Source organism: Nomascus leucogenys, chromosome 17 (genome assembly GCF_006542625.1).
Source record: "Nomascus leucogenys isolate Asia chromosome 17, Asia_NLE_v1, whole genome shotgun sequence".
Lineage (NCBI taxonomy): Eukaryota > Metazoa > Chordata > Mammalia > Primates > Hylobatidae > Nomascus > Nomascus leucogenys.
Window position 1 is genome coordinate 55,224,581 of NC_044397.1, and position 144,179 is coordinate 55,368,759.

Here is a 144,179-nt window from a genome sequence, read left to right on the forward strand (position 1 = left end):
AATATACATCAACATATTTCTCATCCTCTTGTCCTACCCCCTACGCTTCTGAATTGCTTTTTCCTCTTAGTTTGAGTCCAGGTTATTTTTAACTAACTGTAGATGTTCTTTCTTTCTTTATTTTGTTTTTGCACCATGATCACTGGGAAATATGCAGGGTGTAGCTATAAAAATGACTGAACAAATTTGTAAACAGATGTATCATTATATGTATATGTACATATATACAACATGATTCTTCAATGAGTAACCTGAGGAGGCTGAAAAGTTCTTCTAAAGATGCTGCCTTGGCAAAGATATTTTAAAAAGCCCTTCTTGGGTAGTGGTGCCAGGCCCGGATGTGAAACCCAATACACTGTTTATTTCACTAGAGTTTCGTCTTGTTTGGATCTGATGTTATGCCACATTAAAGGTAGTCACCTCACTTGATTTGCTAGATCTGAACCCAAATGATGTCTGGCTAGTCATCCAAAAGGGACAAGGATTTTCACCACGGAGAGTCTGTAGTAGTACAATTCCATGGCAGAGCTCAGGCAAACCTCCCATCACTGGCCCGGTCCTGGCACAGTGTGTGGCTCTGCAAACTGCCTATGCTGAAGGTGTATTCACTGTGGTCACTGTCTTCTGTGCTCCCACCACCCTGGGCCCGGCCACTCACAGAATGACTGAAGCATGTTGCAGTGGAGAACCGGAAATGTATCTCTTGTTGCCCTTTATCTCCACCCACCCTCAAGACTGGGACTTAGAATTCCCACGTCCAGCACTGTTGTAGATGGGAGGTATGTTGCGCTGAGCTGCTGCGCTGGCCGCATTAAGATACCACATGTGTTCCCAAATGGTATTGCAGCTGTCCTGAGGCCCATCTCTTCTCCCTCTCATACTGGGATCTCACTGGGAGAAAGTCTAGGCAGATTCCTGCTCTGCTGGGCCTTCTCTTATGCCAGTGTGGACTTCACGGGATAGGGCAGACAGAGTATTCGTTGCATTTATTTGTTCTATCGCTACAGAAGAAGCATTTCAAAATGTGTACAAAAGGATACTCTATTCCTCCAGTGGTACATCCCTTGTTCACAGATAAACAGCAATAATTTAACATCATCAGAGAGGCAGACTGGAAATATGACTGCATTTCTCATTTACAATCCTGTGCATGTACTCGCCAGAAGGGCAGCTGAAGACCTAAAGCTGTACTGGATACAACAGATTCGACCTCAACAACCACCACACACAACATTATAAAAAACTGTATTAGAAAGTATTGGAAACAATATTGCATATTAATATGTGGTTACACATGTTCACAGTGAGTGCCATCGCACCAAAAGCATTATGTGCTTCTTCTTTCTGATGCCTGTACATCTTAAATAAGTCTAATAATTTTGGTTCATCTTAAAGTAAAAATACATGGAAATGAATGAGAGAGATCTAGATTTTAAAAGAGTTGACCATTCATTATTGCTGGAACTGAAGAAAGGAAGGATACACTGGCGTCATGATTTGTCTACGTAAGTCCAGTTCATCTCGCGTTTGTTTTGGCAAGAAGAGGACACTACAAAACTCACAGTGCAGTCAAAACAAAACAAAACAAAACAAGAAAAAAGCACAAAAATGGTGGGGGGGAACCATATAACAAACCTACATCTCAGGCAGCTCTTTTTCAAGGAAGATTCTGAGATTTTATTATGTGGCTAATTCTAAATTGGAAATGGAACATGCTGGTATGTGAAGCAATTGGTGCTGGGACTTTACCCTTTGCTGATATGCAGTGATAATGTGATGATTTCTAGTGACTCTTGAATTAGGATAATCACACTCTTTAGGTACAAATTACAGAAGGAATATGGGGCAAGGAGCTGAGATCCAGGCTTTCCACATCCTGGGAAGCTGGGGTGTCAGGGAGGGGGAGGAACAAGAAACAGCGATTACTAGCTGTAATCAACAGGCCAACCTGTTACGGGTTACCCTCCCGTCTCCAATATTTACTTCAAACACAACGAGAGTGCATGGAATCTAGGCACACAGTAGTACACAGCGGTACCCAAGACATACACTCACGCCATCATACAACGGAACAAACTACGCAACAAAAAGTGTGAAGTCATGCAAACTCCTACTTTACCAGCTAGAAGAGAAACTTCAGCAACTTTTGGTACATGATATGGCCACCTTTTAAACATAAGTTAATTACTTGCTGACATAATATGAAACCTTACTTTAAATACAATAGTTTCAAAGAAAAATGGTGTTACAATATAAAACCACAACAAAAGGTGAGCAAAGAGACATTTATATTGGCTATAAAACGCAGTGAGAGGAAAGGGCAAAGCAGTTTAGAAAAGAATTCCTGCAACCACTATTTACAGTTCTGGTTTGAGCTTTGTTTGAATTCCACTTGGAAAAATAACTCCCTTCAACCAACTGACTCAGGGGGATGGATAGAAAAGAACAGAGTAGGTGAAATTTGCAACAAACTGACGCTAAGAAGGCTCTCACCTTAGAGATATTAACTTAGATAAGGCGCATCTTTCTCTGTGATTGCATTGAAGGAGTGCTGTCTAAAGCCCTTGCTCCTCTCTCTCTTCCTTCACTCAGTGCATTGGTGCGGCAATTTTGTTCATTCCAGTTTCCAAATGCCACACCCTTCCGTAAACAGAGAAATCCATGACTCAAGAATGGTATCTTTGTAAACTCCATCCTTTCAACAAAACTCAAATGTTTATGAGGAAATAAATTTTTGAAGACCAAAGGGGAATAATTCACTTATAGAATTTATAATGACTCCACAGGAACACAAGTCAGCCTTGATACTGCTGACTGGGAATATTGGGAATATTCTTCAAGTGCTTTTCTATTTTTTTTCTTGGAGGGCTTCCCAGGCCTTTGATTGGTTTAGAATTCATTTGGGTCAGTGGTTCTCCACCAGGAGTGATTTCTCCTCACAGGGAACAGTTGGTGATGTCTGGAGAGTTTGGGTTGTCAATTTGGGGTGCTACTGGCGTCTGTTGGGTAGCGACCAGGGATGCTGCTAATTATCCTACAATGCACAGGAGAGCTCCCGCCTAACAAATAAGTATTCGGCCCAAAATGTCATAGTGCTGAGACTAAGAACCCCTGTTTGGATTAAATGCTGAGGTGCTTATGTACAATTTCCTCTCTGTTGCTTCATTTCATCTTGGGACAGTGTTGGTGAAGACAAGTACTGTAAATATTTGAAATGGTATATTCTTCATTGCCTAGGTGGTTGAGAGTAATGACCTTAATGATAGCATTAATCTTGAAGGAGACCCTTGCTGGTTGGGATTAGAATCTCCACACACCTTCCTCCGGCTTCAGTGCCTCCATGTCATAGCATGGATGGGCAGAGTTCTCACCTGCAGTGCTACCTGCCTCCTCTTTCCTGGGGAATCTGGTGGCATTACTCTCCGAAGGTCTGGCTCAGTCCTTCAATTGCCCTGTGCATTCCAATATCCTACAGGTGCAGAGCCAGCCATCCTATGTATGTGTGGACACACATGCTGGCTTGCCTTTACAGTAAAGAGCTTCAACATGTTTGAAAGCTTATTTTCAAACAGGTGAGTTCTGTGTGTTAGCAACAGAGATACTGGGCTTCACATATTTCATTGAGCTGAAAATTAATGACTGTTCTAAATCACTCCTTTGTGGGTTTTAAAATGAGAATAATATACAGTGAGGGTAGGTAAACAAACTTACCAACACTGAGAAATTCAGGCTTGTGGCTACAAACAGATGTACATAATTAAAACGAGGGCTAGGATTGGATTTCTTCAGGAAAAGAGGCTTCTGGTATTAGATGGAACCAGCCAGGGAAGGAGGAGATTTGAAATAAAGCTTTGGTTTCTGAGGAATGTTGCCGTTTGAGAGATTCAAAAAGAATTAAGATCCAAATTTCGGGACTGGTGTTTAAATTGTAGTGACAGACTTTGGGGGCCAGTAAAGGCATGGGAGTGAAAAAGGGGGGAACAGGGCTCCCCAGATATGCCCACGGGAAGACAGGCTCCTCCTACGGGGCAGCAAGCCTCGGGAGGCTCAGGCCATCTGAGCAGCCTCCGCAAAGCCAGCGAATCCAGGAGGATCCAAAAGGCTCTAGCCCGGCGTCTCCCTCCATCCAGGGCAGTCTGACAGATACGACTTTCCCCAAACAATTCATTTTCCTACGCAGAGGATGACTTAAAATAGTATTTTCTCTCAAAAGAGCAGCCTCTCCACCCTAGATGCATGTGGCCCGAAGCTGGCCTGGGCACAGGTTGTTGGCCCTCCCGTGTCTTGGCACTTGGGTGGTGGCACACCTGTCCTGTCTGCTCACCTGCAGAGCCACACAGCAGGAGCTGTGCTCTCTGCTTCTGGGGACTGGAAAAAGACACCTGGTGCGCGAACCCCGTGCTTAGCACAGGGTGGAGCACGCTCCTTCCCAGGCTGTGGCGTGTTTTATCTATTTCTCTCCGAAAATTTAGACTAATCGTTTGGAGAAGGGGATTCTAGGAAGCAACAGGTGAGGGAATCTCAGCCAGCAGTCTGGGGAAACATCTAGGAAGGTAGCAGTTCTGGATGCTCCCAATGCAGCCCTGCCTCTAAAAATAAAAATCTGTTCAAAAGCAAATCAAACCCCAATCAACCAATTCAAACAAAAAACAAAAAACAGTTACAAATCCAAACACAACATTATCTGGTCCAGTCCAGTCTATGCTGCTGGCGGGAGCGAGAAGGCGGCGGTCCTTGTGCTTTTCCTGGGGTGGCTCGGGGTCGGGGGGATGGGGCGCGGGAGGGCTTTAGCTCATGTGGAAGCGGTGCTCCCCTCGCGTTATGTGCGACGAGAACTCGTACCGGTCCTGGCTGTGGTAGCCGCACATGTTGCACTCAAAAGGATCACGGAAGCCGTGGCAGCCCATGTGGATGGTGTACATGACGTGATCCAGGAAGAGCACCCGGCAGTGTTCGCACTTGTACACCTTCATCTGCTCCCCGCTGGTGCTGACCACGCGGAGCGCGTCCTGCGAGTTCTCGGAGGCGGCGCGCAGCAGGTCGTAGGCGCGGTGCTCCTCCTTGAGCGACAGCCCGTTGCGAGCGTGCGGGGCGATGTGGTTGGTCAGGTAGATGAGGCCGCTGCGCTGCTCCTCGTTGTTGCTCTCGGTGTCCGTGGAGTCTTGGCAGCTGTTGCTCGGGGACGCCTCGCGCTCCGAGGGCACCAACTTGGCCTTGGAGAGCAGCAGCAGGTTCTCCACGGCGCTGTCCTGGGCCGAATGGTTGGAGCGCGGGGTGCCCTCCGCGAGCGGCTTGTGCAGCTGGTACATCGGGCTGATGACCGGGACCACTTCGGAGCCGCCCGGGGGCGTCTGCACCAGCGGGCGCAGGGACTCGGCCCCCAGGTAGTTGATGGCGTTGTTGATGGCTTGGTCCATCACGTGGGACTTCATCATTTCGTTCTCCTTCTCGTAGCTGGCGCTGCTGTCGTAGGGCGTGTCGGACAGGCCCTTGTCCCCTGCGGAAAGCAGGCGACAATGAGTGGGGCGCGGCCACCCCTGGAACCGGTCAGGTCAGGCAGCAACAGCTGAAATCTACACCCGGGGAGGGGAAGGGGAACACCGCCTGGGGGTCCAGCACGCCTGCGGACCCCACACCTGCACACATACACACACACCTGCGGACACATCACACCTGCACAGTACTGACCGGCTGGGGGAAGGCCCATGCATCTGTCTAGGGGACACCGAGCCAGGACCTACCCATTACAGGCACTTAAGGAGATTTTGTTGGATAAATGAATACATAAATAGGGGAACCAAAGATTAATTTAATTATGTTATTGTATTTCATTTAATATTTTAAATAGTGTATTTTAAATGATGCCTTTTCAGTAGTGTTCTCAGTAATTTACAACTGGCTAACTTATTATACATTTATTGAATTTAAATACACAATAATTATATTATTATTAATTATATACAATATATTTAAAATAATATGTGATATAATGCTAAATTAATAATTTTAATAATTGCATTTAATAATTTTAATAATCTACTGTAAAATTTAATCAAAATACACGATGATTGTATATTTTTTGTAATAAAATGACACATTTTTGACAAATAACCCAAAGGTAGATGAACTCTGTCTTGTGATGAGAGTAGAAAGGATACTCAAAAGTAATTCTCTGTAGTTGACAGGTCCAAAGCAGGGCTCCCCAGAAACACGTGGTGGAGGGTAGGAGGCATAGCAAGGTAGCTACAGGGAAAATAGTTGCTATTCATCTGTTATTTTTAAAAACTAATGAGAATTATTGATGTACAAGGAACTAACTACTGCTGACGCCTCAGCAGTGATTGGGCCCTGGCCTTGAGAAACTTCTGATCTAACATCATCAGTTCATAGGAGTCCATGAGCTCATTTCCCTGGCAATGGTGAAATCAGAGCCTAGATTTGGCTTCTTCAATTAGCTTTGGAGTAAATATCTTAATACAAAAAATAAATTTTCTTGAAGACACACCTTCTCAATATGTTGGTCATAAGTTCAGTATGAAATCATGGCTTAATTAGCAAATTCATTAATTACAATAACTGCACTCTTACTGGCAAGACTGCGGCTGTGTTCTGTTTTCAGTGGTGGTACATTAATGAGTCAAAGCACCTGAGCCCATCCTTGGAATGTCTGCACGGTTTGTATTTTACCACTACTCTGTATATTTCCACCCTTCAACACATCTGGACTGGGCAGAGGGACAGAATGATGAGCAAGTGAGAATGGTTCCCATCCTTAGCAGCAGACAGCTACTAGGGGAGGGTACGTAGAAGTTTACGCATGATTGCACAGATAATTCCTTCCCATCTGAGAAATCCATGAAGACAAGGGGAGCTTGCTATGAGAGCATTACACAGGTTTCTGATCTTGTAAGAGTCAGCCAGATAAGGAGGGTTTTGTGTCCCAGTGTTGGGGACAAGAAGAAGGAAACTTCTGAAGGGAGAAGGGGCCGGGAGGTGTGGCAGGACCGAGTGAAGGTTGGGGAACCAGAGCCCTAGGTGGGGGCAGTGCTGGAGAGGTAGGCAGGAGGGGCAGGCAGAGGCCAGCTAGGCAGAAACTTTGTCTAAAGGAAAATGGAAACCACTGAAAGGTTTGAAGGAAGAAGTGGCCTTCTCATTCACTGTGGAAAGAACAGCTTGAAGAGGGGCAAAAGTGAGGGATAATTCAAAACTTCCCCAATGTGCAGGTTATGGCTGATGATGGCTGGTGAGGGTGGTGGCAAGGGAAGGTCCCAACACCTCCCATGCTGCACCTGACACTGAGGTCATCAGCTGGTTCTTACTAACAGAAGGATAAATTACTCTGTAATTCATACATTTACTAATAGTCCTTTTATAAAATCTGTGACCATTAATAATTGTCCAGGAATATATGCCCCATTATACCACAGAGTACCTTTGAGTTTCATGTCTTATTCTGTAATGGATATGTATCATATCATAGCCTGGTTTCCGTTTGTTTTCATCTACTGTGGTCAGAAGTGGCACATACTCTGATTACAGAAAGAAAACTTGTGCATGGCCAGTTACACCCTCCCAGAAACAGAACAGGATGAAAACCCTATGAAGCTGATGGTAGGGACCAAGGAAGTGGTGTTTCTCTCCATTAAAGGTCAGAAAAAGTAATTGTATAGCACTACTGAAACCACACAATTTTTTTGTTTCTGTTTTTGTGTTGAGCAGCTAAATGTCTTGTTATACTAACTCCAGAGCAGAATGAATCCATTCTAGTTTGTATCCAAGTCTATCCCTCTACCGAATCAAGGCAAGAAAAGGAGGGGAATGGAATTTGTAACCAATTTTGCTAAATATAAAAGTCTTTACAGCCCCACCAAAAGGGTGCTTTCCCACCTAATCATCCTGTCACTCCCCAAGTCATGGTTCTGTGGTTTCCCAAGCAACCACTGAAATCTGTTGTTTTCAAACTTGGTATCACAACAAATGGGTGTAGGAAAAAAATCAACATATATGCCAGATTACTATGGCACATGAAAATTACCATAGAATTAATTTCTCTTCCTTAATACCTAACAAAACAAGAAAAATAAAAACCTATAAATTTCACCAACGGCAATCAGCTAAAGGAATATGTCATGTATAGTCATAGAATATTATATATACACATAATTATATATAATATGCATTTCATTATGGTGTGTGTGAGAACACACAAACACACACTCAAAGACTAGAAAGAAACAGAAAATTCTGACATGAGATGTAGGACAAAGCTTCGCTGCTAAACTCATTTCCAAATCTTTAGGTGTGAGTCAAGAATAACCTCAGAATTTTCCCTCATAGCCTCATATCTATAAAGACATGATTCAGATAGGTATCTTTTCCCTGTTCTGATCAGAAAAGCAGTTGAAACCTTGGCTGACAAGAATCAGATGACCATGGAGAAGTGAGCCCCTACGGGCTCCCCGGGACAGAAGCAAAGTCCTCTGTGGTCTACACTGAAGGGGAAGACGGCGCAAAGCCCCAGAGAATCTACTGTGGGGATGAAAGCATTCCCCAACTAGGTACAGTGTTGATGGCTTAGGGTATTTAACTAAATTTCAGATGAGGGAGAGAGAGCAAAGGAAAAGTATTTTAACAAAGGCTGCACTTTGCCTCACCAAACTCCTCCAACCCCAACTTTGGCTTTCTTTCAGGATTTAGAAAACTCAGCAGCTCTCACAGGAAAAAAAAATATAGTGGGAAGAAGGCCGAAATGTCAATCAAGCTATATCAGACCAACTAGAATCAAGCAAGATGAAAAGAAATGTCAGGGTTACTAGGAAAATATTTTCTAGAACTACAAGGGAAGAAAGGAAGTAAAACACAGACCATAGAGTCCCTCCTAGGGGAAAAAATCCTTAATTCCAAGAAGAGAGAAAATGCCTCATACTTGCTTCATAACATGGAATCAATTTTAAAAGTATTCAAAATAAAATGCAAAAGCAACAGAATAAGAGGAAAAAAGAGATTTCGGATCTCAGGAGACAAAATAAGGAGCAAAATAATATTATTATAGAATTAATGCATGGATTAAAAATAGCAAGTAATAGAACAGGAACTACTAAAAATTAAATTACTGACAGAGGAAAACCACAAGAGAACAGTGAGTAAATGTAAAAATAGACAAAGAAAAAAAAATAATAAACAAAAAACTTTAATAACTGTTAACAGATATGGAAGACAAATTATCTAACATATGGACAACTAGTATCCCTCAACAGAGATCACAACAGATGGAACAAAACATATTCATATAAAAGAGAATTTCCCAGAAATAAAGAGAAAAAAAAGGGACTCTCTAGATAAAATGGCAGGAATTTTTTATTCAGAATGAATAGACCAAGATACATCCTAATTAGGGTATTTAACTTCAAGGTTAAAGAAAGAACCCTCAGGCATTCAGGAATAAAATGCAAATCACCCTGAAGAAGAAACAGTTACACTAGACTTGATGTTTCCACAGCAACATTCAACAAGCAATGCCATCAGCAAAATCTAAAAAGTTCTCAAGGGAGAAAAAGAAAGAGTGGCCCAAGACCATAGACTGTCAAAATGCTCATCAAATACAAAGGCAACAGGCCAACGTCCTCAAACAGAATACAATGATAGAAATAGAACATCTGTAGAAACGTTTTTAAAAAAGTTGCTTGAATGTAAAGTCCAATCAATTAAGAGATTAATCAAAATAAAGAGAAATAAGAAGAAAAGGGCAGAGTCTGATCCTTGAATCTATTTAAATATAGTAATAAATAACTAAACTACTATGAATTATGATTACAGAATAGAATGTGAATATTACAAAGCTGGACAATGTAAAAATAATAAGATAATGTGAACACTGGAACACTGAATGTGAACTGGAATACTGTCCTTATTTTTCAAAGCAGTGAGCCAATAGATACTGCTTAAATTGAAACAACTGGATTAAAAAAATTAAAATTTCTTAATGTTTTTCATAATACATATTTTTAATCTTAGAGGATCCTTTAAATATAATATTCCTTTATGTCAGAGGACATTTCAGATAAGCCACTTCTTCAGTTTTGTTTGGGTCCTTTTTTACCTCTTGAATTTAAGGCATGTATGATATGTTGTAATCTTTATGAAAGTATTTATTTCATATTTACCTATCCATCAATCTACCTAATTCATCAGCCTATCCACTCACATACATATGCATCAGAAGATATTTAGAATGATACTTATCTACTTTTAATATTGGTAATTTCTGGATGTTGGTCTTTGTGGTGATTTGAAAACATTAATCTTCGCATTAAAATTCTTTATATTAACTTTGTGTTATTTTAACGATATAACAACAGGGTTTCTTTTTCTTACAAAAGAAGAAAATATACCTAGATAATTGTAATGGGTAGCAGGAATATTGGTAATTGTTGTTTTCCTCTTTGTGCTTTCCTCTATTTTAAAAATGTTCCCAAGTCGAGCACCAGACAGACTAAAAAACAACAATTATCATTGCTATTTAATAAAAGCCCTTTTCTAATTAGATTAATCGGTCCTGTTGACCTGTATTTGATGATCTCAGAGGAGGAGATCTTTAATGGCCCCTGTGGTGAGGAATGTTGCTGGCAAAACAAATACTTATTCACACTCACGTCAAAGTTTAAGATAAAAATTTTAATCATAGGTTATAGATCAATAAAGCGAAACTATATGCCACTCTGAGCAATAGTCATCATGAAAATCTTACATTCCTAAGATGCTTTCTAGTGTTGGCAGCACCATCACATCCATCACCCCTTTTGAGCCTCAGAATAGCTCTGGGAGGAGGCAGGGCAACAGACCCACACCCATTCCACAGATGGCAACACCAGGCCCAGCACCACGCTCAAGGCCACCAGTCACTCTTAGCTGGAGCTGACTCTGAAATATGGGGCTCTCTCAACTGAACCGCTATTGGGCCAGCTTGTGTGAGAACAGCTGTATTCCTACTCTCTTTCCACGTTCACATGAAGGCTAAACTCAGCATCTGAGAAGTGGAGAGGGGCCTAAGAGACTCACTCACCTTTTAATTTTAGGGCTGCAGAAGCCGTGACACATTGGGAGTGACTGATGGAAATCTCATCAAGTGGAAGCAGGGGTAAGGTAGGTATTTTAGGGCCGGAAGAGGCATCATTTTTACAAATGAACTGCCAATCACCAATAGAGATTATGCAGCTGCTTGTGAGTCTTTTGCTCCAAACTCCTCTTCTGCTACCCTCGTCCACTGTTCCTATTATGTCCCCTGGGAACTCCTTTTTCATCTTCGCTTTGCCTCATCAGAGCACTGTGTTGTTTATTTCTTCTACTAACACAGAAGCATCTCAAGCCAACGCCCACACTGTGGTCTCACAAGGGTGGGGGTTGGGGAGTGGCTCCAGTAGAGCTTCACAGATGAATTTCTCATTTGGCTTCAAGTCTCCAACAGCTAAAAGGGGCTGCAAATGTTCATTCACCAAAGCATTCTCCAGGCTCCTCACCTGACAGAGGACGCCATCCCTGCTTCTTAAGGTCAGTAACCCTTCACTCCCCTTGCACACACTTGCTGCCTTATCTCTGCCCATCTCCCAGTCACCAGTCACCACCCATCTCTCTGTCACTGTGTCCACCCCAGGCAGATGCTGGCTGCTCAGGAGGCAGCCTGTGGGCCCTGTGCCCAGTGCTGCTGGAATCCCACAGCTTATGCTCAGAACAAGACCTCACTCCTACTCCGTTCAGGAAAGCAAGGCCTCCCTCATTCTCATGGTCCAAAGGCTCAAGTGTATGTGGACAACTCCCCACTGGCTCAGCCAGTGGCTTTCATTCTTTCTGTACACTGAATCCTTCTCTCACTTGCTTCTCTCAACCCTCAACCTATGACAAACCTCTAATTAATCAAAAGGTCAAAATGGAGCCCTGTTTGAAGCTGCAAGAGGGAGGCTGGTGCCCAGGACTTGGCCTTGCCTCTTCCTTCCCCCTTCCTGTCATCCTGCAGGTCAACAGGTGCCCTCTGACACCCTTGGCCTCACCAGCCCCTGTTCTAGCCCCACCTTTCTCCCACCACAATTTCCCCATGTGTCACAGACACCAGAAGTCCTTGAAAATCAACACGTCAAAAACAGAACCCCGTCTTTTCCCAGAATCTGGTGTTATCCTTTTCATCAAGGGCACACTACTCTACTTGAGTCAGCGTGACTCATGGTTTCCCTCACTTAATCCCTGCCCTCAGCCCTATGTTCCTCTGACACCAACCCTTCCCCTTCACAAGCCCCTCTTTCCATGCCTGCTGCCACCGCCTCCACGCTCTCCCTTTTCCAGTCATTTTTTGGTACTTGCTGTCTTTACTATCCTAGCCGTTGCTCTCATCAAAAATATGCCAATGCTTCTTTCCTGCTGACTGAATGAAGGGTCCCTCTCTCATCTGGCATCTGAAACCATTCATCCTGTGGCAGAGCTGCCTAGGACACCTTTGCTTTTCCTGCTTCTCCATGGGTACCTGAGTTAAGCTGGGAACACGCCCTGCTCCTCCGTCATGTCCTTAGGCCCCCACTCCAGCCCTCCTGGTCAGCATTCTGATTTCTCATTGATTTTAAACATCTGCCTAGATTTCCCCATTCCTCCAACACCTAGAATGTGCTGAAACTCTATTCCTCTTCCGAGATGCATCTCAGGCTCATGAAACTTTTACTGGTCCTCTTTCCTGGACAGAGTTAACCTTCACACCGAAGGATTCTAAATGTTTTCTCAATCTCGGAGTCATGGGATGTTCACAATCACCCTGTGAGATACTAAAGCATGGAACCAAGGCTCTAGGGGCAGAGCCATTTTACTAAGGTGACAGAGTTGGCGAGTGGTAGTGGCTCTGTATTGACTCTGAGCTGGTTCCCAAGCCTAGCGCCTTTCCACTCGGACCCTGGCTCGCCGTCCCTGCAGCGTCTGGCTGGATGGTGGTGTTGGTGTGTCTATCACCTACTCTGGGCAATGCTCCTAGAGAGAAGGATGGTCTTGTTCTTCTTCTTTTTTTTAATCCCACAAAGCATTAGGCAAAACAGCAATCCTAGCTAAGCCCTGTCTTCACTGGACACTTCTCAGGGGTCAGTCACTGTATGATTCCTCCCATTAACCCTTCAGAGTCCCCCATAAGGGGAGCATTAAGAGCTTCATGTGAAAAATGAGGATTTGAAGCTCTGAGAGGCCGGCCAGGCCTGGAGTGTCCTGCAGTGTGGTGTCCCCCAGCCGAGCCAGGCCCAAACTCTCCACCCTGTGCACGCGGGTGCAGCCACCCCTAGGAGCGATGCCCACAGGCAGATCACAGTGCAGTCCCCAGATGCTGCAAAATCACATCTAGGAAAAACTGATGGGAGGTTTGTTATTTCTAAGACACTTATTAGAAAAAATTCTAAGATATTTAAGGAATGTTAAGCTTACCAATTTTTGCTTTTGAAAAAATAAGATTTTTTTCCCTTTCTTCTACCCTCAACTCATTTCTACTTGCATCTAAAACACCCACATAGTTTTTTTTTTTTTTTTTTAAGAGACAGCAAACATTTAACTCTTACCAAGAAATTTCTGAGGCATAGAGCTCTTACGTTTGGCGACGTTACTTGCTAGTCTGTCCAGCACGAGAGATCTCTCTGATCCTATCTTGCACAGGTCTTCTGCCATTTCACTGTGATTAGTTTCTTCTTTAATGACTAAAGTCAAAGACAGAGAGGCCAGTTTAGAAAGGCTTATGTTTAACGGGTTCAGTCGCGTCCAATGTTAAATCTGACATTTGTTAAGTGCCTACAAGAGCCAGGCCCTTCCTAGAGATTAATTCTAATCTTCCCAGCAACACTGCCAGACAGGCAGAGGCAGCCAGAGCAATGCCAATGACCAGCCACCTGCAAATGCTTCTTCCTCCAACAGCTGCTCACCACACATCATCCTCTTTAAGTCCAAATGCACAGGCACCACCACCATCGCCAGAGGCTGGACTGGGAATAAGTATTGATGTCCCTTTGACAAGTCCTTTTAACTTTTCATAATACTCCCAAATTCACTACCTCAGTCAGTCCCTAACAGCAGCCCTCTGAGATGCAAAGAACTGTGTGACCTAACATCTGACTTCATGAGCCAGTACAGTGAACTGAGATACAAAAATGTGACCCCCAAGAGCCTACAGCAGATCTGGGCAATGTGGAGAAAAACCCAGAGCCTCTTATCCCTGAGCATACAACAAACTTCTGAAAATCAAAGCACCCCTGACTATTGTAGAAAATTTAGAAATTATGGAGGTAAATGCTGATGTGTGGGCCATTTCTAGTCATTCTCGATTGTTCTATGTCATCTCTTTCCATAATTGAAGATACAATTTTGTGTCCTGCATAGCTGGATCTATATTTACATCAGTTATTGTGGTTGGAATTATAAAAATATAACTCTTTCATTTCCCGGCAATTTATCCTAGTGTATAAGGAGCTGATAATGTAAACTGATTATCTTGAATGCCTGATCAATTCTTCCAATACCGTTCCTGCCTTATGCTTCCTCCTGCCTCGGATATTTCATGCTGATTTATCATGGGGTCTTCGGTAGGTTATCCATCTCTATTATTGATTCGTCTGTCTATTCTTCAAAGAGTTCCATCCACTTCAGCTACATTTTCATACATCACTTGACATTATTGTTCTTTTAAAAAGTTGCCAATTATTTATGTATATATCCAGATACTTTATGATACATGGTTACCAGATTCCAGTAAAATTTACAAGCCAGTTTTATGTTGAAATGATACAGTAATTGGGGCAGAGGCACATGGATGGCATCCAGACCTCTCTACCTCTTCAATCTCCCATGTTTTCTTTCTTGCCTCAGTATGGTTCACTGGTTTTCTTCATTTCTAAGTATTTTATGTCTTCATTGCTATTATGAATGTTACTTTGAAAACATATTTCAAATTGGCTATTGTTGCTGGTATATTTTACACTTTAACATTCGGAATATGTGTTTTTTATTAAATGGGCAAACATATATAGCCCACACCCTGATTTATATGCAAGATAAAGATAAATCCATGAAACCCAATTCCACTGGTCACACACTTCATCTATTAAGCTAATATGCTTCCTGACATGTCCGTCCTTCTCTGCAAAGTTGCACCCACAGCCTGCCCAGGACTCCCAGAGGTCAGGGGTCTTCCTCTGCACCATGGCGCAGGGCCTCCCAAAAGCCTCCACCCCCAGAGTCAATCACAGCAAGGAACAAGTGAGCTTGATGCTCGTGAGTCATGGGCTGCTCTGTCATTAGATGCATGCACCTCCATGGGCTGGTGACTCTGTTTGTGCACCAAAGGCTCAAGATAAACTTATTTTTTCCATAAAGACATTAAGAAATTGTAAGAGGTGACCAAAAGCCTTTTACTAAAGAAAATTATATTCGGAAAAATTCATCTTTTCCTACGTCGCCTAACTGAGGCTTTGATTTTATTGAATCCACCCAATCTATGGGGGTTTTGGGGGTGGGAGAAGAGACTACTTGCTCATCCATCTGAGCACAGACAAGGGGTTCTTAGAGGGGAACAGAGGAGGAGAGATGCATCAGAAGGCACAGGTTCCACCCACCTGGGCACAGCACAGCTGAAATGACCAAGCCCCTGCCTGCCTTCCTGGCCCTAAGCGCAGTTCAGGAAGACTTCTGTCAAAGTCCTTTTATGGATCCCGTTAATACTCCAAGTTCCTTAAACCAGCAACACCTACAAGGGCTAGGTGGTGGCAAGGGCAAAAACCAAAGGTGACTGTCGAAAGTTATTTATGATCATTTTGCACCTTTTAAGGCCATACCAGACAGAAATAATTCAATGTAATTAAGTGCGAGCCTGGCTTTTTTTTTTTTTTTGAGACGGAGTCTCGCTCTGTCACCCAGGCTGGAGTGCAGTGGCGCGATCACGGCTCACTGCAAGCTCCGCCTCCCGGGTTCTCGCCATTCTCCTGCCTCAGCCTCTCCGAGTAGCTGGGACTACAGGCGCCCTCCACCACGCCCGGCTAATTTTTTAAATATTTTTAATAGAGACGGGGTTTCACCGTGGTCTCGATCTCCTGACCTCATGATCCCCCCGCCTTGGCATCCCAAAGTGCTGGGATTACAAGCGTGAGCCACCGCGCCCGGCCACGAGCCTGGCTTTGTCTGCTGCCACACTGAGACCAGACCACTGTTCCTTCCTAGAAACGCTTTCATACCTCCTGAGTGTGGGGACAAAGAGGCATCACTGTGGTAGTCCAAGTAACTTAACCACCAAAGGGAATAAATGAACATTTTAGGATGAAATTGATACTCACCACTGGGTAATATTTAATACACATTACTGGCATGTAGCCTTACTGACATAGAGACCAATAAAGAAGAATTAGCTTGATGGTGTCAGTATGTTAGTGACCTAAACATCCATGTTTAGGTAAGTACCTGACACATGTCTAGGCTCCTGCTTACACCTGGATCCACTCCCTTATGTTTCTCTCAGAGAGCTGCTATGAGGGTGGCCAGGCACGAATTATCACTCGCATTTAAGCGATGAGCTCTGGGTCACATTCAAAAACAGAGAACTCAAACCCAGGTCTCAGTGAAGTGAGTGCTGCTTCTCCTGCTCCCCTGGAAGCAGCTCTCAGCCGGCTGTGTACTGCAGCTTGTTTCTTTAGTAATGAAAACAGTGGAGGAAACAGAAATGATATACTGCCTGTTTCTTTTGTTCATTTTGTCTTTTCAATTCTATGTGTATATTAGATTACTGTATTCAATAGGGCTTGGTACTATTGATTATAAGTCCTCAGTAAATATTTGTTGAGTAAATAAAATGGTTTATTAAGCATTAATATGAAAACTACATCATTAGGAGCACTTCCTTCCAAGACCCATTCACTTATTTTTTACAGAAAAAAACAATATTTGAATGTTGACATTTTATTTCAAAGGAACATAATCATCCTCTCGTCCATTATTCTTCTGCCCTGGGGTCTGGCCATGTGAATTAATAACTGTTACATTATTATTATTTTAACATCCAGTTTCTTCTCTTCCACTCACCTTCAAGGCCTTTCCATTCTAGACCTGAGATTTTGAAAGAAGCCAAATGACAATTTAATGGTATCTTCCCATTTCACAGGTGAGAAGATTGAGGCCTAGAGGAATCGCCTGTAAGCCCCAGATCCCTGGCTGACTGGCAGAGGAGACAGCACTCTGGCTGCAGAGCTCTGGCCAGGTGAGATGTTGCCTTTCCATGCCAAGACTAATCAGAATCAATTTTTAGCCATTCTCAACATTCTTTTTTCTTGCTCTCATCTGCCATTAATAGTCTGAGGGTACTCTGGTGAATTTTCCATTTTGAACCATTTGTTAAAGTCCAAAAGGTGAATGAGGCATAATAAATTTTCCTCCATTTGTTAAATTTCGACCTCACAGTCTAGTGATGATTTTTCCAGGGGTAGTGCTAAATGAATACTGTTTTGAAAGAGATTAGTTTTATTTGATCTCTTTATAAATTGCTTATCTCTTAAAAAATTAGGGAAGAACCTTGTATAACACTGCCATTCTCCTAGGTAAATCCAGCCTTTCTCAATACTCTCTCCACATCATTTATTCTACAGGCTCTGGGGTCTGAATCAAGTGCTATCTCGTTATGCAACACAGTGGAGCATCACAGCTCCTAAGAAAGAAGCAACCTTTCCTCTCATCCTTCGACAACCTCAATACTATCAACTACCAGGGGCTTCCAACAAACTTCAACCTCACACTCCATGCGGGAGTGGATACCCTGCCCTCAGTCTGAACTGATGCTTAAAATCACAGCCTGAAAGTTCTTATTTGATCAACTTTATTAAAAACTTGTTTCAAAACAAGATTTTACATTTTATTTTGTTTACAAAGAAATATCACTACTTGAGGTGTTTTTTTTTTGTTGTTGTTGTTGTTTTAAAACCACCAACATCCAAAAAACAGCCCCAAAACTTTTAAGGTCACTGCTATCCTAGGAGTTTCTCCCGATTGGAAGCGGGAAGGGTTTTAAAATCAAGCTCTCTCTGGTCAGATGAGGACCTAGAAAGCTGGGAAGCACAACGTGCTTCTGGTGAAATTGTGATGTTATTGGCCAAAAACTTCCCACCCTCCTAGCCCCGGCAGGAAGCAGGCCCAAGGCTCTGCTCCTAAGGCTGCATGCAGAGCGCCCTCCTTCCCCACTGTGCTGGGGGGAAGAGCCCGCCAGGCTGGCCTCCGAGCAGCAGCGCTTACCTGGGTACAGTGTGCCCGGAAGGCCCATGCTTTCCAAGTAGTTGTGGCAGCGCTCTTTATGTTCCTCTAAAGAGCTTCGCTGTTTATAGCTTCGGCCACAATATCCACATTTGTGAGGTTTACCAACTGCAGAAAACACAATTGAGTTCAAGACCCCAATTAAATGCCAGCCTTCTGTGTAAGGGGAATGCATGCAATACAATTATTACCAAAAAAGTTAAAAAAAAAATTCTACCCTTGAGAGCTAAAAGTGTTACGGACTTGGTGAAAATTCCTGAATTTAAAAATGTTGGTGGCCAAGGGTTTCTTTCATTGTACCAAGGACTCATGCGACTCTTGTTTTGTCTTAGTTTGTCTACTTTACTGACTACCAAATTCTCTCCTGCTTCAATCACGGAAGCCTAGCCTTTAACTGGAGAAAACAAGCCACTGCCGTGTTATAACGTGGATGCCAGTGACTGGACAGAGATGTGAGGAAGGCCCGTGTGTTGGCCACACTGTTTGCAGATTTGCCTCCAGAGTAGGCCTCAGTCTATGCTGTGGGCTGGATCTGCCATGACGCTGGTGCTACATCTAACACAGCCAGAGTGAATTCAGTTCCAGTTGCTAAACTGGGTAACTTGAGGTCTCTAAGAAACCATGCTGGACAAATACGCTTGAATGAAATAAGCGTTTTATTTCACAAATGTATTTTCTTACATAATATAAACATATCTTACATTTGTATTATATAATACAAAATATTTTGTATTTTCCATGCATATGTATATGTAATACAAAATATTTTGTATTTTCTATGTATATGTATTTCTATTCTATGTATATGTATATTTATATGTATAGGTATTTTCAAATATTTCTATGTATATGTGTTCTCATATACACATACATAGAAAATACAAAATATATTGTTCATAAACAGAGCTTATGGAAAAGCTCTGCTTTCTTGCCAAAGAGCTTTAGGATGGTGTAGCTTCCAGATCAGCCTTGTCCAACAGAACTTCCTATGATGACAGAAATGCTATTGGTGCTGTCCAATATGGTAGCCACCAGCCACATGTAGCTGTTGGACATAAAAAGTGTGGCTAGTGCCAGTGAGGACTGAAGTTTTAATTTTGTTTAATTTTAACTTATTATAATTAAAAATACTGCATGTGGCTAGTGGCTGCTGTATTGGGCAGTGCAGTTCTATATAATGAGTTTTAATCCTTCCTGGATTTTATTGAGTGATAGTTTAGGAAAAAGAAAGACTAGCCAGGAATTAATATCATGCCTAAGTTTAAGGACTTCAGTAGATACCATTTTAAGGGATAAACTGAATAAAGTATCTTTAATCACTTATATAAGGAATATAAATTTCCAACCTAATAGCAGAATCTTCTACTTCTTTCTCATGTTGTTTTATTGAACACATTTCAAAGTATCGTATAAAAGTTAAGAGCATCCAAATAGAAATGTTTGGTACAATGGTTTAGCCAAAGCTTATGTTGGTTAAATCTCTTTCCTAGGTGAACAGAAGCTACAGTAAGAAGACCAACATGAAAGCCAAAATTTGACTTCTGGACCATTTAATACAGAATGAAAAGGATCTTTCTTTACCTCTCTAAAGTGATGTACCCCCAACATAAGGAAATAATGTTGAAACACAGAATATTGCCTAAAATTGCACATTTTATCAAGCATTGCTTTTAGAAATTAATAGGATATAGATAACCACTCGATACCCTTTCCTGAAAAAGCTATCACTTCAGTAAATTCTATGATCAAATTGCTTTCTGTATATATGACATGGTGTCTGAATATCTATTTTTCTGAAAATATGATTGATTTTAACTCTGGAACGTAAGAAGTATGTTCACTGTAAGCAAGTGAACTCAAGTGTCTCTTGAAGCATAGTCCAATGTTCTTTGGGAAAGAAATTCTAAGCTTGCAACTTCCAAAGGAAGCCATGAGGCAGGAAGGGAGATCACTTCTACACCCCTCCAGCTCCCCCAGCACCCTCTTGCTGTCAGCATCGGACAAATTCCCTAACTCTATCCCTGCTAACATGCTAGTTCATAAGACCTCAGGCCACCACCAGTTGCTAGAGAAAGCTGTGACGTTGATCCTGGTTTTTAATGAGACAGGGGAGTCACCATTCCACAATGGAGTAGAGTGTGGCCACATTTGAATTTGCCAGACAAAGCCCAAAGTCCTTATTTCACTTTAGTGAAATCATTTTGAAGAAATCATCACTGTTTTTTCCCCAAGAGCAGTGTGTGTCTCTACAGCATTTTTGGACAGACAGATCCCCAGCAGCCCTGCATCCATGATGGGTTTTCTCCACTTGCTCATCCGTGGATCCAGAATAGAAATACATGGTCCAAAGTCTACTACCATTCTATAACTACTCAATAATTAGTGGTACTTAGAGTAGGAAACCATCATGCCTCAAATGAGATACACAGGCCTGGAGCCAGAATAACATAAAATACTCCACTACATGTTCCTAACTCCACAACAAGAAAGGAAAGAGAGCAGCTCTGCTTTTAAGGACTGATGTGCATGAGAGACTCTATTGCAATCAGAGTAATCTAGGAGTGATGATGACCTACGGTTGGTGTCAACCTAAGAATGAGTGTTTGTGTTTTCCACTGACATGGGATGTGGTGCTTCCCACTAACCCAAGGCAATATTGCTGCCAACTGTGTCTATGTCTACATGGCTCCTTAGAAACAACAGATGTGAAGCTTCTTCCTAGACCACTGGTTAGCATGGCACACAGACTGCACAGTCCTCTTAGCCGAGGCCTCCATGGGCCTTGCTTATCAGGCCCAGGTACCACCTTTCTCTCCAGGTGGAACCACCATACATGCTCATCACCCATGTGAACATTTAAAGATGCTCACTGTCATGCTACTGTCTTCCTATCTCAGGGGAACCACCTGTTCTCCCAGTCCCTCTGTAGCAAGGCAAGTGTCCCACTCCATGGCCCCCCTGCTGACCCGCCCGCCCTCTGGGGCAAGCAACTCCTCAGCTTGGTATAGCTCCTTTCTTGGAAGTTTTTAGGAAGTCAAATCACCCAAATCATGACAATTTTCTGATGGAGAGCATGTGGGGATCCTTCTCCATGTGCACCGCCAGGAAGGAGGTCAGGATGGAGAGGAGGTGATGCACCAGCCCCTGTGACTCCTCTCCTTTTTGTCTGCAGCCAACTGGGTGAACTACTGCAGGGACCACCTGCCAGGAGAGAGACCGAGTTCTTGCCAACATGGGTGCCGCACCCCTCTCTGGGATTACTGCCGACTCACAGACTCGTTTAGAATGTCTCTAAAGCAAACCTCAGACACTCGCCTTCCAGCATGTACTTCAGAAGCCCCTCCATTCTATGGGAAGTCTCTCCTGACTTTCCACCCCAGGACCCACTGTCCCCTTCCTTATGCTCCCACTGTCCCCTCGGACGCTCTGTCATGCCTCCTGTAACACATTGGTGCTTTCCTTGTGTGCACCTAAGGTCTTCTGTGCAGAATGGGCACCCAGGGGTGCTCAGTAAATGTGTGATAAAGAGATGGACGCAATGAGCAGCCTCTAAAACCCTTAACCATCAAATACACGCATCGCATTTGGGAAGAGATGGCCTGGGCCACTGCAGACCTTTCACAAACAACACACGTCTGCCTCCCTGAGGGAGCCTCCTCCTTATCCTGCTACCCGGGGGGGGTGAGGAGCAGCTGGTCTGAGGCATTGCCATCCCCCAGGGCACCTGCTTAGAGAGGCTGCTGCTTGGAGAAAGGCCCTGGCTGGCGGCTGGCTGGGGCAGGAGGCTCCTTGAGGGGAAGGACAAAAGCCGTCAACCTTTAACCTCCGAAGCCTCATGCAGTATGCTACAGCAAATATCCCCAACTGGACGGTATGAAGGAGACCTGTGCCATGTCATGTTGTATAGACCACACCGTAGGCAAACATGATCCATGACAGGCCGGCCAAGAGCCCTCTCTTCCTCTGCCCTGTAGAATTATGGGACTGCTGGATAATGAAACACCCAGGACTATTTCTCAGGAGGCAGAGGATCTAACCAAACTTTAGTGGATTTGAACTTTGCAGGCTGGGAGTGTTTTGAGAATGATAGAGCATTTATGCCTATGATGATCTTGCCAAAACTCCAGATTATGTGGGTTGTACTTTATCTGTCTAATTCAAAGAGAAAGGCTGCTGTCTAAAATCTGGTAACAGCCCCAGACTGGCCTCTGCAACTGTGGCCTTGGCTGGTTTTTGGTGTGAGAGCCACACTGGGCTCAGTCTGGGTGGGTGTGCCCTAAATCACCCTTCTCTACCAGCTCTGCAAAAAAGCTATCCATTACACCTGTGTAAAACACTCCAAAGCTGGACTTAACAACATAAAGAATTGTACTTGAAAACGTTTTGGGTCTTAGCAGTACACTTGGTGAAAACATTTCCCGCAAAATCCTTTAGGGAAACCATACCAGCCTGCCAAACGGGATGAGGAGGCCTGTTCTGAAACAGTCTACCTAAGGTGAGACTTCTGTGTGTGTGTGTGTGTGTGTGTGTGTGTGTGTGCATGGGGGTCCTGCGCCCAATATCCCTGGTGCAGTGGGAAAAGTAGAATATGGGGAGGGGGATGGGGCAATGTCAAAGAAGCGACAGCTCACACCCGATGCAGGACTGCCAGCTGGGAGGGACTCAGGGTTAGCCAGCAAGGATACAATCCCGGACCCATGCGGGCAGAGTGGAGGAGTCCCGGGACACCCAGACAGCCCTGGACTGCGTCCAGGGGACCTACCGGAGTGCGTCCTCAGGTGGCCAGTGAGGGCGTCCCTCCGGCGGCAGGCATAGTTGCAGAGGTGGCATTTGAAGGGCTTCTCCCCGGAATGCAGCTTGATGTGCCGGAGCAGGTTGCCCTTCTGGGTGAAGGAGGCCCCGCACTGATTGCACTGGAAGGGCCGTTCTCCTGGGACGGAGAGAGGAGAGCTGGTGAGAACTAAACTCAGCGTGGGGACACGAGGATGATGCTATGAGAAAGTTGTTTCCCACGGGGGCTTGGTGACTTCCACCGGCTGCAGGTTTGATAGAACATGAGGCTTTCAGACTAAACCTGCCAGCTCCTTAACGCTTCACTGGCTGGGTCAATTTGATCTGAAAATCTAATTTTTTTTCCCTAAATCAGAATGGCACATCACAATGCAAATTCAAACTCATTTAAATAAAGTGACTGCAACATTTTGTGATGAAGAGCCACTCTTCCTGATCAGCAGTTTTGGAATAAACCAATATCCAATTTTGCGTGTTGTGGCATTTGGTGGGGTTTTTTAATGTGGCTTTTTTCAAAGGGTCTTTAAAATATGCCACTGAAGCAGCAAAATAAAAAGGAAACTCATTAAAAATGCATTTCAGGATCACAAGTTCATTTCAGCGTTACATTCTTATATTTAAATGAAAGGCACTTCATTATAACAGTTATAATAACTTCTTTTCATTTACATTTTCCCTGTATTTTCCCTTTCAATTTCTTCTCCATTACCTGTCTGTCCCTAAGCAGGCAAATCAGGAGAGAGACAGACAGAGAGCGTGAGGATGAGAGAAAGAGAGAGAGGGAGATGGAGAAAGATTGAATAAAATGAGAAGTTAAGAAACTGTGAAGGAAGCCCCCCATCTTACAAAGAAAAGTCCCAAACCTCCCTATGGCAGGACATACAAGTCAGAGTTGAACTGAGATTTCTAGCTTTTTCTTTCTTTACAAATCCTAAAACATTTAAGCTATTATTTGTCTATATCCATAGAAGACAAATTATATTTTAAGTACAGGTATTCTAAGAGGTGCAATTTAGTTGTTATGAAGGAATTCTTTCAGGGGTAAGACTGCTGCATTTGTGACTAAGAAAACACCTGACCCTCTGCTCTGTGTGGCAGCACCTGTGTCTCCATTCTGGAGCTGACAAAGGGATAAACAGGTATCTGAATAAAAGAAATATGCTATTGTCCTACTGAGTAGTCACAGGTCTTGGAATCTAAATCAGGGAACATTTCATTTAACTCTCACTTCGAAGAGTGATACATTTGTCATGTTTAAGTAAACATGAAACTCTTTTGTAAAACAAATGCTTTATTGAGAAGAAGAATGTTATGTGACCACAATTCCTGGTGTTAAGATATTGTAACAACATATTTCCTGGAGTCACCTTTTTTCTCAGGAAAAAACAATGTATTAAAATGTCTATTTAACCATTTCCCGATTGATTAATGTGATTATGGTAAAGAAGACAGCACTTCTCAAAAATGATTGCACAGAAGCATATCTGGCACTATTAACATCCACACCAGATTTAAAAGTCTATATTGACACTTGAATTTCATGATTATCATCACTTTTTTTTTAAGCTGGCAGGTTAGATGCATTACTATAAAAGCTGAAACTAATTTACAGTGATGTTCAATTATAGGCCAATGGAGAGGTCCTGATACTAACCAGGAGGTATCTGGTATTTCTCCAAATCCCTACAGAAATTTGTATTAGCTAAGCAGAGAGAAGGACTTTAAATGTAAGCAGGTTGGAAGGTGATGGTGAAACTAGCTAACTAACTATTCTGTCTGAGTTACAAACCGATGCATGTAAATCAATACTGGATGAAGAGGCTAAAACAGCTAGTAGCCAGGTAGCCCAGGAGAGTTTCCACTGGAGAGAGATCATTTAATTATCTATTAGGAACAGTTCTGGGCCTTCTGTGCACTTGTGCATAAATACGTGCATTTAATTCCAAGTGGATAAAAATGAAAAGTAGAGTGAGCTGGTGCAGGGAGACCCAGGCAGCGTGAGATGGACGTGCCTCCAACCACAGCTCTCATTTGGACATGGTGGCCTCTCAGGAGAAAGCTCATGTCACAAAAATGTTCACAATAAGGATGTGACGACATCCTGGTGACACAACAGTGTTTGTGGTATGACCCTAAATTAGTGAATCCAGCCCTACATTTACACCTGGGAAAGACCCCCTTCCATGCTGGGCAGGTGCTGGAGTCCCATGTCTCTCCCCAGGTCTGGAGGGCTACAGGGAAAACAGGAGGCAGAGCCAGGGTCTCTGTCCATCGCAGACAGAAAGGGCAGATTGCTACAGACACATGCCCTTCTGCAGAGCAGAGCAGGGCAGACAGGCAGGCAGGCAGGGGTTCGCTTGGATCCTGCAGTGCCTGGTGTCTTAATACCTGCCTGCAAACAAATTTCACTGGAAACCTTTTTTGCTTCTGAGTGCCTATGCTGGTATGAATACATAGCACAAGGCATGGGGGTGTTAAGAGAGCATTCCCAGGAGTGACAATACGGAGCACTCCACTCAAGCAGTTTCCTTTGGAGGGGTCCGCAGCTAAGGAGACACGTCCATGGAGCTGGGGCACAAGAATGCAGCCCACGCCATATGTGTTCTTGCGTGGCCGGGGTCCATCATTTGCCTTCTGCAGGTCAACAGCTATTGCAGCTGAGTAGGTCAAATTTCTCCAAGGTTGTATTTACTTTTATTTAACTGGGATGAGGACACTGATGTCATGAATTTGAAATTTAATTTTTAATCCCAATGACTCCACAGATCTCCCATTTTAGGAACCCTCTGTAAGAAGGTTTGAACCCCCTCTAATAACTTCATTGGGTAAAAAGGGAAGTCTTCATGGATGCCTATGTCATAGAATTTGAGGGCATTTCAGAAGAAAGTGAAAAAAATGTTTGAACTGCAAGAACTGATGTAGGTCTACTGCAATCATATCTGGGAGGAGCAGTGCCATTAGGGTGCTGTTTTTAGGAAGCTTGGGGACTGCACCTTTTTATCTTACAGATGGGAACTAGGTAGGCACAGACAATCTTCTTGGTCTTTGTTATTAAAAATCCCATCATTTAGAATAATAACGCGGTGTATTTGCACCCTGCATTTCCTGCTTCCTTCCTACCTCTCTGGTTCTCACACTAACCCTGAGACATTGGTGGGGAAGATGTTACTATTACACCCGAGTCAAAAATATAAAACTGAGCTGCACAACAGGGGAAGTGACGTGCTGGTGCCAATGAGCTGATTAGAAAATGGCACCAGTGGTACTTCACCAATATGGGGATATGGGCAGAGGCGAGACCGCCCCTGAATCCCCTCAGTGTATCCTGGAAGGGACTGGGAAGCTGACTCAGCCATGGGCAGGAGGAGGAACAATGGCCACAGTGCAAGTCCTAGCCTGTCCAGTGGGGATTCCCGTCGTACCTAAGCCCCAGGTGGAGAGCCCTCCGAATGGCCCTGTTCACTGTCACTGCTCAGCTGCACTGCCCTGCTGCCTGAGGCGGCTCTGTGCTCCACACGCTGGGAGCTTGTTAGGAATGCCTGCTCTCCTGCCTCCACCCAGGTCTGAGGCAGAGTTGTATGTTCAGGAGATCTCAGGTGATTTACATGCTCTTTCAAGTTTGAGAAGCACTGCTCTAGAAATGTTTTAAGCATAGAGAACTCAGAAAGCATGGCTTTTCTAACATATTCCACTCAGATCCCAGGAAAATGAAAACCTTTTCCAGTATGTCTAGTTATTCAAACCAAGTTTGGCCAAACCAGGTATTTCTGTATCTACCTGGGACCCTTTATATTGAGGCAAGTGGAAATGCATGATGAAAACAATTCATGAGTTCATTGCTTCAAGTGTGTGTGTTTTTTTAACAAAGGGCAAGGCAGAAACTATAAAATTGACTTCTGAAAGTTATTTGTTCCGTAAGTGAAAAACTCAGCTTATTGGTGTGCAGGTGGCACCTAGCTGCTATTTGTTGGGAGAAGTGAGCAGCAAACAGCAGGTGCCACTGGCATATCTGTACTTGGCAGGTTTATTCATTAAATGTAATTATTCTTTTTATCAAGGCAGGCAGTCATTATATTTTGGCAATTTAGTATGCCAGAATTTGATTCACTTATCAAATATTTATTTAAGAGAATTTTCACTGTACAGTCAGGCTTTAAATGAATTAACAGGCAAGTAGTTCATTTGTGAGGTCTATTCCTCATCAGGGATGTATTACCATGGGTCCCGGAGTATCCTGTTAAGTGTCTATCACAGGGTATCCCACTTTCATGTTAATTTCCACCTCATTACAAAGGCGAGGCTGGGACTACTCTCGTGCATGGGCTACTACTTCACTTAGGGCTGAGTGTGATCGGTCTATTTCAGTGGGTAATTTGAGGATAAAGCGGCCATTAGAAAAAGCAAAGTTTGCTTAATTTTAGAAGTTGAATTTTTATTGAAGATGGGTATCTATTGATATCACCTTATTTTTATAGTTTTTCAGATACACTACAAATGGAAAAGATCATTTTGGAAACTGCCGTGATTCAAATATAAAAAATTACAACCCCACAAATATCTGCATTTCCTGATAACACAGCTTTTTTGGCTCACAAAATTTTCTGAATTGCTGCTTAATTTTTGATAAACATATTTTTGTTTGCCCCCACAGAAGCAGCACACGAGGGTCTGATTTCAAGTCATTGTCATCACTTTCCCGAGGTATCTTATAGAATCTGCTAGGCCTTTAAAATAGGATTTTCAACTATTTTTTTCTTCTTAGGTTTTGCAGTGGGAGATGCTAGCTTTATGATAACCTAACAATGCCAGCTCAGAGGCAGTGACAGCTTAGGGTCTCTATGTTTCACGCTTTCAGTGGCTGCTGGAGGTGGTGGATCTATTGTGTTTTACCCAACTTTAAAACAGCTTCCCATGCAAAGAAAAGTTTATCTTCAATTCATAAGAAACCTGTTGCCTACAGTTAAATAAGTGTGCACCATTCATATTTTACTTCTAAGACACTCCAGCACCATGAGTGGTGGTGACTGGACAGTTCTGTTGGACAACTCTGTGACACTTCCATCAACGTGACCAGCTATTAGAAACGCCGGCAGAGCGCGGCCAGCTGGGGCTCGCCATGTTCCCACGCCCCTGGTGAGGGAGCATCCTGTGAGCCTGAGCACAACTCACTGACACTAAGGTGCCCGTGTTCCTTCCTTTCTGGACACAGAACATGATATTCTCTTATACTTCCAGTAAACCTTTCAGCAAGACAGGGGATTTGGGATGAAGTTCTTTAGGAATTTGAGCTTATGACCAGTGGCAATAGAAGCATCTGATTCAAAGTCTCCCCTGTTAGAGGGCAAGCCATTTGAAAGCTCATCTGAGGTCTTTCTGAAAACTTGATTTTGCTGCTATTCCATCATTCGCTATTGTTTCTAAACATCAAACCCTGTTAGTTTGGATACAATTAAAACACACATTTTACTCATGGTTTCTCAGTGGAAAATGTGAGGAGTAAGTTTTGGTGTATCAGGATTTTTTGTTTTGTGGAGGGTGACCACTTAGCACACATACCCTGAGGGCTCAGCTGAGACTACTCAGTATGTGTTACTAAAGCAGCAGGCCCTCGCCAGGCCTCTCATGTGATGCTGTTCACTTTTCCCTTATTTTATTTATACAGTGGAATTGGTACATGTTGAGAAGTCCTTTTCAAGGCTGTACCAGAACAAGGACTCTGTGACACGGTACCACTTGGAACCAATCGCTTGCAACAACTGAGCTACCAGTCAGTTTGAAACATGCTCAGAACACTCAAGGAAGACACGATGCTTTCCTCCTCCAAACCCCATGCACCTTCTCCAGGCCACTAAAGGAAAAACTGAGCCAGGCCTTACCAGTGTGGCTTCTTTTGTGAACCATGAGCACATTGGGCCCGATGCAAATGATCCCACAGATATCACACTTTAGTTTTCCGTTTGGAAGTCGAATGCCTCCAACTCCTGACAAAGCCGAGCTGCCTTGGTCCCTGTGGGAGCCATTCATTTTCTCTCCTGAGGCATCAAGCATTCGTAAATCCTCCGCACATTCTTCCCCATTCATTTCACAGGCACGCCCATTCTCTTCATCACTCTGAGTCTCTACTTTAACATTACTGGCTGAAAGAAACAATACAGGAGGCCACTCAGTGTCATTGCAAAAAAAAAAAAACGCAACAAAACAACACAGCAGCAAAAAGACAATCAAATAGGCATGGAGAGCTACTAAACAGAAGTTCTTAGCAAATACCAAGGGGAGAGTAGCCTGAGCTCGCCGTGCATTCAGCCTCGAGTGGGCTAGGGCGGCAGGCCTCGGGATGCACCTGGGGTTACAGGGAGATCTGCCAGCCCTCTCCATAGGCCCCAATGGCGAGTATCTGAAAATGCACTAGAAAGGTATTTACATAGTTCCCACTTTAGAGTTGGGCCCTCACTTTAAGCAGGTTCACATCAGGAGTGGTCTGAGGCCGACTCCTACATCCTACCCATCAGGTGGGCACCTTGCCCTAGAGGGTGGGTACTGGGTCACACAATCCAGCTCTCTAGGATGCGTGAACTTGTTTGGCAAAATACCTAATAAGTGGTTATCAAGCCTGAAAACGTCTCTTACTTGTGATGCTACCTTTCCTTGTGGCATGTAAACATTAGTAAACTTTGGGACAAAACTCGGTAAACATAAAAATGCTCAGAGTTCTGACCACAGTTCCCTTTCAGATTTCTGGAAGATCTTTCTGTTTCTTTGGTACATGACCATTTGAATTCCTGTTTATCTTAAACAACATAAACAGAACCTGTGTTCTAAAGAAGAGGTATCCTTTCTTACACTTCTTCCACTTGCTGAAGGGTTAATTGGGATAGTTTATGAATGTAGGTATCTGGAAGAGCTTTTTTTTCCAAAGGGAAAGAAGTTTGTGTGTGTGTTGGGGGGTGGGTGGGGGTGTGGGAGGTGAACTTTTAGTGTCTTGAATACAATGACCACTACTGACTCTGCATTACTGTTACCTTTAAGTCACACATCATAAGGTAATTATGTCATTCGAATATTTTTCTTCCTAAAGAAAGTAAGAGTCATTTCATTTACACACTTCAGAAACACTGACTGATGATACATTGGTGAATCCAACACTGTAATGACTAAGAGAATTTGTAGTTACACTGAAAGCCACCATTTTAATAACCATTTTTACAGACTAATAAGAGTAGGTAGGTAAATGTTGCCAAGTAAAATGATCAATGAGATAGATGACAATCAAGACTAAATATTTCTTTTTTTGAGACAGGGTCTTGCTCTGTCACCCAGGCTGGAGTGCAGTGGGATGGCTCACTGCAGCCTCTGTCTCCCGGGCTCAAGTGATCCCTCCCACCTCAGCCTCCCTAGTAGTTGTGACTAAAGGTGTGCATCACCACATCCAGCCATTTTTTTTCGGTATTTTTTGTAGAGATGGGTCTTGTCATGTTGACCAGGCTGGTCTCGAACTCCTGAGCTCAGTGATCCACCTGCCTTGGCCTCCCGAAGTGTTGAGATTACAGTTGTGAGCCACTGTGCCCAGCCTAGATCACACAATTTTTAATCAACATTTTCAATCAATGGTTCTCAAAGTTTGGTCCCTGGAGAAGCAACATCAGCATCACCTGAGAACTTACTAGAAGCACAGACTCTCAGGCTCACCCCAGAGTTGCAGGCTCAGGAACTCTGGGGTGGGCCCAGCAGTCTGTTTTAACACACCCTCCAGAAGATTCTAATATACACTGAGGACTGAGAACAACTGTCTTAAATAACCAACTTAGTTAGTAACACTCCAAGCTTATTTTATTCAGTGAGTTCCTCTCAATTTAGAGATCTACCATCCAGACACTGAAATAAAAATACCTGGTCTGGAATCTTAGCTGCACTATTTAAAAGTGCTGAGATCTTAGGCAAGTCATGTAACTTCTCTGTGCCTTGATTTCCTCATCCATTTTCATGGAAATTATTATAGCACCAGCCTAATACTGACAGATAAGAAGTTAGCTGAGGACAGTGGCTGGGGCATGGCACATGGAGGCTCACCCCCAGTGATCCCAGTACAGTCTTTCACCTAACCCCAATACCACATGCTGGGCACACAGCACATTAACTGCACTCTGCTATTTAACCTTCATAACAACTCCATAAGGGAAGTGCTATCATTGTCCTATTTTACAGTTGAAGAAGCCGAGGCACAGAGAGGTTGAACAACTTGCTAAGGTCACATAGCTGGCAAGTGGCAGAGCTGGAAGATAACTGCAGGCAGCCTGGCCCCAGCATCCGAATTCCTAACCACTTACACAGTCATCTCTTGGTATCTGCAGTGCATCAGTTCTGGGACTCCTGAAGGTCTGTGGATGTGCAAGTCCCTAAATTGGCCCTATGGAACCTGTGGATATGAAAAATCTGCCTTCTATATCCACAGGTTCCGTGTCTCTTGAATACTGTATTTTCAAGCCACAGTGGGTTGAATTTCCATGGATATGGAGGGCTGACTGTACTGCCAGTGTTTTCCCATTAGCTCTTTAGGGAAATGACTTACAGATGAATAATGAAATGAATTAACTGGGACATGGTGGACTTGGAGACTGCAGAAGTGAGGATGCACCAGAGGATGAACAGAGCTGCCTGTCTCCTCCATCAGATCCTGGCATTATGCAGGATTGTCCTGAGAAATCCAGCAATGGGGATTCTCCAAATGCTCTCCCCTTCAGATCCTGAAGATCAGAGACTCAGAGCATCTGAGCAGCCTCCTGCTAACCTCTCTCCACTGCCAGGGACAAGATACTTGGAAAATAAAGGAGATAGGCAGGCAAGTGAGGCTGGTTGGCTGTCGAGGCAATGGTGCTTAATGACCATTGAGTTCTCTGGAATCGGTACTCTCAGGTAGAGGCTGTGCATCTTTTTGGGAGGAAGCTAATTCTCTAGGCCCTCCTTGTTCACCAGGGTCTACACCAGCCTGCTCTGGAAACACAATGAGGCTGCGAAGATCTGTGTACTCCTTAATCTAAGATTATTTTTAATCATTTATCTTGTGGTTTTTAAAATGAGATTAGAACACAATGGAGCAAATTAAGATTGGTGTGGCAAGTTTTTCAAATACAGGCACTAAGACGAGGGCTATAGCGAAAGTGTAGGCCGAGTGCTTCCGAGGCTAGAGAAAGGACACCACGCAGAACAGGCATTGGGATAATCCTCTTGGCATGTTCCCCTACATGGCTTGACTTCATAAATTCAGAGGCAACCAGCTACAGAGAATTGACTCTTGTTTTCCCATGGGCACATATGGCCTATTAGAACTTGCCAGAAGCTATCACTTGTTCTTCTGGATCATTAAGAATGAGTATTTCTGGGATTCTTTGGCATGCTCTATGGCGTGTGGGCGCTTGCAGGTGGGGAGCAGAACAGCAGGGAAGCATTGGACATGACTTTTGGGTTTCTGGCTTCAGGAAAACTGGTTCTGCTACAGCAGGCTGCTTGCAGGAGGAGGCAAAGCTATGTGACAGGAAGGAAACAGAAGCACGGGGGAAAGCCCACAATGGATGCTGCCTTAGATATGACAGATGTCCTCAAAGCCAGAGGCCTGGAGATCAGCCACTCATTGGACAAATGGTGGCTGAAAGCAGTACTCTGTCCTTGTTAGCCTCCATGACACTGTCACTGAGAGCTGTAACAGAACCAAAAGAGAACTAGGGACACAAACACTCTGGCTCAGGCCCACCCTGGGTTCTTTCACTGACTGAGAGATAATGGACAAGAGCCCAATTTTATTATTCAATAAGTGTGACAATAAATAGGAAGAGTGGATGTTTTCAAACTCCTAGTTAAAAAGGAACAAGAGCCTATCACGTAGTGTCCTGAGATCAATGTGGATACCAAGTATGATTTTAGGGCGATAGGTACCTAGATCTCCACCTAGATGGCTAGATGTAGGGACATATATACAAGATTAGTCACATAGGTCTGTAGGAACAGCAGTAGGGATGATCAGCTTAGGAAATATATATAGTTTGAAGAGGAAAATTAAGGACACTGTGATGCTCTAGGTTTCTAAAAAAGAGTATGCAGACAATATCCACAGATCACTATAGGCAAGGCCAAGGAACTGAAAATAATGGAAAAAGGACAGAGGAATCTGTATCAGCAAATGCTCAAAAGTTTTAAATGGAAGTTAGATGGCAGATGCTGAGCATTCCAGGGCTGGAAGCTTCTAACACGATTCGGACAACTCCTAAGCCATGTTATGACAGGGAAGGTTGGTGAAGTCTAAGACAAGGACTGGATGACTGCCAGGTGCTGGCAGGATTTGGTGGGAACAGAGTGGGCAACACCATCACCACGGGGTGCGTAAGATTCAAACAGTGTGTGGATTTCCTGTAAATGGGGTTAAGCTCCTCCTTTCTTTGTGGAAAAATGCAAAGTGGGTGCTGGTTACATAGACGAGATCAGGAGACTTCTGTCCACCCAAAGAGGCTGTCCGTGAAAACGGGGGTCTCTTATCCAGCTAGGAGGAGAATACAAGCACAACTTGCTTAGTGTTTTCATAAAGGACAGAAATCAGGGCTTGAAACTATCTTCATAAGTTGCAACTACAGACTGTATCTCAAAATCTGAAACCTATTAGTCATAAATATAAGGACCTGTGAAATTAAAATACAGATTTTAAAAACACAAGCCCAGGATGAGAGTGTCTTGGCTTCCCAAGTAAGTGTGAAAAAGGTTTCTGGGGTTTTCTCTGAAAGTATGCTCAATCAGAGATGTGGACAGAGAAAAGAAAAACAGAAGGGGTGACAGAGTCCTGTAGTCACTGAAATCTGGAATCTTCTGAACCAGCCAGGCCGTACGCATGCCTCCTTTCAAAAGGGTAGCACAGGCTGGTGCAGGTTTGGAAGAGTCAGTCATTGGGGACTGAAACTAATTCCTGCGAGCAAGGTTGGTGGCACAGGATGCACACTTCCTCAGCTTGGCCCCTGAGGGTGGAGAAGGTGCCGAGGAGAAGCAAGTGGGAGGTGAGTGCAAGAAGTGGTTCTTCTGAGAGAGGGGTTTGCAGTGGTGGACGGTGTCCACACAGAGGGCAGAGAAGCAAGCCCTGGAGGCTGGTGGGAACCCTGATGGCAGGTTCCTGCCACCTGTAGTTGTGTGACAGCCTCCACCAATATGCCTCCCATTCAAGGAGTGAGGAGTTCAGGGCCTTTGTCCCACAGACCTTTTCCTTTACCTAGAAGAAAAGAAGAAGTGGGGGTTGGCCTGTTGATGGCAGTGAACACATGCAGTTGTGAGGGAGGCTCTGTGATAGTGTGAGTTTTGTTGGCCCTTCATTTTGAAATCCATCCTCCTGAAGAAGGCAACGACACCAGCTGATGTTTCCACCAATGAAGGAGGAGGTTGGGAAGGAATGACTGGCACTTACTGAAGCTGCGCACCTCCTGGCAGCTCCATAATACCCCAGAGCCCACCCCAAGGGATATGCAAGGCTCCTGCTGAATTCTGTTGAAAATGTCATATGAGAAATCCCTTCAGTTTCTTAAACTGCCACTCCTTAAATGGTGCTGATCATACCTGCCCCAGAATCAATTCCATGAACCCGCCTGCCCCTGATTTGCAGGCATTGTGCTTGGTTCAACCCCATGGATGCTGTCTGTATGGAACATTTGCCAGGGCCCGAGTTGACTGGCCGTGCCCTTCTGTGAGTTCCTAAATCGCTCACTCCTTCCTCTGTTACTCGGAGCTGGAACTGCTTAGCTGTGGTATTGCTTCAGTGAAATGGTACATCTCCCTGAAGATAGGAAAGATACTTATAAATATTTTGTAACCCCCCACCCCATTACTTAGAAAAATGTCAAACTCAGTAAGGTGCTGAATTGAACTGATTAAATATAGAACATGAAATGGAGACTGGTCCTCTCTTTCTCCGGAACACTCTGGCTCAGGCCCACCATGGGCTCTTTCATTGACTGAAAGATAATGGACAAGGGGCCAATTTTATTATTCAATAAATGCGACAATAAATATGAAGAGTGGATGTTTTCAAACTCCTAGTCAAAAGCTACTTTCCTTCCCAGATGCTATTTAAAGTTGGGAAAAATTAAAATCTCATCGACCTATCTTGGAGGGCTTCTATGTTATTGGCACCCAACAGTACTAAGAGAGACCCCACACCCCTGTGGACTTTGGTAGATAGACAAGTTTGGATTGAAGAATCTGGAGAATCCAAGGAACTCAGATGCCAAGAGGAGCCAAGAGACCTGAATCTGTGCCAGGCACCGCATGTGCTCATGGATAATTAAACATTTTTTAATGCATAGGTATAATGTACACTGTCAGTCCGCACCTGACCAATGAATTATGCTTCCTCTTCATTTCCCTTTCCTTTTTAGAATGTGTCTTCACATTTACTGAAAAAGTAAATGTTTGGTACTCAGAATGCATTTTTCCATTGAAAACATAGTCCGAAGTAGTCACTCTAGTGTGAGTTTAGGCCATGTAAGCTTGAAATGCTCAATATTTTACTTGAAAAATGGTACAGGAATATTCTTGCAACACTGGTGACTAGCAAGTAAAAATCAAATGAAATGGAAATATTTAAGATATATCTTGAATCACTGTAATTAAATGAAAATTTGAGATGAAGAGAAGATATATATATATAGATATTTTTGTGTTGCCTCTAAAAGAGATTTATAAAACTTTTAAGCATTTTAAAGTTCATGGAACCATTTATTATAACTTAATATCATTTAAAATGTAGAAGGTTGTTTTCGTCCCACTAGGGTATATTATTAGAAAATACTTTCTTTGTTGTTTGCAATTTAAGGCCTTTAAATGGAATGAAGTCAGGGAGAGAAAAGAAAGGCAGCAGAGTAAAAAGAGAAAGAGAATAAAAAAGAGCAATAGGCATTTTCTTTCCTCCAGCAACTAGGGACACAAACTGGAGTAAGGACAGGAGAGGGGGTGAAAGGGGTTGTTTTTAATTTTTAAGAAGAAAAGAGGTGTTGAGGGCAAAGAGGGCAATTCTTCATCATGACCACAGGGTGGTGATATTGGCCCAGAACAGTTTGGTTGCTGTTTTGCGGGGGAAGGCATCAAGACCAAGTAGCCACTTGTGTGAGGAGGATAGTCACAATTCCAACACTGGGGAGAGGGGGAGAGAAAGAAAGACACCAATACCTTATGGACACATTTGCATAAATATAGACAGAAAGTGTATCCAAGTGAATATCATCTCTTTTATAAAAACTGTGACTATCATAACATTAACACATCTTCACATGCAGCGATTCTTACAGACTGAAGGCTTCACTGAAGGGTCTGCTTCAACATATGCTCTGGCTGACACCTTCCTCAGACTTCACAGAAACATGTTTTAGGATGCATTAGCTTACTCTCAAGTGTATTTGACTTCTCAAAATACTTCAACAATGTGATTCTTCAAATCAATATCATTTCTCTGTCCAATACCATAATGTTTTATATATCCATAAAAGCTCACGTGTAAACAGATATGCATACATAAGCATTTACATGTACATACATATACATCTCAAAAAGTAGGTATCAAGCTATTGCTTTAAAGTGGAATCAAAGGAATATCAGTAAAATAAAGATTTCTGTAACTTTTATAGGCTGGAAAAGTAGCCAATCTAGTTTGTGAGCAAAAAGATGTACTTTGATACTGTTAAATTCCTTAGACACCAGATAGTTTTTGATAACCAGGATGTCAGAAACCTGTCTTTAACTGTTATTGGCACTGTTCAAATTAGAGCCTATAATTATAATTGTCACAGTGTTACCAAATGTGACCTGTTTTCTGATGTTGCTTTATAGTATTAGAGAATTTACTAATACAGGTCCTAAGGGATTATCAACTTGTATGACTTTAAATATTCAGCTCCCTCTACATTTTTAAAAGCACTCTCTGTTCTTGAAAGTACTCATTTGAGGATGTTACCCAAATATATTTATCATTTATCAGCTCAATATCTAAAAAAGAAAAATGAAATTCACATCTGTTTTTTGGTTTAACAGCTCAGATCAGAGAAGGTCCTGCGGGCACCAAGCATGAACAGTACGTTGGCTCCAGCAGCGACGCACCACAGAATAACGGCCTGGAGGCCTGCAATTTTCTCTTCTCAGTTCTGAAATTAATACTCCAGAACCACAGATGAAGAGCATGTCTCCTTCTCCCATCCCACAAAATTGTAAAAATTATCTTGAAACCATGTTCAGTTCTTTGTTGGTGACAGAAAGTATGGCCATTTTATCCTCACACTCAACAAAAAGGAGATAATCACAAGAGTAATCTCAAAGCTGTCCAGCAGCATCCGCGAAGTAACAATCTCATCAGTGCTACTGTGACTCCAGCCCTTACTGTTACTCCACTGCCATGCTCCCAGGACACCACACAACTGCCTAGACCTTCGTTTTGCACTTTATGGTATAAATACCCAAAAATGATATGGTAGGTGTCTAATGAATAAACAGTGAATATTTAATGTATCTCGGACGTTGATAACGGAACATGCATGTACGATATTTACATGATAGGAGATGAAGGCATGCTTTTGTTTTCCAGAAGCAAGGCATATACTTACGAGAGAAAGATTTGGGAATTATTGCATGGAAATCCCTAAAGTCATCAGCCCCATATGTAACTGCAATAAAAAAGGCAAAAAGAAAGCTGGGTTGTGATTCCAGGAGAGAGATATAGTCAGAGTCTAACAGAAAGCATTACTTTTTTTAAAAAGAACGTTTTATTACTCAAAACCACTGTTCAGCTACTCATCTGCTATTGCTGGCCCTCCTATAGGCAACAGAAAAGTAATTACTCATGAACAGGACCACAATCCCCTCAGGTCTTAACTCACAGCATTATATCCCATAAAGTGGTTTGGAGCAATTACTGATGGGTTCAACATCTTAGAGGGTGCAGCCCCAAACATTCTAGAACTGTGAGAAACCAATCAGCAGCTCCAGTCCAAACACTCAGGCTCCTCACAGAGCATCTCCTGGGACAGCATGTATCTCCAAAAAAGTGCGTGTTTCTTAATGAGCTGATTGCATCACAAATGTTCTTCATTCAGCTTTTTCTTAGAAAGTGTTCATAGAAAATTAGAAAATGCAGCACATTGGGTGGGGGAAAAATTATTGTTTTCCCCAACCAGCAAAAGAGCTACCCCTTTCGGTGATTAGTCCTTATCAGCTGCTTTCATAAATACTATCACTGCCTCAAATCTTCAGGTTTCTATTCTCTGTCATAGGACAGTTTCCCAGCATGTTCCTTTTTCTTCAGATTTGGCAGATTCTGCACATGTGCACACATGTGTACACACACACACACACACGCACAATCTTTTCCCCAAGAGTCACATCTCAGTGACTGTTAAAGTTACGTACACAGTGTAGCTGATAAATTAAACTTGTTGGATGAGTTCCTAGGTTAGCAGAGTAAAGACTCTGAGGTGACCTGCAGGGAAGCAGACCTATTGAACTTTGCTTAAACCAGTGTTTTCCAGACTTATCTGACCACAGAACCTCCTTCTTTTCCCATGAAATTATTGAGAAATAAATTATTGGGATAATGGGCAAACATAGTTTGAGAGACACTTTGAAAGCTGTTTCTTGAAGTGACTGGCTGAATTATTTCCTAGCAAATCCTTACTCTTCATCTGCTTATTTTATTCCCTGGTAGCCCAAATCTAATGGATAAAATCAATATTATGAACCCCATCAAACAGAGGTAGCATAAACTGATTGCCTCCATATGGATGTGCTTGTTGGCCTGCAAACAGCCAGTTTTACAATAACCTTTGCTGTTCTTGTTATCTTCATTGAGCTCCAACCCTTTATATAATCTGTTTGCCCTTAGTTATTCTGCTTTATGAAGCTGCTAGCATCTCAATAATGGGAGAAAAACCAAAGATGTTTTAAAGGGTATGTATTACCTTTTGCAAATAGGAACATTACAATGGGTGATAGAGTACAAAACCCTGACTAAACACAAAGCACTGAGATTCTACTTAAACTGCTGATCATGCCAATATGGTGCTTGAAGATGACTTGCCTTGAGAGTTAACTTCCTAATATATCCCTGCAGCTCTACAGCCAGAGCTCAACCACCTGCTGTACATATCATGATGACTACAGCACTGGGGATGTCTTCATGTTTACCAGTACCCTGAAGATTAAGGAGCTAAGAGGTTAGATCTGAATGCAATGTGTCTGGAATTTGTCTCACCAGTAGAAAATGTAGCCTTGTGCAGTCCTGGGTATCAAAGTGTAAGCCTTGAAATACCGAATTCTGTCAAGACACTTCCCACTTCACACATTGGCATTGAATATGAAGAATACTGTAATATATTATCAGACATTAAATTTTTTTTTAAATTAACTTTTAAGTTCAGGAGTACATGTGCAGGTGTGTTATACAGGTAAACTCATGTCATGGGGGTTTGTTATACAGATTGTTTTGTCATCCAGGTATTAAATCTACTACCTGTTATTTTTTCTGATCCTCTTCCTTCTCCCAACCTCCATCCTCTGATAGGCCCCTCTATGTGCCCACGTATTCTCCTCATTTAGCTCACACTTAAAAGTGAGAACATCTGCACTTGGTTTTCTGCTCCTGGGTTAGTTTGCTAAGGATAATGGCCTCCAGCTCCGTCCACGTTCCTGCAAAGGGTATGATCTCATTCTTTTTTTATGGCTGCATAGTATTCCATGGTGTATATGTACCACATTTTCTTTATCCAGTCTATCATTGATGGGCATGTAGGTTGATTCCATGTTTTTGCTATCGTGAATAGTGCTACAACAAACATATGCGTGCATGTGTCTTATGGTAGAACGATTCATATTCCTTTGGGTATATATGCAGTAATGGGATTGCTGGGTCAAATGGTATACAGGTCTTTGAGGAATTCCCACACTGTCTTCCACATGGTTGAACTGATTTACAATCCCCTCAACAGTGTATAAGCATTCCTTTTTCTCTACAACCTCACCAGCAACTGTCACTCTTTGACTTTTTATTAATAACCATTCTGACTGGTGTGAGATGGTATCTCATTGTGGTTTTGATTTGCATTTCTCTAATGATTAATGATGATGAGCTTTATTTCATATGATTGTGGGCCACATGTATGTCTTCTTTTGGAAAGTTAGACATTGAATGTCAATCACGTTTCAAAAGAATCAGTCCTTTGCCTAGTGTAATTCAAATTTACTTGTTGATTTTTGTCCCAAATATGTGGTACACAAAATTGTTTAAAAAACAAAATATAGCTGTACCTATTAGTTTGCTTCATGTCTCCAGAGTAATGCTGAATTGATAAGCACTCACCCTTCTTCCTGTACCATCCATGTTCATGCACATAAACTCCTGGGCTCAGTAAAAGAAGTGTGTACTATTCTAGCTGGACAGGTAATTAATCATGTACAACAGCAAATGTGGAAGCTCACTCTGTTCCATGCTAAAGTTCAGTATCTTTTGGGAGCCAATCACTGGGAGCTCTGTGGATGCCAGGTGGGTAGTAGAGGTTTTGTGGAAGCTGTTTTTATCATGCTTGAGAGGCACTGGAAGGTGTGTAAGGTACTGCAGCTGCACACTGTACAGGGACACACATAAGTGTGTTTGTGTGTTAATGCAAATATACACACACTCACCTGCACGTGAAGCATGGGGAGTAATGGTGTCCCCCCAGTGAACCAATTCCCAAACAGTCAATCAATGATTGGTCAAGTGCAACTGCTACACCACCTAGCCCCGCCTCCTCAGGGACCTCACTGCTCCAGCAGCTAAGCCTGGCACCCTTCACCACACATCCAGGGTAGGGACTGAACAAAGTCACAGAGCAGGTGAGTATGCACAGCAGTCACTGAGAGCTCCTCGCACTCCAGGAGCCAGCTGGCCCCAGGTCTGTGCAGTCTGACAATATTCCCACATTGCTTCTGGCAAGCTGCAAAATGAGTCATACGATCTGCTTTTTCTCACTCACTTGGAGAGGTTTGTAGGTGCTGACTTGCTTTTGCCCCTGAAGACAGTCCTGCCTCTAAGTTGACCCTCTTGCTTGTCATAAGAAGCAGTCACTGTGGGATTAGCGAAGCTATTATTCAGTGATTGCCTCTCAACCTTGTTCTCCGTCCTTTAGTAAATTCAGGACACTGTTTAATAAAAGGGTGCAGATAAAACAGGTGTTAAAACTTTTTTTCTCAGTTTTCTACATTTTACAAAATATATTCTTATCAAGAGCAAATTTAACTCATTTGGTAAGAATTTGTATTCCCCAAACTCTCATGCACATTTTCATATAAAATGCTGCGAACACCTTGGATTCTGAATCCTATTTGAATTGCCAAATTGATGAACATTATGGGAAAAATGAAATACCCACAAACCACACTTTTCAGTTTGCATGTAGCTGTGCATAAAATTATAAACTTCTTGTACCATTGTCACTCTGGGGAGAAGCTAAACCTACTTGAGATTTTCAAAACTAGAGGGAGAAGATCTGATCTCTTTCAAATGTGAGAACACTGACAATTTTCTGGGAAAATCTGTCTAAAGGTAAACACATTCAGATTTGTATTTAGGAAAAATTTATAAAATTTATAAAATTTAGAAAAAATGCTGTCATTCTTTAAATCACATGAACCTGTTAGTCACAGTGAGATCATTAGTCTATTATGACCTTGTTTGAGTATGGTTTGTGGTACCTTGGCAATGCCTCCAAATCTAGCGTTTCATGGCAGGGCTTCCTGACCCCGTGACTGAGCTAGTGAGAGTCACAGGACAGGACAGCAAGGTGGAGGTGGATGGGAGGACCAAGTACCCCAGACAGAACACCACGAGCCACACTTCTGGAAAGCACGAGTTAGATCCTGAAGAGCTACCAAGTCAAGATTCTATGAAAACCTTTCAGACCTTCTGTGGATGGATACATTTGTTTTTAGACCACCCTCCAGTGAGGAGGCTCAGAGTCTTCTCATTGGAGGAGAACACTGGCTGCCATCTATGGACTGCGCATGCACACTCAAGGAAGGTATTGTTGCTCCAGTCTTAGAAAAGAGGCAACTAAAATACAATCAAGTTCAGTAGGACCCAGGGACACAGAGCTGGGGAGTGCTGGCTGGTATAAGTCTCACATCTAAGCTCCCCAGGTCACTGGGTAACTCCTCAGTGGCTCCTTTCACCGCTTATCCTGCGGTCAGTCCTGATGATGTCAACTCTGCTGCCACTTGTCTCCTTCCCACTCTACCAGCTCCTTCTTTTCAAAAGTCAAGGGTCACACCATGCAGGCCACGATGTCTTACACTGCTCTGGATCCTGGATGGCCCCAGCATAGTACCTTCCACCCAACAGGCACACAAAAGTTTGCAGAAGAAGGCAAGTGGAAATATGTCCAGGGCCCCTGTCTGGGGGCTCCACCAGGGCTTCATCCTCGTCAATCTGCTCATTTTTCCCTCCATGCCTGGAACACGCACACCCAAACCCAAATCCCCATCTTTTCTCCCAGACCCAGCTCTCCTATGTAGCCCACGCATGTTGATGGTGCTTCATCTGGATTCCATACATTCCAACCCACAGGGAGCTCGCCTCTACCCTTGCCTCTCATGGCCAAATTATGTCTGAGGTCTTTGGAGAGGTCTCCATTCTTATTGTTTTCCATCCACATCATATCCCAGCATGGCCATGAAGCCCCTGCCTTTGCCCAGCCAAGGCAGCCCAGCCTGCACCACATCCTGCCTGTGTTTCCTGTCCGCCGTCTGGCATGAGTTGGTTTGCTTGCATCATGGGGACCTTGCTTTCAGGCACCCCTCTCAATCATCCTGCTCATTGCCCCAAGATTATCATCCTCAACCTGCTCTTATCCGGTCACATCTGCTTCCAAGTTTTCCATGGATCTGCACTGTTACGACAAGAAAAAAACCCTCCAGTCCTGTGTCAAAATACCCCTACAACTGGTGAGCAATGAATAAACTTCTCAGCAGGTAATATTATTCAGATAAGCAATAGTAAGGGTGAACCTTATGGAAAAATGCTTTAAAACAAAAAAGAGAGCCCTGTAGCTAATGTTTTAGTAGAAAGCCACATACAGATAAAGATAACATCTATCTTCTTGTCAACAAAGACTTCAAGACCCATAGGATTAGCTACAACCAACCAACATTCACCACGTTTCCCAGATGGGAAAAACAATAGGGCTAGTGCTTTGCAAGTCCACTGAAGGTGAAAAAGAAGGCAGGAAAATGCCTTCAGCGCCTGCAAACCCTGAGTCTGTGCAGTCTCCCCTTCAGCTGCAAATGCCCCTGGCAGACACTTACTCTATCTGGCCATGGGGTTGAGTGGACCTTCCGAAGAGCCTCACTTACCCTCATGGTGTTTCAAGGATGAGTGTCAGGTCGAGGGACAGTTTTGGTTGCTTCAAATGGGACATGTCAGTGATGGCCAAAGTCACTATGCTTTACTTCAAATCCCAGCTGTTGGGGCTACCTTCCAGGGCAGATGATTTGGAGAACTTGACAGAAGATTAGGAAAAACCAATGTCTGGCCCTTTCTCTCTTCATGTAGCACAACTAGGCACCAGTCCTATTTTTGTTTTTGTTTTATTAACACAATTTTAATTGTTCACAGTGAACTAATTAAGATAGAAAAAGCTCCAATTAATATACCTATGGCTTAGAAAGGGAGAAATGGGTACTTCTAAAGAGTACAAGAAAGAAAACAGCAGGTTCAAAATGATGGCTCTTTTATGGGATTAGCTTTTTTTTCTTTTTTGAGATGGAGTCTTGCTCTGTCACCAGGCTGGAGTGCAGTGGCATGATCTTGGCTCACTGCAACCTCCTTCTCCTGGGTTCAAGTGATTCTCCTGCCTCAGCCTCCCGGGTAGCTGGGACTACAGGCGCGTGCAACCATGCCCAGCTAATATTTGTACTTTTGGTAGAGATGGGGTTTCACCCTGTTGATCAGGATGGTCTCGATCTCTTGACCTTGTGAGAAAATGCTGGGATTACAGGCGTGAGCCACTGTGCCTGGCCGGGATTAGCTTTTAAATGATTGTTTTGGTGCCATGTGTAATCTTCCTGGATCTTGAGGTTGGAGCATTTCCTCAGCTGCCCTGCTAGGTCTGTTTCATGTCAACCAACTTCCGGGTCCAGGATCTCCATACAACAATTTAGGGGAAAACATTCAACGGGTTGAAGAATAGGCTTAGGGATATTTTACCAATGTTGTACCCTTCTTGCTTACTCTTTTTTGGAAGAAATACTACTTTTTTGTAAAAATGATATTTGCTGATTCTAAAGACACTGAGTAGACAGAAGCACTATGATGGCACCTCTAGAAATTACCCCCAAGTTTTATAATTTAAGGAGAATCATATGCAAAGAAGAAAATGGAAAAATGATAATGAGAACGGAGTAAGAAAGCTTGGTTCATACTTTAAAAGGAGAAGGGAAAGGGACATTCAGGCAATCAAGAGGGGCTGAAGAAAACTAAGAGGGCTGGAGGAACAATGATTAGATAGGAAGGCTCTTGTCGGGGATCGTGGCAGGGGTGAAGAGTGTGAGGTCCTCAATATAAGTGAAAAATGAAATTCAATTTTGTCATTCCAAATTTTATTCTAATAAGGGAGATTTGTACTGGATCACATGGGCCAAAATGATAAGGAAGGGAAATTCTACAAAATAACTGGGCTGCCCACAAGAGTGTGGGCCACGCGGTCAGCAGGAGGGGCTTGGCGTGTGTGCGTGGAGAGCCACCTTTCCATATCTAGGCCCTGTCAGGACATGCTGGGGCAGCGCCGGGCAGAGCCACATGGTGATGACTGGCTGTGTTCCCTGCCACATGGAGATGAGAAGCACAGCAGGCAGCGCGGAAGGGACCTGGGGCTGCGGAGCTTGGCAGTCATCAGAGTGTCTGCAGCGTGGGCCACAAGGCGAGAGCCTTTGATCAACTGTTTAGCATGTGCTGTAGCTGATGTAACTGCACACGTGTTTTAGATGTGGTTTTCCCAGTAGCACACTCTTACAAAAGCAACAGGTTAAACTGTTGCTGCCGGTGTAAAAGGGAGTTTGGCAAAGTGAAGGACTAAAGACTGAAGGAAATGTTTTGACTGTTAAGCTGGACTTGGCTTCCTGAAATGGGGTTATCGTATGTGCATTTCACACGTTCTTGAGGTGTAGGACATATCACTTCTGACTTCAAATGAGAACAAACATGCAAAGAAAGGGCTGAGGAGTTTAAATCCACTTCTGTGGCCTTTGTCCACCTAAGCGATCAACTGAAGAGAACTCCGGAGGCTGCGCTTGGCTCCTCCAAGGGCTCTGCAGACAGACACGGCCATTCCCTCTCATCCCCAGGGCTGGCAGGGTGTCAGCCTCAAAGATTCCAGAAGCCCAGGCCCTGCTTCAGGGAGGCCAGAGATAAGTAATCTCCCCCAGGACACACAGAGGGTGGATCCTCTGCTGTCCCTCCCTTCCAGAAGCCCAACGGGTCCCTGTCAGAATTCCAAGCAGAAAGTGACTCAGCACAGAGGAGGAGGGACGGGAAGAACAACTCAGTTGCCCTTTTGATCCCGCCGCTCTCAGCCATGGGTACAGTCCTGCACACTTTGTGTCTTTAAGTGGTTGCTAATCTTTAAGGAAGGAGTATTTGTGTAGTACTCTGCTGAGAAATCCTGGGAGTCAGCCAGCCTCTGGTGACCAGACCCCACTACAGGTGGAGGTCAAGTCTTCGGTCCTGCCTTGGCAGTTTCTTCTGCCTTCCTCCCAGAAAGTGGATTTCTCAGGCACGAGCTCAAGCTGTGAGCCTGGTGATGGTAAAGATCAGAGTGCAGGCAATCTGGCATAACTGTAGCTGAACTGGCTGTCTGCAGAGGAAAGCAAGAGGCTGAGAAGCGTGGAATTGGGTGGGTGCACCTGGTCTGGTGCACTGGTGCACACACATGTGTACACGAGTGATCACATGTGCACATGTGTGTACATGTGTACGCACATGTGCAAATGACACACAGAGATCGCCCTTTCTACACATATATTTAAAAAGGCAGCTCAGTAAAATCGACTCACAGGTAGAGAGTCCATTATTTACTATGACTTTTCCATGCAGAATGACAGCAGCAGAGCCAAATTAGGCAGCAGTCTCCACTGTTCTGAACGTCAGATCAGCTCCTCCTCACTCTGTGCACATTCCCTCGCCTGCCAGCTCTGTGGGCAGAAGGCTGCAGGAGTCAGATCTGGTCTCTACAAGACTCAGAAGTCAGGATGAAATTCATGTTTCCTCCATTTCTTAACTAAGAAGCACACCTGTAGAGATTTCTGAGCAAGGAATTGTGACTTGTGGCAGAATTTATTTTATTTTATTTTATTTTATTTTATTTTATTTATTTTATTTTTTGAGACAGGATCTTGCTTTGTGGCCCAGGCTGGAGTGCAGTGGCTTGATCACAGCTCACTGCAGTCTTGACCTCTTGGGCTCAAGCAATCCTCCTGCCTCAGCCTCCCGAGTACCTGGGACTATTGGAATATGCCACCATGCCCAGCTAATTTTTGTATTTTTTTGTAGGGACAGGGTTTCACCATATTGCCTAGGTTGGTCTCAAACTCCTAAGCACATGTAATCCTCCCATCTCGGTCTCCCAAAGTGCTGGGATTAAGGGGTGAGCCACCGCACTTGGCCAGAATTCTGTATCTTGATAAGAAACTCACACAGTGGCTGTGAGAAGACATAAGGAAGGAGATGTGGATACTTGAGCTGTTTAACGTTTCATGTAAACTTATGTCTAACCAGGGAAAAATAAACTCCAAGGGCCTTGTAATTTATAGTTCTCTTAAGGAACTCTTTAAGGCTTTTTTTTTCTTTTTCTTCTTTCCCTTCTCTCTTCCTCCACCTCTCCATGGTCGTCTCACTATTTCCTAAAAAGCCCTGTGCTGTATAAATGCTAGGCATATGTTATTTTATTTAGCCCTTATAATAAAGCCTTGGCTTGTGAGCCATCAGCATTGGCTGCAGCACCCTGCCTCCAACCACCTGAAGGTGTTTACAGATGGCCTCTGCCTCTGAGTAGCTCTGGGGTCCGAGCCACGCACAGGACATCACCAAGCCTCAGCTTCCTCACGTATGAAACCAAAGAAAATGCCAGCTTCATGTCACCATACAGCTGGAGAGTCACAGAGCAAAGGTGCCAGGTCCCCGCCATTAGCTGGTGCTCAGGAAATGCTGGCTGCCCCTCTCCTGCCCCATCCCACAGCCTTCACGCGAGATTGGCCCACTACTCACACAACTCCGGCTTCCTGGCACCTCTGTCAAAACCTCACATCTCTTAGGAAGAACCTTCAAATGTCATGTTTTTTCCTAGTAGATACCAGCTGTTTCTTAGGATGAGAGTGTCTCAAAAAGTCCTGTCCTTCACATCAACAACACTTCTTCGAAGTAAGGGAGGTTCCTCCCTTTCTTTCCCATCTTTCTAGTTTTATGATTCAACAACCATTTACCAGGAAATATCTGGAAACGACTAATTTGGGTCACACATTCTTCCCATTTACAAATCGAACAAGTAAGAGCGTGTAACATGTAAGTCAAGTCATTTACCTGGTTCCACAGCTGTTGCCATGTGACTCCAGGGGCTTGCAACCAGGTGAAGGTGTTATGCTATGTCCTTCCTAGACATTAACTTTGTTAATCCTTGAAGCAGCCCTGTGAGAAAAATATCACCCCCACTTTACAAATGAGAGAAACTCCGACTCAGGATGGTCACACGACTTGCCCAAGGCCAGGTAAGACTGTAGCAAAGAAGACTGGAGGCCAAATTCGTGGCACTCCAAAGCCCATTTCTTTACTCGCTGCCTCCCTCCCACTCCACAGGTCCTGAGCTGACTTCTCCAAGTCTTCGCATCCTAGCTGTTAATGAGTTTATGAAATGAGGCCCTCTGAATAGCCCACACTACACATCAGGGAGGACCACCTCCAACCTGGGCATTCCACAGATGTGTGTGCAAACCCCGAGGGAGTCTCCAGAGAAATTACAGAGGGAAAATCCAAGATCTGTCCAGGGATGTTGCAATCTATAAACAGCAGGAGGAAAATGCATCGAAACTCATGTGCCACGGTGCACAGCAGCCCTGGGTACTGGGAAGCAGCACATGTTCTTAGGAAGACAAGGTGTGCCAACCGGAGGGAGGGGTGGCAGGGGGGTTGTGAGAAGTCACAGAAGGGTGACATTCAAAATGAGAAGCAGGAAGAGGGAATCTCAACAAGTCGAGGTGTGGGGCCACAGCAGGGTCAGCAGTGGACTTGGGGGATGGGGTGGGGTGGTGGCTGGCTCAGAGACTCATGGGGACAGTTATCCCCAGGATGCAGGGCCTGGTTCCAGAGGCCTTGGAAGCTGAGATGAAGTCCCCAGGCAAGAGGAACTGTGAGAGGTCCCTGCTTGTGCGGGTCCTGCGGTGGGAGGTGGTTTAAGGGAACTGGTCTGGGGTTGGGATGGAGATGCCTAGAAGAAGGAGTTGGTTATAACACTCCACAGGCAGAGAGAGAGAAGTGGAGGACCAGCAGGGTGGGCTGGGGAAGTAGGAAGATCACAAGTGGAATCACACACCTATGGCCCTCCGAAGCCCGGTGAGTCAGTCGGCAGTCGGGTGCAGTCATCCTGCTCTCAGTTACTCTAGGCTTTAGAGCACCACCAGCCCAGTGACCACGAGACCCCAGCTTCCAGAAGACCCGACAGTCGGGCCTTCTGCCACCCCGTGATCTTCCGCCCTTCCCTCCACATCCAGAGGCACCGTCCCACCCTGGTCTCCAGGAGATAGGGCCCAAGCACAGCGATTGTGACACTGTGCTTGTGTGTCATCTTGTAACTGGGTTTCCACATCCTCCTGGCCGTATTGTAAAAGCCCTAGAAGAGGAACAAGAGCAAATAATGAAATATAGGAATGCAGGAAAAGAGGAAGCCGCCACGAGATACCAGCCCAACCGAAATACAAAGAATTATGGAGAAGTGACAGAAAGGGAAGTAAGAGTAAGGAATTGCATTGAGTAGCTTAGCAGAGTGCGTGCGCGCACACACAGACAAAGCCATGCACACGCGCACACAGCCGTGCACAGACACACCCCACAGACACACATGTACACACAGACACACACAGAAACACAGGCACAGAGACACACTCACACACTCTCACAAATTTACACACACACAGCCTTTCTTGGGTCTAAATCAAACTGCTAGAAGAGTATGAGCTCTTAGTTGTCAGCCTTGGAGGGACAGTAACAAGTTCACTCTATGGTCCAGCTGGCTGGGAGAGATCATCCAACTGCGCTGGCTCTGGGCCATCTGTCCCCACAGGGTACTAGATCCAGAATTTCCTGATAGTTCTAGAAGGCCATTCTGTTATTTTTCTTTAGTATTTACAAGGCCAGAGTTAAAATATGGTAAAACTACCTTACATTATAATCAAAAACTTAATTTTAGGGCTGAGATGCAAAGTGGACCAATGGAAAAGAAAACATAAATCTATTGGGGTAGATGCGTTTAGGGACCCCCACATCATTTTTTAAGCGAGGAAAACAGGCAAGGAGAGAAAAGCCTGAAACTGAGGGAAAATGAGAACAACACAGTGAATTCACCCGTCTGTGGCATTTTCTGTTCGTGGAGATAACCAGTGGCAGAGCTCTGAGTCAAAGACATCCCCACCGAAGGAGCGTGGAGGTTGCTGAGAAAAAGTCCTTATCTAGCATTTTCACAGGCATGTGGCAGGAGGGGCAGGACAGCCGGGAGGCCTCCAGCCTGCTCTGTTCACTGTGGCCTCAGAGTTCACAGGGAACACTGCCTCCCTAGGGCAGGTTTTTAAATGAATGCACCGCTTTCCCTCTTCCTTATTTTCCAGGAGAAACACTGGCTAGCCCCAGAACTCTCACTGTTCTTAGAGGAAACTGCTGATCATTTGTTGGAATTAAAATTTGACTGGGACTTTCTGAGGACTGTTTCTTTCCATTTATTTATTTATTTATTTATTTATTTGCAAGCTAACACATTAAACTTCGGAGTGAATTAAAACAAGAGAGACTGAAGATTCAGTAAAATTTGGACAAGAGCATTGGCCACAGCCCCTTAGCACGCAGCCCAGTGGGCACAGGGTTTCCAGTGGACGGTGTGGCCCTGCAGAGTGGGGCAGACCTAGCCAGGACTCTCTTGTGCTCTCGCCTCTCATCTGGCGGCCAGGCTTCAAGGTGGGAGTTGGCCAGTACCCCGACCCATCCTTATACATGACACTGACTGCTCTCAACCTCTCAATAGCTCACTGATAATGATGACCACTCTGCAATCCAGCTGGCTGGGCAGGATCATCCGAGTGCACCCAGGACCATCTGCTCTCACAGGGTACTAAATCTAGAACTTCCTGATAGTTCTAGAAGGCCATTCACAGGTGCCCTTCCCCATGTGAATTTCCGCCTGTCGGGAAGGAGAGCTCAGAAATCTCAGTCATTTGCCTGCAGAATGGAGGAGGCTGCTCAAGATTTGCCTGATGGAGGCTGAGGCCACTCGGGAGACAGGCACGAGGCTGGTCATCTCTACCTTCCCCCAAGACCCAGGCCTGTCCCCCTCCTCACCCGAGGACTCTGTCTCAGAAGCTTCCTATGGGAATCTCCTGAATAGGTGTCACGAAAGGCATTGCCACGCATTATGTATTGTTCCTACCCAAAGTGACATTTTTGATGCTGAAGCATAGTACTGATGCTGTCCAAATGCATCACTGAAATCCTACGCTTGAGTGTCTTCCCTCCTAGATAAACTTCAGCGCATTCAACAAGCTGGAGGGGAGGTCTAAGTTTCTGCACTAACCACTCTCCATCCCCATCATGGGGAGACAGCCCGGTGACCACAGGGCCTGTAACCAACGGTATGGATTGGTTACTTTAAAAATTCTTCACCGATACTAGGGAAAAGACAAGCAGAAATGCTAGAGAGGGTAATGGAAGACCTGTGACTCCAGGATTTTGGTGTTCTCTTTTTGGCAAGAGTATTTCTCATCTCTCAACCTTGACTTTTTGTTCTGTCTTTAAAAACAAAAGCGTACAGTACAAAGACTGCTGCCCTGTCTTTCTGCCTTGTAGTATCTCCTGCCAGCCACCTCTTAGGCTCCCTTCAGGCCTGTGTTCAATAAGGGGGGCAACCAGAGCCCTCGCCCCAGCTCCGCCCCTTGCTCGATTTCTGCCCTGTGCCTAGGAGGCTTTGGAACGGGCTCTGTTCACACAGGTGCAGCCAGAAAGCAGAATGATGCTCACCTCCGCCAGGCTGCCCTGGCTAGTGGGGCTCTGGTGGGTTGGAAGCCCGGGCACCCACAGCAGTGACCAACTGGATGACACACCTTTGCACTGGTTTTCCATTTTCATCCTCCCCTTCTCCCCAGGATCACTATTCATGAACCAGCTGCTTACAGCACCTGTGTTGGGCTTGCTGTGGAGGGTGCCCAGGCTGCAAGAACCACTGATCCTTCCACACCAGGGAGAACTGCTAAAGACGCACCCTGCAGGCACAGAAGGCATACCACACCTGGGGCTTTAAAATCTCGAGTTACAGATGAACCTGGCAGAGCACACAAATCAGCGCCCTCCAGGATGATGCTATGGGGGGAATTCTGCCTCCTCTATGTTCTGACATCATTCCAACCTTTACTAAGATCCCAGCATCCTGGCTTGGGGCCTGCCTGGGTCCCAATGTGGCATGAAGGGTCTGCTTCTTGTAACTGAGGTGCTGGGGGCAGGGGGACCTGGGACAACAGCAACTTCCTGCAGAAAACAGGCGTGGGGCCCTCAGAAATGTGATACTCCTGGAGAGAAATATGTAAGAGGATTGTGGGATCATGGATACATTTAAATAAATACAAGTGTTTGTGACTAGTACATCTAGAAATTCACTGAAAAGAGAGCGCCTTGAATAAAAAGGACACAGTTGAAAATTCTTCCTGGAGCAAAAGTGGCATCTACTGGCCCCTGGGCTCTTCACAGCCTCGGGGGCTGACCCACCTGAGCTCACCTGGAAGCTCTGACTCTTCCGGCCAGGATGTTCCTCTCCTGCGTCACTGGAGGATTGGCCTGGATGGTTACCCCTTCTCTCTTATAAGGGTGACAGCACGGCAGGAGGTGAGGATAGAGGGAGGAGGGCAACTTCTTTTTCTCTTCTCCCTCACAGGGCCACAACATCCATTGCAGAAACAAGAAAGGAGGGGCCAGCAGGCACAGGTGGCTTCCAGACCTCAGGCCTTGCAGGAGGTGTCAGGGCAGGGGAAGGAGCTTTTGGCTGAAACTGCTCATCATGGCAAGAGTGTGGCTGGCAGAACTGAGGAAGAGGAAAGGCAGCTTGCTTGCTCTCTCTCTTTAAATGCAAATGCCCTGGAAGCTTTGGAAACATGGAACTGCAAATTCTGCTGAATGCTGGTGGAAGGGAAGGGCCCCATTGTTCTCCTTGCCTCCTGTGCCTGGGCTGTGGCACAGCATCCTAGCAGACCACTGGGCAGCCCCTCAGGCTTCTCCAGCTCTTTCTTTCATGTCTTTCTGTGTCTTCTATGAAAAGATTCTACCATAAGATCTAAGCAAGGGTAAGCAGGGGAAAAGAGGCGTGGGCAGCCATCACCTTGCTTATGAGCAATTATTTCATTTGCAGAAAACAAAGTATAAAAAAATTCTTAAAATATGTAAGAGAGGAAAATACATATTATGTGTAATTCATAGAAAGTCTTACCTTATGCAAGGATAAGATACACAAATTTAGGATAGTGGTTATGCTATGGTATGTCATGGCTGAGGGCCAAGTAAAATAAACTTCCTAATAAATAATAAAAACACATTTATACATTAGATAAAAATGTCATTAGTATTTGATTTCAACTTGGAGGCTTCCTTTAAGTGATAGAAGCACAACAAAAACTTAAAATGAAAAAAACTGAAGAGAGACCAAAGAGGTTGAAAATGTCACCGCTTTGGTCTCATTCTGAAACACTAAACTTAAAACATATAAACTTCAAGATCAACAGAATCACCAGCCAATCCCATCCCATCCCATTGACATTATTCTTACTCAGAAGTTGTACACATCATCCGTATCAGCTAGCGATGATAGGTCAAGAATGAGAAAGAAAGTAAAACTGATCTCTGAGGTAATCAACCAAAAGAGAAGCAAAAAACCCTTGACCTAAAATTCATGCATTTACTCATGGGCAAGTCCCTCATACACTCTCTCGGCACTTACACACACTCGCTTTATGCACAGTTGTAAAAATGATTAAATGGTTCTTTCTTATTGTAATTCCCAGCAGATTAGAAGTAGCAAATTAGAATGCAGAGGAAGAGACAGATAATACTATCCAAACAGATAAGAGAATTCAAACCCAGGATCATTCAGGGTACAGCTATTAGCTCTCTATGCACAATGACTTTTCAGAAGTGAGGTTCAGGACCTATGGCCAGGGAAACACAAGTGTACTTTCTGGCTGAAAGAGGACTACACAGTTGAAATCTGGACTGTTGTGGAAACTGTAGAAGTCAATTTCTCTGCTGCATTGGAGGCAACAGAAATGTGTGCTGAAGGAATGAATAAGAAAACTAATAAACTGATAATACAATCTTCTCTGATTAAGGGGTTTATAATTTACTGTGTGCCCACAAATTATCTCCCTGTAATGCCAGAGCTAGTATTTAGGATAGTACTTTTGAGCTAAGAAGAAAAGACTGAAGTGTTTTCAAGAAAGTCTTTAAAGAATCTCGGCATGGGGGCGGGGGGAATTGTTAGAATGTTCTAGGAAGTCCTCATCCAAAAGTGTTAAAATACACAAGAAATAAAATGAGGTAGGCTTGAGTAGTTTAGAAAATTTAGTCTTGAAATACTCCCTCCCCTAAATGCTGGATTAAGGTAATACTGGCCAAGGTAGCCTCTAAACGTGTGAGCAGGAGTGTGAGGCCTGGCATAGCCCCAGATAGTGCAGGGGCTCTAGAAAAATCTTTGCTGCAATGAAGGGCTCACTGGCCAGCTAGCTGAATGATTTCATACATGATCGGGGCAGCGCATTTTACTTCACATATCCATTTCTGAGCAAAGATATTGTTGATTTGATTGTAACTATGTTCAAAGCGCATAAATCTCAGGTGGGGTAAATGAGGTTGGTGTGACTGCTTCCAGGGTCCTGCTGCCGGGAAAGTAGATATGGAGGAAACACAGAACATTCTGAGATGAAAAACAGGAAATGGGTGAATTCAGTGCCCCTTCTGGGAAATGATGAAATGAAATATGTTTTAACCTTAAGGTGTAATCATGCAAAACTTAGTTTATCAAGGTTACTAAGACATGATTTTACATCAAGATAAGTGACTTTTTAAAATTAAAAAACCCAATTTACATGATGGTTAAATCTACTCCCAATATCATAAAAATATAATGGTTACATCCATACCCCCACTCCCCATATTATAAAAACTACATTAAAAAAGAGAGAGCATGTAATGAACAATTGAGATGTGGTAAATGTTTTGGTGATCTTAAATCCAAACTTACAAAGTCTATTGTTAATTGGCTTCCACTATTTTATTCCGAGAGGTAACACACAAACTGAATTAAACAATTAAGAGTTACTGTGTTAAAATATAAACCTCTTTTTGCTAGAATGCATAGCTAGTATTTAAACTCAGGTCTTAAATTGGTAAATACAGAAAATAGAAGCACACTTGGCTCCCTGGGTCCTTGGCCCCAGTGCAGCTGAATGTGAGACTGCCTTTGAGTCAACCCGGGCAAGCCAGCACGCAGGGATAAAGTGCTACCAGAGCCCAGCTTGCTCCGCAATTTCTTTCACAGATTGACACCCGGCAGTTGTACAAATCGTACCAAAGATCTACATTTATGAGTAACCAATGCAAATGAGAGGGAATGAAAGAACAGAAATGATGGGAAATCTAACAGCATAAATATGTTCACACTTCAGTGACACATTTCTAACGGTTAAGCACAAGGCAGAATTATCTGTGCGTGAGGTGAGGTCGTCGTTAAGAGTCCACTGGTGTAACGTGCCGTCAGAACCCAATTTATCCTCGCTCACCTGCCTGCCTCGGAATCCTGCCCCGGGATTCTCTACCCAGCTGCAAAGTCACCTGCAGCAAACTCTCTTTCAAAATCAGTGGGGAGGGCATGGGTTACGGGTGGGTTCAGAAATGCTACTCGTTCAGTTCACTAAATTCCCAGATGGGCCCTGAAAATCAAACTTAGCATCTGCACCGTGAAAGCCAAAGGTGGCTGGAAACAGTGGTGAGGGGAACATCTGTACAGGCTTCTTGAGAAACAGAGTCAGGGACCAGCCTCTGGAGCTGGGCTCCACCTCAAAGAGGGAATGTGCAGACCCTGTGCGTGCTGGGTTCAGGTCTGCATCCCAGGATGTCAGACCACGGTACCTTCGAGGATACAGCATCAACATGTGCTGGCCAGAGAGCGGGCAGCCAGCTCCAGGCCTCACAGTGGACGGTGGTGGCCGTGGGATTCAAGCCCAGCCTGCAAGGCCCACCCCGGGGCTGCCCCACCTCCCTACATCCTGCTGCCCCTCTTCCCATGTCTGCTGAGACATCTCTACTGATGTGGGGATGATTTCATGTGTTTCTCAGAGCTTCTTACATCTAAGTTTGGAATTTTCAAACCTACAGCTTTCTGAATGAATTTATAAAGTGAGTAAGACACTCTGTCTTGTTTCCAAAGTCTTGACTGAAACTTTGCATGGAGGGTGCTCATAGGTTTCAGCCTTATTTTTTATAGACCCAATAACATGTTTTAAAACATAAGCACGAATGCCCTCAATGTGACAGGGTTTTCACTAGGATGGTACTTCCTATAAGATTTATTGATAAAAGGCAATAGAATAAATGCTTCCAACTAGCTATCATTTTGGGGTGAGTAAGTTACCCCAATAACTCCCCACCCATTCCCCATCACCCTCATGCCCACTCAGCTTATAGACTGGGTGGCTGTTACTGCCTGCAGGATAGACTTCTGGAAGACCTCCCTGCTGCCAGCCCTCCCCACAGGGTCTGTCCCCTTGGCCCATGATAAACCAAAGCTGGCGGTGGGGCTTTCATGGCCACACCTGCTCTTCCTTGGTCCACGTTTTGTTCCCACTCCCTGTTCCTTTTCCCCATCCATCTCTTCTAAAATCCTACCCATTCTTATAGGTACATAATACACATCCTATTTTCTAAAAATTCCATGCGCTTTTCATCAAAACTGGTTTCTCTCCTTGCTTATTTTGTAAAGACTCAGGCCATTTCTTATTCACCTTCCTTACTCCTCATTACACACTCAACAAACACTTCGCAAGAAACACTAGACTGGATAGTAGCTATATAGTCAGATTTCCCTACCAGTTTACTAGTGCTATTTAGAACACAACACCAACACGTCTCAGAATGTTATTCAGCTAATAGTTGATCTTTTGGTGGCAACAAAGGCCATGAACACACAGGCCTACACTAGACAGTGGTAATGACTAAGAGTTAAAGAGCAAAAGATTTAGAATCAGAAGACGTGGGTTCATACCAGTTGTGTGACGGGAAGATCAGTTCATTAACCTCCGTTCATGTTATAAACTGGCTGACCCCATGACCAAGCAAGAGGCTGGCAATGCTAAGTAGCACCTGCCACCTCTAGGCGATGCTGGAGACTGGGCCTGTGCCAGGGACCTTCCTCATCTGTGAAGCAGACAGAGGGCCATGCCTGCCCATAACAGGGACCAAATAACATAAACTGCCCCACGGCCAGTGGAGCCTGTCTCCTTTGTTGAAGGACAACTCTCCTTAGCATCTGTAGTGCATGGTTCTGGTGCATTTTATTCAATGAGTGGGTACATCACTGTGCAAAATAACAAATTGCTTGTTGAGATTGCTCTGCCATGACCATCTCAAGTGCTGCCTTGTTTGTTTATTTTTCACTATGTCCATCTTCAGAAGAGTTGCTGACTTAACAACATCTGGCATGGTGGTTCACTTTGTTCATTCTCAAAACAAAATGGTGGCCTGTCTCATTGTTCAAGTGGGCAGGGCCTCTGCAGCAGCTGTGGATGATGTCCAGGGTCTCAAAACCACTATGTTCTTGCTCTAATCTTGGTCTCATAGCAATGAGGAAGCAGCATCTTAAGGAGATGTTTTACCTCAAAGAATGTCCCAAAAATAACTGTTTCTCATTGAACATAGCTCACATTCGTTTTCCTTTTGGAAGTGAGAATTCTGCTAATAGCCAACGTGTGGGGCATCTTGCAAAATCAATAATCAACAAATGCCCCTCTCCTTCTCCTTCTTCCTCAGCTAGGACTAACATGGATTCTGGAGGAGCCAGATATGTCATGTCCAGAGGCAGCAATTTAAGACTTCAAAGAATTTATTTTTCTGACAAGCTTAAAAAATGGATTTCTTTCACTATCTAACAATTATGCAGTATGGCTGACTGATGGGATATCAAAGGAGATTTCTCTCAAAAAAGGAATTCTCTTGGAAATGTCCCTGGCATATCAGAGGGAAAACCTGGGATTTTCTTTATTCTTTTGAAATAAAGGGCATACTTCACACTTTGGTTACACTAAAATGTCCCTTGGTCCCCTGCATGGCCCCCTGCTCTGTGATCCCCTCTGTGTACCTTGCAAAGTGGGCCTCCCTGGTATAAGTCGGGGAAATGGGATGGGTGTCCATCTGCAGCACAGCTTGGTTCAATGCAAACAGGAGGGTTGCACAGAGCGTCACAAAGAGCCGTCCGTATAACTATTCTCACAAAACACACTTTCTCCCTGGTTTCCCTTTCACTTAAGCTTTCTAAGAAATCTTTCCGTATCGATGGTAATCCTCCTGCCCTTGAGTGACTTGTGGAATCATGTGACACGGGTCAAACATGTCAACGGAGCTCCAGGAATTCTGGATTTCAGGAGAGGACTGATTTCTTTCAAGGTGATATTTCCACTCATGAAAATAAAAACGAAATTCAATTAAAAATTGGACAGACAAAGCTACTTGTAAGACTAGTGTCAATGGATAAAGTAAAGTAGAAGTCAAGGAGGGCTCCTGGGGAGACAGTGGCATGTTTTCCTGCTTGTGCTCAGGTGCATCGTGGGATTTTTGCCCACTTTAGGCAATGCGCAAAAACTTGGTTTCCAATGGTTTAAAGAGTATGACTTTGACTTTAAGCTTGGTTCACTGACGAACCATCATAAACTATTTCTCCTTCTGCGAGTGCTTGTGCAGACAGGGAGGCCAGGGAGCTCAGAGGCTCTAGGATCTGATCCTTATCAGAGATCAGACCAGGAGGCATCCCTAGCAGTTCAGGTATGCTAAGTTTATCTTTTTCCATTATTATTTTAACAGATTATTAGGCTGTTTCCAAAAAAGGCTCTGTTTTTAACTAGGCATCTCATGGAGCTGTGGAAATAGCATCTCAAGGGCAGGAATGCTGTCTTATTTATCACTGTCCCTGTAACTAGCACATACAGTATTTCCCAAAGATCTTAACAGGCTGAAATGAAACACACTGAACCAAATGAGATAACGATAATTGCCAGATCCTACCCTTCCCTCCAAATATCAAAGGCACAAATACAAGATGCAGGAGATAATGTCTTCAGGGCTGTTCCTGAGAAACTGACTCATGAGTTCTCAGTTGACAGTTAACATGGGTCATGGCTGCAAAGATCGAACACAATTTTATATGTGCACATGTGCCCTATTAGGAGGAGCAAAGAAGGTGTATTCCTGCTCAGCTCTCTGCCCCTCAGAACTGGAATAGTAAATAAAGTTAGGAAGCATGGAAAATGAGTTTAATATGCCATGCTTTCTCAGACTAATGGCAGTGAGTCATGTGGAATTACACAGTTAGCTTTGCAAACTGTTTCCCATTACACCCTGAGGGGGAAGGTAGACTTACACACAGAAGAGCTCCTTTCGAGGCAGGGGCTGGGATTTCTTTTTCATCCTGCATTCCCTGGCAAGGCCAGGAAGGCCCTTTGGGTGCAATGTTCTAGGAAGGACTCGGGCACATTGAAGAATGCCAGGGAAGAGTGAGACCAGCAAGAAGAAGCAAGGCAAAGGCATCATGGTGTTTATTTCATTATATTCTGAGGAAACCAACACACTTTAGCCAGGAGAATGGGCTATTTAGAGGGCTTTGTAGAGCTGTTGTCAATGATTTGAAGGGCTGAACTTCTTGAGAGAAGAGAAAGTAGTTACACTGCAGACATCTGCAGGGCTGGCTTTAGAGAGAAGCAGATTTAGTTCAGGGCTTTTGTAACAATCAGGGCTTCCCTAAGTGGGCTGCCTCCTGAGGGGTCTCAATAGGCGAGGTGATCACCTGTTAAGGATGCTTAGGAAGAACTTATGCACTGGGGCCTGACGATCTCTCGACAGCCTTCCATCTAGTATGTTTTATGACACTGGGGGTCTCTGTGCACAGCAGCAACATAACATTGTTCAAACACACTGTGCACATGGCTAGCTCTGTGGGCAGCAGGTGTGGGATGAAGGTGTCTGCACTAGAATCTCTTCTAAATTTCCATCTGTTTCATGCACATGCAGACACAAGCTACTGCTCCCCTTTCCACTAGGAGAACAGTCAGACTGCAATCAGTGCATCCTACAAAAGCAGTGATGGACTTCAGTGCATCAAGCTAAATATTTTCACGAAGTATTTTAACTGAACCAGATGTTCAAACCAGGCAGAACTGCTTGTGGGACGAGGAGATACATTATTCTGTATTTCATTTCTATCTTTTACCTTTTTTTTCTTTCTGCCAAGCTGCGTCCATCTTTTCTTGCACCAGAAGGCAAATTCTTTGGCGCCATGAATCTCATTTTTCTGGTTCACCCCTCTGCCTAGCAGAGTGCCTGGGCCACAACAGACATTTAACATGCATCTGTCTCATTAGTTGATTCTCCAAAGACGGCTCAATTTCCACCTCCTGGGGATTCTATGTGTTCTGGAGTGCTGACACCACTCAAAACCTGAGCTCCAAACCTAGAGTGTGGTGCGAGGCTTCCCTTTAGGTCTCTGCAGTTTGTTTAGCTCCACAAGGGAACTAAGTCTTATGTACCTCTGATTTGCCATGATCTCTAGTCCAATATCTTGTAACTGATTCAGTTTGTGCTTTGGAGACAATATGATTCTGAGTAATACATGTTAATAAGCCTGCAGATTTCTTTATGGCTTTTAAGACTAAATAGGATAAAACAAATTCATAGTATATACCCATGAATATTTTAGTAAGGTGGTAATTCACTGTGGGATGTACTAATAATTTCTGAGATCCCTGGATGCCGTCAATTCAGATTATTTATACCCTATGGGCTGGGAGAAGACCAGAGGGTGTGACCGTCACAGACTCCAGACTTGTAAGAATATTTTAATTATATAGCAAAGCTTAAAATATTCATTCCTCTTATTTTTCTCATCTATTAGGTTGGTGCAAAAGTAACTGTGGTTTTTGCTATTACTTTTAATGGCAAAAATCGCAATTACTTTTGCACCAACCTAATATATTTGATTTAAATTTTTAGATGATACATTTTATTTTTTCCCCTCATCTGTGTAAGTACTGCTCCTTTCCCTTTTAATATTTTCATCACTTACTTAAAATGTTGCTTCCTGACTTTCAATTTCAACTAAGGTGAATTTCTATTTCTATAGCCTATCTCATAAAAAGGTATCATCACAATACACTGAATTCAGTGTTTCTGTAAGTCAAGATGTCAATTACTTTTCTACTTTTAACACTGCATTGTGTTACGTGATTGTGAAGCAATTCAAGTAGATGTAGTACCTGCCTGCAAGGATCTTGCAATTTACCTGCACATGAGGTACAAAATAACTGGAGTATAACAGCTTATACACATGTTTGTACTTTTAACACTGATGCAGAGGAGTGGAATAATTCTAGATGTGCTCAGATGAACTTAGGCAAATAGTGTGGAAGTTGTAAAATGTGTTTCCCAAAGCACAAATAATAGAGAGGCAAAATGTGGATGACTTGCCCTGCGGGTTGGGGGTGTGTGAAGAGAAGGAACCTGGCTTAGAAACACTGCTGATTGACTTCATAAAGGAGTCTTTGGAAGGGACAAAGAAGTGAAGGAAGAGAACATCAACAGATGTGGCCTGGGTCATCTACATGTGAGGACAGTCACACACTAGACACGAGGCAAAAGGTTCGTCTTTTCTGACCCGGTCATGCAGATTAATGAGTTTTTGAAATACCACTTTACATGTCATATATTTAGGAAAAAATATGATTTCATTCAATGTATTTTGCAGATGAAGAAAGAGGAGGTAGGCATGCTCCACACATCCTGACTCTGGTAAGGCAGAGAACTGAAGCTTAAACCCAGGACTTCTGCTTCAAAATCTTTTACAACAAGCTGGGCTCACCTTCTGGAGGATTTTTGGGGGTTTGGGGAAAAAGAGATGGGTAAATTTATAAGTCAGCTCGGAAAGCAATTCTCACGACTTCACAATTAAGCCTTATTTGTGAACAAAAAAACAGCATTCCTCAGGTTAAGTTAGCGCTTTATTCAAAGGTCTAGGTTCTAAAAGGATTTTAGACTATTTCTAAAAGGAAAATAAAACCCAGACTCAAATATACAAAAGCAAGTGCTTGGGTCTCCGAAGGTAATCAAAACAGGGAGATGCAAAATAAATGTGAGTGATGAAAAAAATGTGGATCCTCAACATCAGGTCTTCCAGGCATGTGTGCTGGTGCATCAGGCCTTCAGCCCATCGCTGCTGCACTGTATTACATTCTAGGTACACTCAGTTAAAGACATGAGATGACCATAGCTAGAGACAGTAACACTGTAACCACAGCATGTCTTCTCCTGGCACAAGCTTCTTGTACAAAGAAGTAGTTCTCCTTGTCCACAAATCTCAAACCAGGAAATCCCTAATTCATTTAATGATCAGGAAAATGCAAGAGATTTGTGTACTTGTAACTCTTCCAGTTACTCCCAGCTGTACCATTATTTTAGGTTACCTATCACACAGGATGGTGTGCCTGATGGCGCTGGCAGCCATTTCTCTATGTTTTGCAGAAAAGTTTACTCCTGGGAAAAACAATTTGGTCACTAGTCCTTGGACCTAAGTAACAGAATCTTGATGAAATGATACCCATGATCAAATGTTAAAAGAAGAAAGGGATGGAGAAAAGAAGAGAGGAAGGAAGGAAGGAGGAAAGGGAAAGAAAGAAAAGGAGGAAGGAAGGGAGCCAGGGAGGGGAGGGGAGGGAGAGGAGGGGAAGGGAGGGAGGGTGGGAGGGAGGGAGGGAAGGAGGGAAGGAAGAAAGAAAGGAAGGAAGGAAGAAAGAAAGAAGAAAGAGAGGGAGGGAGGAAAGAAAGAAAGAGGAAAGAAGGAAGGAAAGAAAGGAGAAAGAGAAAGGAGGAAAATGAAAAAGAAAAAGGAAGAAAGGAAGGAAGAAGAAAGACAGGAAGGAAGGAAAAAGGAGGAAAGAAAAGGGTAAGCAAACAAGAAAGGTCAAAAGACAGTAACGGCCCAATCAAAGCTTCCATGACGAATCTGTGCTTTTTTGGATCATGGTGTACGCAGGAAATGCAGCCGCCACAGGAGCACACGCTGTCTCCTGAACTGCAGGAAGAGCAGCGGTTAGCAGCAGGAGGTGTCCCTTACACAGGAAGGCTGGGGTCTGGGCTGCACACTGCGGAGCAGATTCACATGCCAGGGTGGCCCTGCTTGGGCTATGAGGACATGAGTGCCAAGGTGGAACTGCTTTCTCAGGCTGCAGGCAGGCAGCTTGCTGCTTCTCTTTCTCTCTTTGAAAAAAAAAAAAAAAAAAAAAAGCCTTTCCTTCACCACCTCTCCTTGGTTGCTTCATCAGGTTGCAAAAGCAGCTTTTAGGAAGTATCAAGAGGCATCACTCTCCACAATTTTTGCAAAACAATTCCATAGTTGTGATGGTGTCTGTCTTTGCAGCTTAGTTTACTTACGGCCTGTCCTCAAGGGCACTCTCGGGGAACCTGCCTCATGTCTGTAAAGCAGCTACCTCATTTCAAAAATTTAAAGAGGACTTCCCAACTTAAAAAAGTTACCGTAGAGTACATCGGAATACAATGAAGGGATGAAGACAAAAACTAAATGTCATGTTTTTCTACATTTAATTCAGCTACTTAGCTTTGAAAAACGGGTTTGACATGTTTACATGTTGCTGTATTCTCGTTACTTTGTACTCAACCAAAATGCCTACAAGTACAAGACCTGTACTTAAAACACAGCTACATAAAATAAACCCAATTGATGTTAAAATTGGACTGGACTTCGATTTTCTTTATGTCAAATGTGGGCAAAAAATGAAAGACTTAAAAAGCAGATGTTCACATACATTTGTGATTGAACACTGAGAAAATGTTTTGAAAAGCAAATTGATTTAAAAAACACTTTTAGAGAGTGGATAAATGACTAGTCTTTGGCTAACATTCAACAAGGGTTAATCTAAAAAGTTTTTTTTTTTCCACAATAGAATGAGACACAGTTCTTTGGAGCTCTCAAGATCTGCCTGCCTGCCTGTCCAGTAGGTAACCCCTAGCCGCATGTGACTCCTGAGCACTTGAAATGTGACCAACCCAAATTGAAATGTGTGGTGAGGATAAAAAAAATACACCCGGGGTTTCAAAGACATAGTTCAAAAAGAGAAAATATTTCATTAACAATTGCTTATATTGAGTACATACTTAAATAATATTTAAGCATACTGAATTAAGAAAATATATTCAAATTAATTTCACCTGTGCCATTTTTCTTTTTTAATGTGACTACTAAAAATGGACGAGTAAATATGCAGCTCAAATTATGTTCCCCTTGGACAGTGCTACGCTGGAATTTCTGATTTCTATATTTCACAAATAATGTTCCACAGATGCTAGTTATCATCCATCTGTAAACCTCTTTTCCTCAAACAATGACTGTTCAAGGTTGTTGTGTCTCATAAGGCATAAAGCTGGGCTGGGACTGTCTGCCTATGTCCTGATTAGAAAGACTCCATACAGCCTGGGTACAGTGGCTCACATCTGTAATCCCAGCACTTTGGGAGGCTGAGGCAGGTGGATTACCTGAAGTCAGGAGTTCGAGACCAGCCTGGTCAACATGGCGAAACCCCATCTCTATTAAAAATGCAAAAAATCAGCTGGGCATGGTGGCGGGCGTATAATCCCAGCTGCTTGGGAGGCTGGGACAGGAGAATCACTTGAACCCAAGAGGTGGAGGCTGCAGTGAGCCAAGATCGCACCACTGCACTCCAGCCTGGGCTGCAGAGTGAAACTCTGTCTCAAAAAAAAAAAAAAAAAAAAAAAGACTCCATACCCAACATTTAAAATATGTGTGCAGGCACAGGGCAAGCAGATTTTAAGGGTATATTTTTAGGAGACTCCATCAATAATAAAACATGGTTATTGAAATGGGAAAAATTAACACATATAAAACCTTAACAGAAATTTTTACACTTAAACCTACAAAATCAAATATAAAAATCAGTGTTGAGACCATATGTGAGTAGCAATAATGCTTTAAAACTGCGAGTAAATGCAGCCTTTACAATGACAAAAGCAACTCCATTATCATCTCAGGATGAAAGTCACTTCACTTAGATCACAGCATTCTCTACAGAACAATAATTTCACTAAGGATTACTTACACCGTAACACTAAGATTAAGTAAGGGTGGCCACACCTGGTAATAGTTAATTGTCACTAAACATTATGGACAGAGTAGAAATGCTTGGGGGGCACTGGCAGATTCTTAATTTTATTGCCACCAAGTTCAACTGGAGAGCACAGAGATATTGCAAAAGCAGTCAAAATTCTGCCAGTTCCCGAGAATCATAATAAAAATGATCATATAGCTGCCTGTAGAAATATAGTACAGTCCTTTTCTCATTTCAACAGGATTTCACTTCTAGGGTAACAGTCCTTCACTCTGAAAAAGAGAACAGCCACATCTGCCACTGGGCTCTGCCATGCAGCAAGGGGCCATGCTGAAGGCCTTCCATTGATCACACCCGGCCTGGTGAGGAGTGACACCGGATGTTCAGGGCTTCACCGGAATCATCGCCTGGTGATTTCAGTGGAAATCGACAGCCTGCAGCCACATCCCCTGTGGGGGAAGTACTCTCCTGGCAGCAGGCCTTGCGGAGACACACCCTAGACCTGTCTCTCTGAGATCCCTGCAGCTGAACTCACTCCTGAAACTAGGGCACCAAACGGCTCTTCAGTTAATGGAGTTACAGCAAGTGTCAGGTGCTTCAAAGCACAAAAATACAATCTCCAGCCCTTCCACAGTAGAGGTAGTTTTCTGATAGACTCCTTAGACATGTGCATATTGCTAAGCCCTTACTGAGAAAGTATCCTCAAGAAGCCACCCCTGCAGGCACAGGGAGAACTGCACAGGCCACTTCCTGGACCTGCACACCCATCTCAGGGCTGCATTTAATCTAAGGAAGTCAACAGAAATTTCCTTGCAGAAGACCAACTTAATCACAGGAATTAAATAATATTGCATGGGCTAATACTTTTCTGGAAAAATCACAGTAATTTAGTAACGTATTAATGTAATTTAGACATCTTGCTTTACATTTAAAAATCATTCAGCCCCAAATGACAGCAATAGCAATAATATCTCATAAATAAGACACAGAATCCTTTTCTTTCTTTCTTTTTTTTTTTTTTTGAGACGGAGTCTCACTCTATCACCCAGGCTGGAGTACAGTGGCACAATCTTGGCTCACTGCAACTCCTGCCTCCCGAATTCAAGCGATTCTTCTGCATCAGCCTTGCCAGTAGCTGGGACTACAGGCACGTGCCACCACACCCAGCTAATTTTTTTTTTTTTTTTTTTGTATTTTAGTAGAGATGGGGTTTCATCATATTGGCCAGGCTGGTCTCAAACTCCTGACCTCATGATTTGCCCGCCTCGGCCTCCCAAAGTGCTGGGATTACGGTGTAAGCCACCATGCCTGGCCAAATCCCTTTCTAATCATACTCCCCCAGCAACCAAACTAAATGCTAAAGATGTGTTTTGTTTGGAATATGGAGAGTCTAGTTGCTCCAACATTTCCAGTTTGTGATGTCAACAGCAAAGAGTCATTTGGAACCAACTCTTTTGTTGGACAAATTAAATGTACCTCACAGTCCTCCCCAATAGAGTCAACCTTTCCCAGCTCCTCCTCCACAACACACACACACACACACACACACACACACACACAAACACACAACCCTACCCAAAAGAATTCCTCCTTTCAAATTTCACTATCAAATTTCAGCTGTCAGGACATTAAAAGTGTATTTAAGCTAGCGGTGCGCAGATAAACTGGCTCTCGAAAAGAAAAAGCCTTGATTTGCAGCATTCACCGATTTCTGTGGTGTAAATACTCCCAACCATGGTAGACTTCAAGCTACCAAAAGTTTACCAACAGCCTGGCAGATTTTCCACATATTAGCAGTTGGCTGATTCTAGGTGGCTCACTGCTCACCGGAGCATGCTTTCTGAGTTCCCTACAAGTTTCTGTTATCTCACTGATCCTAACAGGCAAAGAGTTTAAAATTGTGAGCATGTCTGTGGTAATTTGTGAAATGTAGGTTCCTGTTAGGGCCTTGAAGAAAGCTGGGCTTATCTGCTGGGAGACAGTAGCCCAGGCCCAGCCCTGCCTTGCCAGCAACAGAGCGCTTGGTAGGGCAGCTTCCTGGCGTGGCCCACTCCCCCAGAGCAAGTGCTTTCATTTAGTCTAACGGGTTCTGTGGAAACTTTCCGGGGCAATGTTCAGGATGTACTCTGTTTAAGCCTTTCTACTTTTGCATAAAAGGAGGGGAAGCTGTTTTTTCTGGGTTATATTTACACTTCCCAAATCAGAAAATGCCCTAACCAGATAGGGGGACAGGTGGCAACTGGCAACCACAGCTCAACCCCCCCGCCTTTTTTTCCCATTTCTTTCTGAAACCCCATGTAGAAGGAAAGTTAACGAAATGTCAGTTGGTTGTTTTATACACAGAGCTAACTATTCTTTCAACACAGATGGAACAAAGCAGAAAATAAAACTGGGACCAAAAACCCGGCAACAGAAAATGTTATCTATCTACTCTGAAAGCACTTTTAATCTAAGAATCTATTTTCTAGAAGTTGGTTCTATTTAATGAACGAATTAGGTTCAATGTGATCTTGAGTTTAAGGCATCAAAATAAAATGAAGATTAACATTGGTTTTTGTTTATAAAAATACGCAACTTTCCATAGTTAATCTGCACCTTTGAAGACACGTAGTCATCACTGCAAGCATGGTTGAAAATGCAAGGTTTGGCATTTTTCAACCTTTTCTGGTCCAATTTCTCTACAGATTTTTTTTTTTAATTCACATGTCAGATTCTGGAACATTACTGGCTATATTAAAAAACCTTAACAAATCTGCCAAAGATTGCCCCTCTGAATTTTCAAAGCTGTTAAGAGTGGGAAGTACTGAAGGAAGTGAGGATGAATGTGTCCGGGCTAACTGGTGGCTTTTCCAGCAGGGTCCTCACCTGAGAAATGTGGAGACATTTTGGGTGTCACAATCACCATGGTACCACTTGTGATGTGGGTGGCTAAATATCCTGCAATGGGAGGGACAGTCTCACCCAAAGAAATGCCCCCTACCTCAAATATTATTGTGCCCACTGAGAAACAGTGACCTAAAATAAGATGGTGAACATCAGATGCAGCCTCAAATTCTCTCCTCTCACTTTGAAAGTTCTCTCTACTGTCCTACATGCTCCATTTGCCCTCATCTTTGCGAAAGCAGGGCCACATTCCCATTCATTCATTCAATACCCATGTATCAGACACCAATCTACTCTAGGCCAGGGGATGCCCAGGTACTGGGGATCACGCAGGGAGCAAATCAGAGCTGAGTCCTTCATCTACGAGTGGTGACATTGCTGCTATAAGGCAGGGCAAGGAGCAACAGTGCTGAGAATGCTATCTTAGGGCATGTGTCCAGGAAGACCTCTCTGTGTGGGGACCTCTGCACAGAGCCCTGAGGGAAGGGAGGAGAGCGCCAAGAGGAAACCTAGGGGATAGTTCAGGCCCAGGCCCAGCTCATAGGTGACTCTTGCCGGCCTACCCTGGGCTGCTAGTTAGATTTTAATCCTTTCTTCTCTGCTAGCTCCCACTTACTGGCCTTCGATCACATTTAAACATTCTCCTAAAAAGGCTACCCTGTAAATACCAACCCCTAGTCCTGCGACCCCCAACCCCAACCAGCTCCTTGTCTTCTTCCCTTGGTTCCTGATGCCTGGCAGCCCACAGCTGCTGCCTCCTCTCCTGTGCCACTCCCGGTCCCTCTCACATGGTTGGTTTCTGCCCCAATCCTACCAAGCCACTTGTGGGAAACCCACCGCCGACCCCCAGACACCTCTTTCTAGGGCATTATCCTCTCCCCGGCAATTCCTCTCGCCTTTGCTAAAATCGCTGTCCCAGGCTTCCCTGCCATGTTTCTTTCTAGAAATTTTACCCGAATCACACAACTCACTCTCTGTCTCCTTCTTTGCTCCTCTCTTAGACAATTAAAGGCATTCACTCCCCAGGGCCCCTGTGGTCCTGCTGTTTTGTTGGCTGTCCCTCCTGAGCTGATAGTGTCCCACAGATGGAACTTGCCCTGTGGCTTACATCCCTACCTTCCGGACGGTTCCGTGGCTAGACACCGTCCCTCGGTCTCACGGGAACCCCTACTCTGGGTATAGTTCCCATTGCATTCAGCAGAATCACTGTGGCCCCAGTCACCGAGGTGGCCAATGTGGCCAATGGATGGAACTGCCTCAAAAGGGCAAACACCACGGGGCTGCTGAGACGCCCCTCCCAGCCCTTCTTCCCCTCCTGCATCAAAGGCCTCCTGGCCTCTCGCTGCCGCCTGTCCCAAGGGCGAGCTATGTGACAGGCCACCTGATGGGCTATTCCCAGGTCAGTACATTTGAGGATTCCCTTCCCAGCACCGCACCATTTATTCCTCAGCCTCAGAGTGAGTGCCGGCCTCCTGTGCCTCTGAGCCTGCACCCGCCCCACTCCTGCCACCTCCACCCCTTCCTAAAGAAGGGGACAGCCGAGGTGTGACCCATGGTCCCCACGCACACCCCTTCACCAGCACATGCGTGCCTGTGGCAAAATGACTCATCCCCTCCCTCTGCACCCTCCCCCTGCTCCCGCCGGGGCCAGGCAGGGCTCCTCCTCCCCCAGTGCTTCCAGCTGTGGGAACCACATGGCGTTTGCTGACTGAGTCTTCTCCGGGGACCCAGCCTGGCCACAGGCTGCACCCTGTGTTTTATCACCGAGGAACTGTAAGCTTTTTGTTGGGGTCAGTGTGTCAGTGCTTCTCCCTAAAGCCACCTGCATAACAGGAATGTCGGACGTGGAGCAGGCCAAAATGCAGATGATGATGATGTCAGTGCAGCTGCTCTGGACAGCCGTCTATGCTGTGCCCTGCTGGGTCAGGCTTCACAGACATGACAGCCAGGATCGGGTGAGGGGGCGCCCTCACCTCACAATGCAGGAACAGCAGAGCCACCGGCCAGGGCCAACAGCTAGGAATCAACAGAGCCAGGCCTACCTATCCACATGGCCTGCTCCCAGGCACAGCAAACACCCCGGTGGCTCAGCTGCCACATGCATGTGCACGCATACACCACAGACACACCACACATTCCATACACACATACACACCACACATTCCATACACACATACACACCACACATCCCATAAACATATACACACCACACACCACACATCCCATACACACATACACACCACACACCACACATCCCATACACACATACACACCACACATACACACCACACATCCCATACACACGTACACACCACACACCACACATCCCATACACACATACACACTACACACCACACATCCCATACACACATACACACCACACATCCCATACACACATACACACCACACACCACACATCCCATACACACATACACACCGCACACCACACATCCCATACACACACACAACACATATACACACCACACATCTCACACACATACACACCACACATCCCATACACATCGTATATCCCATACACACCACACATCCCATAAACATATACACACCACACACCATATATCCCATACACACCACACATCCCATGCACACATGCACACCACACACACTACACATACACACTACACATCCAATACACACATATACACCACACTCCACACATCCTGCACACATATACACATTACTTGCACACACACCACACATACACACCGTATATCCTATACACATATATACACCATACACCACACATCCCATACACACACACCACACATTACACATCCCATACACACACATACCCCACACATACACACCACATATCCCATACACACATATCCACTACACATCATGCATCCCACACACATTTACACATCACATGCACACACCATACATACACACTGCATATCCCATACACATAGACACACTACACACCACACATCCCATACACATATACAGACCACACACATATACTACACATCTCACACACATATACACACTACATATGCACACCACACATCCCATACACATATACACAGCACACACGTACACTACACATCCCATTCATATACACACACCACACACATACACACCCCATATACATATACACAGCATACGCATATACACTACACATACATATATACACACCACACACATACATGCACACACATACGACACACACAACACAGAACTACACACATAAACATACTACATGTACATAAATACACACACATGCCACACACAAACATACATATACATACATCACACACCACATATACCCCCCACATATATACAGACACCTGCACACACACAACACATGTACCACATGCACATATACACAAACATACACACATCAATTTCAGTTTTCCAAGGAAAGTTATTAAACTTCTGCTGCCTGATCTCACCGGTCTATTCCAAAACCTAGTACAAGATGTTATCTGATATAGCACAAAAGTCATTTACTTTAAGATCAAAACTGTCATGAAGTTCTGTGGAAGACATCATGATCCCTAAACATTTTGAACTATTTGACAAATTAGCAGACATAAAAATCCTACCCAAAAGGCAATCTGGAAGACTGTAAATTAAAATTTACTTTGAAATACGAAGCAATGAACCTGTTACATGATGGCCTCTCTTATCAAACATGGAAAAGCTTAGAGGTGGGCAGATCATTTTGTAATGCTATATCTCATGTTTGGGAAATTTGAAAAAGGGGAGGCTTTCCAACCGGGATGATCTGGGTTTGGATATGTTCATGCTGACAATACCTGCTGTCTTCACGAGGCATTCCAAGATAGTGGTAGTAGTAAATTGCAAGATGAATAACATAGAATTTTCAAAATTTGCTCCATGGACCACTGAACAATAATTCAACTATGAAGGGGGAAAGGAACTAAAAAAGCAAGGTGAACAAAATCCAAATAATATGCTTTCAGTTATTCCTCAAAGAAGAAAAAAAAGAAAACTTGAAAACCAATACTCCAGCCATTTGAAGTTTGGCAAACAGTTCTCGGCTTGAGACTTCTCTCACATTTGAACATGCTCGAGCTCAGCTGCAGCTAATGCTCAGATGCTGCTAGATAATATTTCTCCCCAGCTAAAATGGGGTTTATCGGTTCAGAAGAGATGCATTTCGCAGATAAAAACAACTTCCTCTAGTTGCTGATTAGATAAGCAGGCTCCGCATCCGTGCTCAAAAGCCTGCTGCCCAATCTCCAATTAGACCAGAGCGGCTGCTTTCTTTCCATGGTGAAAGCTGTCCCCAGCACCGCTCCTTCCCTCCCAGAGTGTAGAGGACTGTTACCACCATTTGTCTACTCCCCCACCCCCACTACCATGCTAGTCTTCTGCCTGAAACTCTAAAATGAAGGGGAGATTTGGCACCAGAATAGCCAATTAAAAATATGGTAATCCTCTTACAATTCCCACTGCAGTCTTAGAACTCATGGCTGAGTAAATAAATTTTTATTTCAATTGAATGAATAAAAAAGATGTATGCTTTTACACACTCAATCATTTGTTCTGGAGTCCAGAGGGAAAATACCTAGATTTTGTTTTTCTACTTTTTTTTTTTTTCAATTAGGCTGGGGTAAATCAAATTCTGTTCAAACTATTCAACGTGAAGGACCTAAGTTGTGCTGATTCAGTTTCTATCTCTCAGTGCTGCCAGGGAGCCTAGAGCCTATGCCTCTGAACACCACACTGTGAGATGCAAGCTGAAATAAACCACTCATGAAACCATGGCGATCTCCTCACAGCTCCAGGAGTTGGCTGCTCCAGTGCGTAGAGCCACAGAAGCACATTCTGGAATGTACCAGGGCATATAGAAATATACCTTATCTCCCTATATTCAAACTCACATGTCCTCCTGCCTGAATAACTACTGCCTGAGGTTGTCCCGATTATCAAGCCAGGTAGCAAGTCAATTAGTAAGCCCTGTCCCAGGCCCATATGCGCCTCAATCCTTTGGCCTTCCATGGATTCAACCAACCCATCTCCGCTTACATCAATCATGGTCCCAGTTCAGTCCTACAGCATTCCTGTGCCTCTGCCCTGGGTTTTTTCTTCAATTCTACTCTAAGCCCTAAATTTGCCTGTCCTCTTTCTCAAGGGTGGCCATCCCGTTTTCTAGCCTGGAATCTTTCTTCTCTGTCCTTTGGTCTTTTGCTCCTCTGTTCCGCCCACCCAAACACCTCCCTTGCGGCCTTATTTCATGGGGGAGGAATGCCCTTACTCACACCTCCAGACCTGTGTGCTTGTCAATAGAATCCTAGTGGCTGAGGACCCTTGGTTAATTTAGGACACGGAAATGTGTACAAGAGAGAAGTCAGTAACTGGCAAAAATGTATGTATAAAGAAGGAAGAAAAAAATGCAAGAATTACTGAATAAGGGAAGAAAATAACTAAGCTTTTACTTTTCTCACACAAAACACTTATCTGCTCTCCAGACCCCAACCCAACCCTGACATAATTCCTAAATGAAAAACTTTTAAGAGCCCCTGCTCAAGAGTTTTCAGAACAAGTCTCAATTCATTTTTTCACTTCTCTAGCATGTGTGCCATGGCTGACTGAGTAAATCTGGGGTTGCCTCAAGAGGTCACTGAGTGCATCCTCGGCTTTAAACAGTTTCATACACAACCACTTCAGAGAGGTGAGAGTTCTCTAGTTTTTAAAAAGACCACTTCAGAAGAACAAGCTAGAGTCTCATTAAATAGACCATTCTGATGACTAAACCTCTCCTTGCCAAAAGGAGAGTAAAGACCACATCTCTCCTTTAAGTCTAACTTAAATTCTTCAAGCAGCACTTTAAATCATTTGTTTCATTTTCTTCAGACCTGGAAGAAAATGGAGGCCAACTGAGGGCTGCAGGGCTGCTCTGCCCTCTGGCTCTGTCTCCTTCTCCCCAAACTTACACACAAACCTAGAATGTTCCTTCCACACTGAATGAAGCAATGAGGTGTGAAGCCATTACTTGCTTATTCTGGGAGTAACTCACCAATCAGTGTAACTTCGCACCCTCGTCATAGGGGACTGATTTCCACCATTCCCATCAATTTGTTTATTAATATGGTCTGTTATCCTTGTTGCGATTACATTTGTCTAAAACTGAAGGATGCCAGTGGTCATAACAGCTCACAGCCTTCCAAAAGTGTTCCTTGTCACTTTCTAAAGCAGACACCCTTGTAATCTATTATTAGCAAATAATTTCCCACTTTTTTTCTTTTTTGCATCTTTTAGCCTCTCACCATTTCTCCTTGAAATTTCAACAGTGACAGCTCGACTTGGACTTGAGTCAGGTGGCGGCCAGCACCCTACTCTGTCCTGTAGTCTTGCCCTATTCTAACAAATTCCTCCTTTCTCTTCTGGCTGTTTTCAGTTTGCTTATTCTTTGGACCATTTTTTTTTTAAACTAAGAAATCTCTCTTCTATCCTTGGTGCTGGTCATCTGTTCTCTCCCTTTTCCCAACTGAAGCTACGATAGCTTCCTTTACCCTTCTTGTAAATCTTTGAAATTTCTATTTTGCACAAGTTACATTTCTTTTTTTTGTCCTTTTTACTTTGTGTCTTTGCTACTCTGTCTTCAACAAATTGTGTCTATGTATGTTCCATCTAACCCTCGAGGCCATTCTGTGATGCGGGTTCAGTTGCTATTGCCACCTTCAAAAGAGGAAACTGAGGCTCAGAGAAGAAAAGCCTTGCCAGAAGCTCCAGGCCAGGGAGGAGGGGGCCTGCACCTGTCCCTTCTGAGGTGTGCCTTACCCACAGGGCACTCTCCGCCCCTGCTGTTCACCCTGCAGTTCAGCAACTCCATTTCCTCCTGCCGGCCCCACTGCTTCTGTCTTTTCATTTCCTGCTGTGCACTCTTTACAATCCTTTGCACTGACGACTTATTCCCATGGAATAATGTGATGAAATATGGTACCCAGGTTATTTCCTTTATCCACGAATTCCCCTACCTTTTTATATTGTTTCCTAATTTCTCTACATACTTCATTTATTTAATGCCATATACTATAAATTAACGAACAGCCTGTCACCACATATGAAAGCTGGCTGGTTTCCTTCCAGAACCATCAAGGGTGGTCTCTAAACTCAGCTCTGTGAAGAGCCCTCTCTTCCCTCCATGTCTCCTTGGGTTCTTCGGTCTTGTAGGATCCTCTCCCTCCCTCACTTCCTCTTCTCAAGTCTCTCCTTTGTGTTGTGCCCAGTTTGTCATGTGGGCTTTTGCATCTTTTTAGCTTTCTTTATAGTAACCTATCACTCCTGTGGCCTCTAGCTCCACTGAGGAGCATTCATTCTCCCAAATCATCTCAGTGCCCACGTCACACAGCTGTCCCCGCCTGTCCACAGGGCTGCATCAACTGCTATTTACAAGCCAAGCCAAGCCAAGCAAAGAGATTTTCTAGGGTTTTTAAATTTCACAATTCTGAAATCATATTTTCTAAATTTCATCCTGAAGGAAAAGTAGACTGAAAATCATGTCAAACATGATAAAGGGCAGGATCAGGACCCATGGGCAATGACAAACCTGCCCCTGACTCCAAGGTGACACCTGTGCTGGGGGCAGCTGGGACCGAGGGCAGGACTTTGAACCAAGAGACAGCTCTGGGAACCCATCAGTAATGCCAACCAGATGCTGGGTGATCTCCCACCCAGGAAAACCCACCAACAATATGATGTCCATAAGGGAGAGGATACTGACACTGTTTTGAAGGCACGTGTGCTATTCTTCACTCTCCAGGAATCGGCCTGACTTTCAGTTCTCTAAAGATGCCCCAGCCACGATGGCTCACAGCCTCTAAGGGCAGCTGCAGGGATTCCAGGGAGAGCCCATCTCTTTCTCTACTGTGACCCAAGCCGGCGTCCTCACTCTGACATCCAGGCTCTCCGTTCATTTACATGGTTAATGGATCATTTCTTCTGGTTCAGTCCCTGAGCCTCTCTGTGTTCTTGGGCAGGGTATGAACATCTGTTTGCTCCTGTGTTAAGCAGGGAGAACAGTACTCTTGGCGCTGGGTGCTTCAGGGACTAAAAAAATCAGGGAACATCACCACCCAATGACTATTCCTGTGCCACTTTTGCGAACTTTTATCATATCTATGTACTACTATTGACTTGATGTTTTTATTTAAACTGATTTTTTAATTCATATAAATGTGTTTTGAAAGGAACCCTTGGAGTGGTACAGTGCATCGTAAAACCAGTATCACTTGCAATACATAGAAGACAATCTCAAAAACAAATACATAAATTAAAATGAAACATGATCATTTGCATCCCAACTTTGGAAAACCCTGAAATGATATATGTATCTTTCTTTGGTAGAATAGAGTGGGTAATCCACAAGTTCGTTTCTCTTCCCCTCTACTTTCCCAAATATAGTAGCCATTTTCCAATAGGGTAAAATAATTCATAAATGTACTTGTTTTCTGGATTCATCTATACCAAATGGCTTTAGCCACCATCTTTATCTGTTTGTGCCATTAACTGTGCTGCTGAGTTAAAAAAAAAAAAGAACCATTATACCTAGTCTACTTGGTTTCTAAGACACATAAAAAACATACAAAATATGTTTTCTTTTTTTTAATTTTTCTTTTTTTTTTTTTTGAGACGGAATCTGGCTCTGTCACCCAGGCTGGAGTGCAGTGGTGCAATCTCAGCTTGCTGCAAGCTCCGCCTCCCAGGTTCACACCATTCTCCTGCCTCAGCCTCCTGAGTAGCTGGGACTACAGGCACCCGCCACTACGCTTGGCTAATTTTTTGTATTTTTAGTAGAGACAGGGTTTCACCGTGTTAGCCAGGATGGTCTCAATTTCCTGACCTCGTGATCCACCCGCCTTGGCCTCCCAAAGTGCTGGGATTACAGGCATGAGCCACCGTGCCCGGCCCAAAGTATGTTTTCCATACATGTTGATAAAATTCTCAGTTATCACATTTTCCCATTATTGCATTAGGATGTCCTATAGACAGACAGTTGAGGTGATTTTCATAAGCCTGAGAATTTTACAGACCTGTTCCCTCCTTGGCTATGGGGGTTTATGTAGCTGACCCACATTGATCCAGTCTACCTCATTTTACCTGTATGTCCTTCATGATATTCTTTTGTGCCAATAGGTGGCTCTCAGTATCACAGCTCTTTCTCTTTTTAAAGAAGAAAATAGGTATTCCAGGGAACTGCTGACTCATTAGCTCATGAGAACATGGTATAATGGAGCGAGAACTAGTCTTTGAGTCAGAAATTGAGTTCAATTCTGACTCTGTCATTTGACCTTGGTTAATTCACTGAACTTCTCTCAGTATTTGGTTTCTTGAAATAAAGAGGGTGGGTGAAGTTTTCCAAACACGAACTGTCGCATGTGTAAGTTAACCAGTGGAGTTGCAAATGGTTCCACACGCACTTTTTTATGGAAAAGGTATGTAAATGTGTGCTTCGATTTTTTTTCTAACATTAAAAAATTACCATTTATGAAACTTTCTATTTTCAGTTAAATCTGAAATTTAAGAACTAGAGATTAGAGGGATAACCTAAAATGGCCAGATGTGGCTTTTTCTAACCCCAAACACCGAAGAGCACTGTTGCCAAAACACATAAGTGTGTAATTTTCACGATCTACAATCTATAATATTTGACATTCCTTCAAGTGCAGTGAGGACAGAGGACAGTGACAGAGATGCGTCCCTGGGCAGGATTGCTCCTCAACTTGGACATTTTACGGGGTGTGTGGCTCGCACAGCCATGCTGGCCTGTGAGTGTCCATCCTCCCACACACCAGAGGACCCCCATCCTGCTGATCTCTGTGCCATATTTCTTTAATATGCCGGTTGAGGGAACACAATGGATAAAATGACTTGCATCCCTTCATCACTGTCTTGGAAAAATACAAAGTGATAAAGGTTTCACAGGCACAGAGGCCGCTGGAGACCCACTTACCCACGACTCTGTCACTCTTGGAGCTTTGCTGTCCTCCCGAGGTGGTGGAGAGGTCCTCGGGGATTGGCATGGGCTCATCGCCCTCATCTGGAGTATCGCTTACAGGGGGGCTTTCCTTCCCTGATGAGAAAGAAGAAGTGTGAGTCTCGGGCGGTCATGGTCAAGGTGCCTGGGCTTCCCCCTGGCCTTTGGCTTGAGAGGGTGGCATGATGAGGCAGGTATTGGGTGGAGCCAGTGCTTCTCTGCTGGGATGCATATACCTTCTTCTTTTTATAAAAAAAAGTCACTTCTCCCCACACAAGACAAATGAGAGAACACAGATGTGCAAAAGGGAAGAAATACAATCACCTATAATCCCAGACACTGCCACTCTTAAAATCATCTTTATATACTATAAATAATATGAGGTGACATTATTTTGTTTTTCAAAATGAACTAGCTTTTAGACATTCTCATGTATGTATTTCCATGCTCAGGGTCATATTTCCATAATTTCATTTATAATGGGTACACTAGGATTTATTTAAATTCTTTTCCCATTTTTGAGTCCATATTGCTTTCTGTCCTTTTTTAATTATTAAACAACACTGTAATGAACATCCTAATAGCCAATCTTTGCACATATTCCTAATAATCACCACAGTATAAATATCTAGACGTTTCATCACTGCCTAAAAGGCATCTATATTTTTAAGGTTCTTCCTATCTTTTGTCAACTTTTCCACATAAGCTTGTTCCAATTTACCCCCGCGATGAGCTTGCCGCACCACTCCCTCCTATCAATTTGTGTTTGAGGATACCACACCAAGTATTCTGCTCAGAGCTATACATTCTGCCATCTGCTCACTTTCTTTGCAAGAACCAGGGAATATCTTACCAGCTGCTTAGTTTGACTTAACTTAGTGGGGAGAAGAAGACTGGACAGGGAATGGAAGGGAACCCCATGCCTACTGGGAAAATGATCCCCTCTCCGCATGCAAAGGGAGTCTGCTAATGCAAATTCTTCTCTTTGAAATAGGAAAATAAAATATAATCCACACAAATACAAAAATTGCTTACACTATACAAAGTGGGATTTACAAAATGAAATCGGGTTTTACGGAATACCTGTATTTATTTTGATTGGATTAGAATTAAATTTGACCAGAGGCTCTAGCATTGGGGAATCACTCCTGCTCTGAAGAATCCAACCTTCCTTGGGAAGCCATAAATAGTAGGAAATGCTCTTTTCTCCACTGAAGCTGCAACTCCTATAGTTTCCACCCTTCCAGACCTAACTTAAACTTGAATTGAGACACAACCCACATGCAAGAAACAGATGATGTGAACTAAGGCAGTATAGCTACGTGTGGAAGACCATTTTAGATGAAGGCCCTGAAGAAGTCTAACGAAACAGCAACAGCCTGGGAGAGTGTGCCTGCTGACTGAGCTGGCAACAGGCAAAATGATATGAACACACAGACAAACCTAGATTTTTGAGAGCGTGTGCAAATGATGAACCAAACATTAAAATGTCTGAAAAGCATGACTAGGTATTGTGTGAAATGTCCTTGTTTATTTGAATAAACCTTCCACAAGAGTAACACCAGCATTTCAGACGACTGGCAAGACCAGTAAAATCATCCTCAGTATATAAAACAACCCTTCCTGGAATATTTAAAATAGAACCTGCACAGGCACCAAGCCTATGCTCTGGGGAATACTACTTCATTCTCTGGAAAACAGACATCACAATTTAATATTCCAGCTTAGCTGTAATTACCACAGTTGGCATATTTTCAGAAAGAGCATTATTGGGTATATTTGGATAGCCAATACAAAATGAATAGTTAAAGATGGAGCAGGATTATAAGAATTTCCCAAGGAAAAACAAAAGGCCAGAGAGATATTGATTGAAAGTGCTCATGTTATGCTAAAGCCTTGGAAATGTGCATTAAGTCAGTACTATTTTCATTGCTGTAAATAGAATTTTTTTTTTTTTTTTTGAGATGGATCTTGCTCTGTCACCCAGGCTGGAGTGCAGTGGCGCGATCTTGGCTCACTGCAAGCTCCACCTCCCAGGTTCAAGCCATTCTCCTGCCTCAGCCTCCTGAGTAGCTGGGACCACAGGTGTCCGCCACCATGCCCGACTAATATTTTGTATTTTTTTAGTAGAGACAGGGTTTCACCGTGTTAGCCAAGATGGTCTCGATCTCCTGACCTCGTGATCTGCCTGCCTTGGCCTCCCAAAGTGCTGGGATTACAGGCATGAACCACTGCGCCCGGCCTATAAATAGAAAATTTTTAAAGTAATAATTGCTAAATATCTTAGTGGTTTCACCTCTTTCATAAATGGGGAAAAACTCCAAATAGGAGAACGCGGGAGGTATATGAAGCACCTCACAACTCTTATTTTTGTATAAGATGACTTCCTAGAGCAATGGTGTTCAAACTTCCAGGACTTTATGAAAGGTTGTCGGAGGAATACTTTTTTTTTTTGGTGGCAGCGGGGGTGGGGGTAAGAATAACAAAATAATCTTACACAGAACTGTAATATACACAAAGGTCATCTACATAAAGTGGGGACCTTGCAATTTGGAGAGACAGGGACCCAGGCCACTTGCCTTCTTGAAGACCTGCTAAAGTACCTTCATAGAAATGACCATGGAGCCTCCTGGCCTGACATGCTATCCCAATGAGTAAACACGTACAGGGCATGTGGGGTGTGCACATGCCTCATGATTAACCAGCTGTCATGATTAACCAGCTGTCATTATTATGGGGTGGAGGTAGGAGGTTGAGAAACTAAACTTTATTGACTCTTTTCCTCCTATAGCTTTTCCCTGTCTTCACGCTGGGGCACTGCAGGATGCTCTGAGATGCCCTTAGATGCATGGGGCCCTGGAACCAAGTGAGGATCATAAAGAATCAGGACTTACCCAATGAAGAAATGTCATACTTTCTGCTCAGTGCATGCTAAAATACATCCAAATAATCTTAGTTACTTTTATTAAAAAATTTAACTGCTGTATCTATGAGAAAACAAGATCCACTACAATTTGTTGAGGATGGTTCATAATAACAGGTGTGCTTCTTAAGAATTATATCTGCCTTCAGTTCCTGCACTGAACTAAATGTCAGTGCTCCAGTGTCCCTGATCTTGCATCTCAGGACATTTATTTTTTTCAACATGGGGGAGAAAAAGGAATAATGAAACAGTAGGGATCGCAATTCTAAAATACCATGGGTCAGACTGATCAATAGGAACTCTATATGCAGAAGAAACCACATGAGGAGAAGGGAGAATAAAAAATCAGTCTTGGTATGTACAGGGGCATCTAGTAAAGAGTCAGAACTGGATGGTAGTGAAGTGAGATATATTCACATGCCCACCAAGGGCCGTGTGTTAATTCAAGCTCGTCTTGCCTGAACTCAGTGATAGTTCTTAACAGGTTGTCTGATTTGCCTAAAAGCCCCAAAGTGTGAGTCCAGGCTGCTGAGACTTTCATCCCTCACGTGAGCCTCTGTACCCAGGGCCTCTCATCTTCTGTGACAGCTGAGGATCTCCACGATGAAAAGTTATCACTTCATGAAACCCATCATGATAGGCACAGTATTTTTATGCATTGATTTTAAACCAATTTGTCTGGTTAACCATTTAAAATGTACAAGTATGCAAGGATTATAAAACACTAAAAAATAAATGATTAAATCAAGCCAACAGACATCTCAAATACTAACACACAGTGACTAGGAGTTAGTTGACCCAGGATATAGTTCTGGCTTTCTGGTTTGACCAATTAGTTGTAAGACCAATGGGAACATGAGACTGGTCCCCTTTTTAAGACTCCTTTCCTCAAGTGGAAAAAGGAGGCTGAAAAACATGATTTTGGTCTATCCCACAGGGTTATGGTGAAGATAAAATAAAAATAATGTGCATGGATTCTAATATGCTAAGTAAACTTATGGTATTATTTGGTAAACTATATGTACATAGAAACATAAGGTATATATTGCACCAAGCTCCCACACTTTTCCTAAGAACATGTACAATGACATGCAAACACACAGAGATGGAGACAGCAAGACATCAAGTGTTTAAATAGAATAATTTAGAAGATGGAATACAATTTCACTTATTTAGAAAAGTGAAATAAACTTCTGGTTAAATTATAAAAATACACATTTACACTTAACTTACTTATGGCCTATGTTTCAAATAAAGCATTACCTATGAGAAGTGTTCTGGGAAAACTGGATGAGATATGGTATAATTAGCTTATAAACTGTAAGCAAATAATTTCTCAAGTAGATTATAATTCACTCAACAAAGTTCTGTGATCCCCCCCCTCCCAAATGCATGAGGTTTTATTATATACAATTGCCTAGGAGGATATAATTCTCTGGGTAAATACAAGCTCAAAATATAGAATCTCAACTCTATAAAGTAGTGGAGAAGCTTCCACTCTAGGGTCCAAGTGGGGATGACACCCCAGAGCAATCTCTGACTCCCTATTGACTTCTGGTCAGTTACTTAAATTCTCTGAGTCTCAGCTCCCTGCAGGTTGGAAATGATAACTGTATTTTCTTCTGTGGGTCCTTGTGAGGTTGAAATGAGAAAACACTTCGGGTAATGTTTGGTAAATACAAAGCATTTAATCAATGTCATTTACTATGCTTAACTTGATAAAATATTCCCATTGACACTGCAATATATACAAACCTTCTTTGTGTAAGCAGATTATATATATCTAAAGGTGTACTTCTGGTTTCCATATCCCCAAAAAACCACACTACAAATAGCATTAAACCAATATCCAATCTATATTTAGGGTCACAGGTGCCAGAGGAACCTTAGAGATCAACTGGCTCAAGTCCCTCCTGTTACAGATGATACTGTAGTGGTCCAGGAGGCAAAAATAACTGTCTCAGGTCCCATCGTGGGAGGTAGAGGTGGGATGCTGATGCAGGTCTCTCAGCTCCCACATCCTTCACTTTCCCACCGGCTGACTCTTTCCTTAGAAACCAAACCAAAAAATAACGCATAGGTATAACACGTATTTTGGAAAGACTGCCAAAAACACAAAAGAAAGAAAAACATGCTTTACCCAAAGACTTAGTGAGATGTGCCCTAAAGGAAAGGGTAGCTTGCTTTAGATATGCTCTCCTCCAAGTCTATCAGTAGCGATTTCTCAATACCCCGTGGATTCAAGTCAGTAAACACGTATGGAGTGTCTACTACTACACATCTGCGAGACACTGTAAACCAGGGTATGGCCCATATTTAGGATAAATCTCAAGGAACCAATAACCCAGTGCTTTGAAAAAAGCCAGATATTAAGTATTTATCTGTTTATCAAGCATTTCACATACATTAGGTTGAATCCTATGAAATTGCTGATACTTTAATATTTTATGGGAAAAGAGGATGATTTAGGAACATATTCTTGATAAGATTTCTTATAATCTATAACATAATCTTGATAAGATTTCTTACCAAGAATGTCAACTCCTATTTGGTTAAATGTACATCCTTATGCCATAACTGACTGTCATTTCTTCCAACTTTAGAAATGAAAAAAACAAATACTGGTTTTAACTGGAGAAGCAGAGATCAAACTCGAAGAAGTAGAAAAAGTATCCTTTGGTTCTTTACTAAAAGTGACATGACTCTTTAAGTGCTCTCATCATTATGTAGAGTGCTCAAAGGTTAACAGAAATCAAAAGTACTATGAGTGTTTTAGAAATAGGAATCCCTTTGGTAAGTGTACACAAACTAAATTTCAGACCAAATCATTTCAAACAAAAACAGAGTTTCCTTTTTCGGGAAGTCTTATGTAATAAGGTCTCCATTCTTGTCCCCGCCCCCAGCTACCCTATCCTTTGAACAGTCAGGGTGCAGAACAAATTACTTATTTTGTATAATGGTAAAGACAAGAAAACTACCAGAGGAGAATCAGGCTTTTGTTAGTTTTGTTACTAAGATATGAGATCAGAATACTGAGGGGCTATTCCTTATATAAACATTCTAGAGATGAATTCCTAGGTGTCAGCATTCAGCTTTGACTCGAGAATATCAGAGTGTAGACCCCTGCACTGGCCAAAGGGGTCTCATTTTCTTTAAATGCACCATGCAAAATACCAATTTAGAAGCTACCCAAAGTGAAAGCGACAAGGAAAAGAAGAGCAGAACAATGAAAGCATCTTTTTGGCCTCTGGAAATTTTTAACGTGCTTGGGTTTTTTGACACTCTGATCACTTCTAGTCACAGTCAGCAAACCCAGTGAATGAGATCCTCTTCCATGAGTGAGGATCACAGTCCTCGTCTACCAGTGTTTCCCAGACCAGCTCTCCGAGGCTGCAGTGAGAGGCTGGTGAAGCCAAATGAGAGGCTATAAAGAGCTAAACTGCTTTTCTCCCCATTTAACTCGTTTTTTGTTTTTGTGATTTTTTGTTTAAGAAACAAAGTAAATGCTTAAGGAAAACAAATTCAAATAATGCTAAAAGGTAGATGAAAAGCAAAGTTTTCCTTCTCCTCCTCCTCTTCCCTAACTCATCCCCTTCCTTCTACCATCAATCTTTCAAGAGGAAGTCCAGGTTAATAAATATCACCCCAGAATTTTCCTAAACGTTATGGGCAAGCATATAGAAAATGTGTATGTGTATGTAATTTATTTTCTTTTTAAAGAACGAGATCATACTTTGCATACCATCCAGAACCATGCTATTCTCACTTTCACATGTATTTGTACTTCTTTTCATACTAGTTCATTCATATCCTCCTTATTTTTAAGAGCTGTATGTGGAAGTACATGGATGTACCATAGTTTTAAAATACTGATAACAATGCTGCAGTGAACAAATGCTTAAATGCTCTGTGCACTTGTGAGAATATACCTCTGAGATATGTTCTTCAATGCAAAATTGATAAAATTGATATTTGGATTTATACCATTTTTGTTTATATAGACAATCACAAACTTTTGGACACATTTTCACTTTTACTAACTGTACCATGAAGTGCCTGAATACTACACTCTAAAAGTTAAAAAGCCACATGTTCTCACTCACATGTGGAAACTAACAAATGCTGCTGTCATCATTACAAGTAAAAAGTAGGACAGAGGCTAATAGAGGCTGGAAAGGTCGGGGGAGGGGAAGATAGGGAGAGATTTGTTAAAGGAGACAAAATTACAGCTAGGTAGGAGGAATAAGTTCTAGTGTTCTACACCATTGCAGGATGACTGTAGTCAACAATAATATATAGTTTCAAATAGCTAGAAGGAAGATGTTGAATGTTCCCAATACAAAGAAATGATAAATGTTTGAGATGATGAATATGCTGATTTACCTGATCCGATTACTATACATGGTATATATCACAACATCACTATGTACCCAATTATTTTGTGTCTATGTACACAATTATTTTGTGTCGATTAAAAAAATTAAAAATTAAGTGAAAATATTCAATGATATACAAAAAGAGAATTATATAATTCTCATTTGTGAGAATTATATTTAAGATATAAATGTGAGAATTACACAAAGAATGTGGCAATTATATTGTAATAAATATGAAGCCTAACTCTAAAAGAAAAATAAGCTAGCCTTTTGTTTGTTCTTTGCACCTGGGAGAGTTTAAGTCCAAAACCCGAAACGTGAATAGAGCGGCTGAGGAGTGGAGGAGAAGGTAGCCTGTGATTGGCAGATCTATCTCCAGTTCCATGGAACTCAGAAGATCCTCTCCTGCACCTTCTCCAGGGAAACCACCAAGCAGGGGAGCAGCCACACATAGGTCTTGGTCTTCATCAGGAGCACCGACTTGTGGAATCCCACAGAAACTTCAAAACACGAGGGCGCTCAGCCAAGGCAAGGTGCCACTGAGAGAACTTTCTCAAATAGAGGTCAGCTTCTGGGGCTGGCTGTGAGTCTGTGAGGCTCAAAAATATGAAATACCAAAAACCCCAAAGTCCATGAAAGCTGCTACTGGGGCTGACGCCTCTGGATACAGGGCCAGATAGAAAGCTGTCTTCCTATGTCCATGCATTGGGGAACAGTGCGGTTCTGTTGGTTTTGTTGGACTGGCTCACCGTCCATCCTCAGTACTGCCAAATGGTCACAGTCTGTGACCTACCCTTAGGCTTTTCCTACTACAGACTTCTCCACTTCCTGGGTCTCCTGGATGAGAAGAGCTATGGCCAATATGGCTTGAAAATATATATGGCAAAGGGGAGCAATGTTGTGTCCATGCTTAATGAACAAATAGTCATGACTGTGCCCAACAATTATGCTTTTCAAGCTTCTCTCTCTCTCTCTCTCTGTTTAAGTACCATCATTGGCATGTGTTTGGGTTTTAGACCAATCAGCCATTTTTCCTTCCAACAGTACGAAAATGTATTTAACTCTTCCCATTTTTTTTTCCTGAAGTTTAACAGTAAAACTAATTTCATCTTGGAGACTTTCTGTTCAGCTTCTCAAAGTGAGATAATTTGTAATGGGTGAAAGAAATACTCAGGCCAATTCCATCATGGTCTTTTCTTTGGCAGAATAGCCCCTATTCCTCCCCCATGAGCATACCAAGCACTCTGACTTCTGGCCCCAGGGAAGCTTTTCTCATGAACTTCCCACACAGGTATCTCATAAGGTCTCACCTGAAACTTGGGACATGTCTTGACCCTCATCAGCATCCATTGTCCTCAGGTTATCTGAGAAAGAGAGGAAGGGATTTTAGTTTAAAGCAAAAATACTAATAAGAGATGAGAAAGAGAGAGAGAGAGATAAAGAACCCCTATGCTATTTAACAACAAGGTTATCTAGCAAGAATAATGCATTTTCCTCCTCACATACTTGCTGGAGTATCAGACTGGCACAGACCTTGATCCTTTTAAAAACAGCATTACAAAGATGTATAAAAATATCATTACAAGCACAGGAGGACCAAATTTGTTATTTATTGTTAATTTCCTACTGCATAATAACCCAAAATGCAAACTGACTGCAACAAAATTAAGCAGAAAATTAAATGGCCCTGGGTCATTGTAGGCACAGAATTCATTCTCTTGGCTGATCCATAGTTATGTTCTTTCTAATTTACTGAGCATGCATCGATGAACCTTGAGTCAGCTTGGTGACACGCGTACAATCAGCAATCAAAAAACGAAGCAATTTGCTGAAGAATGTCTCATTTACCCAGGCAGGGCTGCATATCTGAGCAGCAACTGCACTACCTCCATCAATAATGAATACACCTCCAGCCTGGCAGATGGGCAATGCGGGCGCTCCTGTCTTTGTCCCTCAATCTTTCTGGGCCCTTGCCTCAGCCTTCACCAGCACTCTTACACGGGGAGAAGTGAAGCTCACTACGGCAGCAAAACAAGCCCAGGAGAGAGCCCAAGCCTTCCTGTTTTGCTGACAGATGGCTGGCTTCTCAGATCGGTTTAAATTAAAAAACAAAAAAACAAAGAAAAGAAAGAAACAACTGGGAAGATGCTGCCCTTTGATGGCCATAATGAATGTTCCACAGAGTGTACTACGAGCCAAAAACACCAGGGAGAGAACCCCAGCGTCAGTGGAGTAGAAACAAAAAGGTGTGCTGTGTTTTGCACTTGGGTCCTGGCCTGCCACTTGGCAGTCTCAGGTGCCCCAAGGTGGATGACAGCTGGCAGCTCCACAGATAAGAAAGCTATGGCCAGCAGAAGTTGACCTCAAGGAAATTTGCTCATTTATGCTCTGGTATATAACTTTCAGGAGAGCTCCTTCACTAACCAGAAAATGCAGTCTATTTGTTGACTCTAAACCAGGTTGTCCCCGTCCCCCTTTTTATTTTTGGCCACCTCTATCTCTGGTTCAGATGTGTGGATCTGAGCTGCAGCCTGCTTTCAGCAGAGACCTGAAAAACTGATGGATGATTCAGGGATCTTACCCTCTCAATTAGGCTGAAAACTGTGAGGGTAGAAGTGTTATATATATCTATCACTCCATGTATCTTTAATATCTTTTATGGTACATATGGAATATGTATTTTCAATTTCAGGAATATCAGTATTAGTCATGATGAGGATATAGATGATAGTCACTTTTTCTGGATGGGAGGGGTTTTCATCTATTTCTAAAAGTGACATGAATTTTCAAGGTGGGTATGTGGCTTAGGAGTACAGCCAGTGGCCACTGTACAGAAAAAGTACTTCAGAAGCCAGACTAAGCATCCACCAGCACACGGAAGCCAGACACGCTAGCCCAGAAGCAAGCATGTGACCAGCACAAGCATTTCCAAAAAGCAATACGTCAAGAGTCTCAGATACCTTTACTGTAAAAAAGGGGAAAAGACATGATTCTTCTGAAACTGTCAAAACAATGATAAAGAAACACGATAGATTCAAATGAGAAAAATCTTTGTAATAGCCGTGCCACACTAATACAGGAAGTTAGAAGTTAGTTCTCTAGTTTTCTGAAGATGTGTATAGTATTTTAGTGTGGCCTATCACACACCAGGTCTTAAATACCTCTGTATTGATTGGTGAAGCATACGGAAGTTAAATCTTGTCACAGCAACTATACCAACACAAAATTTTTAGAATGGTGACTTAAAACTTTTTGCTACATAAATGATACAATCTTTTACAACTTTTTTTAAAGGCAAGAAAATGCTCATAATTTCTACCCCTTAGGACTACTATTTTTTTCTGTATATTTATTTCTGTGCTTTTTACAAAAAGAGGACACTAAACAGATTACAAATATGTTGTTTTAAAATATTTTTTAATTTAATACCACACATATCTTTTTATTTAACAAATATACTCCACCATCATCATTTTACTGGCTACACACTAGTCAACTGATTTATATAACCAATGCCCTATTGTTGCATACTCAAGTTATTTTCAATTCTTAAAAAAAGATGTTTCCAAAGGCAAAATCAAGGCTCTTCCACCCAACACCTCTGGCAAACACCCTTCCAGTGGAATGTGGGCTGAGCCTCTGAGTTTGCTGCATGGAGACAGAGGTGATCGATGCTAAGTCCTCTGGACATACTCATCCTTTCAGGGGGTGAGATGTGAAAACAGTTTCAAGCCGGAATCCTGACAAACTGCCCTCGGCTGGTCCCCAAATCAAGCTCTGCTCTGTGGGAATCTTCTTACTTTTGCAGTCATTTGCAAACAGTCCCCGCACCAGTCTCCTGGAGGGAGATAGGGGTGGGCAGCAGATCACACCACAGCGAGCACCTTCCTGGAGTGAGTCTGTTGCCAGCAGCCAAGTCTGCAAGAGCCAGAGAGCTCTGCATTTTCGCACGTGGGACTGCTGGACATTTCCACTCGATGCCCTATCACCACCTCCTGCCCTAGCATGGAGACCTGTGTTTTGCAATCCACCTCACTTCCAACTTCATACACAATTTCAACCACATTGTTTCTGACAGCAGGGGGCTTCATGGGCTTATGAGTGCAGTTGCTTGGGGGCTGGTGCTTAGGGGATCTCTTTGCTTGGGGTGATGTTCACCAAAATTTGTAATAATTTCTGAACAAGAGGCCTCAAGTTTTTGGTCTGCACTGAGCCCTATGAATTCTGTGGCCTGACTTGTCTGACATCACAAAGGATGACTTGACGGGCACCTGAAAACTTCCCCAAACTCCAAACTTGCATCTCTTGAGATGAAAAAGCAGTGACTTTCTCGTAAAAGTGGCTTTGCTTCCAGAGAAAGGCTAAAAGAATAATCAAACAATGAGAAACTGTTTGAGGGAAAGGAAACGTGGCCTCTTCCAAGACAGCTTACAAAGGGGAGCCTGAAGTGTCTAGAAGGGCACTTAAGTCCTGTCACACTCCTTTGTTAGCACGTGCATCACTTAGGCTGTGTATTTTACAAAGCACTTACTGAGCCCCTCTTCTCCCACATGGAAGAAATGCAGAGTGCCAAGTAAAACATGGAATTTAAGTTTGATATGGCCTCAGCTTAAAAGGAGCTTACATTCAGTAAAATGAGTTAATCACAAAGCAAGCTAATGGCCTGTTTTCACAAACTTTCACCTAAATGAAAAACCAAGATCAGTAGGTCTGTAAAGGGAGATGCCAGAAAGAATAATTGTTTCACAGAAATGTACCGCAGTTTTCTACTTTGCCTGGGAAACCCAAACAATTTCAGGTAAGAACTAAAAGAAGCTATAGTAAAAAATACAACAATATCAACAAACTACCTTTCACCTGTGCAATTCTTATGAACATGAATGCTTTTATTGTTTTTTTGGAGCACGCAGTTCTGAATCTTGCACAAGGGGAAATAGATTCAGAGATAAGTGCAGGGCCAATGTGACAGAAGCTGTCCATGGCTGTGCCTCTAGGAGCGGGGAGTGGAGTCTGCAGTCACAAGCCACCAGGCACCCTCCGCTCCAACTCTGGACTGCTCACTGACTTGGGAGGTCTAAATCTCTGTCTGTCTTTCCTCTGCCTTCTGCATCCCTCCCTCCTTCCACACCTACCTCCCATCTCTTTCTCTGCCTCTCCCTCCCTCCCTCCATCTCCCTTTGTCTGAGACTGTCTCTCTCTCATTCTCTCTCTGTCCTTCTCCTTTCTCTCCCTCCTTCTGACCAAACAGTGTCAAATAGGACTTACTTCCCTAGTTTCAGTTGGAAACTATTAGCTATCCATAACTTTACAAAGGAGGAGCAGAAGCCGGACTAGGAGCCGGGCAAGCTGACAGCACAGGGGCCTCTTCCAGGCTGTGTGGGCCCTGCTGACTTACAGCCTCCGCTGACCCTGAGAGGTATCCCTGGGGGACCTTGGGCCTGTCCTGAAACAGCTCCCTGGACCCTGCCTTTCCTCCTTCCACACTGAGGTGGGACTGGGACCTGGCTGTCTCCTGGGGAGAAACATCCAACAGCCCTGGGCAGTTGCTGCTTCCAGGTGAGGAGCCTTGGCAAGCCTGGCTGGGAAGTGAACTCATTCTAACTGCAGCATCCCAGAGGAGAGTCTGGCCAGAGCCCTGCGGAGCCTGCTGGGGCCCCTGTGGAGGCAGGTCTCAGGCCTCTAAGCTGCCTCCAGCTCCCCTCTCTTTTCTGACAGTGAATACCTTTCTTCATAGTGCTTGCCCTGACACAAGGAGTCTCTTCCATAATTCTGACAAGCTGAGTCTAGACAAATGAAGTAAAAATGAAAATGCAGATAGATGCCTGTCAAGAATCACAACTTTACTACTTTTCTAGCAGCCCAAATTTATAGCTGTTAAAAAGCCACTAAGTACACAGCGTGCCAAATTAACTGTACAAAGTACTGAGGGTCACTCAAAATTAGCCTGTCTGTTGGTAGCACACAGTAATTCTACAAGCTTTAAAAAAAATTGTAGTTGGCCAGGCGTGGTGGCTCATGCCAGTAATCCCAGCACTTTGGGAGGCCAAAGCAGGCAGACCATGAGGTCAGGAGATCAAGACCACCCTGGCTAACACGGCAAAACCCCGTCTCTACTAAAAATACAAAAAATTAGCCAGATGCAGTGGCGGGCGCCTGTAGTCCCTGCTACTTGGGAGGCTGAGGCAGAAGAATGCCATGAACCCGGAAGGCGGAGCTTGCAGTGAGCTGAGATTGTGCCACTGCACTCCAGTCTGGGCGACAGAGCAAGGCGAAAAAAAAAAAAAAGAAAAAAATTATAGTTCTCTGAGACTTAAACAACTGCATTACGGTGTCTTTCTGTTGGTTTGTTTTTAAGCAAATGCCTTCCTTCTCCACTGGTACTCTAAGGGGGATTCTTTGTCCAGTGATATTTCATAATATGTACTGAATACTTTGAGTGTGCCAGGAAAGGATACTGGTACTCACTGGCTTTATCTAAGCAACCTACTAAGTTTCTGGCATTGAAGAGGCAAATGGTTAAGCCTCATAAGACCGTGGGTGTTGCCTGTCTTGTCCACTTGTTTATTTGAGCACCTGGCATAGTGTCCAATGTAGAGCTAGAATTCAACACCTACTTGTAAATATGTAAATGTCTCTTTAACTCTCCCAGTTAAACCCAAGGAATCTGCATTATTATCTCCATTTTATAGATGACAGAACCAAGGCTAAGAGAAATAGCTTTCCCCAGGTCACACAGCTAATCAACCACAGAGCTGAGACGTGAACCCATGCAGTCTGATGGTGATGCCTCTTTCTGGCACTCTTGCCCATCAGAATGTTGCAGCCCAGTGCAGGGGTTGCGCACTCCAAATGCGTGACAGATAAGGATGGATGCTACTTATATACTGCTAGAAACTAAACATGATCTTTGTAATGCTGTGCAATAAAGGCAAATTTCATCATAAAACTTGTACATTAAAGTTCTGGTTATTTGGCCAAATGTATGCTATTTACTTTTTCCTCCCTGACAAGTGAAGCTACACTAGAGATACATTTGGAGTTATTTCCTTAAATACTCAATGATGCTTATATTGAAGCGAGTAGATACATGGGGGGGACATGGACCAAGCCTGTAATTTATTTAAAATGCCTTAGGTCACAGACCTCTTTAATAAAACCCATTATTCCTGCTAAGAGACAAGTCCTTTCATCTTCAGACTGGTAGATTTTACTTTTGCAAATCTATCATATCACTGTGAATTACACTGTATTTTAAAAAAGGAAATGCTTCAAGAGAAAGCTAAGGCAATATGCGAAGTCTTTGTATCTAGTCAAAGAGACCTTATAGGTTTTCGTAACAATTTGACAAAACAGGTTGAGAGAACATAAAAACTTCCAGGCACTCTTATTTCATTTCTGATTCTTTTCATTTTTCAAAAATTAGCTGCCAATCTACACATTTTCATGATTATTCCACAGAGTATTGCTGGTGCAAATAACAATGAAAAACAAGATTTAAACAGGAAAGCAGGAATTCAATTTGGCTTTCACACCACCCTCCTCCGACATTTAACTGAGCCACAGAAAACTCCTCCTGTGGTTTGTTCCACTGTGAAACTTTTCGAGGGCAAATCAGCTCAGATGTGCAATTCTGTCCTAGCATTTTTTATTTTTATGGCCAGGAACTGATATGCAAAAGAGGAAGGGTCAAAGGGAACTAAGGAAACCTTTCAAAATACAGTTAAAAACTATGCTGTTTGAATGTTTTCTTAGTAAAGAGGTATTTGATACAGCGGGAAAAGAAACAGAACATTTTAAATGCCACAGTGGAGCCACCTGTTTCAAACTGAGGTATAAGAAAAGATGGCAGATACTGTATTCAAAAAGTTGTTTTAAAAACAGAGAAAGTGGAGTCGGAGACAGTCCTCTGTGTTCACGTTTGTTGCTGCAAGAAGCCCAGGGTTGGAGTTCAAGCTGGCCATGACTGTCTGTCCTGACGCTGCAGGCATATTGTATTGTCTCTACCCTCTCATAGGGGTGCACGGTTCACATGGAGAGGAGAGGCTTCCTGTCTATACTACTGTACCATCCACTCTTAAACTACTACTGCTGTTTATTGAGCAGCCATGGGAGAAGCATACACGTCAAAATTGACAGAGGCTTTTACAGGCCCTCTTCTGATTTGGGCCATCGACATCAGCCACTTCCTAGGTAGCTTCCTCAAATACAAATGGCGTTTCACACTTCATCACTTAAGTTAAAAAAATCTAAGTTTAGAATCATTTTCTTCTGCCCCTTACCGATTTCAGAAGACCTTCATGCATGGTCAGGAGCTGTGCAACAATATGAAGTGCAATGAAAATAGAACCTACAACTTTACAAAATACAGAAACTGCCTCCAAAAGAAGGGTCTACACAGACATGTCCCAGGTCATTATTTTTTTGGTAATTTATTATAATAAGATAAGGAGACAGAGGAGCCCAGGAACTGTTGTGTTCCCATTATTTCAAAAGCCTTTTTTCTTCATTTTTTTAAAAGAGAGATAAACACAAACTTATAACAGTAAGTTTTTCCCTCAGCAAGGCCATATGGTGTCACAAAGAATGCTTTATCTTGCCTTCTTAGCAGTGAAATCATCTTAACGTACAAGTAAATCATTTCAGTTGGACATTTTGAAACTCAAACTTAACACTGTACATAATAGAGAAATCCACCTGTATACCCGTAACATTTCAAACAATGCACCTGTAAAATTGAAGTTTCTGCAAAGCCATTTGACTTCTACTAAAATAAGTGCTTTTGTGAGTTTATTTGGCAAGAGCTACATTTTATTTAGTCCCAAAGAAGTAAAATTATTTAGATCTTCACAGGAACATCCCATTGTTTACGAACCCATATGTGTATATTTATTAAAAATAACCTGAAGTCATGCTTGATTGATTTGCCCACTGAGGACACACTCCTAGGTATTATAAATTTTCCTCAACTTACTTAGATATAGTGTCTACCATTAGCAGGTGGTAAGACAAGATCTACAAAATCTACATATAAATACAGTGAGAACATATGTTCTAGAGTAAACACATTAGGGGATTTATTGTTGCACATATATCTATTTACCTCTTATTCCTTGCAATATAAAAGGCTGCTTTGGCCTGACCTATATACAATAATGGATATTTAGTCTTTCCTCCAGAGAGGATGAAAAGGTGCAGACATCCTGATGGGTGTCTTCAAACTAAGGTAGGCCACTTGGTTTCCCGACTAATCGGAAATTTTCCCTAAGGGACTGAGTTCTGACCTCCGTTTTGTTTACGACATCCACAAAATTATCAGCTATCATCAATTAAGATGAGATTTTTTCATAATAACTATAAGAAATTAATCTATGTTGAACTATACTCACAGTATATAGAATTTGATTCAAAAATCAGGTTCCTTAAATTGTAGTTTGGTTTCTTAGTAGCTTTACTTTGAAAATTCACCTTGCTCATCACCCCACCTTCGAGGGGTTCCACTAAAGTCAAAATGAGCTGTGTCTCAGAAGGGCAAAGGGAAGAATAAACGCATCAATGGCTTGGTAACAATTACGGCTACTGACAACAATCAAATAATGACAGAAAAGAACATCATTTGAGAATCCAACTTGGTGTTTTAGCTGGATCCTGTTAGCAAGAAAGTTCTAGATTCCTATTTTGTTCTGCAATAGGGAGCTCAGCACTGGCCATCCTGTAACCCAAATCTGGAAGCATTCTTGCGACACTCATGCCAAAACCATTCATCACATCATAAGATCCATGCGAAACGTGAGTATCAGGCCCCACCAGGATAGTTTAGATCCCATTTTGTAGTCCTTTATTTGTGGCCTATGATCTCTTCATGCAAACCCAGGGGGAGGGGGCTCATCAGTAAAACCTCAGAGAGCTTACAACTTCCTCATTTGTGGGGCTACAAAAATGGGCATGTCTTTATTTATAACCTGACAGAAAATGCTCCTGTCCATGAGAGCGAAATGTGGGAAAATTCATTTTAAACACTGCAATCAGATTTTTCTGCAGCTCTTAAGTAAGTTGAAATTAGTTATTTTTAATATTTCACTTTACGTGTTCCTTTTTAGCAAATTTCATTTCTTTAACAAAACACTGTCTGCTCTTAAAGTGATAATTCTTTAAATTCAAGCAAATATACACAACCTCATACTAAAGCAGGAAAACACTCATACTGCAAAAGTACTCACAACTTCCTACCAATTTTTAAAATGATAATTAATTGCCTTATGTTTAACAACCTGAGATAATTAGCAGTATGGTTTTAATTTAATGAAATTGAATATACGATTTATCAGTATGTTTTTGCAGTGAATCTCTTTGAATATCAGCTTAATTTTCTACCCTACGCAAAACTCAGCACAAAGGAGGAGGAAAAGGTCACTTTTTCAGGTTAAAAGTGGGGCTCACACTAGGGGGTTGCTGGCTCTCTCTAGCTTCCATTAAAAGCACTGGAACACACTTCAGAATGCCTCAGAAGTAAGCTTACAAAAGGTCAATTCCTCATTCTCATTTCTCCTAAAGACTCTAAATTAAACATTTTTCCCATTAGGTCTAGGGAAGTATCTTATGTGGAATTTTATTTGTTCTAGGTTTGCCAGTGAAAATCTGGTATAACAACAAAAATTTATCAAAAACTGATAAATCAATATTCATAGTGGAACTCCTAGCTTCAGAACAGGACTCTAATCAAAACCACATTGTTCATTTTCGAATAGTTTCAAACTAACAGAAAATGCTTTAAAGGTATAGATTTTAGTGTGTGATCTCAAAAATGGAGCATAAAAATCTACTTCAATATGTGTAAGGCCATTCAAAAACACTTTACCTTTACGCAGTTCTTAGTGTTTCGGCAGTCTGTGCAAAACCCCCACCAATTATGGAAAGAAAGAGGGGAGGGAAGGGAAGGGAAGGACAGGAAAGGCAAGGCAAATGGAGGGAAGGGAAAGACAGAGAAGACAAGGGAGGAAAAAAGGAAGAAAGGAAGACCAGACAGACAAGACCACATTGGATCCCCTCTTTTTACTGCATTGCTCTCTCAACAAACCTAACCTCCTACCCATTAGAGTTAGCTTTTGGTGTGCAATGGCGGGAAGAGAGTCAGATTTACTTTAGCAGTGAGCTGATTGCAGAAGAAAAATGAATCACTGCACACTTGAGTGAGAAAATATGAAGAAAGCACTTTTCCACTAATTAGGACCCATTTTCAGCCATTCGTTAAGCCATGGCCCCGCGCCACGAGCTATCAGGAGGTGGAGCATGGGGCCATCCGAAAGCAGAGCGTTCAGACGGAGCATAATGATGCTCTCCATCACCCGAGACAGGTGGCCTGCACAGGGATATGGGGAGCTGCTCTGGGCTCAGGCCACCCACTGTGGAAACACCAGCAGGGAAGAGGGAAGAACACACTGGCTATTCCAATCCATGCAAGCACACAAAGAAACTGTGGCACTCACCAACCAACCGAGGCCTTGCCAAGGCCAAGTGAGAGCTGCCTTTTCCACACAAATCCAGACTTTGAGGACCTAGGGCTGCTCGGAGTTCCCCTCAGACTCAGCCACCTGGGAGGGGTCTTGGTGCCTGGCTACAGGGCCTCTGTGTCCTCTTCCTCCTCCAAAAGGTTTCTCTGCTGCCTTCACACTCCACCAGGGTGCAGAGAAAGGTGGAACCACTTGCCAAATATGCAAAAAAGGAGGGAAGACCGTTTTCTCTTAGGAAAACACAGACAGGAAGGGAGCCTGTGCTTCCTGTCCTAACCAAAATGAGTTCAGAAATTATGTGGACGTCTGATTTGTCAGGCTTGTGGTGGAAAAGGGTGCTCTTTTAGTCAACAGGAATTGAGTTCCCCAAAGGCAGAAATGGCCATGGGAGAAAAGAATTAGGGCCAGGCCCGTTAACAGGCAAGACAAATGGCCCCCACACCTGTGACCTAGGGTTTGCACGATTTTTAACAGTTTATTACCAGGTGGTTGGCTGAAGACTCCTCTGGCATCTACCTATTTATCATAGTCAAACATGAGAGGGAAAAAAACATCAACTGAAACAATTTGGTAGTTGCCTGTAGATTAGGCCTCAGTTGCTCTTCCTCCAGGCCCTTCTCAGGAGTAACCACCAAGGAGACACCAAAATGGGCAGGCTCACACTTCGCCACTTGAAAACCTTCTGCAAACCTTCTTTTGCTTGCTGTTTTATCTCACTTGTAATATGTGGCACTTCATAAGGTTTCATAATGTCTTAAAAAATATTTGTTGGAATATCACCAAACATTTAAAAACTCAAACTAAAGCTACTGAAGTGATGACACTGAAACTTTAAGGACATAAACATATATTCCAGGATATGCGGAAAGGTAACCTGAGATATGAAGTCATTTATTAAACTGCAAAGAAATACAAGAAAGCCATGGTCCACATGAAGACACCAGCATGAGTGTTCAGTCAGCACCACAGTAAAAACAGCTTTGTTACTGTCCTTTGGTTTTAGATGCTCTACGTCCCTAACAAAACCTCATTCCTATCTTGTTCCTCATCTGAATTTTAAGTGTGTGTGTGTGTGTGTGTGTATGTGTGTGTGACAGCGTGTATAATGCTGATCCTCTGAAACTCTACGTTTCTAAGACCTAGATCAAAAATGTACATGCGCCCTTTTTGAGCAAAATAAAACTGATCTGTTTTTAAGATGTGAAATAGATTCATGTTTCTCTTCTTGTAAGCTTCAAAGGATGGGTCACTTGTTGCTTTTACATCTTGTGTTTTCTCTCATAAAATGGAATCATTACTCAGCACAAATATGAAATGGAATAGAGCTGAAGTCTCTGTAATTATGAACATAGAGACACCAGACAGAGAACAATGTTCACAGCCAGGACAGGAGCTGCAGCAACTCTGCCGCTAGAAGCAGGCGTCACAGTGCCCCAGAGTGCTTGTCAGTCTTAGAAACAGAGGCATCGGAAGACAAGCATTTTCAGAGAACGCAGAAAGGTCCTGGTTTACCTTTTGTAAGCTGGAGTGGAGCCACTTACATCAATCTCCCTCAGAACATGACAAGAACCAACATTTATTTCATAGTGAAATTATTTCACAATTCCAAAGATTAGAGGAGGAAAAAAAATGCCACAAAACAGTGCTATCCTTGATGAATTCTTAGTTAACTACAGTTACATTACACTAATACGTACAATTATGCAACACTCAAAAAACGTTATTTATGCCTAAAATTCACCATTATATAACATAGGGAAATCCATCTTGTTTTAGAAAAAGTTTAAAAATAAAGGGGGCCTTTAATACTCATTTCAGGTTTGATGTTAAAACTCTTCCACACTGCCCCATGCCTCTCACTCCACGCTGTGTGCATGCTGTGTGTGTGCACGCTGTGTGTGTGTGCACGCTCTGTGTGTGTGCATATGTGCATATGCACATGGAATTTCTTTATTTCATGTATCTGTTAATATATGCATAATCTTGAAGTGTGTGTATACGTATATTAATATATAGAGAGTTCTTTCCTATCTCAAAATTTTTGACATTTATATTGAAAATATGCTATATTAACCACGCATGAAACACATACATCCAAATCAAGAACAAAAAATGTATCCAAATCAAAGAACCTCTGTTCTCAAACTCCAAGTCTCTAGTCAAACAAGGAAGACAGTGGCCTGCAGTACAACAGGGCTTTAGACCTCTTGGCCAATACATTCACTGCGATCTTAGTTTTTTGACAAAGGAAATGGCTACAAACGGCCACAGCCGATCTTCTCTTTAGGAGCCTGTGTAAAACTCTTCAAAAGGGTCAAATCTAACACATCCAGACTTTTATCTGCAGCCCTTGTGGTCTCCTGGAGACCCTGAGGGTGGGTGATTATTGCTATGATGTTTCTGCATTAGGGAGGTGTGTAGTTTTCCAAGAGGTAGCACTCTAATTAGAACACTGATGAATTAAACAAGTACTGGAGAGTTTCTAAACTCCTTCCTTCAACTCTCACTATGAAACAAAAGGGGAAGAAAACATGACCATTTAGTTCAATAAAATGTTCTGGTCACCAGCTCTAATTGATTGTGAGACTTAGAATCACATTTTTTTTTTTCATGTAAAAAAGGTACGAAATATGTTCATGGTGAAATCTGAAATCAGATACATTCCATCAAGCAAGAATAGTGTAGTATTTTTAATGTGACATCATTATTTGTATGTGTACACATTATTTCTTTAACTTGTTCTGCATTTTACAAGATGCCAGCTTAAGAAGGTGAATCTTCTTGTCATGAATATTTGCCTCGTGTACATTTTAAGCCACAGCCCAAATGATCTGATTTGTCACAGAAATAATTCTGACACATTCTAAAATAAATAATACTGAAATTGTTACTTTTAAAAATTCCATATAAAAGATGAGTACAATAAACCTCACTGAACAAACATCTTCAAACAAAGAAATAAACTCAAGAGGACCCAGGACATTTTTATGTGGGTTCCCCCCACCCCTCAACTCATAACCAAAGTGAACCTGGCCTTAAAAGCACTTGAATGTCTATGAAAGTTTAAATATCATACGCAGTATTTTCAACTTCCACAAATTTTCCTCTTTTAACAGAAGTCGATGGGACTAGTAAGGAGACATTTCCTCAACACCATTTTGTCTGGAAGTTTAAAACAAGGTATCTCAAAGCTGAAATATACTGTCTGTGGCGCAGTGGGAAATTGTGAGTGGGTAACCTAAGCAAAGCGCGCCGCATTGAAATTCAGTCTGGGTGGGCTGCAGTCCCTAGAGAGAGGGAAGCTGCATTTGAAAGCTGTGCCTGGTCAGACCCTGTGGAATCGCTACGGTTTTCGGTCATTAGATGCCTCCAAATTAGAAGAAAAACAAGCTCTCACGAGGTTCCTTAGGCATCAGCAGCGATGCTTGACAAATATTTAAAATACATATCAAATATAACCGCAAGTAACCTGATGCCTTAATATTACTAAGGGTTTTCCTGAGAAGGTTTGGTGACTTGAGCGCCAAACCTGCGGTCAGCAAAAGGACTAACTTTTCAAAGCCGGGATAATTCCTCTCTTGCAGAAATCAAGTTCAGACTCGATCTCATCATATTTACAGAATAAAAAGAAAGCTCTCGGCTCAAATATAAGGAAAACTCTTTACACACGACTTTATAAAGGCTGACTTCTGTAGGTATATGTAGGTCTATATAAATTTAAATATGGTTGGGAGCTAGAACTCCTCTCCTGGTGACGGCGGGGCTGCTCAGAAGTGTCCCATGCCGGCCTGGTCCTGCACCTGCTGGCACAGTACAGAGCAGCAGACGCTTGACAGAAGTGAACACTCTCACTGTCCTCAGAAAGGAGAGGCGGACCTGAGCGACACCAGGGTCTACCAACCTTACCGCTTTTCTTTACCGTGTTTTTTTTTTTTTTAATTCACCAGTTACCCCAAGTTTTCCTATTGAAATTGAATTTGAAAACACTCACGTGGATTTGTGCGTCGCGCTTTGGGGCCAAGACTGATCCTCGGGTGCGAAGAGCAACCCCGGAGCCGGGGCTCCCTCTGCCCTGCCGGGCTTGCCCGCCTCGCCGCTGCCGAGCGTCCCGCCCAGGCTGGGATGCGCCGCGCGGGGACCCAGGGGGGTCGCCGCAGTCACCGCCCCGGGCGCGGGCCGCGCAGGCACTTGTTAGAGTGTCCTGCTAACTTGGCCGCGGAGCTCTTCCCAGCTTTCTTTCACAATGACTTCCTGAAGTTGCTCACTCGCATTGTTCCCCATTTCTCCTCCACACTCCCCGCCCCCAGCCGGCTCAGACCCGGCTTTCGCGCTCCCGGCCGACCGGCTGCCCCGCGCGCACAGCGCCTCCCGCGGGCCGCGTACCTGGCCCCCTCCGCGCCGGCCGCCCCCGCCGCGCCCTCGCGTTGCCACCTGCTGCCGCCCAGAGCGGCGGGTGGCCCAAGCGCGCGCCCTGCCGCCCCGCAAACTTTGGGGTGACGCACGCTGGCGGTCCCTGCTCGACTTGCCCCGCAGCCAGTTCGACCCCGCGCGCACGTCTCGGCCGCCTGCCGGATCGCTGCTCCGGTACACGGAGCGGGCGCGCAGAAGGGCGCAGAGCGGGACACGGAGAGGGTGCGTCGTCCCGTCCCCGCCCCGTCGCCGAGTCCCCCGGCTCGCGCGGCGCCCGTCTCAGCCGCAACTCCGGGCCAACGGGGCCGCGCACGAAAACTTTGCAGCCGCACCGGGCTCCGGTTCAGCCCCCAAAGGCCGCCGGGGCGGCGGCGGGCGCGGGCCGTACCTGCTGGCGCCGCCGCCGGCTGCAGCCCGCTCGCCCGCGCCGGGCCCGCTCGGCGCGCCGCCGCCACCCCCGCGCGCACCGCGCCCGGGCCCTCCCCTCGCCGCCGCGCTTCCTCATTCCAGCGCAGCATCGCGCCGCGGCCCCGCACGGGATGCGACGGCCGGCGCTGTGCCCGCGGGCCGGGCAGCCCAGCTCGGCCGCGGCGCTGCGGGACCCGCGCGTAACCCGTGGGGGCGCGGCGCGGGCGACACGTGCGGGCCGCCAGGAGGGGGAGGGGGACGCGCGGGCCGGGCCCGCCACCCTGCACCCGGGGCCGCTGGTCGGTCGGGGCACCCTCACGGTCGCCCCGCTGGCGAGACTCGAGGGACTCAGGACATCGTAAATCACTTTCCCCAGTGTCTGGGAGCGCCCGCTGTACGCTCAGCTTCACGTCCCTGGAACTGGGGCCCCTTGGCTCCCAGGTTCAGGCTCCGGCCCCAGGATGCGAGTGCCCACCCGAGGGGGTGGGAAAAGTTGATCCTCCGCAAGGGAGGGGAAGGTGCAATTCATTTTCCCAGACAACCAATGGAATACCTCTCGTCTCTCTTCCCTCCCACCTGCTCACGGCAGAAGTTAGGATGGCGCCTTCCATGTTGGCCTGGGTGCACACACAAGTGCCTGCGGAAGGGTGGCTGCAGGCGGAGGTGACAGCGAAGCAATCTGGCAGCCCGCTCGACGGCTCTTTGCGTCTCAGACCTCTCCCTGGCGTATAAGACACGGTGTGTCTCCTTAAAACGGGAATGCCACCTCTGACAGCGCACCCCTTCGCCCTACGGGGAGCCCCTCACTGTGATTAGCCGGGCTCCACCCGAGCAGGAGCCAGCAGTGTGTTCAGCTTGAACAGGAGAGAAAAAGTCATGAATTCCACAAATGCAGCCTGGGCTCCCGCCAGGCGCTAGGGGAGGGGACCCAGAGGAGTGAGATGCGTCTCCTGCCCTTCCAGACTTGTAGGAGCCACCAGGAAGGCACAGAATAAAAATCCCGGGCACCCCTGTGAGGAGGAGCGCCCTGTGAAGCAGGGCACGAGGGCGTGCTCCTGCTTGGGCGCGGTGGTTCGGGAAGGCGTGAAGACCCGTAGGGAGAGCGATGAAAGACCAAGGGAGCCTCCTCAGGGTAGGACTTGCAGGCGAAGAAGGCACAGGCCTTCCTTCCGGGTGAAGGGCACAGCCGGGCAAGGGAATAAGCAGGAAATGTCCCTTCAGGGCAGTCGAGTGTGGCTGGAGACCATCGCTGCCGGGGAAGGTCGTGGCCTGGCCCAGGGGGCCTCCAAGTCTGGGGCCGGGGCACACCAGAGACAGGATCTGACTCTGCTGCCCCTGGGAGAAGGCCCTTTTACCCGTGAATCACAAACAGCGTCAATCCACATTCTTTCTGAGCGCATATGCAGCTCTTACTACAGTACTCAGTGTGTCCTGAAGGGCATTCCGCTGGGCAAGCCTGAGCCAGTTAACTCACTGCTACAGCCCAGAGAAGGGGAAGGTAGTGAAAGGTCCATTGATTTACCTTCTAGTCCTCTCCTCCACTGCATGACCTTGGGCAGGTTATCCAAACTCCTGAGCATCACCTTCCTTGTCTGTAAAAAGAATACATGCCACCAATCCTAAAGAGTCCTTACCTGGATTAAATGAGGCAATAAACATAAGGTACAAGACCCAGAGGGAGGCCAACAATGTTGTAAAGGGGACACGGGACACCTCTAGTTCTTGGATGCAGAAGTACCTTTAGCCCCTGGTACATCTCTAAACCTGTGCCTTGGTCTTCAGGAGTGGACCAGTGGACCGAAACATAGGCATCTCATCAAGGTGTAGCCCACTGAGGCGGGAGCACGTGGGGCTAAGAGCCCAGATAGTTTGGGCTTATGAATCTGACTGAGGTCCTTAATCTCTCAAAGCCTGAATTTCCCCATCTGTAAATTGGTGGCGATAATATAACCTTCCTGGTGGGGTTGTTTGTGGGTTAAGGAGATCACATATGGAAGACCTTGCCACATGCCTGACAGAGAGGAGTACTCTCCAGGTAAGAACAGTTATTCCCTGCTAGCCCAACCAATGTCCCAGTGAGATGAGGAGTGCACTGTGAAGAGTCAGGCTCCTTGGCTGGGTGCAGTGACTCACAGCTGCGTTTGGAGCCCAAAGTGGGAGGATCACCTCAAGCCAAGAGTTCCAGACCAGCCTGGGCAACAAAGCAAGACCCTGTTTGTACAAAAAAATTTTAAACTTTAAAAATCAAACCCCATTTGTATTAAAAATTTAAAAATTAGGTGTTGTGGTATGCACCTGCAGTCCCAACAACCTACTTAGGAGGCCGAGGCAGGAGGATCCCTTGAGCCCAGAAGTTTGAGGCTGCAGTGAGCCATGATTGGCACCACTGCACTCCAGCTTGGGCGACAGAGCAATACCCTGTCACAAAATAAAACAAAACAGCAGTCAGGCTGCAGGTACCATGCCTTACCCTTGCCCCCAACCAGGTGGAGTTGAGGGAAGTCGAGCTTATATTATTGTAACCTGGGGTCTGTGGATAGACTCAGAGGGACCAGAGAGGTGATATAAATCAAATGTTCAAACCCTTAGGGACAACAGTAAAATGCACAATGGATGGGAAAACATATAGGGAGAAATTGAAACACGTAAAACTGTTTTTTTCATATTATGTCTAAAGTCATTTTATTTTATTTTACTTATATATTAATTCATATATTGCCCTCTTCATAATGTTAAAGTGTTAAATAAAACACTTTAATTTATTCAGGCAATAATTGCTAAATCACCAATTTTTCTTCTTATGAGGCTGTATTATCGAAAGAATAGAGACCACCTATAGGATTAATCAAAGGCTACTTATTCAGAGCTCACTATGGAAAGAGAGGCAGCTAGGCACTTTTGTCCAGGTAGAGCCTGGATGGGATTTTCAAAAGAGAGTGAGTTTTTTTACTTTCAAAGGAAAGCAAAAGGATGATTGAGGTGATACGATATGGTTAATAGTTCTGTTTCTTAGTAACTGTGTTTGGCAAGTTGTTTAAAGTCTGAGCTTCAGTTTCTCATGTGCAGAGCACATCTACTTCACAATGGTCTTGATAGAATTACGTGGAATTAAATGAAATAATCTATGGAAGTTATCATAATTGTATTTTTCTTCAATAAAAAATCTGTTAACAGCAATGAAAAGTGCATGTTTCCTCTGATGGTTGGAAAACAGCAAGAATATGTTTAAATAACAGCAAATGGTTTTTTTGCTAAAAAATAAAATTTTATTTTATTTATATACCCAGTCCTTGGATGAAACTGTTTCAACAAAGACACTGCTTCTTTGGTTTCTTTTTCCCAATTTTCATGGCTTCCAGCTTCTGCCTCTGCTGTTTTTGAAAACTAAAGATCACTGGCCTGCAAGAGGTCCTCGATCCTTTTTCTTGGGCTCCCTTGCTGGTTTGGCTATTTCTAAGCATAGTCCACTGGCTCCCACCTGCTGCTGGAGGTGAAGGAGCAGGATGCAGAGGAGAGGCAGGGGGCTGGTGCAGAGCTAGGGCTGTCCTGCTGGCAGTGCCTGGGTAGGAAGCACCTGGTGAACCTGGCAAGATACTCCTCTGGGTGCACGGCTTCCTGAAACATCTGTGAGGCCCTGTCTTGGCACCTCAGTGGCTCCTGGTTCTGTAGGAACCACAGAAATCCTTTAGCACCACTGACCATTCACATCTCTGCCTGTAGGTTTCGAATCAGGGATGGGCTGCAGCTGACATGTGAATTCTTCCCACTTCCTGATAATACTTTCACTTTATTCCCTTTGAAATTTGTAAGAGAAATACACTTAGGTTCTCAAAAGCAACACATTTCTTCAATATCATTTGGTTAGAAGAGAATAAAAATCACACTGAGTGAGATATAGTGATTTGGAGGAGATAGATAGGTTTACACACAAAAAAACTTTCTGATGAAAAGTTTCTGAAGATGTTTTTGATGAGTAGTAAAAAATAATATATTAATCTGACCTGAACAGATCAGAACAAAGAAGAGCAGAGCTGTGTGTCACTCCCAGTTGATTCTTTGAATAGGAACAGGATTGGAGCAGGATTTCTGGAAGCATAAACACTCTGGTGGCATGTATTCATTTATTTATTAAGAAAGCCTGTATTTATTGACAATGTACCATTGCAGGTGGCTCTTGAGATGCAGGTAGTCACAAGAAAGCAGAAAGGAAGATCTGTCCCTTAAGGAGCTCACAATCTAGTAAAGTCGGTGACAATTAATAGTTTCATTCTGATGCAAAATGTGTCACGATAAATTCTGACATGAGCCTTACGGAACACAAAGGATAGCACTAAAGAGTTGCCAGAGCTGGGGGAGGCTTCATGGACAAAAGGAGGGAGGTGAGGAGAGATCACACAGGAGATCTGAGCAAATGCTTTTCTGCTCTACACTTGGCTGGCAGGGGAGCTTAGAAACATCCCTCTCAAAAGAGAGAATTAACTCAAGATTAATAGTAATATTGTAATCATCACCCCACCCTGAGCCCAGCTCTGTGACAGGCATTCAGGCATTATCTCCCATCTAACGATGCAGCAAAGCCAGCACTGTGGTCCCCATTTCACATGAGTACACTGAAGCTCAGGGCAGGTGACTCCCTGGGGGTTGATGGAAAGCCCAGAACCCGGCTGTGAAATGACAGACTCTGGAGCCAAACTACTGGAGTTAGCTCTGCAAGTTACTAGGCTTCTCCATGCCTCAGTTTCCTCTTCTGTAAAATGGGAACATTGCCATTGCACAAACATCCTCGGAAATGTTTGAGGTCTCAACGAGTTAGTGCACATTAAGGACGCTTTGATGGCTCCTTGGCAGATATCAGGCACTGGGTAAGTGTTTGGCACTTTGAAGCATTCAGTTTTTATGTGACCAGGCTGGGATACAAATCTTGGCCAGTTCTAATATTTCAGCTATGCATCTGCCCTCTCTTTTCAAATTACCTTGCGAATCATGCTGGCTCCTCCTCTGGCTCCACACTTACCCTCTTTCTTCCTGCTTATGCCACATTTCCCAGCAGAGAAATGAGATCTCCCCAAGGACTGATTCCTGTAAGACAGACAACCTCAGGGCCACTGACCAGTACAGGGCCGCACAGCAGGAGGTGAGCAGGAGGTGAGCAACCAAAGCATCATCTGTATTTACAGCCACTCCCCATCACTCACATTACCTCCTGAGCTCCACCTCCCATCAGATCAATGGTGGCATTAGATTCTCTTAGGATTGCAAATCCTACTGTGAACTGTACATGTGAGGGATCTAGGTTGCATGATCCTTATGAGAATCTAACGCCTGATGATCTGTCACTGTCTCCCATCACCCCCAGATGGGACCATCTAGTTGGAGGAAAACAAGCTCAGGGCTCCCACTGATTCTACATTATGGTGAGTTGTTATTTCATTATCTGTTACAATGTAATAGTAATAATAGAACTCAAGTGCACAATAAATGTAATGCTCTTGACTCATTCCCAAACCATCCCCTCCTGACCTCTGTGGAAAAATCTTCAATGAAACCAGTTCCTGGCACTAAAAAGGGTGAGGACTGCTGCTTTAAGACACCTTTCTTCAATTGGTGGGAAGTGTTTTCCTCCACTTCTCTTTAAATTTTTTATATCCCCTAAGGCCGAATTGTCAGTCTTAGAAGCAACAGGCTTGGTAGAGAGGTCAGATGGAATGGACCTGTCCAGGAAAGAGTAAGATATGTGAACAGCCTTTCCAGCCTATTAAGTAAGACTGAAATTTAGTCTAGTTATTTTTGAATTATGATAGCAACTCTCTTTTCTTTTCTTTTCTTTATTGATTTTTTTGAGACAGGGTCTCACTCCATCACCCACGCTGGAGTGCCGTGGCACGATCTTGGCTCATTGCAGCCTCCACCTCCTGGGCTCAAGGGATCCTTCCACCTCAGTCTCCCAAGTAACTGGGACCACAGGTGCATGGTGAGGGCACTGCGTGAAGTTACATCACCTCTCTCAGGATCACATTTTCATTTCTGCAACAGGGAAAATTAATCCTGCTTCGTGGAGTTGTGGTTTGGATTAAAGAAAAGCATGAACATAAGTCTTCAATTGTAATACCTAGTAATCAATGTGAGTTAGCCCTTCTCCCTTTCCCGTTTATGGGTGACTGTAAGAATTCTCAGAAAGGGCTATCTAACAAGTCAAAAGTAGGCAGAGCTTCTGATTCCCAGGAATATGTCTCCAGATTCTCAGTTGGGACTAACCTTGACTAAGTTAAAAGTGGATTTTTTTTTAATCTAAGAAGAATTGGAAAGAATGATCTCAATGGATGGAGCAAAGTGCAGCTGGTCCCAAAGTTGTTAGTAAGTCAGCATTTACCCAGCACTTTAAAATTTCCCAAAAAATGCACGAACATTTTATTGAACCCTGATATCAGTGAGGTAGATCTTCCGGACACCCCACTCACCACGCTTTTCTCTTGTGCCATTCATTGGCTGTTTTCTTCCCTGTCACTTTCCTAAAATGCTGCAGCTCTCCGGACATGTCTCCCTCCCCAGTCAGTTCCTTGAAGGCCTCTCCAGGATCAGTTTGCAATGTCATCTCTGTACCCTTAATCCAAAAATTTATATCTGCTCTTCAGACCTCCTTTTGAACTCTCCCACCTCCTTAACACCTTTACTTGGAGGCTTAATAGGCAACTCATATTTACTGTCTCCCAGCTGAATCCCTGATCTTCCTCTCTTACTTGCTTCACTGAGACCCCTTCATCTCATTGAATACCAGCTGGCAATTGCTGAGGCCAAAACCTTGGAGTCATTCTTGATGCCTCTCTGTCTCACTTACCATCCAGTCCATCAGGGGATCCCACTAGCTCTGCATGTATCAGGTGTCCATGGTCCGACCGCCTCTCCCTCCATTGCAGACAGGCTGGTCACCTCTCTTCTGCAAATAGCAGCGGCCTCCTCAGGGGTCTCTACTTCCACCCCTGCCCCTCAAAGAAGCCAGAGAGAGCTTGATGAAGAGCTGAGTCAGATCAGGGTGCTTCTGTGCTGAATGCAGGCCAGACCCCTCCCCCAGTCCAAGCCCAAGTCCTAGGAGGATGTGTGATTTCCCTCCCTTCTCACCCCTCTCTCCTGACGACACGGGCCTGGCTACTCTACCACTTACTTGCCTGTCTCTGGCCACTTGGCCCTACCTTGTAGTCCTCAAGTGCTCCAGACCAGCTCACTGCCTTGCACTTACTGCTGTCTCCTAGAAGGTTCTCCCCTGGATTTCTGCCTGCCCACCCCCCTTACTGGCTTCAGGTGTTTGGTCCATTGTCATTGTGGTTGAGTTGTCATTGTCTGTTCTCCATGAAAGGGAACAACCTTGACCCACCCGAGCGTTAGCTTTCCTCCTGCCTTCTCTCTGGTTTTCATTGGTAACATTTATTGTTTGCTCTCATTGAAAGTAGAGATTTGGTTTTTTTCTATTTTGTTTCCTCACAGTTCCTAGAACAGTGAGCAGATATTCAACAGATAGCTCCATTTCATGGTGCTACTTTTGAAGGGTTTATCTTACTTATGGGAAAAATATTTTTATTTAAATAACATGGCAAGGAGTTGGCACATTTGTTTTCCAATAGGCAGAGGGACTGTGTTTTCCTCTCCTGACAGCTGAAAGCTCCCCCATCCCTTCCTATGCTTCTGTCCTGTCTAGGGCTCTGAGATCATGCACTAGAAGTGTTGCTTCTTTACCTATTTAATGCTCTCTTAGCAGTAAAGGCTTCAGCACAGAGTATTCCAAATTTCCTTCCTTCAACTAAAAGTTGACAATTTAGTTCACACTTTCCTTGTATGTACATTATTCTGCTCATTTTTAAGCCATTTTTCAAAAAGGAAGCAAAGAATACTTTTAAAATACAACACTGCAATACCATAATGAATTTTCCCTAATCCTGTTCTGGTTGTATCAGGCAATTATCCTAAGTGAGTTGATACCTCTTTATTTCTGTAGGATAAGAATACAGATTATAATTCAGTAATGCCAGGAGCAGGACTTTCTCTAAATTGGTGATTTAGAAATAATTTAAAGATATAATGTATTCTGTAGCTACACACAGCCCAGTACAATGTACTCTTTTAATATTTACTCATAATATCTTATTACTTGCAGATATGTTTTTCTAATGAAGAAAAAGAACTCATTTTCTGTGATATGCAGTCTGAAACTGGCAACTTTATTTCCACTTCAGAGCTCAAATTCACAATTTTCTGTAGCTTAAAAAGTGTTCTGCAATTAAACTGAAAGATCGACTTCTCATTATAATATCCCTTTATTTTCTATGATTATAGCTCATAAACATTTTCAGCCAAGCAGGTTGTTTCCAACGAGTTGTATTGAATGACCCTGCATTTTGGGAGAAGGAATAATGTTGTCTTGATTTATAGATGGTAAACAAAGGCTAATTTTGAAAAGAGAATATGCAGGATGAAGATCCAATTCTTTGTACAAATAGAAATACAGGACATATATATGTTTGTAAGACTCTTGACTATAGTTGGGTACACATTCCATGGCCAACTAAAAGATGATTAAGCCGAGGGACTAAACTGAGGGTAGAACCATGGGATTTGGCTCCAATGGCTAAAGTGTAGAGCAGGAGATGCATTTGTTTATTGATCCTTTGAAGGTCAGAACCTGTATGCTACTTTAATTATCTTACTCTTAGGTTATTTATTATTTGCGAATTAAAAGTCAGTTCATCCTCCTCGTACTCCTCCAGCCTTTGAAGAGCCCTTTGCTCACTTCAGAGGGCAGCTTTTGGCCCTTTGGATTCAAAGGCCATTAAGCGCATAAGACACAGAGTGTTGCACCAAATGATTGATGTCCTTTGAGCCGGACTATCTGATATAGCAGAGTTCTCAGAGCAAATCCAAATGCAGCGGTCGATAATCATACACTTAGCAGTTGCCCCTCCACTACAACACTGTGCTTCAATAAGCACCACCAAAATGCTCTGGACCCATCTCTCCCAGTACATATTTCTTTTGCATTCCTGGAGCTCCTGTTGATTTCAGTGAAAGCTCCCAGCACCTCGGGTAGCAGTGTGGCAATATGTGCAGTACTCAATAATTTATATTTGCGTAGCTTTTGAGCTCATCAGCAAAAAGCGCTTATCAATCTTCTCCTCCCCAGGAAGTTGGACCACATTATTATGCTTATTTTATGGATGAGGAAACTGAGGTAATGGAGTCCCCCAAAGTGAGGAGAGTTATTTTTAATTTTTTAAGAAAGAAATACAGCTGCTTCTTGATGACCCAAAAAACTGTTTGACATGTGAGCTTCTAACAGGTGGCACTGAGCATTTTGACTACTCAGTAGAAAGGGCATTTTATAGAGACATCGTTGCTGGTAGAAAATACCACCACTCCACTGTGACAATTCTGTTTTATGAGGTAAACTTTTTTTTTTTTTTAAGTTAAGGCTTGGAAAACTTATTGATGTAGCAAGGCAAATAGGACCAATTTCTTGCTCTGCTCCGCCTTGATCAAGTTAGATAAAGTGCCACATGGTCATGGCCCATGGAGTTGCCTTGACTCGGCCTCTGTAACTTGGGGTGGGAACCAATAATAACTGTAGAAGGATGTTCTGCATGCCTCACTTCTTGTCTTCTTTCAGGATGGGTTTGCGCTAGAATCATTTCCCAGGTATAATAAATTTAGGAGCCTCCCACAGTGGAACTGACAGCAAAGGCAAAAACTGTCAAGCCCCCTCCCCCCATGATGGAAAACTTCTCAAGGTTTTCCCAGCAGTGCATTAGGCAGCTCCGTAAGAACCCACTGTTGTGCGCGTTTTGAGACTTCACGTCTTCCATTAACCAATTCTAAGACAGAAGACCAGTGTCTTCATTTCCCATGTTGTTGAAGTACTTTACATAGACTTAACCCAGTTGCTAAATTGCTTGAATTTGTTAAATGTACAAAAGGGTCTACTCCCCGTTGATGGAGTGAAAGTAGATGTTTGATTAAGTAGATAGCTAGATGTGCTTTTTTCCCCCCATCTGGATGTGTTAAGGGGGTATGTTTGAAACTTAGCACTCAGTTCATGCCTTTCAGAAGGGGAGGGAAGAGGGTATTTAACAAGGTTAATAATGACAGAAAGAGGAATTGACACCACAAAAGAAAAAGAATCATTCTAGCATTTCGTGACAGTTCAAAGACAGATGTCGTTGGCTAAGTGAGAATCTCGTAGACATGGGGGTAATATACACCTTATATGCATATGGATTAGTGAAAGCAGACTGTCAAGTCGGTGAGTGTAAGATTGTCAAATATGAGACATAGCTGCAGAAAACCTGGAGAACTACTTACTATTTATTTCTTCACTTAAAGACCCAATCCTGTTGTCTTTTTACAGACAAAAGACCAACTACTTTAAGGTCTGAGGCCGGTCAAGGGTAAGATGGGACTGAAACTTTGTCCTGGGGCTTCCTGTGAGCACCAGAGCTCATCATCTGTTCTCCTTTGAAGTCTATTTTTCTTCTTAGTCCCAGGCTCACTATTCCCTTTTGTTTAGTAGACTTTAGTTTATCCCACAGGGCCATACTAAACTACATTTCCCTGATGTCCATCATGGGGGATCCTAGAATTGTGACGAATGAGATCCCAGATTGAGAAAGTTATGTTCCATGTATTTTGGAGTCAATTTGATTATGACAATAAGTCCCACTGAGGTTGTTTGAGGCTCTGCCGTAACACGTGATGCTTGGGAGAGTCAACACTGGCCTTGTGTGCTTGAGTAGAAAGCACAGTAGCTGGAGAGTGTTACCAGAGATGGTTTGGTTTGGTTTGGTGGATGGAAGATTCAGGAGACCTGTTTGGGTCATAATTCTCTCTCCAACCCTGGGCAAGTCATTCAGTTCACCTTCCTAAGCTTTGGTTTCTTTATTCATTAGATGATAGAGGTTGACAAGATGATCTCTATGAAGCCCCCTAACTGATACTCCATGACTTCAGCTTGGCCTTGGTAACATATATCTGGGAGGCTGGTATGGAACTGAGAACAGCTTTAGGGAAAAGCTTTGAAAGTTCTTACCCCATCATCTCTAAGTGGACCTGACCTCCCTGGCTTATATGCCATACCATTCCAGAAGGACTCAAGCACTAAGAGCTAACTGTGCTAAAACCAGCTGGGGCTTATCACACCCTCAGATATGCACAAACACAATCACCAACTCCATCACCTGCTAACCTATAGTGACTAACCCTCTCTGGTCAAACTTGGATAGTTTGACTTCAGGACTGTGTGGGTAGGAGTGAAGAAGTCACAAATTCTCCTAATCTGAAAAAGAAATAAAACAGAAGCATCCTAGGGATAAAGATCCCTCACAGACAAGTTTTATGGTTTTTTTTTTTTTTTTTTTTTCTGCTCGTGGCATGGTTTTCCTGGGAAAGTCCTCCTGAGTAAAAGAGGAGAGACACCTGGTGAAGACTGGGACTCTGGGGGCAGGCTGCTTGCTGCATAGGCAAAGGGAGATTTAATGAAGATGAGTTAATATGGGACTAAAATAAGTGTATCGATCTGGGGGAAATCCTGAAGTCTGCTGTGAGGTGGACAGTTGTGGTAAGTGGGAAATGCTTTGGGGAAAACCCTTAACTTCCCCAAATGCCTATGTAAATGCCTACAACATGGAAAATTAACAGGAAGAGCTTGCCATCTCAGCAGACACTATCACTTAAATTGGAAATACTGAGCTGCAACTGAGGAGAAGCAGTGAAAATAAGAATTACAACTGCCTTTAGGTTCAAAAGCCTACAATTATCTGATACACAGAAAAGAGAAAGTGAATAATGTGTGGAGAACATCTGAATGAAAACAAAACCTTTGTGGAAAAAGTGAATCTGATAAACATTATGAAAATATGTTCAAGAACCTATGACAAGTAAATGGATGAAATAGTTTCTGATTAAATAGGCCAAACAGCTTTAGGAGAAGGTCCAGGAAAAGGAGTATGGATAATGGTAAGAAGTTTCAAAATGGGTATATGCTATCCAAAACGGTTTTGTGTGAGTTGGTGAAATTTCCATCATATTACAGATGGATAAGTTGGGAACATGGTATGTGATTATGGGTCCAAATGTCCATATTAATTAGAGATGCCTACAGATATGTTTATGGGTAACATGAGCTTGGCTTAAAACAACAAAGAAAAAGAGTGGTTGAAAGATAAAACCAGATTGGTAGTAGTTTCAACAATTATTGAAGCTGAGTGATCACTATAAGGGGATTCCTTATGTAATTATCTCTGTGTATCTATTTGAAAGTTTCAGAGATAAAGCATTTTTAGGAAAGAAAGAAAAACTACAAGGAGACCATTATTAGATACTAATGATATTTTGAGGTAATATTTGCAATGAATATGAAAGAAGAGTTACATTTCCTAATATATAAAGAGCTCTTGCAAATTAATAAAAAGAAATACTCAATAAGCAATGGGTGAAGAACATGATTATACAACTTATAAAAAATACAAAAGACCACTGAATGCAAAACAATGTTCAACTTTAGTAGAAGTTAAAAACTAAAAATTAAAATAAACTGTTAGATGAAGCCTCAATTAGACAAGAGAAATAAGGGTGTTTTCTGAGATCTATTGTATAATGTGGTGAATATAATTAGTGATAGTGTATTGTACCTTTTCAGAATCACTAAGAGTAAACATTGTCACCACAAAAAAATGAAAAGCATTTGAGGTAATAGATATGTTAATTAGCTTGATTTAATTTTTCTAAATCATATTTATAAATCATTTTATATTTATAAATCATAAAATTTTAAATAAATTTATTAAATCATAATCTCACTTTGGTACCCCATAAATATATACAACTGTAATTTGTAAATATACAATGAAAAGATTGTCTTTAGGTCGTGGAGATTGGGGTCTGGTGGTGGGATTCCTAGAACAGATCAGAGGGAAGTCAGCATTGCATATCAATATCAATAGAATTAAAACTATAGAAGGCGTGAGGCCTTTTACTTCATAACCTCAAGAAATACATGCAGAGATAACTAATTGTATATGTAAATACATGTATTTAACATTTAACATATGTGTGTTTAACATTCATTAGAATGAGGTTCATAGAAGGAAGAATTGAAAACTGAATGCTCATCCCAAATGAAATAGTATTTGATATATTCCCACAAATGAATATTTTGGAGCTATCAGTAGATGACTTATGTCTATTTTCTAAGATGAAAAGATATCCGCTATGCATAGTAGAGTGAAAATGAAAATTGCAGGATTGTTTTAAGCATTTTACATATCTCTCATACATATATCTGAAGGCTATTCACTAAAATATTAACGTTGCCAGCAGGTAAGAGGTTCTTGAGTGATTTATATTTTCTTCTTAATAATTTTCTATATTCCCTGGCTGAGCTACATTATCATTTATTAGTAATTGTATTATAGGTGTATTAGTCAGTTCTCATGCTGCTAATAAACACACAACCAAGACTGGGTAATTTATAAAGGAAAGAGGTTTAATTCACTCACAATTCAGCATGGCTGGGGAGGCCTCAGGAAACTTACAATCATGGCAGAAGGGGAAGCAAACAAGTCTGATTTCACATAGCAGCAGGAGAGAGAAGAATGAGCAAAAGAGGAAAAGCCAAACCATCAGATATTGTAAGAACTCACTCACTATCATGAGAACAACATGAGGGTAACCACCCCCATAATTAAATTATCTCCCGCCGGGTCCCTCTCACAACATGTGGGGATTATGGGAACTACAATTCAAGATGAGATTTGGGCAGGGCGGAGCAGGGGGGCGGGCACAGCCAAACCATATCAACAGGTCTCCAGAGAACACAGCCAATAGAATACATATAGGTGTAGATACTGACATAGATCTATAGAGATTTATTATGAGGTAATTGGTTCACATGATTATGGAGACTGAGAAGTCCTATCTTCTGCCATCTGCATGCTGGGGGCTGAGAAAACCTGGTGGTGTACATTCTATTCCAAGCCTGAAGGCCTGAGAATAAGGAGCATGTCAATATCTGAGGGCAGGAGAGGCTGGATGTCCAAGCTTCAGCACCAGTGGGCGGGGGATGGGGGATTGGGGAGAGAGAGAGAGAGAGAGAGAGATGACATATAACATTAATCATTGCAGTAATATTTAATATTATCAATAAGCCTACATACATTATGAAAATGTAGTTGAGATAACTCACTTGACTTGCTTCATAGAATTAAAAAAGTGTTAATAAGAACTTAAATTTGGTCAAAATTATGTTGGAAACTAATAATTGATTCATTTTTGAAGGGAAAGGAACATACATAATAAGCAAAGACTGTTTAGAAAATTAATTAAATCTAAGAGATAACTGAGTCCAAAAATGTTAGATGCAATTTTAATAGCCATTAACTTTACTGGGAAATTGAAAAACTGGGCTTACTGTAAAACAGTAACTACAACTCAGACATACACAAAGTTTAGAAAAACTCATAAATATGATTCCAAAAGCATTTATGATGAAACTGTCCTGTATCTTGAACCCCAAGCTATAACACATAACTGTGGAGGTCAAATTAAGTTGAAAAAGAAAAATAATGTACATTTGCAGCCAATAAGCCAAATTAAATACTTTCCAAGAACACAGGGTGAAGGTGAGAAACATTACAACATTCTCTCTCCCCCGTATAGAACAAAAGCTTAAAACATGGATTAATTCTACCTTTAGACAATGTAAACACCAGTTTCTGAAATAAAATGAACTAGTAAAACTAATTTAAATCATGCCTTTGAAGCATTTATTGTCTCTTTTATTGTGGTGGAATACACATAACATAAAGCTGAACATCATAACCTTTTTAAAGTATACAATTCAGTGGCATTAAGTACATTCACAATGTTGTGCAACCATCACCACTATTTCCAGAACTTGTTCATTCCAGTACCCATTAAGCAGTCGCTCCCATTTTCTGCTGCCCTCAGCCCCTGGCAGCAACTAGTCTGTTTTCTGTCTCTATTAATTTGCCTGTTCTGGATATTTTATACATATGGGAGCATATACTATGTGGCCTTTTATCTGTGGATTCTTTTACTTCGCATAATGTTTTCGAAATTAACCTATGTTGTAGCATGTATCAGTATTCCATTCTGTTTTATAGTGGAGCAATTTCCACTATATGAATATATCACATTTGGTTTACCCATTCGTCTGTTGATGAATATTTAGGTTGGTTCTACCTTTTGGCTACTGTGAACAGAGCTGTTATAAACATTCATGTACAAGTTTTTGCTCAAAAACCTGTTTTGAATTCTTTTGGGTATATACCTAGGAGTGGAATTGCAGGACCACATTGTAATTCATTTTAATTCCTTCCAGCAATATATGAGTATTCCAATTTCTCCACATCCTTCCAATGCCCATTATTTTCTTTTTTTTAATTATAACCATTCTAGTGGCTGTAAAGTGGTTTTAATTTGCATTTTCCTAATAACTAATGTCATGGAGGATCTTTTAATGTGCTTATTGGCCACTTGTATATCTTGGAAGAAATGATAAGCAAGTCTTCTGCCCACTTTTAAATTGGGTTGTCATTTTGTTGTAGAGTTGTAAGTGTTCTTTAATATATTCTGGATTCTTTATATCTTCTGAATATGTATGTGGCTTTATACATTCTAGTATAGAGAATCATATCAGATATGTGATTTGCAAAAACTTTCTCCAATTCTGTGGGCTATCTTTTCACTCTCTTGATAGTCGCATCAATGCACCACAGGTTTTAATTTTGATGAAGTTCAGTTTATCTTTTTTTAAATTTTGTTGAGTGTGCTTTCTGTGTCATATTTTAATGTCATTTTAACTGCATTTTGAAGTAGTCAAATGTTTTGATAAGAGTAACCTCAGTATGTTTTATAATCTATGATTATTTCCTTAAATATTTTCCCCAAAATATTTCAAATTAAAATGTCTGTTTTCAGATTGGTTGTTGTTAAAAAAATGCATGTTCTTAATCTGTTTGGTGAAAATGGAGCTTTGGGGTGAAATTTGGAAAGTACAGATATTTTATGGTTTTTGTTTTCTTAAAAAAATTGTGACCTAAAACCTAGAAGGCTTTATGTGGGGAAATGAAATGTATATTAGAACTGGAAAGAAAGTGACCAAAAAGTACCGTGAAGGATGAATTTGTTAATTGCAATTGGGCCCAATGGCTTACATTCTATGACACCCAAGGAACTGGAAGATGTTATTTGCTGAGCCATTACTTCTTCATTGAAGAGACGAAATAAAAAAATAGTCACCAACTTTAAAAAGAGATTCTGGATTATTCTAAAAATGATAAGGTTGTTTCAATTCATAAACTATAACAGAAGTAACCAACTGGATTACTAGTGACAAACCAAATACTTAAATTAATTTTGGTTTTCCTTTTATAAAATAAGGACATAATTTTAATTTTGGAGAAAATTGATCTAAAATAAAAGCCAACAAGGAAGGGTTACAGCGATTTCATGAGAAACAAGGTTACAGCATTTCCTGTAAGAAACCTCATTACCAGTAGAATAAACAGCGTGGAAGTACAGATACCTCACCCAAGAAAATATGCAGGTGACAAATTAGCACATGAAAGGTACTCAATATCATATGCCATTAAGAAGTTGTAAATTAAAACAATGAAACAATACTACACACCTATTAGAATGATCAAAATCCAAAGTACTGACACCACCAAAGGTTGATGAAATGTGGAGCAACAGGATGTCTCACTCATTGCTGGGGAGAATGCAAAGTAGTCCAGCCACTGTGGAATTCAGCTGGCAGTTTCTTACGAACTTAAACATACTCTTACCAAACACAGTTCAGTAATCACTCACTTGATATTTACCCAAATGAACTGAAAACTGGTGTCCACACAAAAACCTGTAGGTAAGTATTTATAGCAGCTTTATTTTTAATTGGCCAAACTTGGGGGCAAGCAGATGTCTTTCAGTAGGTGAATAGGCGAATAAACCCCATCCAGACAATGGAGTATTACTTGGCGCTAACAACAAATGATCTATCAAGCCATGAAAATAAATGAAGGAATCTTAAAGGTATATTATTAAGTTAAAAAAGACAGTCTGAAAAGGCTGCATACTGTATGATTTCCACTCTATGGTATTCTGGAAAAGGCAAAATTATGGAGACAGCACAGAGATCAGTGGTTGCCAGGTGTTGGGGGGCAGCAAGGAGGGATGAATTAGGAGCGCACAGAGGATTTTTAGGGCAGTGGAACGATGTGTGTGATACAATAATGGTGGATATATGTCATTATATATTTGTCGTAACCCATAGAATTTACAACATCAAGCATGAACCCTAATACAAGCTTTGGACTTTGGGTGATAATGACATGTCAGTGTAGGCTCATCAATTGTAATGAATGTATACCTTCTGCTCAAATTTGCTGTAAACCTAAAACTGCTCTAAAAAATAAAGCCAGCTGGGCACAGTGACTCATACCTGTAATCCCAGCACTTTGGGAGGCTAAGGCAGGCAGATCACTTGAACTTAGAAGTTTGTAACCATCCTGGGCAACATGGCAAACCCCATCTGCACAAAAACAAATACTGAGCCCAGCAGAAGGTCGAGCTGTGATCATGCCATTACATTCCAGCCTGGGCAACAGAGTGAGACCCTGTCTCAAAAAAATCTGTGAAGGCCGGGCGCAGTGGCTCACGCCTGTAATTACAGCACTTTGGGAGGCTGAGGCAGGCAGATCACGAGGTCAGGAGTTAGAGACCAGCCTAGCCAACATGGTGAAATCCCATCTCTACTAAGAATACAAAAATTAGCTGGCGTGGTGGCATGCGCCCAGCTGCTCGGGAGGCTGAGGCAGGAGAATCGCTTGAACCCAGGAGGCGGAGATTGGAGTGAGCCAAGATTGTGCCACTGCACTCCAGACTGGATGACAGAGCAAGACTCCATCTCAAAAAGAAAAAAAAAGATCTATTAAAAATTATGTATGTGATAGTTTGTCCTGGAAAGCCAAAGGTAGATAATTCTAGAAAATTAGGAAGCAAGGCTGCTAACCGGTTGACACATGCCAATCATTAATGGAGGGCGGCTTCCCAGGGGCTTTAATGTTCTGGGACTTCCATCCAGTGGCCAGTGTGTGTGAGAGAGAAAGAGAGGTGCAAACGGCCAGTGAGATCCCAGAGGACACGAGTAGTGCTCCTACGTCACCCTGCTATCTTACTGCTTCCCAGTTTACCCAGAAGTCTAACAGGGTTCCATTTGTGCACTTTGAAGTCTGATTCTGACCAGAGAAATGTCTTCCTTCCTGTCTGGTTATTGGTGCTTGATAATCCTCTAAGTAACAGACTTTCCCAATTAGAGATCAGAAGCTTAAAACTGAAAAACAGCCAAATAAATACAGAGTCTAGTAGACCCCGATAACAGATCTCAAGTTGGGAAGCCCTGAAACTGAGTTTGTGCATTTAAGGGGTGGTGGGGGGGTGCGTTTTCCTGAGGAGAGGATCCATATCTTTTATCAAGATGTCAGGGCAGGTCTGTGATGCACCGAGCCAACTTCTCTCTTCTCCTGCCAAAAAAGGTTAAGAACCACTGGGCTAAAGTTGATGAAGCATATTCACACTGCAGTGTAATCCATCAATAAGAGCAAATGGCCAGTGGGAGTGACTTCCCTTTTGATTTGGGGAGGATGCCAGAAGAGCACTGCTGCCTGAGTGAAGGGAAAGGGCACACAAAGAGGAGGCAAGAAAGGATTTCCCTGAAGACCATGACACTGAGAACTTTCAGCCTTGGGTCAAGCTCATTTGCTTCTTGAGTGAAGCCCAGTCCCAGCTCTGTGTTGGTCCAGGAGGTTTGGTCCAGGAGGTTGCACTCATTTGTGTGTGGCACTATATCACAGGATGCGTGACCCCAGTGCTCACTGGGATTGTTACACTTGCTACCGAACACTCTCCCTCCCTCCCCTCCCCTCCCTCCCTGCCTCCCTTCCTTCCTTCCTTCTTTCCTTCCTCCATCCCTCCTTCCTTCCCTTTCCTTTCAATCCTTTCCTATTTTCTTTCAGAACTTTAATCCCTAAATGTTTCCCTCCATTCATCATTTCTTCATCCATCCAGTGTCAACTGTTCATAGCAACATACCAGATCCCGGGCTGGGCCCCAAGCCTGCGAGAGGCTACAATATGCTGCTTTCATTCAAGAACACCAGTATTTACTGAGGAAGACGGAAATGTGATCAAATGCCACTCAGGGTGATAAATGCTATGCAGAGGAGGAGATGTATGCTAGCCAGGGGCTTCTTTATAAATCATTTGGTGAATTAAGAGATTGTTGAAATGTGGACATCATTATGGCTTTGTATTCTACCTGTCTTCTATCCTCCAAGTAATAATTCAGTTCCTTATTTCATCTTTACAAAGATGAATCAGAGTGCTTGGGCTTTGTGATTTCCTTCTGACAAGTGACAGATGGAGGCTGGCTGTCCAAACTGACTGGCTCACACGTTCCTGTGGCCAGCAGCACAGTGGGAATGGGTTTAGTACTGGGGACAAACCTGTGCAGGGGACCCACCTACTACTAACTGATCCCTGCGTGAACTGACCCATGGCCCACTAACACATTGATCTGCTCAGTGGACAGGATGTGGGCTATCACTGACCACACCTAGGGAGGGCTCAGGTCCACTCAAAAGTTTCCCACACATTGAGGCTTAATCCTAGCAAAAGTAAAGAGTGCCAGGGAAGAATATAAGTGCTCAAGTAATCTCTCCTCCAAGGTTCTAGAGCTGCCATTTTCTTATACAGAGTAGGATGGACAAAGCTTACTAACTACTTTAAGTCCGTGAAAGTTCTTAGCCAGTCTCTGTAATGGATAGGTTTTGGGAGTCCACATAGGTCTCACTAAAAAAATGGGCAGGTATCTCCATCTCACCCTGCAGCCCCCCACCTTCTGGGTATTGTTTATTGGACCTGGGGCAGCCCCCTAACTCCAAATGGGCCAGTTAGATTTTCACCCCCAGGAATTTGGCATTGGTACCTAACATGCTGATTGATAGCCAAGGAAGGCTGTGAAACAGAGGTTTGGGCTTTCTTATGTGTTCATATGTATAACACGACAGGCACATGCCTTTTGCAGAATTACAGGAATGACAGGCCCTAGAGAGGAAAAGAGAAGACTCTGTTAAGGCCTGCTGGAGGCAGGAGAGGGGCCGAGGTTCCTGCTGAGCTCACTGGGACTTTCTTGTTTCTCCTTCTAACTTCTGAAAAGGCCTCGGATGCCTCTCTGCCCCTGGACACCATGGGACTCACCTAGTTCTTGAAAGAAACAAAGAAAATAAAACCAAACACAAATTTTTACTTCAGGTAGCTGAATGGGTCTCTGTTACTCTCCACCTGACTAATTATCCAAAGAGAAAATGGTTAAACTGTGAGTTATTGTTGCTATTGCTGACCTTCACGGCTGAATTTCTTTAGGCAGTCCTTTATGAAAAGATGATGATGACCATAATGGCAGAGGAATGGTATCTTCAAGTCCATCTATTTGGCTCTGTGACCCTAGCACATAATAGGGCCCTCTGGAGAGAATGAGGAACTAGATGAAAATGGAACAGGCTTGCCCCCAGGAAAATTAACGTAAGTGTCTGAAACAACTGGCCAGTGGAAAGGAACCAGCCGTCAGGGGAAGCAGGAATGCCCCCGTGGTGAGGATTTTCAGAAATGTGATCGTCATTTGCTTGTTTGGGATAGCTGGAAGCATTCCAAAAACGAGATGACCTTTGGCTGTTCCTCTTCTCGGGGCCCTTGCGTTTGCACTGCGAGCTCCATGGCTGTCTTTTGTGCTGAGTGGCTGGGTTCCTGCATCCCAGGACTTTGTCTGGCCAGCTTTGTGGGCATGTTGCCTACTTCTGTGATCTATTTTTACTATACCTTTTACCACTGGACATTTGAAAAGCCCCCATGCCTCCATCTCCTGGATTCTGGTACTGTAGCTGGCTCCTCGTAGTGCTATGAAGGCGGTGGGAGAAATAAATGATTCAGAGAAAATTCAGAGTGAAACCAAATAGGAAGCTGGAAAAAGTGAAATTTTACAATGTATTTCCCTGTCCTTCACTTGTCTCTATTTTCCTGGCCAGGATTCATCCTCAGAGACTATTTTTACCCTGTTCCTGACCCAGCGAAACCTTGAGGTTCTGCAAATCTTACCAGATTTAGATTCCATTTGTGTTTTCTCTATAACCTCTTATTTCTGGGAAAGAGAGGCCATCAGAAGGGACTGCATTTAGCTTGTACTCATTTCTCTCCTCTCATACTGTGTGGGCCTCAGTCTCTTTTTCAGGAGACTGCATGGAGAGCCTAAACAACCTCACCAGAGAATAAAAGTTTTGGCCAGGCGCGGTGGCTCATGACGGTAATCCCAGGACTTTAGGAGGCCGAGGCAGGCGGATCACGAGGTCAGGAGATCAAGACCATCCTGGCTAACGTGGTGAAACCCTGTCTCTACTAAAAATACAAAAAATTAGCCAGGCGTGGTGGTGGGCACCTTTAGTCCCAGCTACTCGGGAGGCTGAGGCGGGAGAATGGTGTGAACCCAGGAGGCGGAGCTTGCAGTGAGCCAAGATCATGCCACTGCACTCCAGCCTGGGCGATAGAGCGAGACTCTGTCTCAAAAAAAAAAAAAAAAAAAAAAAAGATAAGAAAAGAAAAGAAGAGTTTTACAAGCTGAAGAAACCAAGGACAATGAAACCTCTTCTCCCAAGGAATTTGGGAGCAGACCATGCCATACTTTCTCTGTTCTCAAAGGCCCTATCCTTGGGGGCTTCAGAGGTGCACAAGACGGAAGCTCAGAGTGAACTGGATCTTCTCACTGCAGCTTCCAGTAGTGATCTGGGAACTGCCGGCCCTGCCCCTAAGCAGATGTGCACGTCTGCTGCTATCCTCGGGAGGGGAAGGCCGGCGTGGCAAACTCCCAGAGTGCTGAAGAAAAGACGTGTCCCACGCAGAATTTTCCCACAATCAGCACACAGGACAAGGAGAAACCAGGAGGCCAAGCTTGAGCCTGGCGGAAATCACAAGATCTGGGCTGCAGCTGTGGGAGGGTGGCTGGTGCTCTTGCCCGTCTGCGTTTCTTACATCTGGAATATTCCAAGTGCTCAAGCCAGTTAGCAGAGGAGTTTCAGACAGGCTTGAGGGGAAGGGGAGAAGAAAGTTCTGTTCTAAGGAAAATAATTCTCTTGCTTCCACTTCACAGATATGGTCTGTTGAAAATTCTCTCCCTCTCTCTTCTTTTTCACTCAACATCAGAGCAGAACATGCTGCCTTGTCTGAACTGAGAATGAGACCTGGGGTCTATTTCTGGTTCTGCCAACTGACTCCTGGGTGACCTCAGTCACTTCCTCTCTTAGAGCCTCAAAGTTCCCCTCTCTAAAAAGAACCTTATAATATTCTTACAACCAGAAATAGAGCCCAAAAGCATAGAATATGTAATAGACACAACTCTTAATTTCTTCAGTCTAAGCCTACATGGACTGGATTCAGTGATGGGCAGATATGATAGAAGAATATTCCCTGGTCATCTTCATCCTGGCAAAGAAGCAGTCAAGTATAGCAGTTTTCTCCTCTGACTTTTTCTGATTTCACCAAAGCCTGAGGATAAACTCCTTCTAGTTCCATCCAAAGCTGGTGATGGGAGATCCTGGGAGGAGAGAGGTGGGGCTGTGCCAATATGGAAATGAATTTCAGCTTCAGGAAAAGTACTATCTAGATGAAATCTAAGGCACTGGCCAGTCTTTGTTGAGTTGCAACTATGGCAATAGGCATATAAGTCAGGATCAGGAGGAAAAGGTCTGAAGCGGAGATGTTCTCAGGTCTCAACATGATCTGGATTGAGGTAAAAATATTTATTAACTTTTCATATTAAGTACGCATGTTAACACTTCTATGGTGACCACTAAAAAACAGGAATAAGGTGGATAACTTCCAAAACAGTAGTGAAGAAAAAACACTAAATCCAAAAGGAAGCAAGAGAAGAGTAAAAAAATAAAAAGCAGTACAAATAGAAAACATAAAATAAAGTGAAAGAAATAAATTAGAATATGTCCTTACTTGAAAGAAATTTCAGTAGGCCAAATTCTGTAGTTGAGATTGAACTAGATTTGCAGTGGATTTTAAACACAAAGCAAGCTATGTGCTTTTTACAATAGGCATATAATACCAATTATCAGAAGGATTAAAAGTGAAACCGTGGGAAAATATATCATAGCCAAATAGAGACCAAAATAACAAACAAAAAAAAAACAAACAAAAAACCAACAACAAAGAAACAAATAAAAACAGGTGCAGCTTTATTCCTACTAAACAAAAGAGACTCTAAGGTAAAGGATATTATGAAAACAGTAAGAGAATAATTGCAGCCTCATCAGAAAAATATAATTATTCCAAGCTTTTAAACTAAGAAATCGCCTCATAATATAGAAACAGAAAAGGACACACAAGTCCAGATGGAAATATAGGTAAATGTACTATCATACACTTAAATAGATATACCATGTTCATAGATCAAAAAATTTGATATTTTAAAGATGTTATTTTTTCAAATTGATTTAGAAATTCAATGCAATCCCAATCAAACATCCTCTTTTTAAAGAGCTTGACAAGAAAATTTTAATATGTATGTCAGGAGCTCCAAGAGTTAAGGATTGCTAAGAAAATCCTAAAAAATGTGGGGCCGTATGCCTTAACAGCCAACAAGAAATATTATGAATAACATAGTGATTAAGATGGTCTGGTATTGAAATTAAACAGATCAATGGAACAGAATAGAGAGCCTAGAAACACACTCATGCCTATGTGGTATGACTAATTTGTTATCCACAAGGGAAAAAAATGAAAATTAAATATTTTCTCAGTCCATTTCTCTAAAATAAAATTATTACAGATAAAATTGTGAACTACCAAACATTTGTTTCAGAAAAAAATCTACCCTCCAACTCAGATTTTTAAAATTGATAATAGAAATATTAGCAAAATGGATAAAAGGCTTGAATAGACACTTACAAAAAAGAAACATAAATGACTTATTTTAATTTTTTTAAATTTTACTTTAAGTTCTGGGATACATGTGCAGAATGTGCAGGTTTGTTACATAGGTATACATGTGCCATGGGTGGCTTGCTGCACCTATCAACCCATCATCTAGGTTTTAAGCCCCACGTGCATTAGGTATTTGTCCTAGTGCTCTCCCTCCCCCTGCCGCCTAACCCCCAACAGGCCCTGGTGTGTGACGTTCCCCTCCTTGTGTCCATCCATGTGTTCTCATTTTTCAACTCCCACTTATGAGTGAGAACATGTGGTGTCTGGTTTTTCTGCTTCTGTGTTAGTTTGCTGAGAATGATAGCTTTCAGCTTCATCCATGTCCCTGCAAAGGACACGAATTCATTCTTTTTAATGGCTGCATAGTATTCCATGGTGTATATAGGTCACATTTTCTTTGTCCAGTCCACCATTGATGGGCATCTAGGTTGATTCCATGTCTTTGCTATCGTAAGTAGTGCTGCAGTAAACATACATGTGCATGTGTCTTTATAGTAGAATGATTTATAATCCTTTGGGTATACACACAGTAATGGGATTGCTGGGTCAAATGATATTTCTGGTTCTAGATCCTTGAGGAATCACCACACTATCTTCCACAGTGATTGAACTAATTTACACTCCCACCAACAATGTAAAAGAGTTCTTATTTCTCCACAGCCTCACCAGCATCTATTGCTTCCTGACTTTTTAATAATCACCATTCTAACTGGCGGAGTTGGTATCTCATTGTGGTTTTGATTTGCATTTCTCTAATGACCAGTGATGATGAGCTTTTTTTCATATGTTTGTTGGCCACATAAATGTCTTCTTTTGAGAAGTGTCTGCTCATATCTTTTGCTCACTTTTTGATGGGTTGTTTGTTTTTTTCTTGTAAATTTGTTTAAGTTCCTTGTTGATTCTGGATATTAGATATTTGTCAGATGGGTAGCTCGCAAAAATTTTCTCCTATTCTCTGGTTTGTCTGTTCACTCTAATGATAGTTTATTTTGCTGTGCAGAAGCTCTTTAATTTGATTAGGTTCCATTCATCAATTTTGGCTTTTGTTGCAATTGCTTTTGGTGTTTTAGTCATGAAGTCTTGCCTATGCCTATGTCCTGAATGGTATTGCCTGTGTTTTCTTCTAGGGTTTTTATGGTTTTGGGCTTTACATTTAAGTCTTTAATCCATCTTGAGTTAATTTTTGTATAAGATGTAAATAAGTGGTCTAGCAGAAACATAAATGACTTACAACCACATAAAAACATGCTTAATCTTATTCATAATTAGGGAAATGCAAATTAAAACTGTACTAGAATATTATCAAATTAGCAAAAATTAAAGTATTTAAGAATATTATTTCTAGTAGTGCCCTTTGTAATAACAAAAGATTTAAGAAACCAGAAGGTCCACTGAGAAGTGAATAGTTTAAAAAATTGTGATGTATGCTTATAATGGGAGGCCACAAAGCAGGTGAAGTGAGCTGACTATGCTACACGTCAATACAGATGAATGTCAGGAGCTTAGTCTTGAGTGGAAAAATCAAATCACAAAAGAATATAAAAGTTATACTTCCATTCCTATAAAGTCCAAAGACGTAAAAGTCAAAATATATTATTTAATAGATGTTGGAAAATAACAATAATTTTCTGAAGAACATAAGGAAATAAACCTAAGATTCAGGATAATGATTTTCTCTGAGTAGGTACAGAAGAGAATGAGATTAAAGACATCCCCAGGACTTCAGAGTAATGATGACGAGTATTTTCTCAAGTGCTGAGTTCATGACTGTTGCATGATTAATCATTATACTTTATGTATATTTTATCTTATTGTGTCTACTCAGTAGTTAAGAAAAAATTATAATGTCATGAACAATTTTGAACTTCAAACATACAATTCTATATCATTATTTTCAAAATGCATAGTGTTACATTAAATGAATACATCTTTTTTATTTAATTATTTCCCTATTGATGTAAATTTAAGAGTTTTCTTTCTCAATTTTTGGCTATTCTCATGCAACACAATTTTGAGGCATCTTAATAATTAAAAAAAAAAACCAAAGAAAGTGTCTTTGTTTAACAAAACAAGCAAGCCCATGTAAAGATTTGATGCCAAGGACATTGGTGTGGGTAAAGATTAGCCCGGAAAGGAGACAGCTAAACTAATGTGCAAGAGAAAAGGAAAGGCTGGGAACCAGATGGCAGAGGGCGAGATGGCAGAGGGGTGAATAGTCATTCTGTGAGGCTGAATCTTCTTCTGGAATACAGGCTGGTTCCAAAACACCAAAGACTTTCTGTGTGCCCCTTAGTCCCCCATAGTAGTGGGTCTTTCAGTTTTGCTAAAACTTCTGTTACTACCCAGTCGCTGCCCAAATGCAAATTTCTCTTACATGGAATTCTGTTATAAGGAAATTTAGTATGTTTTCTTTTTCCCTGCAAAACTCAGGAGTTGCGTTTTCTGTATGGTTATTGAGCGTAATTAGACAATGCAGGAGCCAAGGATTGGATGTACAAAGGGATGACAAGGGAAAGGAAGAGGAGGTGTAAAGTTCTTTTTCAGTCCATCTCTGCCAGGAGGGCCAGGGTGAGTTGATTGGAGTATATATAGACCCTCCTGCCCCTATGATGCTTAATGAACATTTGTTGATTGTTTAATTTGTTGACCGTCCAATAAGGAAAGAATTTATTGAGAACTGTCGAGAAATGAGTTTCTTTATTAGCGATAACTCTTGTTATTTTTTTGATGTGTCTTTGAGAAGATGGCCCAAGATGACATTTAAATAGAGATGTTGCCACATGTAATGGGTCACATAAACTACAAGCACAATATTCCAGTAATTTAATAACAGTTTAGGAATAAGATTTCCATTAGACATGCCTGAAATTAGAGCGTACTATTTTACTGCTTTCTATCAAGGAGACCTCTAAATTCCCAATTTAAAATGGATACATTTCTAGCATGTGAATTAGTTAAAGTGGGTATCTGAGTAAGAGGATAAACTGGGCTGGAGACTTAGCCATTGTCATGGTGTGCAAATCTGATAGCTCCTAAGGTTATTAAAAATTCTGGGCTAATGTTCTGGAAAGAATGAATTTGCTATTATAGAAATATTCCTGCATCATGGTACCTCTGCAGTTGAAGAACCTTCTCTAAATTTAGCATATGTTCTAGGAAGGAGATTAATCGAATTAATAGGAAGTATTTATTGGAGAAGAAATAAATAGATTTTTGCCAATTAATGAGATCAATCAGCTCAACCACTAAAGAAGGTCGGGAGCTCTGCCAGAGGTGTGGTGTTTTAAGATATGGAGTCTGATGGGCAATATTCTAGGGGAGGTGGGGCCCATTCATGAGCTGCATAAATTTAGAAGCACAGAGTAAATGAAGTGTAAAAGAGAGTAATTGAGCCATTGTAAAATCAGATTAGAAAAATGTATCATCTCTTGCCTCACCTTCCCTTCCTCTTTCTTTTCTTTCTCCTCTCCTAATCACTTTACTTATCTAATCTTCCATAGTGACTATTAAAGCAGGTTTACATGTAGTGGTAGGTAGCTGCTAGGTATTAACATTTGACACCATTTGTCACTATCTGGACAGCAACAATGTATTTTTTTCCTGTCTAAAACTTTTTTTTTTGGTTTTAGACAGAAAATACCAAAATAAAGTTTTCTGTTTAGACATTCTGAAAACGTATTTAATCTTCTACTGCATTTTGTAAAAATTTCAATCTTACAAGGTCACATTAAACAAGTAAGATTCTCCTTTCCCCAACATCACTACTAGTTTTTTCACAAGCTATTATTTCTTTTTATTTCTGGACTTTATTGGAATTGAGTAATGACACATTTTTCCTTGTATTTAAACAAGTATATTGCATTCACTGTATTAGTTTCCTGCTAATATGTTACATAAAAGGCAAAGGAAGTTTGCCCAAGATAGTCTTCAACTGATTTTCCAATGTCAATATATTTTTATTCTGTGATTATTGATTAGCTTGTCAATGTTAATGACAAGTGGATAATTATGGATTATACCATATGGATTATACCAATTATGGATTATGGATTATATCATAATGATGGATAATTACCATCATTATGATAATCTTGATTCCTGGAGCATAAACTGTTTGAACCAGAAAGAGCCTCAGATCTTACCTGGTCACATCACTGTGGTCTGAACAGCCTCTGTGTCTGCGTGTTCAGCAGAAGCTGTTAGCGGCAGCTTTTCAGGTGCCACAGGTACGCTGGGGACACTTGAGGAAGGAGTGTTGCCTGATCTGGCTTCACAGTAAATCTCCATCCAGGAAGGCGTGATCTGGGCTATAGAAGTGAGAGTATTTTCTACTCACCAAATTTGTGCTAGACACTGTGTGAATAGTTATTCACGCATCACTGAATTCTCATCGTGCCTCTACCAGGCAGACATCATTATCCCCATTTTGCAGATGAGAAAAACTGAGGCTCAGAACAGCTGGTAATTTGTGAAGCTAAGACTTGAAATCCCATGTCTGGTATGAATTTACTTTTCCTTTTCCATTATAAGCTCTCCCCTCAACCCCACAGCCCAGTGGAAGGTACTACAACTATCTCCATGTTTGAATATCTGGTAATAGGGATGGGTTCTTACTGAAACAGACACCTCCAGTCCTGCCTCTGTGCCTGACATTTGCTGCTTCTCTACCTGGGATAAGGCACTGGAGTTAGAAGCATGGACTCCACAGTGAGATTGCCTGGGTTTGAATCCTGGCTCTTCCTCCTACTTGCTGTGTGTCCCTAGGCAAATTATTTAGCTTCTCTGTGTCTCAATTTTCTCATCTGTAAAATCGGGATAGTAACAGTACCCTTCATAAGATTGCTTAGAGAATTGAATTATTTCATATTTTTAAAGTACACAGAGATTTGCGTGGTACACAGGCCTAAGGCAGTGTAAAGTGATGATTAAATAGGTGTGTAGAGTAATTAGAATGATACCTGGCACATGTCAAGCACTTAATTAAATAGGTTGTTCTGTAAGAACTAAATGGGTTTATTCTGCACAGCTGTTCTTTTTTTCTCTGTCTCCGCAGACAAATGTTTAAACTTTGCTCTGCAGGATGAGAAGAGTAAGTTTCAGAAATTCCCTTCAGGACCCCATCGTCCTTCCAAGATGGAGCTGCTTAGATCTTCTCCCCACCCTTGCTTTACATGCCCAAGATTTTGTGAACATGATGTGTGTGATTTCAAGAGCAGGATCTGGAGCTTCCTTCTGGTATCTAGACTCATGATAGATGCTCAATACATGTTGACTGGATGAACAAACAAAGATAGGGTCCCTCTTCCAGGATGGTGGCTAATTCTGTCCTTGGCACTCACAGGCTGCCACTTGGGCGCCTTTGTGGGAGAATCGGCAGGAGGGGCCCACGGGTTAATCTCATCACTGTGGCCCCACATGGTGAAGAGGGCTGCTGTTCCTCAGTGTCCACGGGATTTGTGGCCAGAGGAGAACTCCTGCCTTGCTGCTGAGGGGATAGCTGGAATGGTGACTGATCTTCCTGCCTACTTCCGCCTGAGCAAGCTGCATTGAAGACACGCCCCATTCCCACTCTAATGGATGGAGTTACTCAAGAGCGGAGAGCGGAGAGGGCTGGGCTAAATGTTCCTTTCCTTCCTACCTGCTGGAGAAGGACTGTGTTGAGTACAATGAAATCCTAGAAGTATATAGAAATAGCAGAAAATTTAATCCAAAGCTAATTCTGCTTCACCTTTTTAAAAATTTGGAAATCCTGTAATATATCTCTGTAATAAATTAAGTAGCGCAGACAGTAACTTTCAGGCAAAATTCTGCAAAGAAACCTGCTTTCCTGGTCTCCTTATTCTTCTTAAAATAATACAGAAAAGCTTGATTTAAAAAAATGTCTAAAAAGTTGTCATTAAGTATGACATCAGGGCACTCCATGCAGACTGAGTTTCTGGTGATGGTCTACTGATTTGGATTGCAATAAATGACTGTAACTCAGGGGTTCTTATGATTATGTGTATAAAATAACTAGTTAATTGCTGAATGTGTCTGACATTAGCCTTCACTCCCTCTCTGCTGGTGAAGCTTTCAGCTGAGTGCAGTGGAGGGAGTGCTATTGGTCCTATTTTTTGTCATTGTCTGGAATTCTCAGGTCTTCATCATTGTTGAGTCCCTTTGGAGCACCCCTGTTCCTGCCCCACACCTTGTCCGTGACAAAGGGGCTGTTTCTTGCCTGGAGTTTTTCACCCCAACTGAAAAGATTCTCAGCCTCTCTCTGCAGCTGATTGACACTTATATCTTAAGGACAGTCACCCACTCCTGTGTTTAAATCTATTTGGTTGCCACTGAATGTAAGGGAGAGTCTTTCCTCTAGCTTAGTCTTTCTAGAATGTTCTGCATTCTTACCTGGACACGAGTTTTCTCCCTCCAATCTGAAGACTACTCTGGATTTAGTGTGAGGGGAACCAGAGTTGTCTAGAGTATAGACAACACATTCTCCCCCATTGTGAATGTGGTTCTCTCTCCCACATTGTCTGTGTACAGCTGGTGAAGACTCCAGCTCTCCCAACCCACAGCTGCACACATTTGAGGTTTTACTGTTTAACCATTTCACATCCACAAGCTATACTGGTGCAGTTTAGACCACGCCTAACTAAATAAATGAAAGGAGAGATTTTGAGTAGCACCCAAAGACCTGTTCCATGGTGCATGGTTAGGAACAGGGATACAGATCTCTCCTGATTAAAGTAACTTATTTAGACACAGTTCTAAATAATTAGAACCAACTTCTAAAATAATTCAAGGTTTACAGGCACAAAGGCTAGTCATTTAAACACACTGCACCCATTCTCAGAAGTGGATTCTGAACAAGTCTCTAGCTCAGGACAGTTCTCAGGAGAACTGTCCTGAAGAAGCCCAGAAAGGGCTCCTTAGTAGCACAGGCAGCACAATGGAAATGCTTCTCTTACTTAACTCAGAGTTCATTTTTAGCACACCCAGACGGCCCAACTCGTTATACATTTATTACTCTGTAATGCACTTGGCAACACATGCAATGCCCATAGCTGTCCATACCAGGGAGCTCACACTGCTTCAACCAGACCTGTCTCATCCCTTCAGCAGCCCCATTAAGTCAAAGAGTAAATTATTAATAATGCTGACTAAAATCAAAGCTCCAAATGATGCAAATAAAATTAACCAACATGAACTGGAGAAACAGAAGTACATAAGAGAGCAGAGAGAAGCTTGTTACCCTCCCCTCCCAGAATATGTCTTAAAAGTTATCATTAGGTATTGCAATGTGGTATCAAATGCGGAGTGAATTACTAAAAAAGCGTACTTATTTAAGAAGGGAGCCCAGGAAATTTGTTAAATTACTATGTAGTAAATAGCATGAGCAGACTGTGATATTCAGGCAAAGTAGAGTATTCTGTAAAGAATACTGCTTTCCTGGTCTTCCTACTCTTGTTAAAATAACAAAGGAAAGCTCCATCCAAAAGCTTTTCAATTTGGTCAAATAAAACCAAGGAGTCCCGATTTAGAGAATCTCTTTACAAAGATGAATGGTAGATGTGAGATTCCTTGGGAGCCTGCGTCCTACAGCAGCCTGGGAAATCCCTGCTCTCCAGCAGTAGCAGGTGCCCACGGTCATTCCCGGGAGAACACAGGGCATGGCAGGAAGCTTCCCAGCACCTCTTAATGATGAGACCATTGCCTGACTTTGGAGGTCAGCCTGTTGCCTGGTTCAGACTTCTAGGAGGCTTTGTACCATGAAGAGCTCAAAACTAATGTTGAGTTTTAGTGCCTTCTCACTAGGTGAGAATGAAGAAGTGTCTTCTAGAGGCAACACTCACCAGTTACTATATGATTCCATCTGCTGGGCCAGCAGGTGTCCCAAGCTGGGCCAGTTGGGCCCTTCCCTGGACTTCACTGGGTGCTTCTGGAAGAGGGCTCATCATTGCCTTGAGTGATGGAGCCGCAGAACTTCAGGCCTGAGCTGTCCTGTTCTCTTCAGCAGGGCAAAATTTTGGCCAATGGAAAAAATAATAGTCTGAGCTCCTGGAGTTAAGAGAGACAGAGAGAGGAAGGCAGAGAGTTTTCCCTCTTAGGCCTCCTCCACCCTTGTCACTCTTCATCTTGGCCTTCGAATCTGTGAACTACCCAAATGTCTTTTAAATAAATCATCAAGTGTTGTTCATGCTGATTTGAACTGAGTTTCTGTATCTGGCAACTGAAGCCACCTTAAAAATGTGATAAAAGAAAAAAATAGAAAACACACAAAAACAAAATAAATAAATCTAAGACATGAGTATTTGAAGAACTAAATGAGATGGACAAATCCTGGAAATGAATATAGAAGTAAAGAGAAGTAAAGTGTATATCAGAAAGTTTTTATGATTCCAAAATTTTGGGCCAATATATGAAATCTTAAAGGAAACAACAGATATGAAACATAAAAATAAGAGACTTCTACCAAACAAGTATAATATACCTAATAGAAATAAAATTCAAAGAAAACAAACTGAGAAATGGTTTAAGTATGACAGAAAATTAATAGGTATTCTCATTGAAACATGGTAAGAAAAAAAACCAGCACTCCAATAGAAAGTTGATCATAATTAATGAACAGAGAGTTCACACAAATTGATTACACATATTAGTTTGAAAGCTAAAAAACAAAACAAAATGCAGGTATAAATTAATACTACCTTTTAACCAAATAATACAAGAGGAGTGATAATGGTAGATTTATGCTGCTGTTGGTCAATTCATAGTTTTTTGTTTGTTTGTTTGTTTTTTGGTGGCAGGATATATTGACATAACTCTTTTGAAAAACAATTAAAAATTCTCAGCAAGGTTGCTAAAAATCTGCATATCCCTGGTCCAGGTAGTCCTATTCTTTGCAGCATATCATAAAATATAAACTAAAAGATATTATAAGAACTTAAGAACTATGTTGGGAGGCTTTTGGTCACCAAGAATGGAAATTGAATTTAAATAAACTTAGGCAAAAAAGGACTCTATTTTTCCAAATAACTGCGAAGGCCAGGGTACAAATAGCCTTGTAGCTTTGGGTGAGACTTCAGACAGCTGCTGTGGTCTGTCCCTCTGTGTTACTTTCCTATTGATGCATAACACATTGTCATGAAATTAGTGGCTTCAAACAATTCCCAATTATCACCTCACAATTCTGTGGGTAGAAGGCTGGTTACAACCTTACTGGGCTTTCTGCTCAGGGTCTCCTGAGGCTGAAATTGAGATGCTCACTGGGCTGAGTCCTCAATCGGAAGCTCTGGGAAAGAACCTCCTTCTCAGGTCATTCAGGTCATTGGAAGATTCAGTTCCTCTGTGTTGTAAGGCTGGGCCCTGTTTCCTCGTTGGCTCTCAGCAGGGACTGCTGTCAGCTCACACTGCTGCCCATGTTCCTTGCCAGGTGGTCCCCTCCATGTTCAAAGCCAGCCACAGAGAATCTAACTCACGTCTTATCTCTCTCATGCTTTGAGCATTTCACTTCCCATCTCTGACCACTAGAGACGGATGAAAAGGGCTCTTGTTCAACAAGATGATGTCTCTCTTGATTAACTCAAAGTCAACTGCAATTCCAATTCCAATTAATTCCATCTTCAAAACCCCATTTGCCATGAACTGTAATATAAGCACAGGAGTGGCTATCTCAACACATTCAACAGGTTCTGCTTAGACCCAAAGGGAGGAGATTATACAAGGGTGAGGGTCACTGGGGCTGTCTGAGAATTCTGCCCACCACAGTCTCCATAGCCCACTCTGCCATGCTCTTTAGATTGGCTGTTTTTCCACAGAATGAGCACAATGCAAGCTCTAGGCTCACATGGGGGTGCATCAATCACCCAGTCCACAGAGTTATCCTGGTAAGGACTTTGAGATGCTTTCCTGTGCCATGTGGTCAAGAAGAGGTAAAATTAAGAGTTAACCTCACTACTTTATGAAAATGCAAATTGAACATCGATATATAATTTAATGTCTATGACATGAGTAAAAATTTTTTAATTAAAAAAACCTGAAACTTGTCTAAATGATATGGGAAATGTATCAGCTCCAACTCTAAAAGTTGAGAGCAGGTGCCAGGGGCAGGATCCAGTGACTGGATCGGCAGTGAAATGAATGGCTCAGTTTCTCTCTACTTTTGTGGTCTGCCTTCTGCAGTGGCAGTCTGGTGGACTGCACTTGGTGGACCTTGGATCATTTCAGCCCTCACATCCAGACCTTATATTCTCATGCCCTACCATTCAGAGAAAAGGATGATGTTTGCCCTTGAAGGTCTCCCACAAGACAAAGCTTCTTTTTCTCCAAGGCCCTAGCAAATATCCTTGCCTCTGATTGGATCCCAACCCTGTACAGGCCAAGGTAGTGTGATACCAGGATGGGCGTCAGCCCTCATGGCCACTCCTAAGCTGGTAGAGGAGTCAGTACCAATCATATCTCAGCTCAGAGATTTCTGAAAGAAATTCCAGCAGAGGTGAAGGCTGAAGAGTACATGAGGGATGCCCAGTAGAGGAAACCAGCATGTGCAGGACAGAAAAAACTTACACAGTTTTATGTAGAGCCTAACAGGGGAGGATTGGAAGCATCTTAACAGGCAGTGAGACTCCTGGGGTGGAATGACAGGCAGTGCAGACTGCCCTCGTGGGGACACACATCTCACACCGACAAATCCTGCTCTGGTCTGGTCTCCTTCAAACCTTGCCTGTCCTCTGTGAAGTATGTGCTCTTGCCCTTTCCCGCATTTCAAATGAGGAAAGAAGGCTGGTCCCTCTCTGGTACCCAGCAGTAGTGCTCATGTCAGCTGCTTGTTCATGGCTCCTGAGTCTCCCTGCACCTGCTATGTGTGTTTGCACAGCTCTAAACCACACTTGCCCCATGGAACAGCCCTCCTAACTGTCTTTCCAGTAGGTGGGAATTTCACTTCCTTATTTCCAGGCATAAATTATTGCAGATGCAAAATTGTGACCTTGTTTTAGACACAAGTGTTAAAAATATAGCTCTTAGATATTCAACAATACTTTTTATCCTCTCCTTTGGGCAGGAGGCGGCCTGAACTCAACTTGTTGGCCAATGAGGCCCTTGGCTTAGCAAAGCATGAGTTTTGAGAGAGAGGTGGAAGGAGGTCAGTCTCTGGAGCACGTCTTGAAGGTGGCATTTGCTGCTGTTCCTCCTTTTATCCTATTCCTTAAGAATAACTACAATCTAAGATACTAGACCCTGTTGGGCACTGGAAAGGCCAATTGCCCACCATCCATCTTGCAAGGTAGCAGACACACAGGGTTACCTGGCACACCTCTGCCAGACAGGGCTGCTACATAATTTGTAGGGCCCAGTGCAAACTGAAATTCGGGGACCCCTTGTTCAAATGGCAGGAAATCATTTTTTCTTTCTTTCTATGTCTCTCTCTTAACTTGTCATGGTGTTTTTTACTTGCTATTTAATGTCACATCCCTTGGACACAGGAATACTCATGGGGAGATTGCAGACACTCACAGGTACCCAGGGCCTTGTTCACAACTGTGTAGGCCCAACCATTCCCATGCACAGGCTCGGGTCCCCTCCCAGCAGACGGCAGTGGTTGCTGGGTGTTGCTTGGGCAGGTAGCTGAGAACCCATCCCTGGGAGGGGAAGGCACCTGGAAGGGAGCCCCACATAAGCAGAGTCTCTGAGCCCCAATGCATGCTCCATTGCTTCATCAGACTTCACGGACAAAACACAAATTCAAGGTAAACATATTCACAGTTTCAAGACTGCAACCACAGAGCATTAACTGTAAAACCCTGAGAGACTGCACTGCTCGTAGGCCCATGAAGCCGCTCCTGCCACCAGGCTGAGTGGGTGGCTAGGGAAAAGAAAACAACCAAAATCACAGTGACTTGGATTTATCAACATTTGTAGGTTTATATGTCTGGTCTTTATGAGTTATGTGATCTTGAAAAAGTGGTGTAACCTCTCTGAACCTCAGTTTCCTCATCTGTGCATTGAGAAATGTAACAATGGGCATTGTAAGGATGGAGAAGTCACAGAGTGCAGAGGCCTCATAAACTGGGGGGCACTGCCTTGGGAGGGGTTCCTACCCTGGGCAATTGATTGATTGGCTCTGGAGTTGCGCTGCAAAGGCATGCTGGCCTCTCCAGTCTTGCAGTCAGGAAGGCTGAATGTGGTCAGCTGAGGTGCTCACTGCAGCCTCAGGCAGGCGTAAAGGTGGCAGCTGCAGAGTCTACCGCTGGCCTCAGCTGGCTACCTCTGATCTAGAATATTCCTCCTTTAACTGTTCTGCAACCAGGTAGGCCTCAGCTGGGCAAACCAGGATCTTCCTGACTTCAAGCTGAGGAGCATCTTCTGAGTGCCTCCTGCAGCCAGACTCTTTGCTGAGCTCCAGGGATGGGGGATGGACATTGCTGTGTCCCCCAGGGGCTCAGACCACAGGCTACAGCAGCGAAATGCAGGGGCCTCGTGAGCCAGAGGAAAGTCATGAAGAAGCTCGAGGGGAAAGTGTGCATTTATGGCCCTGGGCTGAGTCTTAAATAAGGGAGTAGGCAGGTGAGAGAGGGAAGAGGGGCTCTGGATGGAAAGAGAGACTGCAAGGGCCCAGGAGTAGGGGAGAAGCAACTCTCAGTCGTGGTTCCAACTAGGTGGCCTTTTCTTCCTCATTCCATAGTGAAGCATCCTGGGTTCTGATATGACAGGTGGCAGCTAAAAACATCTTGGTTTTGCTTAGAGCTCATCGTTGTGTGGTGGGAAGGTGTTCATAACAAGAAACAGTCTCCTCCTTTCTACACACCAGCTGAGCTAGAACTCCATCATGCAGCAGTGGGGCATTGCTACCAGAATGGCTGCTCTGGAGGAAAGGGGAAGACTGAAGATCAAACCATGCATGGTTCACAGTAATTGGTGCTCCTTCCCAGTTCCAGTTGAGCAATGTAAAAGAAGGTGACTAACAAGACATTAAACTGTGTGCCTGTTTCAAAGCACACCCAGGACAGAGGCTCTCGGAACCCACAGGAGCCTGTGGTTTCTGAAATATGGGTGGGTGCCTTCCTGCAGCTGCAAGGCATGCTGGGGAGGGGAGATGAGATAGGCCGCGGCCCCGCCTCACCCCCTCTTCCCGAGTTGTTTGGCGTGGGTGGGCCCAGCCTGCTGCTCCTGGCCAGGCAGTTAGAGTGGAGGGAAACCTCCCGTTACCAGGAAAGCAGATAATGGGCAGATCAAATAAATCCGTGTGGCTAAAATGCAAAAGCAGATAGAAATCTATCTCAGGCCAGTGCCTGTGGGAGCAATGGGAAGAGATTCATTTTATTTTGCATATGTAGACAGTGATTTTAATGTTATGTAAATGCAGCCAGCGATTCCTAATTGCTCCTGAAATGCACGTGTCAGGGGCTCTGTTGCAGCACAGGTTGCTAATGATAGAAATAAGCTGTGTTTTTTACAAGGAAGGCTCACGATTACCAGCTTTTGATTTTTCTTTTTTTTTTTAATTACAAATTTTAATTAGGACAAGCCAAGGCAATGAAGGTGGAGGGGCAGGACTGCAGAAGTGCCTGGGGTAGAGATGGCTCAGAAGAGTCACTGGGCGTGGAGAAGGGGTGCCACAGGTGGCCTTGCGGCTCTGGGTCAGCCTGAGAACAGACACTCCTGATTTCAAAGCGTAAAGTGTCATTCACCCCCTCTGAAGCACTTATCCAAGCTGACATACTGGGAAGTCAGGGTGGGAGGCAAAAGTCTCTTGTTTCTCCGGGAAGATGAGCTGTGATGATCTTTCCCAGCAAAGAGCCTAGACTCTCAGAAGCAAGGGAGCATTGCACAGGGGCAAAGAATGACAGGAAAGTCACAAGTGTTGGGTGGCACAGACCACACATTTGGGGCAGCAAGAAGAGCTGGTGGAGCCCACCAGAAGGGAGGAGGTGAAGACCAGTAAAGGCAGTACAGCCCTGCCCCCTACCCCTCCTGCCCTGTGCTCCAGCACAAGCCTAGCTCTGTGACCCTCTCAACATAACACCCTCTCTGACCAGAGCAAGAGCCTCTCCCTCAGGCTGCAGGTAGAGTGCCTGTCTGCTAGGAGAGACCCACCACCTTCAGAGATGCCACTTACCCAGGATACCCTAGGCTGTAGTGATGGGCTGTTCATCAAGATTATCCAAACTTTATCCAAGGACTAAGCCAGACCTCCAGAAATGTACATACCTGGACCCAATTCTCTGCCCCTCAAGACGCCACAAAGCTTTTCAGACTCAGATTTTCCACTAAGGATTGTTGAAAGAAACAGCCACATGGAATAATTGTTATTGTGGCCATTTTTTAAAAAAACAGGGATGTTATTAATAACTTTGCATCCTATGCAAATATACCCTTCTAAAGCACGGGGCCAAGGAATGTGATTTTTCCTGAAAAGCAGCAAGATCCACTGTGACCAGACTGTGAATCGTGCAGCCTGGAGTTTTCCTTTTGTGTCCTGACTTAGACAAGCCAAGGAAGCTCAGCGTCAAGGCCTCAATCAGTTTCTAAGCCTCTGTGTATGTTATCTTCCATCCCTCAACTCTCAACAGAGGTTTTTCTTTACACCCTCCACCATCTTCACCCCTTTATATTTCATGCTCCCTGATTTCATTCTTAATGTGGCTTTTTTTTTTTTAACTGTGAGCCAACTTTAAAACAATTTCAAAATTGGGAGAGCTATTCATAACCAAATTTAAAACTAGTGAAATGTGTTTTGATAGAAAAATGCCTGGAGTCCCACCCCTTTGGCATTTTTGCTCACTCCACATCCACATGTTGTAGGTAGAGGTAGGTGTGACCACCTTTCCCAAGGCACACAACATTCTCAGCTGAGCAAATGAGTTCTGTGATGCAGTCAGCAATTCCAGCTTCGGAAATTCCACAATGGTATGAAAGAAAATAGTTTTGCTCTTATAAGAAAGAGGTTTCAAGCCACAAATGAGTCATGGGCTACCTCTATCTCCTACTGCTCTTTTTCATAAAACCGAAAACTTCCCCTTCCCCCCAAGCCAAACCCTCACCTCTCCTTGTCACCTCTTAGTCCTAGAGAATCACAAATCTGAAATCACCCTGAAGTTCTTCCTTACTCCCATGTTCAAAGACACACAGAACCTACAACAGAACCTATCTTCCTAGTGTCTCTCTCATTCATGTTTTTCTTCCCTCATTCAGTATGAACCCTGCATCATCAGACCTCTGTCCTCTCTGCAGACTCTCCCTGAGCCAGGCTCCCTCCCCACTCTGCTGCCTGGCCTTTCTGGTCCTGGGGCTTGTTCTGCCCTCCTGAGGCCTTCCCTGTCCACTCAACCTCGCACATCACCAGCCCCTCTGCCTGACCCTTCACCCCAATGTCCTGATGATTCTTCATGATGCTGTTCCTCTCTAACAATATTCATTTTTTTTCCTCTTAACTGTCTCTCTTCCCCACTAGAAAGTAGGTGCCATTAGAAAAAGCATTGCACCTGTCCTGTTCCTTTGCTGTATTTCTTGAGATACTTGAGAATTCTTAAGAGACTGACTGACTGAATGAGTGAATGAATGACTCAATTTACCCAAGTCTGTCAGCATCATTCCTCTGGGCACTTGCAATAGCTCTCATTCTCTGCCTCTGAGTCCTCCCCTTTTACTTTACCTTATATAAGAGCTTGACTAATTTTCCTGGAATACTTATTACGTTTTAACATCTTTTAAAAGTTTTCCATTCAAAGCATGGAACAAAGTCCAAGCTGCAGAGCATGCTTTTGACTATTGCTTTCATCTGGCTTCTATCTATGTTTCTAGCATTGCCTCCCTGGAAACAAACTCCACTCCATCTTAACATTTCAGCTTCAGTTGCAACCAGGCATGCCCCCCAATTCCAGGTCCTTTCTCATGCCATTCTCCCTTCATTTAATTCCTTCTTCCTATTTTCAGGTGGGAGGTATTCCCATGAAGAATGAAAACATCCTTCAGAGAGTCAGATAGCTTTGGATTCAGATCTTGACCCACTATTTACTACGCATGGGCTCTTATTTTTTTCCCCCTCTTTGATGACATGTGAAGATGAAATAAGAAAATATGCATCAAACACATGGCAACATTTTAGTTTCCTTACCTACATCTTCCATTTTCTACAGTCCTTCTTGTAAGAGCTGCTTCCAGTCTTTGTATCTCCCAGAAGGCATTCCTAACTGCCTGTGATTATGTCTTTAGTAAATTTTCTTCCATGTTCCTTGTCTGCACACATCATAGGTAACTTACATTTACTTGACAATGTTATCTAACTCTGTGTATCTATATCATCCCTTCTCAACTAAATTTTACCCTCATAAAGGATAGGGAAACTGTCTTCTATTATTTTTCTCTTTAGCTTGCCCTCCAGAAGAAGGTTCTCAATAAAGTTTAATACTTTTGTTCATTCATTCATTCATTTGGTAATAAATACTTGTTATGTGGAAGGCGAAAGCCTTGTAGAGGGGGATGCATATGAAGCAAAAGAGAGATTTTTTTTTTTCAAGCACTTACAATCTTTTTGGCTTTAATCCACAGTAAAAAGTGCATTATATAGTGATTTTGTTTCTCCACTATGCTGGGAACTATGCCAGCACCAACGATGCTGGTGAACAAAGATATACATAGTCTATGCCTTAAATTCTTACAGACCAGATAGTAAGAGAGAAACTGTATCAAAGGAGCGATTAATTCAAATTTAATAGACATTTAGGATAGAGACAATTGAAAAGGATAAAGATAATATAAAACAATAGTGTAAGAAAACATTTCTTACTGGATTTTCAGTTTGAAAAAGAAAGATCAGGTTTGCTATTCTGAAATATCCTGCGTTGGCAATTATCTGGTTAACTTCCACAGTTTAACATAGAGTTCCTCTGGGAGGAGAGCACCCTGCCATTTCATATTGGCCCCTGTAGATCTTCTCTTTCAGATCATTTCCTGTTTTGTCCAACTTCATTGGGTTTGAGGCTACTGAATGAGAATCAAGTCCAGTGATGACTCAGTACTGTGCTCGCTCACCTAATCTAGGAAAGGCAAGAGACAGAGGTGGGAGGGCCCTTTTCTTCCTCTTTTCCCATTGTGCTTTTGAATCAATGTGTTGTAGTCAGGGATAATCACAATTATTCTTGGAAATTTTCAAAGAAAAAGTTTGCTAATTGACTTAAAGCAAGGTTAATCAAGCAGACAGGAGTGACCTCTTTGGGGCCTTCTCTTATTCCAGAGAGAAGTGGTATGGGGAGCGTAGTCTCCCTCCTCCTGCGTGGACTTCTCAACCCTTGACTCCATCTTGGGGTGCAAGCTCTCAATAGAAATTCACAGGTTGTCTGTTTAGTTCTTCATCATATGGTGCAATAAAACACATGGTGGATTATATAACCTATTTTTTTTGTGGGGGGAGGGCAGTCCCATTACCAGAACAAGTCCCCCCAGTGGAAGGCAGAAGAGGAAGGGAAGGGAGATGGGCATTTTCAAAGCCTGAGGTGTGCCAGGAAATGTACGTTGGCTTACCAGTTCCCGTGAGAACCTTGTGAAAAGGTGATCTCTGTTCACATCTTCAGATGAGGAGTTTGAGACAGTGAGTGGAAGGTCTGGGTGGTGGCCTGCTGTACTATCCTGCCTCCAAAGAAAGATAAAACTGCCAGGTACAAATGAAAACCAGAAATCCTGCAACTCCCTGCCATCCAACTAGAGATTATTTAAAATCTAGAAGTGCAGGGTTATCTATGGGGTAGGGTTAGGTGGAGATGGAAAGCTGAGGTAGTTCCTGAACACTTCTGTTTGGTTCACTCTATTTGCCATCAGAGGCAGTCAGACTCCACCATGGTTTTTCTTTTTTCAAAGAATTTCTGGCCCCTTCAAATTCAGGAAGTTCTGGAAATCAGGCAATAAAATTTAATCATGACATTTTGTACCCAAATAGGCACTGAAAGTTCAAAGTTTCCAGATAAGAATTCAGCTTCTTGATACTTGTCTAACCTTAAACTTCAAGCATCCTGATGTTCATTAGATTCAAAACCAGAGAAAGTCAGATACCTCTTTTGTAAAAGAGTGTTTTCTACCATCATTGCTGCTTAATTTAGGAAGAGGGTGCTGAGTATTCTAACTTTATAGTTAGTCATGCCAGTAACAAATATTGTCCATAATACGCTACTAGGAGGGAAAAAGTCAAAATCTCATCAGTAAAAGATTGACTTATAAACAGAACAGGGTGTCCTAGTTATCTGAATACCCACAGATACAGATCTCTCCCACACTGAGGCCTGCCCATAAACAAGGGCTGCATCCAGGCACGCATCACATGTAGAAAAAGCTGACAAATGCTTATAAAGCACAGTGATTGATTCACAAAGATGTGTCCATTCTGGAAAAAAAAAATAAGGCCCAACTCAATTAAGAATGAACAAAAAAGTTCCACCATCTATTTGTATCATATTTTGTACTTTTCAAAAACTCTCACTCTCATTATCTTACTTGATCTTCCTAATTATCAGGGAGATAGGTAGAGTCATTATCATTCCCATGACACAGCCAGGGAATTTTGAGGCTCAAACACATTAAGTGACAGTGATGAGGATCTGCAAGAAGTAGCCCAGGGCTGTTGCTGGGATCCAGGCTCATGCTTTCCTAACTGGAAGCTGTGATCTCTATGTGTTAATACTGAAAGAGAAGTTCTAAGAACAGCAGCATGGAGACAGCAGAGGATGAGCTCATGACCACCATTTATTTTCAGCTTCCTGGAAAAAGAATTGAGCTTTAAGCTACCAGCCTCTTCTATTCCTGTTTTGGCCGCTTAATACTTATGGGATCTTG

The 144,179-nt window shown here is 43.0% G+C and overlaps 1 protein-coding gene across 7 annotated transcripts; it reads right to left on the reverse strand.

The window, feature by feature from the left end:
* Window positions 1-960: 960 nt before the first annotated feature.
* IKZF1 (IKAROS family zinc finger 1) lies at window positions 961-100,657 on the reverse strand. 7 transcript variants are annotated; one of them, XM_030796423.1, is made up of 9 exons: window positions 100,451-100,657; window positions 86,263-86,316; window positions 77,630-77,749; window positions 37,698-37,757; window positions 28,959-29,219; window positions 23,054-23,221; window positions 18,274-18,399; window positions 13,575-13,709; window positions 4,767-5,497 (listed from the first exon to the last, which is right to left on the reverse strand). In XM_030796423.1, exons 2-9 carry the CDS (start codon window positions 86,300-86,302, stop codon window positions 4,788-4,790), a joined length of 1,620 nt encoding a protein of 539 aa, XP_030652283.1. In that variant the 5' UTR covers window positions 86,303-86,316; window positions 100,451-100,657; the 3' UTR covers window positions 4,767-4,787. The 7 variants fall into 7 exon arrangements, with proteins under 7 accessions (XP_030652284.1, XP_030652286.1, XP_030652285.1 ...); XM_030796424.1 differs by lacking the exon at window positions 37,698-37,757 and having other exon boundaries at window positions 961-5,497; window positions 100,451-100,585; XM_030796426.1 differs by lacking the exons at window positions 18,274-18,399; window positions 37,698-37,757 and having other exon boundaries at window positions 961-5,497; window positions 100,451-100,585.
* Between the last annotated feature and the right edge of the window lie 43,522 nt (window positions 100,658-144,179).

Bases quoted from the DNA above. Each gene is read 5' to 3' on its own strand.
- IKZF1 (XM_030796423.1), bottom strand. From the start codon at position 86,302: ATGGATGCTGATGAGGGTCAAGACATGTCCCAAGTTTCAG. The intron at 37,758-77,629 runs GTAAGTGGGTCT...TTTTTATTGCAG, and splicing joins CAAGAGTGACAGAGTCGTGG to TTACATATGGGGCTGATGAC. The intron at 23,222-28,958 runs GTAAGGCCTGGC...TCTCCGTCCCAG, and splicing joins TCACAAAAGAAGCCACACTG to GAGAACGGCCCTTCCAGTGC.